The sequence below is a fragment of the Euleptes europaea genome, chromosome 11, assembly GCF_029931775.1.
Source record: "Euleptes europaea isolate rEulEur1 chromosome 11, rEulEur1.hap1, whole genome shotgun sequence".
Taxonomy (NCBI): domain Eukaryota; kingdom Metazoa; phylum Chordata; class Lepidosauria; order Squamata; family Sphaerodactylidae; genus Euleptes; species Euleptes europaea.
Genome location: NC_079322.1, coordinates 60,565,975 through 60,710,153, shown reverse-complemented (window position 1 = coordinate 60,710,153; position 144,179 = coordinate 60,565,975). Strand labels below are relative to the sequence as shown.

Here is a 144,179-nt window from a genome sequence, read left to right as displayed (position 1 = left end):
TCTGGCTCTCAGGATGCCATAGAGTTTGCCTTCAAAAGTTGCCGCTTCCTCCAAGAAAACTGATCTCTGTAGTCTGGAGATCAGCGGTAATTCTGGAAGAACTCCAAGCCTCACCTTGAGGGCAGTAACCTTAATCCTGCTATGGCTAGCAAAACAGTAGTTCCAAAATACAGCTCAGGAACAAGCAGGGTGCAGAGCCTGCCTACCCGGGGGGCAGATGGGACACATGCCCTGGGCCATACCCCCAGAAGGCTGCCCTGCCCCCTCGCACACAAACCAAGCTGCCATTCATTCCCTAAGTGTACACTGACCTATTCTATGTTTTGGCCTTTAAACCCCCATCTGTTCTGCTTTCAGTTGAGTCAATATCATGTCAATTTCATCAAGCCTGTGAGACAGGTTAGGCTGAGTATGCACGACTGGCCCAAAGTCACCCAGCAAGCTTCTGTGGTTGAGTGAGGATTTGAACCTGGGGTTTTCAAGGCAAGGGACTAACAGGTGGTTTGCCAGTGCCTTGCTCTGCATAGCAACCCTGGTACTCCTTGGTGGTCCCCCATCCAAATACTAACCGGGGCTGACCCTGCTTGGTTTCCGAAATCTGATGAGATTGGGCTATACCATGCTCCCTTCCCTCTTTCCTCTTTAGGACAACAGAATTCAAGTACTTGAAGGGCTGTCATATAGAGGATGGTGCCGAGTTGTTTTATGTTGGTCCAGAAGGTCGGACCAGAACCAGTGGGTTGAAATTAAATCAAAAGAGTTTCTGTCTAGACATTAGGAAGAATTTTCTAACAGTTAGAGTGGTTCCTCAGTGGAACAGGCTTCCTCGGGAGGTGGTGAGCTCTCCTTCGCTGCAGGTTTTTAAGAAGAGGTTAGATAGCCATCTGTCAGCAATGCTGATTCTATGACCTTAAGCAGATGATGAGAGGGAGGACAACTTGGACATCTTCTGGGCATGTAGGGGTCACTGGGGGTGTGGGGGGCAGGCAATTGTGAATTTCTTGCATTGTGCAGGGGGGTGGACTAGATGACCCCGGTGGTCCCTTCCAATTCTATGAATTTGCTCATTCCATTGACAGAGGCCGGAAATACAAATATCAGTTGAGGTTTTGCTTGTGGAAACACTCGTAGTGTTTGAGTGTTGGTGAAAGGGAGGCCGATGCCACCATCTTATTTCTTTTTCTTAAAATGGTTTGGGTTTCATGCCATTGTTAGCAGGACTAAAAAAGAGAGTCCAGAGCAAACATTAAAACGTCCGGTGATTTCTGCCTGAACTAGCCATTCATTTCCCTGCAACAGTTTCACTTCTGTTGTCAACGCTCTCCGGCCGCTAATTAACTTGCATCTGTTTCGCGTTTGAAATTTACAACTCTTGCCCGCTTTAGCCACGGTAGTTTGCGTCTAGCACTAAACATGTGTTTGTGTTTACTACAGGCATGGTCTGAATTCTTGGGACTTCAAATTGCATGAGTTTATTGTCTCCATCAACAGGACATTTGTGGAAGGCCTGAATTCGTTCTTTTTTTTAAAAAAAGGGTAGAAAGTGCAACCCTTTGGACGCTATTAAGGAGAGGCCTGCTGCTGGGCATGGCGCAGTCTGATTTTCAGAATCTTGCAGCTCACAGCAAAACCAGACTCTGGTCTGGATCCTATGATCCCCCTCCGCTCAATTCAATCAGATTCCACTCCTCATAGCAGGCCCTGCCTAGCATGGTTTGTCTTTATGTGGGTCCCATGATCCCCTGGCACGGCCTTTTGGGCTGTCAAATAGGCCCTCCTCCCTCTTATGCAAATGTAGATGCCCGTAGGCTCCAACTCATAGTACCTCTGTAAATCAAACCATAAATAGTCCCATGAACAACCCAAGGCTTTTTTTTCCCAGTGCATCCATGCAGAGTCATCCTCTAATTTTCCACTTTCCATTTTTCTCCCCGTTTGCTACAGTCTTTCCCAAACCTTGGGCGCTTTCACACATGCTGAATAATGCACTTCCAATCCACTTTCAATGTACTTTGCAGCCGGATTGTACTGTCATTGGCTGTTGCTCTTAGAGTCAAAACTTACGAGTCACCAGATTTGTGACTGGATTTCCCCAGAATTTTAAAGTGGCAGTAGCAGCCATCTTGGCCTCTGATTCAGATGGGGACCCCAGTAGAGGGGGGAGAGAAAGTTTTACACTTCCATGCCCTGCATGGTACTAACTGAAAATGAACACACATACTCACCCTGTGTTGTAAATTTTAGCCCTTTAAAACAGATATATGACCAGAGACTTGAATACATCTCTTACTCTCTCCTTTTTATTTAAAGGGCTGATAACAGCATGTGTCCAGAGAAAACCATACAGTGGAGGAACAGTTAAATCCATTCTCTTCCCCAGCAGCACTATAACCCTGATCTGCTACAATCGCCCTTTTAAATTTGCTGGGAAGATCCAACTTCCCAGTGTCTTTTTTTGAATGCTAAGAATACCCAACACATTTTTAATTTATTTTATGTGTTTACGTTATTTGTAGTCCACCTTTCTCACTGGGACTCAAGGCGGTTTACACAGTGTAGGTCAGTACAATCAACAAGATGGGACATTCAATAAACATTGAAGATAGATTGTGATGGGTAGCTGTGTTAGTCTGTCAATAGCAGTAGAAAAGAGCAAGAGTCCAGTAGCAGCTTAAAGACTAACAAAACTTCTGGCAGGGTATGAGCTTTTGTGAGCCATAGCTCACTTCTTCAGATACACCTAGGATAAACAAAGAAATAAGATTTGGGTTGTCGATTTGGTTTGTAGAACCAACAGCTGAAGTTGTGGCAAGCTAGCATAAATCTATAAACCGGATGCAATTCATTTATTCATAGGGAAGTCTTTCCCCTGTGCGTCCCCTGTGTAAAGCAATTCCCTTTGCTTTGGTTTTCCAGCACTGGTGCCTCTTTTTGCCATGCAGGAAGTTCTGATCTCTTTGCGTCCCCATAGCTCAGTCCCATGCCAATCGTCTAGAAGTCAAGTGGAGAGGATTAGTCTTTCAGACCAGTGGCTCCATGTTGGTCGTATCTTGACTGTGCGGGGAGGGCGGGGGAGAGGATTAAATTTCCATCTGTTTGCCTTGCAGGGACACAGCAAGCTAACCAGAGAGTTGGAGAGATACTCACATGATAATGCTGCACATTCATTAGGTAGTAAAGTCCCTGATAAGGCATCTCTTTGGGAGTCATTTCAGTCTCCAGCTTAAAAAGCTTTTTAAAAGTTCGTTTTTATACGCAACAGACTGGAAATGCTCCTTCAAAGCCATTCCACCAGATTGTGTAATTACTAATTATATCTTGAGGGCAAATGCCATATGGAGCTAAATAAAAAAAATCCTTATGAAAATTGATGGGAAAATGCTCTGTTTTTTTTTTTTTAATGGCACTGGAAACATAAAGCACGCTTGTCAGGGCATTGTATAGCTCTAGAAGTAGCTAAACCCAAATTAAAGACATATCTTTTGGCTTCCTTGGGATCAGATTGTTCCTTCTGCTGGGTATTACTCTCAAGTCCAGAAACAAGATAAGTCTCCCCTCTTTGAGCTTACCATCTGGCTTGCTCTCAGTGTAGCTGCCTGCCTGTATTCCCAGTTCAGCGTTGCCATGTGCCTGAGAGCCAGCAGGATGTAGTGGCTAAGAGCGGTGGTTCGGAGCGGTGGGCTCTGATCTGGAGAACTGGGTTTGATTCCCCGCTCCTCTACATGAGCGGTGGAGGCTCATCTGGTGAACTGGGTTGGTTTCCCCACACCTCCACATGAAGCCAACTGGGTGACCTTGGGCTAGTCACACTCTCTCAGCCTCACCTAGTTCACATGGTGTCTGTTGTGGAGAGGGGAAGGGAAGGTGATTGTAAGCAGTTTTGATTCTTCCTTAAGTGATAAAGTCGACATATAAAAACCAACTCTTCTTCGGAAGAAGCATATAGCACACAGCTCTTCAAAAAGTATTTGCTCATTGCCTCTTCCCATCCCAACTGACATTACGCTTGAGCATCTGCAACTGCAGTTGTATTAGGGACGGGTTGCTAAGTTGCAAACTGGCCCCAGCATGGTGCAGTGGTTAAGAGTGGTGGAGGCTTACAATCTAAAAAGACAAGACACATTTGAGCCCAGTAGTGCCTAGAGACCAACAAGATTTTCAGGGTATGGGGTTCTGAGAATCAACGCTTCCTTCATCAAATAAGGGAATTGGAGAGCCAGTGGGGTGTAGTGGTTAAGAGCAGTGCCCTCTAATCTGGAGAACCTGGTTTGATCCCCCACTCCTCACATGAGTGGCGGAGGCTAATCTGGTGGTGAACCGGGTTGGTTTTCCCTCTCCTACACATGAAGCCAGCTGGGTGACCTTGGCCTAGTCACAGTTCTCTCCGACCTCTCTCAACCCCCTGCCCCAATCTCACAAGTTGTCTGCTGTGGGGAGGGAAGGTGATTGTAAGCCACTTTGATACTCCTTAAAGGTAGAGAAAAGTGGAGTATAAAAACCTAACTCTTCTTCTAGCTCTTCCTTTTTGATCCGCAGCAGGTGAAGGAAGGTTTTACTTTTGTGCCATGAACAGTTTCAGCTGTTTCACATGGTGAAGCATCACATGGTGAAGAATTTCCACACATTACGCCTCAATTAAAAAGAGACAGGGCATTTCTCTCCAGGCAACCCTGCCTATAAGCAAATAATTATAACAGTATCACTCGATAAGTAATCTTTCCATTGCTGGATATTTCTTAGTATGAGTAATGTAACAGTCCATTCGAGAGGCTCAATAGCCCCTTAGAGATTGCTGACTGGAGAGACCACTGGCTGTCTCACCGTTCAACAGGAATCTGGTGGACTCACCAACTCCTCAACCTCTACTCCACATAAAGCTACTTTTGACTTTCACAGCTGAAGGACTGTGTTCATGGTGGACCACAAGAGGGGAGGGCCGTGGCTCATCTGTTTGGCATGCTGAAGACCACAGGTTCAATCTCCAGCATCTCCATCTAAAAGGATCAGATAGCAGGAGATGTGAAATACCTCTGCCGGAGACCGTGGAGAGCCATTGTCAACTAGAATAGACATCAGTGATCTTGATAATCCAATGGTCTGACTCAATTTCATACATGTTCAAATTATGCAGGCCTGTAAAACATCAGATCCCACCAAAACAACACAATTCAAAGAAGAAACCTACAACAGGACCAAAAAATTACTCTCCTGGGATGTTGGTGGCACTGAAAACACTTTGCATATTTTCATAGAGTTGATGGGTATTTATGAACTACCTTAGGAAATACTTACCACAGCTTTGGAGTCACAGAAGAAAGATCTACTGGCTCAAAGAACCCCAAGATGCCTTCACACAGCTCAAGTAGCCCCTGTCCTAGTTTCCACAGGAGACAAAACTAAAGTCTAGATACCAGGCTTGGCTGCCCACAGCAGCATGAGTGACAGAAGACCATCGCACATAATGGACCAAAGCTGCAGCACTAAAAAGACATCAATATCAGGGTAGCCATTGCAAATGCTCCTTCTTTGTTGGTTCAGGTCCCTAACAGCGTTTCCAATCAACTAGCCTTAATTCCATCTCTTCCATATCAGTGACCTGAGATAAACATTATCACCTGCTAATTGAATCACTTAAAGAGATAAGTACAGAGCCTTATTTAGGCAACCCTTTATCTACTCCTTTTTTATCTGCCCTGCCCCAATATTAGAGACAGCTTGCTAAATTCTTTTCCTGCTGTATTCCTTTTGTATTTTATTCATACAATTATACCCAACCCACGCTTGCCCTCAAATGGGGACCAAAAACAACAGTCTCTCTCCCCCCTTCTCCCTCCCAGGAGATCATCCTGCCAACTACAGGCTATGATACACAGGCTTGAAGAGCCCCATGGCACAGAGTGGTAAGCTGTAGTACTACAGTCAAAGTTCTGCTCATGACCTGAGTTCAATCCCAACAGAAGTCCGTTTCAGGTAGCCGGCTCAAAGTTGACTCAGCCTTCCATTCTTCCAAGATCAGTAAAATGAGTACTCACTCAGCTTGCTGGGGGTAAAGTGTAGACGACTGGGGAAGGGAATAGCAAACCACCCCGAAAACATAGGGGGTTACCGCATTATGTATTCCCAGCAATGTATTAAGAGTGTGAAAATGTTATTAAAAAATCGCTTTAAAAGGGTTTTTGGATACCACGGCTAAAAATGGTTGGAAGACATCTTCACAGCTAAAGGGGCCAAATAAAGTGCAAACAGTATTTTTAATACATTTTCAAACTCTTAATACATTGCTGGGAATACATAGAAAGTGAGAACAGTATTTTTTATAACATTTTCAAACTCTTAATACATTACTGGGAATATATAATGCGGTAACCCCCATCATCTGCCTAGGAAATGTTGTGATGTGATGTCAACCCATGGGTCAGTAATGATTGAAAGTCAGTTTCAGGTAGCCATCTCAAGGTTGACTCAGCCTTCCATCCTTCCAAAGTCTGATGTGATGTCACCCAGTGGGTCAGTAATGACCTGGTACTTGCACAGGGGACTACCTTTACCTTTAATAGTGGTTTAGTATGTGGAAATGGGCAGCTGAAGCTTTTCACAGCATAAAGGTAAATTTCATCACCTGGTAAATATCCCATTAAGCATCTATTAAAAGGACAGGGCATTTTTTTCCTCTAGGAAGAAGAGGAGGAGTTGGTTTTTATACCCCACTTTTCTCTACCTTCAAGGAGGCTCAAAGCGGCTTACAATTGCCTTCCCCTCCCCACAACAGACACCTTGTGAGGCAGGTGGGGCTGAGAGTGTTCAGAGAGAACTGTGACTAGCCCAAGGTCACCCAGCTGGCTTCATGTGGAGGAGTGGGGAAACCAGCCCCTGTTCACCACATTAGAGTCCGCTGCTCTTAACTACTACACCATGCTGGAAGTTGGCTCCCACAATGCCATCTCCCCCCAAGGACTTGAGGGAGGGGCTTACCCTTTTTAACACTGCAACAAAAGGGGCTAGTGACTTCTTTTTTTAATGAAGCTTGGAACATTTTTGCAATAGATCATTATGACATTATTGTACTACAGCAATCTGTCAATGACCAGTTGTTGTTTTTAAAAAAACCAAACCCTCTGGTGGAAAAATGGAAATGACAGTGGGGGAGAAGATGGAAATATGGAGAAAAATTCCGTGTGGTTGTTCCACCGCTCCAATGAATGCCTCTGCCTTTATAGCAGTAAGGACTGCTACAAAGAGACTGATGTCCATCAGGAAGCCATTTTGAATGCCTCTGCTATTAGTCCGGCTGGCTCTCTCTCTCTTCGGTTTTAACAGAAGTAGTAGTCCCACCAAGTGTTGGTGCTTGTTTTACCTAAAGACATTACGATTATTGATTTATCACTTTTCCACCTCACCTTTCCTCCCAGAAGCTCAGGGCAGTGTACGTGGTTCTCCCCTTCTTCCATATTATCCTCTCAGCAACAGCTAGGGTTGGCACCTCTGGGTTGGAAAATATGGAAATTTGGGGGGTAGAGCCTAAGGAGGGCAGGGTTTGGGGAGGGATGTCAATACAGTATCATGCCATAGATGCCACCTTCCAAAGCAGCCATTTTCTCCAGGTGAACTGATCTCTGTCACTTGGAGATCTGTTGTAATCTCAGGAGATCTCCAGCTACCACCTGGAGGTTGGCAACCCTAGCAGCAGCCCTGTCAGGTACGTTAGATGAAGCATCTGTGACTGGCTCAAGGTCACCCAGTGAGTGTCCATGGCAGAGTGCAGAGTTGAACCTGGCTCTCCTAGATCCTACTCCAATACTGCAGCCGTTACACCATCCTGGCTCTCTCATTGGCTACTCCCAGCAGGTCGCAGCCTGAGCCGGCCCTTCAGCAGGACCTCAGTAGGGTATAATGCCATAGCTTAGAGGCCACCCTCCAAAGCAGCCATTTTCTCCAGGGGAATTGATCTTGATTGTCTGGAGATCAATTGCAATAGCAGGAGATCTCCAGGTGCCACCTGGAGGTTGACAACCCTACTGTTTGCACACCTAAACCTAGCACCTAGTGTTGCTAAACACATCACCATGGCCATTTATGCATGGCTGTTTCCTCGCAGTCATCCTGCTGACTACTTCGGGGCTTTGTTTTGGTTATGCTTGCATTTTCCGACCATCAGAGGTCACCTCGCTCTCTCAGCACATTTCCACTCATTTTGCCCACGTTTTCTGGATTCGTGTTTGGCTAGCGTCCAAAAAACGCTGGGGAAATACACAGAAACGCGCAGGGAGAGCAAGTTGACCTCTGACGGTTGGAAAATGCAAAGCCCCGAAGTACTCGGCGGGGTGACCATGAGGAAACAACCATGAATAAATGGCCTATAAATTTTCAGGTAATCTGTTGAGGATTGATGCAGACACTGGGCCTCAGACAACCGGTATGTGACACCTCCACTTGGGCAATCTGCTTTGGTTAATAAAAATCCTCAGGAGCCCGCTGAAGGAGGCTAATTCATTGCCGATAGCCATGAAAAATAGCTGCATAATTCTTGTGGCACTGATGAAAGGGGAGGGCTACTTCACAGTCGGCACTAAGCAAAGGGGACATTTCAAAGGAGGTTTCTTGGTACATGGCTTCATTTGCATGCAAATGCGACAAGGAACTCACCACCTGTTGTTAAACAAGATGGTTAAGACTACTTAGCCAGGATGTGTGCCCCCTTGTTACTAGCCTGGAGGTCAAGGAGAAGATTTACCCTTCACATATTTTCTAAACAGTGACTTAACCCTCAAGAGACTTATGGGGAAGCCCCTCCACTGCGTGAGTGAGGGCACATAAAGGTATACAGAGTTTCCAGCATTTGGCAAAGGAAAATAGGTATACTTTTTATATCAGGTAAATAAGAGACTCATAGCATGGTTAGAGCATCAGACTAGGATCTGAGAGAATCAGGTTTAAATCCACACTCCACCATGGAAGGTAACTGGGTGACCTTGGACCCGATGCTTTTTCTTGTCCCAACCTACCTCAAGGGGTTGCTGTTGTGAGCATACAATGGAAGAGGTGAGAACAATGTGTGTGTGTATGTAAAGTACATCAAGTTGCAGCCACTTATGGTGGTCTGGAGGTTAGCTACCAGATTCTTGTGTGTCAAACTACACATTTTGGACTGACTAAGCTCTAAGATTTCTTGAGTAAAACTCAGAAGTGCTATTTCCACTCCATGACCTATGTTTAGAGTTGCCAGGTCCCTCTTCACCACCAGCGGGAGATTTTTGGGGCAGAGGAGGGTGGGGTTTGGGGAGGGGAGGGACCTCAACGCCATAGAGTCCAATTGCCAAAGCAGCCATTTTTCTCCAGGTGAACTGATCTCTATCAGCTGGAGATCAGTTGTAATAGCAGGAGATCTCCAGCTAGTCCCTGGAGGTTGGCTACCCTACCTATGTTGCCCCACACACACACACACGGGCACTGTCGAGGCACCCGTTGAGCTCTCAATTGCTGTGCACCATTTTGCGTTCGACTGCGTATGTGTCTGTGGCAGTGGTCTGAGATGGTGTGGCTCTCCTGCTTGGTGTCCTATGAGGTTCCCCCCTCACCTCCCTGGCCCTAGAAGCCATGCCCAGACTCAGCCACGGTGCCTCCCAGAACCAACCGCAGGGATGAATGCTCATGCTGTCAGCTCCACCCACTGATCCAAAGCAGTCTATCAGGCTCCATCCCCTGACTCTCCGCAGATGTACCCGTGCGCCAGAATCTAGTCAATCAAAACTTGGCACTCCCAATGGGCTTATTCACCAGCTGAACTAGTTGTGTGGTTGCCTGGATCTGGGCCAGCAGGCCTTGGCCTATTTCTAAAAATATCAACGTGCTTCAGAGAGATCATCAGTTGTGCAACGAAGGAGCAGAGGCATTTCTCATTGTGGTTGGCTTCTGAAAATGGGAGGCAAAGAAATTGTCTTCTGTCTGAACCAGTAGCCAGGAATTGGATCCTCTTTTCCAGGGGTGGCTGGCCAAAGCAACTTCTGCGCTACTTCATGACACAATGGACTCTCTCTCTCTCTGTGTGTGTGTGTGTGTGTGTGTGAGAGAGAGAGAGAGAGAGAGAGAGAGAGAGAGAGAGAGAGAGAGAGAGAGAGACCACACCTTCTCTTTGCTTCTTTTAGTTGCTGTTTATTTTACCTCCGATTTCCCCCCACAGGGCTTATGAGAGCTGGAAACAAAGTCTATGGCTAAACAAAAGAAAGGACAGTGTTTGTTTATTTGGAGGGAGCCTGGGTCCATATCGTTGGAGACATCAGGCTCCCCAAGAGAGATAACTGTAATCCGCTGGGGGACGGGGCGGGGGGGGGGTGCTGTTATTTATATGGCAATCTCGTAAGACAGTGGAGTCAACCTACCCTGTTACAAGTGATAGCCAGAGCGAGAAGAGCCCCACTGCTCACAATATATGATCAGGCGCACGGACAAAAAGGGAATCCATTGATGCCTCAAGGGAAACTATTTCAAAAATCCAATAATGTGAGAATCCTGCTTACCTCAGACACATCCATTCTCTCAGGCTGGCTTTCATTACTATGGCCTCTCTGTGACAACCAGGGCTTTGTTCTGCAGGAATTAATCTTCTGATACCGCCCTTGAAGCCAGAAGGCCAAATTCTGTCCTCATTTAAATGCCACAAAACACATTTGGCTCTTTCTGCGCTGCCCACATTATTAGTTATCAGCTCTTATAATGCTGAGTAAATGCTGGTTTTAATGCGATTATGTGGTTGAATACACCCCACGGCCTCTTTTTGTCACCTTTCTCTCCCACTCTTCTTCCAAGGAGTTCCGGGGGGGTCCCTGACAGCGTTATCCAATTTTATCCTGACATCCTTCTCCCCTCCTCCTTTTTATCATCACAACAACCTTATGAGGTAGGTTAGGGTAAGAGGGAGAGTGGCTGGCCCGAGGTCATCTGTAGATTTCATGACCAAGCAGGGATTCAAACTCAGGATACCTCAGTTCAAGCACTGCACTAACTGGAAGACCGTGGCTGTGGATCCATTGGCTGTAAGTAGGGTTGCCAACCTCCAGGTACTCTAAGCAAAATTATAGCACAGATACCAAAGGCGAACTGTGGGAGAACAAAGGTAACAAGCTCATAAATCTTATGCAAAACATGATCTGTTATTTACAAGTGCAAAGCGCCAAAAATGACATGAGCATATACAAACACTTAACACAATGACAATGTGTACCTGAGAGCTACCCGAAGAAGACCAATTGTTTGCAAAGGTAAGTACAATGACTTGTTGACAACTTTTTTCTTTTAACAGAAAGCAATAATGGAGCCTGGAAATGGGGGAGGCACGCCTCTGCTGGAGCGTCAGCCGGTGGCCTCAAATTGTTGCTCCTATGATAGTACAACAAAGCAGTATTGCTTAATTTAACCTGTGTTTTTTCTTTCTTCCTCAGTACAAAGTGTGAGGAAGCTCAGGCAGCCAAAAGGGGTGCATGGAAGAGAAAGATTGTGATTGTATAAGCCTTAAGAGATTTGAAGGTATGTTCAATACACCTTTATATTTTAATGGTTGGGTAACTTATTGTTTTTTAAGGTAGCTATATATGAACTGTAATATGTTTTGTACTGAGGAAGAAAGAAAAAACACAGGTTAAATTAAGCAATACTTCTTTGTTGTACTATCATAGGAGCAACAGTTTGAGGCCACTGGCTGACGAAGCTGTCTTTGGACAGTGAAAGCGTTTAAATCATCCGGCAAACGCTCCAGCAGAGGCGTGCCTCCCCCATTTCCAGGCTCCATTATTGCTTTCTGTTAAAAGAAAAAAGTTGTCAACAAGTCATTGTACTTACCTTTGCAAACAATTGGTCTTCTTCGGGTAGCTCTCAGCTACACATTGTCATTGTGTTAAGTGTTTGTATATGCTCATGTAATTTTTGGCGCTTTGCACTTGTAAATAACATAAGATTTATGAGCTTGTTACCTTTGTTCTCCCACAACCTCCAGGAACTAGCTGGAGATCTCCCGCTATTACAACTGATCTCCAGCCGATACAGATCAGTTCACCTGGAGAAAATGGCTGCTTTGGCCATTGGACTCTATGGCATTGAAGTCCCTCCCCAAACCCCGCCCTTCTCAGGCTCCACCCCAAAAACCTCCCGCTGATGGCAAAGAGGGACCTGGCAACTCTAGCTGTAAGTGATGCTTCTGAACTGAACATGCTGCAGAATACAGAACCTTTGGGCTTCTATTCACTGACATCTGACTGGAGCATAAAGTTTGATGTATTAATTTGTTTATTTATTTATAGACTTATACCCCCACCCTTTCCCTGGGTCACATGGCTCAGGCAGCTCACTATATTCAACAAAACCATCTATAAACAGAGATAAAACATACTTACAAAACATGAAATTACAATCCATAAAATAGCACCCTAGCTCAGGCATCAGAATAAAACATGGTCACTTGGCATCCGACAACCAACACCCCAGACTGCTGTCAAAAACAGGAGGCACTGCTAATAGGAGGTAGAAAACTGGCCTCGACCATCCTCAATGGAATGCCTGGTGGGACAACTCTGTCTGACAGGCCATACAAAAACTAGAAAGACCACCCACCCCCAGGACCTGGATGTCACCTGACCAAGATTTCCGCCAGGCAGGGGCCACTATCGAAAAAGCTCTCGCCCTCATTGAGGGCAGTTGAGCCACCTGTGGGTGGCTGTGGGCCGGGCACCACCAGCAGACCCTGTGATGAAGAATGAAGGAAGGGGGGGAGGTGTGAAGGTCACCCACAGGTGCAAAATCCCAGACAGTTTATGGCTTCAAAGTGAGCCAGGGGTCATCCCCAAAACTGCTGGAATGCCAGTTTTTTCAAGCAAAATTGCAGGAAACCTAGTTTCATGAAAGACCCCCTCCCCCAAGTTTCAAGCATATTGGTTCTAATTCTACAAGCCCCTGAACATCTTACTTGCCCCAGACATCTTACTTGTCTCTATTGTTTTTTATGGGGGGAAATCCATATATTCTGGGCAAAGAAGCATTAACCACACACACCAGAGCAACCACTGGCCAAAAGCTTCCAAATGCAAACAGAATGAAGAAGCCCAACAGAACCAACATCAAACTAAAGAATCCCAGCAGACCCACAGGTTAATGAAGCAAGCACAACACAATCAATGTCAAACTAGAGAATCCCAAGCCAAACCAACCAAAGCAAAGGACAGTGCCACAAGCCCAACAAAACCAATGTGAAGCAACAGAAACCAATCAGAGACCAGTGCCAATGTGGCAAACCCAATAGAACCAATTCCAAACCAGAGAATCCAATCATCATGATTAAGACAATTCTGGTGCCCCTTCGATCCCATTGCCAGGAAGAGTGTCCGTACACAGCACACTGCTTCCGTTTCCTCTGCAAACACTCCCATCTTGTCCAGGTCCATTATCAGCCAGATATGTACCAGCACTCAAAGACCAGCTAAGGCCAGAGGAAGCACTGCCAGCTAGAGACACCAGAAATGCTTCTGCCTGTTGGCATTCTGGTTCAGCTTGTGCACCTGTACAGAAATGCATGTTGTGAACATAAGCAGAGCACGGAGCTTCGCTGCCTGACACTTGAGGCTTTGTTGCTCAAGCAACCAACGCAGCAAGAGCCACAGTGCAACACTCTGTGATGGCGGCCACATTTTTCAATGTAGAAAGCAGCTGCCTCTCCCCATTATATTTTCATACGTTTTCCACTGTTTGTAGTTGGACTCTTGACTACTTGCTTGTGGTTCAAAGATTTCTGATGTATGTGGCAGTGCTGGGGAGAAAATGGAACCTGAGAATGCTCAGCACTGCTCACCAGTATCATAACCCTGTCACTGCTTGAAAGCCCAGCCTACCACTTGCCAGCTGTAGACCTTTGGTGGGCTCAGTGGTGCCAGGGATAGAGGCTCTGGGGAATAACAATAAGGAGGAATGGTGGTGGTGGGCTCAGGATGGGGGCAGTGATTGGAATACACTGGAGCCTGTTCCCTTGCTGAGTGTGTGCATAGTTAAATTGTGGAACTCCCTGCCCCAGGATGTGGTGATGGCTGCCAACTTGGAAGGCTTTAAGAGGGGAGTGGACATGTTCATGGAGGATAGGGCTATCCATGGCTACTAATCAAAATGAATACTAGTCATGATGCATACCTATTCTCTCTAGGATCAGAGGGGCATGCCTATTATATTAGGTTATGTGGAACAAAGGTAGGATGCTGCTGCAGTCTCAGAGGCACCTGGTTGGCCACTGTGTGAAGAGACTGCTGGACTTGATGGGCCTTGGTCTGATCCAGCATGGCTTTTCTTATGTTCTTATGTGTGTGAGAGAGAGAATATTTGAAAATATATATGAAAAGAGATACTGATAGTTTTACATCTTAATGAACAACAGAGTGAAGATAGTGTGATGAAAGTACAACGGCCCGTACTTTCTTTTTTGCTATCAAGTCACAGCTAACTTATGGCGACCCTGTAGGGTTTCAAGGCAAGAGACGTTCAGAGGTGGTTTGCCATTGCCTGCCTCCACGTCACAAGCCTGGTGTTCCTTGAAGGTCTCCCATCCAAATACTAACCACAGCCAACCCTGCTTCATTTCTCAGATCTGGCAAGATCAGCCTAGCCTAGAGCTGTCCAGGTCAGGGCACGGCCCATACTAGTTTCTTACAAAACTTTAGAGTCCTATGGTTTCTTAACGGCTAGTAAATGGATCGTGACAAAAATTCATTGTGTAAAGGATGGAGACGAGCAAATGGTTGGCATTCAAGGAGCAGCAGGGGAACAGCAAGCCTGTGGGCACTCAAGGCCCACGTGAACCAGGAGCCAGTGCTGGGGAAAGTTGGCTCAAGTAGGGGAGGGGCTATGGCTCAGTGGTAGAGCCTCTGCTTGGCATGCACAAGGTCCCAGGTTCAATCCCCAGCATCTCCATTTAAAGGGACCAGGCGAGTAGGTGATGTGAAAGACTTCTGCCTGAGACCCTGGAGAGCCGCTGCCAGTCTGAGTAGACAGTACTGACTTTGATGGAGCAAGGGTCTGATTCAGTGTAAGGCAGCTTCATGTGTTCATCTTCTGAGGCCCTGCTTTGGATGCTCCCACTTTCTGAGATCAGGCAGGTGGCAACCTGGGAGAGGACCTTCTTGGTACTGGCACCAAAACTCTGGACTCACCTGTCCCCATCCATTGCCAGGTGAAGATTTTTTTTTGTTTCATCAGTAGTTGCTTCAGTGATTCCCTCCTTCCTGCCCTGTTTTTTTTTTTTAATGTATATGCATTTATGCCACAGTACTACATGAGTATTTTAGCTTGGTTTTAAGTGTTTTTGTACTGTGTTTTTGTTGGTTTTTAAAATAGTTTTAAGATGTGTTTTTATTATATATGTATCCTGGACTTTTGCCCAGAACTCCAGATTAAGAATCACGAACACTGCCACTGATAGCCAGGCCAAGGTGGCAATGAACCAATGAAATGAGCCATACTGAACACTTGTTTCCTTCCACTCTGTAGCTCAAAGCGCTTATAGCAAGTGACAAACCATACAAAGCAAGACATTTCTGGTGAAGCCCCAGCCGATCCTACTACAGAATAAGCAAACCTAGCAGGAACAGACTAATCTGATCCATCAAGCCCACCATCTGTTTCCTACAGTCACCAGCCACACAACAGAGACCCCTGTAGCAACCCTGACCCCCACACACACCAATGACTGTATACACATGGATGGTATTAACCTCTTCGAATTTGTGAATTCTCTTCTGAAGCTAAACTATCAGCCATCACTAAATACTGTAGCAGTGAGTTCCGCAAGACACCTGAACACAAGGTCTTTTGTCTGTCCTGAACCTACTGCCGTTATCATAATGGAACTGCTGCTTGGTTTGTGCTTAGAACAAAAGGTTTGTTTTCCGAAAGCCTCTCGTACACACAGGAAAGCGAGGGGGGGGTAGTTCTCCGTTGCTCTTTGCCCTAAAGCAAAAGAAAGCAAAGTCTTCATCGCTGAACCTCTCGGGTTGGATTCTGATCTCACTTACATGCAAACTAATCTGGACTGAATTTATTGGTTTTGGCAGCTGTAAACACTGGAGTAAGTCAGATTGCCAGCAAGCCCCAGATTTGCCACCCAGATAAGTCTGCCCAGTGCCCCGGCTACCAGAACAGGCGGGTTCCTTTCAAGCTCCCTGCTCAGCCTGTAATCACCCAATATTGAAACCAGATTTACAGGCCCTTTCAAGGAGGGGCGCTTTGTGATTACCAAAGCAGACACATTCAGTATTTCAGAAGGAGGTCAAACCCCCCTGTGGTGTAAGGGCTTTTTAATAGAATCAGTTAAGCAGGAGTCAAGAAGAGACCTAAAAATGCTGGGAAGACAGGAATCAGAAGAGACATTAAGAAAACCCACAGCACTTTATTGCTTAAGAAACAAAGAAAAGAAATTCAGAGGGGGGAAACCAGGAAAGGGACACAAAGGAAACTAAAGCTGCACTTGATACTAGAGCAGGGTTTCTTTTCGTATTTAGGGGATTTTCTTCCACTTATAGCTATGAACATTCTCTTTATGCGGTTCAGAATACGAATGCTGAATCATGTAGCCAATAATTACTAGTTTTTAAGCAGGAATATATTGCTGTCTTAAGAGAGACTGAAGCAGTACAATGACTGTGATGTCCCATATTTTAACCTCACCATTTATTTATTTGTTGGTTTGTGTCCTGCCTTTCTCTCTACAGGGATCCAATGCATCTGACAACTGAAAAAAAGGGGGGGGGACACCTATATACAAACCAATAAATAACAGAACAGCGGCACGTCTCAGGGTGGTTTTGGAGTTATATGCCATCCCCTCTCTTAGCCCGTAGGCTAAGAGCCAAAGGTACAAGAACCCTCTCGCTCATGCCCAAAAGCTTGCACCTCCAGCCATGGCCAAACTTTATGGGTACCTGAACAGAAAGTGATGGGTAATCCTCAGCAAGATGGTTCAACTGGTAAAGGTCTTCCTCCACTCTTTCCCTCCCTGCCATTCACAACCGTCACAGCAGAAGAAGAAGAGTTGGTTTTTATATGCTGACTTTCTCTACCACTTAAGGGAGATTCAAACCAGCTGACAATCATCTTCCCTTCCCCTCCCCACAACAGACACCCTGTGAGGTAGGCAGGGCTGAGAGAGCTCTAACAGAGCTGTAACTTGCCCAAAGTCACCCAGCTGGCTTCGTGTGTAGGAGGTGGGGAAACAAATCCAGTTCACCAGATTAGAGTCTGCCGCTCATGTGGAAGAGTGGGGAATCAGACCTGGTTCTCCAGATCAGAGTCCAACGCTCCAACCCACTGCTCTTAACCACTACACCATGCTGGCTCTCCATTCAGTACCAATAAACATTTATCCTCTCCCAGGATTTTCAATAATTAAAAGCCAACCCAAGATTATGTACTCTCTCCCAACAGCTCAAACATGTAAACCAGGGGTGTCAAACATAAGGCCCAGGGGCCAAATTCAACTCCTTGAGAGCTCTTATCTGGCCCTCAAGCCAGCCATGGCTGCTGACACCACCACCTCCACTCTCAATCTGGGCTGGCAAGCCCGCTAAGGCCTCGCCAGCCAAGGCAGATACACACACACACGGTCTTGATCTGGGCTGGCGAGGCATATCTGGCCCTCGAAACAAATGATTTCAACACTCCTGATGTAAACAGTCTCTCAAAGCAGAAGTGTTCTTTAAGAATCATAGGGAGAGAGGTTCACACTGACAATCTTCATAAAGTTGCAGAAGAAGGTACACCCTTCAAAGTGTGTGGTGTACCCCCTTGGGGGTAATTACATGCCTAAGGCCGCTTCCTGCATCTATACAGAATCTGGTATGCAATAAAAAAATGTTCAGACTGCATTCTTTTGCTACATGCAAGTCTTCCTTAATGGTTCACAGCAACACACTTCCACCTCATTAATGCATTTGGCAGCTACATTTTGTGTTTGTTACAGAACCATGAGTACAATCACAATTTCACAACTCTTTCTAAACAGTTGTGAGACACACATGGGCCCCAATCCACAGAAAATTAACCATACTTTAAATCCCATTGATTTCAACTGGATACACCCATTTCACTCTGACTCAGGATCACAGCCATATATCAGGAGGCAGAATTTTTTAATGTATGCTGGAATATGTGAAGCAGCCTTTGCGGTTATCCACACCTCCAGCCCCACTATTCAGGGCAGTAAAATTTTGCCTACCCAGCTAAGCATACTTTTAACAGCTTCCTCAGCCATTTTTATAATCTGCCCCTTCAAGCTCTCCAGGAAGGACAGGATTGTTTTCATTTCTGCTGCTGTAACCTTAAGGGAAATAGGGAGCGGTGGTATACCAATTATAGCAACCATCTCGTATTTTGCCTCATGGGGCAACAGAGGGGTGAGGGGGAAAGCATGGAGTTTAAAGGCCAAATTACATTCAGTGGAAGCAAGGGGTAAAGCAGCAACTTGACTACATCGAGCAAAAGGTGGGAGAAAAATGTCTTGTTTTGTTTGCAACCAACTTACGGTGATCCCAACAAGAGGCGTTCAAGGCAAGTGAGAAGCAGAGGTAGTCTGCCATTGCCTTCCACTGCAAAGTCCTCCTTGGTGGTCTCATCTCAAAGCACCAACCCTGCTTCACTTCCCACAAGATCAGGCTATACCATGCCACCTTCCCTCCCCTTGTTTTAATACTCACCAAGAAAAAGACCACCCTTGGAAAGCTAACGGTTCAAGAAGAGTTCAGGCGAATGTGTTTCTAGTTACAGGGATGTTTTTGACTGGTGGCTTACAAGTCAGACCATTATCCCTGAAGCACCCGTATCTTGGATAAAAATGTTTTGCTCTCCAGTTATACTGGTAAGGAAAATGTAGCAACGAGATTCCGTGCATATTACATGCTAAAGTGTTGGTGTATCGTGTATATTTTCAGAAAAAGACTAGCACTCCTGCTGATCTGCCTCTCGGGAAAATGTTTCAAGAAGCACATTTATTTCTCAAGCCCTCCAGTAAAGAATAAACTCCATGAGCACAGTTGAAGCAGTAAGACATTAATGGAGGAAAGGAAAAATACTCTGTTTGGTGGTGGAAAGGGCCATCGAGTTGCAGCTGACTTATGGCAACCCCATAGTTTTTTCATGGTACAAGATGAACAGAGGTGGTTTGTCATTGCCTGCCTCTGCACAGCAACCCTGGACTTCCTTGGTGAACTCCCATCCAAGTGCTATCCAGGGCCGGCACTGCTTAGCTTCCGAAATCAGGCTAGCATGTGCTTACTTAGGTGAATAGTTAAATCTCCATAATGCAATACACACTAAAGGAAAGCAAAAGCAAGTCAGTGTTTTCATACACACACAAGCCCACAGATCGGTTTCAGACAAAATATATTTTTTTAAAAAAATCTTTACATCAGGACTTGCAATACAGTTTAATAGTATAACTCAATTCCCATCTCCCTACAGCTCAGACAACCCTGGTTAACAGTGTGTATAACTTCTCGGTTTTGCTTTCATAATTTTAAAAGCAAACAATACATTTTGAGTGTATTTACTCTGTGCAAATAAGATTAAATTTGGAATCCTTCAGAAGACATATCCAAGGTTCTCTCTGCAGAGGTCCTTTAGTTTCTTTCTTTTTAAAAAAAAATGATGACTAATGGATGTAGGATTTTCCCCATATAAAGTGCTCCTGTCCAGCAGAACCCAAAGGCCTTTGAAAAGTTTTCCTAGTAATCTTAAAAACAAAATGTTTTAAAAAATAGATATATAGGAGGGAGATTTAAAAGCCGAAGAAGCGATCACACGAACTCCAGCTTTCCGTGCCCGCCATACATCCCCCAGTGGACTAGCGAGAGTATTTTGTCGTTGCTGAGGTCCGGCTGTCTCATTTTATCGCATGTCATGCAGCAGTTCTCGTGACCCGTGACAGGCACCATGCACTCCAAGTCTAGTTTTGCCACCTGTCCCTTTTTGGAAGGATGCCCGTGAAAGCTGTAGTGCAAACGGGAGAGCATCTGCTGCCGCTGGTCTTGCAGCCGCTTGTTTTCGCTCCTGAGCATGCGCAGTGCCAGCATGATGAGGAGCACCAGGATGAGTCCGCCCGCTATCGGGACGGCGATTACGGCTGCCCTGAACCATAGTTCTTTGGAGGAGGTCAGCTCCTGAACCTTCGTGATGAGGTTTCTGCTGTTATCGTGCTGGTATTTGCTCCCTTGCCCTGCAGAGATAAAAATTAGGAAAAAGAAAATGTAAGGTCAGCATCATTTTTTTTAAAAACATTTAAATTTATTTTCAGGATACAGGAAAATAGGGAAAGGGGAAAGGTAAATCAGATTACATTCATTTCTTTTCACCAGCGCTCGGACCTTCTTCATCATTACATATCTTATTATTTCTCTTTTCTATTATTGTCATTAAGCAAGGTCAGCATCATGGGCCCACCTAGAAGCTTATAGTACCAGCTGAAAGAGTCAGTCTTAAGCAACTATAAGCCTCAAATGTTTTCTGCATTGACCCATAACATTAAGAAGAAGAAGAGTTGGTTTTTATATGCTGACTTTCTCTGCTACTTAAGGGAGAATCAAACTGGCTTACAATCACCATCCCTTCCCCTCCCCACAAGACACCCTGTGTGGTAGATAGGGCTGAGAGAACTGTGACTAGCCCAAGGTCACCCAACTGGCTTCACGTGAAGGAGTGGGGAAACATATCCAGGTCACCAGATTAGCCTCCGCCACTCATGTGGAGGAGTGGGGAATCAAACCTGGTTCTCCAAATCAGACTCTACCGTTCTTAACCACTACACCACGCTGGCTTAAAAAGCAACACACTGTTTTCCTAAAAGTTTCATTTATTTAGAAAAATGTTATGCCACCTCTCCAGGAACTTGCCTGAGGTGGCTTACAAAATAATAATAAAAACATTTAAAAGATATTAATTACAGTCGAGTGTTAAAAACTCAGCCCAGCATAAAAACACAGACACTAAAACAGACCCCTGACAGCTTAAAGTAACAGTTTCCAGACAATTTTCCTAGTAGTTTATGTTTCCTTAACTAATTGGACCCCTTTAAAATAACTTTTTTCATGAAAATAATTTCTCCACACGAATTAACCATATAACGTATTAAGTGTTCTGGTAACAAAAGCAGTAGATCTAGGGACTAGTTCAGCACTAAGTTTAAACTGTAGTGGAGCTAAGATACATGAACATATGTACACCTATTTTGCTTTGCAGTTTTTTCCTCGGGAGACTTACTGAAAACAGAATGACACATTAACAAGAAGTCAAAAGCCATGCAATACAAATCATAGTACTGCGGAGTTCCATTGTTGCTTTTAATACTTGTAAGAGGGCTAGGTATAAAATGCCCCCCCCCGCCCAAAAACAGAATTATCTTGCAGATCACTAATAGAGGTCAATTCTGCCATGCAACAGAACATTAGCTTTGATGTTATGGATAAGATAGGCCTATCCCATTCATTCAATTAAATGGATGTACACAGAGCTGGGAAGATTTATTCAGAAAAAAAAATTATGCTGCCTCTCCAGTAACCTGCCCCTGGGCATCAGTGGAATTGAAGCACCAAGTTTCAAGGCAGGCAAATTTCTTGCATACATTAGATGTTCACCTGCTGTAATGGAAGATTATCCTTTGGATTCTCTTCTTTACCAGTTTCACCTTGGCACAGATAATGGCCTTTTATGCATGGCTGTCAGAGGATTTCGGGTCTTTGTGCTGATTGTGCATGCCATTTCCAATCTTCAGAGGTCACCCCGCTCTCCCCCCTATGTTTCCCCACGTTTTCAAATTCGAGATAAAACAGGTCTCTGAAAATGTGTGCAAATGCAAGGAAACACAGGGGGAGAGAGAGGCAACCTCTGATGGTCGGAAACAGCATGCATAAAAGGCCAATGTAATACACAGCATTGTTTTAAACTGAGGTTTGTGTTTTCTTTCATTAAAGATCAAACATCAATATTTCCGCCCCCCATCAAGATTAGCTGCATCTACTTTTAACTCACACTCTCACATAAATTAGTTTTCCCTGGCAAGATGCCACAGGTGTTAAAAAGTGCAGAGTGGGCAGTTGTCTGTATCATGCTAATATAGATTTATTATTTAGACAACAGTAAGTCCAGCCACGGGCTTCCCTCTCCAATGAGCCATTACATTTAAGACTGAAAATCACTAGCAGAAGCAAGCCTGACTATATACTCTTCTTACCCAAAGGCTCTCCTCTGGAAGGAGATAAAACGTCATAAAGCCCCCTGTAATTGCACATGTCTTCATGACAGCACTCCAACGTGGGTATGGTGGTGCCAGAGTGGTTTTGTGCCTGGTTGGCTTGACAGATGTCCGGCGTGCTGGCAAGAGAGTCCAAGCAGCCATGCGTAAGTGGAGAGTGTGTGTTCTGTGGATCAAGCAGTCTGGAGAAGCAAGCGTTGAGCTCAGATTTGCACATGTAGCCTGTTGCAACACAATGCGCAGCATCACAGTAGCATCGGATTTCGCCTGCAACAAAAAAGTAAAGGTCAGGCACATTAGCCCCTTGTGTTCCCGGCCCCTCGCTTCTACACACGTCAACACTAAGAACTCAGATAGTGATCTCACCTTTACCTCCAATGGGGACCCAAAGCAGCTTATAGCATCTCTCCCCTCGCACACTTTATCCTCACAACCTCACTGTGAGGTAGGTTAGGCGCAGAGAGAGAGAGAGAGAGAGAGAGAGAGAGAGAGAGAGAGAATGAGAGAGAGAAAGGCCATTTATGCATGGGAGGATTTGCCTTGGATTTGCCGCTCTCTACATGCACATTTTTCCTATCTGAATTCTCAGAACTCAAAACTAAGCCCCCATGCAGAGTTTTGAACATTCGGATGGGGAAAATGTGCATCTAGAGAGTGGCAAATCCAAGGTAAAACCTCCCATGCATAAATGGCCAGAGAGAGAGAGTGACTGGCCCAAGGTTGCCCACCAATCTATGCCCAATTATTGTGTTATGTTAGAGGGCTTTGTGTAGCACCTGGTAACTTATTATATAGCCAGTTATTTGATAGTGCTTAAGAATTCCTATTGGCTTGAGGTTCTTATTGTTCTGATTTGGCTTGTTTGCACAATACATTGCTTCTAATGTATTATTTTGCTTTGGCCATCGTGCTGGTCATTTGATTTGGGTTTCATTATCTTTCAAAGTAGGTTATTTTTTTGTATTTTTGTAATTTCCACCAATCTATCATGACAGACCAAAGATTCAAACCTGGTTCTCCCTAGTCTAACACTGTAACTAACCACTACTTCAGGCTGACTACAGGTATACAGCAGTCATCATACTATGGCAGCAACACCATGAATCCTCTGAATCACAGGAAGACTTCCAAAGCCAAATGCAACCAAAAGCTGGCAAAGGGCTCCTTGCTATCCATACTCCAAGCCCCTAATTATAATAAAGAAAATTATATCCTCCGGTCTCCAAAATCTGCTCTGAGACACACCTGAAGAAAGTGCAGGACACAAGTGTAATATAACCAATGCAAGATGGCAGGGAGGGGCTGTGGCCCAGTGAAAGAGCCTCTGCTTGGTATGCAGAAAATCCCAGGTTCAATCCCTGGCATCTCAAGTTAAAAAGGACCAGACAGTAAAAAAAACCTCTACCTGAGACCCTGAAGAACCACCACTAGACAATAATGACGATGATGGACTGATGGTCTCATTCAGTAAAAGGAAGCTTCTTACGTATTCATGAGAGGTGCTAAACAGTATGGACCAAAGAGTAAACAAGCCACATCAAGGGCAATGCATGGAAAAGCTGCTGTTTACAGTGACCTTTTCTGGAGGGGGGGAGTGAGGCAAAGTCCCCCCCTGCCAGGCCCTTGTACAGAAATCAGAGGCCAGCTGAGCAGCTATGTATTCCTTGTGTGGATATAGGGTTGCATACAGAATATCAGGGTTTTCCCATGGCAAAGAGCCAGATGTCATGGCAGACAGGTAGCCAGCAATGACCATAATACTATCCCACCAAAGAGCACCATAAATCTTACGCTTGCAGTGAAGCAAGCCACCCCTGTCTGCAAATAAGGAAGCTGAAGCAGCAAAGTGGGGTTACTCAAGGCTTGCAAACCAGGCCCCTTTTTGACAAACATCTGTTAGCTGGATGCTTACTGCAAACCAACTCACTTCTGGCCTTTGGACTGCAGTGACTCCCATTTACCATTTCTGCTGTTTAACGTAACAGTTATTTATGGCATTTCCCCCAAACATACCAATGTCACATTACATTGCCTCCATAAAATTCCTCCATAAAAAAACCCCTGCATTTAAAAAAAAAAAAAAGAGCCAGCCTGACTTTAATTCTGCCATGCATAAATATTTAACCAGAAAGTCTGAATTGTTTACTACCTTTGGGGTCGGTGCCAATATTTAAGAGCTTTAGCCAACACCTTATGAAATGATGGACTAAAATCACGTTCATAAAAAAGAGTTGGGAATGTGTTCTCTCTAAGCACTTTTGGAATCACTTTAGTGTAGCGTCCTGACTCCAGCGATAACCACCCACTGACAATGTTGGAACTCTCGCACTGAAGATACTTCCCTATTTTCCATCTGGTTTGACCGCATCTTCTTTGCAGAAAGGAGCTTCCCGTGCAAAAAGTCATCTAGCCTTCATTATGAAACAGGAACTGTGTAGTTTACAAATGGGGAGGGGGGCTGCTTGCCAAAATCAACCTAAATTAAAGTCCATCAAGAAGGGAGGGGGGCAACAGCTACACTGAAACCTCCTTCCCACCCTGCCCCCACTCTACACAATCCAACATGTGGTCAAGGAGGGTAAACGTTTAGACTGAAAATCCTCTACTGTTTGTATGAAACGCAAATGCACAGGAAACCTCAAAAATTTCTGAAGGAAGTGCTTTAAAAAGTGCTTCGTTTAAAAAAAAAAAAAAAAACCTTCATTTTGCGTTCTCAGAAACATATTCATTTCACTGGACTTTTTCTAGTTGCTTCAGCTTGAATCTGCTGACTCAGTTCAGAACATGGAAAGGAAACTGGATTCTTCTCAGCTTCCAGAAACTATCATTGCAGGTTACTGTACTTCTAAACCACACTATTGGATAGCCTTTAGCTCCCATGTGGCCCTCACCAAAAAACAGAATTTCAGCCTCAAGAAATTTGTCACTTATTGTTTGAAGAACAAGCTCTCAGCAACATACCTCCACAGCAACATTAGCACTTCTTAGACCAATGCACTAAGTAGGTACCTACCGATGTTTTTATGGTACCATAAGCACTAGGCTATATAGTGCTATATACTAGGTCATCTTTCAGCCTCTTCTTAGGATGCGGAGTGCAAAAACAAAAGCAGCCTTATGGGGGAAGGGACTATCTTTCTACTAAAATTCACATTTCAGTATGACGCTGTTGGGTTTCCGCACGGCAAAGCTTTCGCCTCACTTTGAATAAACTGCTTAATCAAAGCCAAATGACTCCGTGCCCTGTACTTTTGTGACAGGCAAAAGAGTCATGTTGCAAGATCTGAAACCCATGAAGAATTCATGAAGTTCAAAAGCTTAGTAAGCACTGAAAGAACTAGTTAGTTTGACAGAAAGCATTCCATTTGCTCTGTTCCTGAAATACTTCACCAAATAATAAAAACCTGCCATTTCATTTACAGCCAACTAACTTGCTGATGAGGTTTGCAAGCTTTCCAATCCCTGGAGGTTTTCCACCAACATGAATACGGAGAGTAGTTTCTAAAGGTTTTTGTTGAAAAGGTCAGTTGAACCTATTCCACGTCTCATTCTGGATGCCTTCAGGATTTGGGATCAAGAAAATACAAACCGTTGGTTTCTAAGAAACCTCTCCTCTTCCCTCAAAAATGTCCTCCCCGATCCACATCACGGAGCCTCCCCTTCACAGCAAATGCTGGACTTACAACATCTGAAGACCTTATGCTCATCCAATAAAGGTATGGACAAGTTACAAAGAAACCCAAAAAAGACATCGAAAGAAGCTGCACAGGCTAGTATTCCTTCTTTCTTTTTTCCGGGCCTTCCAGAGTAACAAGCAGAGGAAACAGGAATACCAAAACTCTGGTTTTAATCGTTTATAGGCCTCTGTTTAAAATTCTATCTTTTCCTGACCCAAGACAGTCCTATAAACAAAACATGACAGGCTAGTCATTGGGTTATTACAACTCCATTTTAATTAGAGCCACATTCCCCTCCCCCAAGAGGAACAGAATGGAGTTCTTGTGCTATGTTTTTTAAATACAAGTTTTATTTCTATCAATTCATAAAGTTTCTTCCTGAGCTATGCAAAAGGCCAAAGAGGGTATTTGGTATTTTTCAAACAGGGAACAATGCCCTTTCTGTTCCCCCTCCTCTTTCTTGTTACTGTATGTAGCTATTAAAAAAAAAAAAGGTCTGCTTTTAGTCAAGGTGGCTACAGGAGAGACAGCAGGCTTCTCTTAAAGCTTTTGAAGTCGACAGCAGCCAGAAGTCTGTGATCCCCTAATTATATCATTATCAGGCACATAGTTCCAGTATCTGCAACTGCACATTATTCTCTGTCACTCGCTTTTCTGCCCTGCTTTGATGGGGCCAGAAGACTCCCTTCTGCTTGCTTCAAGGGCTGTTATTTGGGGTTAATTACACCCTTCTTTCCAAAATAAATAAATACTGTAGCACATCAGCCCTGTGCTAGCTTATCCTTTAACCTCCTCTCCACAAAATGTGGCAGTTACGGAGAGAGACATTGACTTTCCCCTCTCCGCGTTCCCCCCCCCAAAAAAAAAGTTGCTTGCATTTTTCAGTGACAAAAAAGGCTATGGGTGCAGTCCTAAACGGAGTTATGCAGTGCAACAGGGCTTAGGGTTGAACTGTTTATGAAATTTTATAATTAACCTCCTCCACCGCCGGAAAGTTTTTGACATTTTGCAACAGCCTGTGAAACTATTCGTGTCCAGTACTAGTTTGGGGTGGTTGGTTAGGGCAGGGGTGTCAAACATACAGCCCAGGGGCCAGATCCGGCCCCTTGAGAGCTCTTATCCGGTCCACGAGCCAGCCGAGGCAGCCACCGCCCCCAGTCCCAATTTGGGTTGGCGAGGCATGTCCCGGCCCAACCAAGTCATTTGGATGTTGCATCTGGCCCTCATAACAAATGAGTTCGACACCCCCGGGTGAGGGCATCGGGACAGGCTCTGGGAGGTCAAACCCTCAGCCACAAAGCTCACTGGGGTGACCTGGAGCCAGTCACTTTCTCTCTCAGCATAACTACTCTACAGGGTTGTCGAAAAGCGAAAACGGAGGCAGGGAGAAAAAGATGCACATCCCTCTAAGCAACCTGGAGGAGAGGCGGGTTTAAAAAATGTACTCGATATTAAAAAACCATTTGGGAACGGTTAACCACCTCACAAGGTTGTTGCCAGAAGCACAGCTAGCTCCTACGCAGAAATCTCTGGTTTGAACTCTGAAATGGCTCTCTGCATATGCACGGGGTTGGGTTGTGCCTTTCACAACCACCCTGCGAGGGGGGCCGTTTTCTTCTCAGCCCAGCCTCAAAATGAGTGACGACCAAGCTGCAACGACGGCACAACGTTCCCGTAGCCTTGGTCTGATGAATTTTGCCCTCTCGGCTCCCTCAGCCGCCCAGTAAGGGAAGGTGGAGGGGGGGACGGGACGGTGAGGCGCCTTGGGTGGAACCCAGACTCTTTCCAGGCCAGCCTCACTGGGCCTGCTTTCTGGGGAGGGGGAAAGCAGGGCCTGCGTGCGGGGAGAGAGAGTGGGCCCCGGCTGGCAGCCTCCAGGAGTCCCCCGAAGAGGGCCGCAGGAAAACATTTTGACAACCGCTGGCCCCCTCGGGCCTGACTCCCCTCCCTTCCCCCCCGGCCGGGGAGGGTGGGGAAGGAAACCCAAGCAGCGCTGCTTCCAAGCACAGGCGAGCTTGTCCTGGCCTGCGAGGAAACAGGACACGCTCACAAAGCCTTGGCAGCGAGCTTCAAAGGCGCACCGAGCCTCGCCAGCCAGCCAGCCAGGGGAGGCGGAGGAGGGAAAGAGGAAAACCCCCGCTCGGGCTGCGCAGGGGAGGGGAGAGGGGGAGTTGCCCCGGGGAAGTCGCCCGCTGGGGCGGGAGCTGGAGACGCCACGGCCCCTCGGAGGAGGGCTTGCACAGGGGAAATGGCCACAAGAGGGGGTGTGCTCTCTTCTGGGCGCGTCCACACAAGCGGAATAATGCACTTTCAATCCACTTTCAGTGCGCTTTAGCGATCGTTTGCAAGGGGGTTTGTCCTTTTCACTGTGACAGGCAGATAGATTTCCCCTGAATAGGGAAGATCCATTTAAGCAGTCTGATTTAATAATACTGTCGAAGGCTTTCCCGGTCAGAGTTCATTGGTTCTTGCAGGCTATCCGGGCTGTGTGACCGTGGTCTTGGTATTTTCTTTCCTGACGTTTCGCCAGCAGCTGTGGCAGGCATCTTCCGAGGAGTAACACTGAAGGACAGTGTCGACACTGGCGAAACGTCAGGAAAGAAAATACCAAGACCACGGTCACACAGATAACCTACAAGAACTGATTTAATAAGTTTGTAATAATCTCTTTTCCTTTCTGTAAATGTATTGACAATGTATTAGGACAGCAAGGGATTCGCTTGTTGCTGGGCAGGATAACTGTGTGTGTGTGTGTGTGTGTGTGTGTGTGTGTGTTGAGTTACTAGGGGAAAAATGTCTGCCTGGATACTAGCTAGCAGAGTGTGTATGTAAGTAGGGGAAAAGTCATGGAAAGTCATGTTGAACGATAAACAAGAGCTGAAACCGGGGGGAAAGCTGTTGGAGCTCTTGAGGCTCCAGACAATGTTAAACAACCAGATAGGCGTGGAATGGTGACACGTCCCGTCAAAGCATGGAAATGTAATAAAAGTTCTCACCCCAGTATAATCGGGGCCCAGTTATTTTGCTTGCTAGAGCGACTGGGTGACCAGCTGGAATAAACTTTTTCTTGATGATCTTTTTTCACCCCAGTTCAAACCTCGCTGCCCCTCCAGCATCCCCACAGACCTGGCAAGGCGCCCCGGTTCAAGTCCCCCGTCCTTTCCCCGCGCCGGTTTTCGCGCATGCCCCAAAGCACGCCCCATCTTCTGTCCATGCAAGAGGGCCTGCCCGACAGAAGCGACCCAGCAGCGCTGCACATTTCCCCCCAAGTCGACAACGTCCCAGTTAAGCCCTTCCGTTGTTTTGAGCACAGTCTCGCACCCCACACGCGCCTCCAGCCTGTCACACTGCCCTGCAAAACAAAGCAGAGCGCCCTTCCCCTTCCAGCCTTTATTAGGAGGTGGGGGGGGAGATATTCGATGCATCTCCAATAAAGGACGCGGCCCGTGCAGCCAGTCAGAGGAGTGGAGCTGCCCCTAACCCGCATGGAAGTCGGCGGGATGACCCACAAAACTGGCTCCAACCGGACTCATTCGACTCACGGAGGGGCCGTGGCTCAGCGGTAGAGCATACGCTTGGCATGCAGAAGATCCCAGGTTCAATCCCCGGCATCTCCAGTTCAAGTGTCTAGGCATGAATTACAGTTGATATTCAAACTAAAGTCAATGCATTTACCTGGGCTGAATAAAGACCTTGCATTCATGGCTCATGACCAATGCTGATTTCTCCACAACCATCTCTCCCCTGGACATCACAGACTCTTCTGCATACCACACCTAATCCCATCGCGCCTGCGATTCACATTAACATACTGTTAACATTGACATACTAATGCTTGTCTGAATTCACTCTCCTCTACTTAAAGACAGATGGATTCACATCCTAGCTGTATCTGAAGAAGGGAGCTGTGGCTCACGAAAGCTCATACCCTGCCAGAAAATATTTTTGTTCGTCTTTAAGGTGCTACTGGACTCTTGCCCTTTTCTACTAGGCATGTAGGGGATGCGAAAGACCCCTGCCTGAGACCCTGGAGAGCCGCTGCAGGTCTGAGTAGACAATACCGACTTGGACGGACCACGGGTCGGATTCAGTAGAAGGCAGCTCCACGCGCCATTCGCCGACTGGCACCCTTCCAAGCGCCTTTCGCGGTTCAGCGCCGCGCAAGGCTGCCGCCCCCTGGGCCATCAAGGGGGACTGGTTTTTTTTGTATTATAAACACAAGGACTGGTTTTTGTATTATAAATTAAAAGACATATTTCATAAAGATATTCAGGTTGGATTGAATAAAAAGAAACCCAAATGGGAAGATACGCTAATGAAAGGAAATAAAGGATAGGCAGGATCTGTAGATTGTTAATTGAAATAAATTTAGAGCAAGGAAGAATTAAACCAGCGATGGGGAAACGGATGGCTGCGGCTGGGCTCCGGAGCGAACCTGTCCAGGAGCGCCCGCCCTGCCATCCCGGTCTGGGCTCTCCCCTCCGGCGCAAAGCCTCCCCGCCGCCACCCAAGGGCGCTCACCTTTGGTCAGCAGGATGGCCATGGCGCACAGCTCCAGTTGCAGCCAGATGAAGAGGAAGCTGGAGTGGCGATCCATTGACCTCCTCCCGCCGCCGCCGCCGCCGGACAGCGCATGGACCCCCGCGAGGACCGCGGCGGCGCTGGCCACGTCTCGCCCGCCCGGATCACGCGCGACGCGAGCCCTGCTCCAGCTGCGGCCGCATCTGGGGCGCTCGGGGAGGCTCTGCAAGCTGGAGCGGGGAGGCGCCCGAGCCAGCGCGCACGACGCACAAACAGCAGCCCCGCTCCTCTCCCGGCCCTCCCAGCCCTGTAAATACCGCCTCCGCCCCACAGCCTGGCCCCCTCGGCCCGCCCCTCGCTCCTCCCTTCACCCCCACCCCACCCCCAGGCTCGCGGCCATGGGCGGCGCAGAGCCGTCGCTCGCAGCAGCAGGCCAGGGCGTCGGGGGTGCGCCACGCCGCGTCCTCGCCCAGGCTTTCTCCCGGGCTCGAGCGCTGTCATTAGTCGTGCCAGCGTGAGAAATGCACAATGCACGGTGGGTCGCCCTGTGTTAGTCTGTCTGCAGTAGTAGAAAAGGGCCAAAGCCCGGGAGCACCTTAAAGACTAACACGAATATTTTCTGGTAGGGTTATGAGCTTTCGTGAGCCACAGCTCACTTCTTTACTTCTGTCTGCAGTAGTAGAAAAGGGCCAAAGCCCAGGAGCACCTTAAAGACGAACAAGAATATTTCCTGGCAGGGTATGAGCTTTCGTGAGCCACAGCTCACTTCTTCAGATCTGAAGAAGTGAGCTGTGGCTCACGGAAGCTCATAACCCGACCAGAAAATATTTTTATGAGAAATGCAGTTCGCTTGCTAAATTGCCTGCTCAGGGATCTGGGCGGGGCGCGTCCGGAAACTCTTCTCTCTTGCAATTGCTTTTCTTTTCCGAAAGCACCTTTTGCTGGAGGGGAAAATACAACCCCACCTCCCACTTCCTCGTGAGGGCAGGGGCCGGGGCTCAGTGGTCGAGCCTGTGCATGGCATGCAGAAGGTCGCAGGTTCAATCCCTGACACCTCCAGTTAAAGGGACTAGGCGAGTAGGGGATGGGAAAGACCTCTGCCTGAGACCCTGGAGAGCCAGAGGGAGGGGCTGTGGCTCAGTGGTCGAGCCTCTGCATGGCATGCAGAAGGTCCCAGGTTCAATCCCCGGCATCTCCAGTTCAAGGGACCAGGCAAGTAGGGGATGTGAAAGACCTCTGCCTTGAGCCCCGGGAGAGCCGCTGCCAGTCTGAGTAGGCAATACTGACTTGGATGGACCAAGGGTCTGATTCGGTATAAGGCAACTTCATGTGTTCAAGAACAGAAAGGTCAAGAGCAGGTGGTGTGAGAAGGGAAAGGGACACTTCTCAGCTCGTATAGCCTAAGAGCTTATAATGGTATTAGCTGTTTATGAAAGTTCATTCAAGCCAACGATATGGATTTGGAAGTTAGGATAACGAGTGTGTATGTATACATATACACACTATACATATACACATACACACAACCGGGGCTGAGAGGGGGAGGAGAACTTCAGGAACGCTGCAAATGTCTTTCCCGGAGGCGAGACAGAAGCATCCTTTCCTCCTTTGTGTATTTTTTTCCCGTGATCAATAAAGCCTAGTCAGACGGGCGGTTTGACCAGAAGGAGTCTGGCTGCTGGTTGGGATATGGATGCGCTGGGAGTAGCCAGCAGAAGACGTTTAGTGAAAATTAGCAAATGCAAAAGCGCCCAGGCGCCAGCAAGACGACACAGACAGAGACTGACACTCAATTATCCCCCAAACAAACCCCGGCAAACACACAGGCCCTGCCTGATCGATATCAGCCCCAAAGCGATCTCCTTACTGCCATGCTAATTCATTTATTAGGGCACTTTCTCAAGAACTATCCATGCAGAATTACTTTTCTCTCTCTCTCTCAAAATTTATTAAATTAACTATTTTTTTAAAAAGTGCATGCAGCTGCATTTATTGGAAAGTTCAGTTCAGCAATATCTGACTTATAAATACAAGGCTATTAAAAGGCAGATTTTTTCATGTGTCGTGCCATGGTGTCAACGCTAAAAGCATATGGTAAATTTAGGGTGTGTGACTTTTTTTGGAATATTTTATTAGGTTTTAAGGGATACAGAAAATAGAAGGGGAATGGGTAGAATGGGAATTTGAACATTGTTGGGTTGGTGTCCAGGCCGAGCCCTCATCAACTTTTACAATTAACCTTAACTTTACTAACATCTCTCTACTAAACCGATTAAAGAAAGAAAAAATTATCAAAGTTATCAAAACTTAATGATTATTCTATCATTTATAAAACCTTTCTCAAGCTAACATGAATAATTTTACTCTAAGACTTTCAATAAATGTCACCAACGCTCTTTCTTTTATCTAATTCTGAGATTGTTTCTCTGATCACATATATACTATAAATTTGAAGCATTTCTATCATAAAAAGGTTGCCATCTTTGTTCATGTTCCTCCAGCATTTTCCTTTGCAACAAATTGGTTAATCTTGCCATGTCTGCATATTCGTACATTTTTGTGGGTGTGTGACTTTTTAAGGCACACTCTCTTGGGTATAGAACCTGCATGCTTTCTCCACAGTAAATCCCATTGCATTCAATAGGGCTTATTCCTGCCAAGTATGACTTAGACTGCAATCATAAGCATGCATGCAAAACAGTCCCATTACATTCAGAGGGATATACTTCTGAGTAAACACAGCTGAGCCTGGAACTGTCAGAATCAAAGAGACAACAAAAACTAACATATTCAGACTGCTATCCTAAGAACACTTTCCTGGGAGTAAGCCCAATTGAATAAAACGGGATTTACATCTGAGCAGACCTGCTTAGGATTGCTCTCTTGTTGTTTTACAAGGTTTTGTGAGCCTGCTCTCGCTGCAACAGATGCAACAGAACCAGGGGATGTAGTTATTAGAGCACTGGACATAACTCTCTGGAGACCCAGGCTTCAAACCCCACTCTGCCATGGAAGCTTGCTGGGTGACCTTGGGCCAGTCACATACCTTCCACCTAACCTACCTCACAGGGTTGTTGTAAAGATAAAATGGAGAAGAGAACAATGCAAACCATTTTGGATCCCCATTGGGAGGAAGGTGGGGTATAAATGAAGTTAATCGGTAAACAGTTTCCAGTAATACCACAGGGTCATCTAGCCCAAAGCTTCTTAAACTGTGGGTCGCGACCCCATATGGGGATGCGTAACTGAATGTGGGGGTTGCAAAAAAATTGATTTATTGTCAGTAAATGTTTGATTTGTATACCTATAGACCTGGGGTCACGTAAAAATTTCGTGGGCAAAAAGGGGTCGCGAGTGGAAAAAGTTTAAGAAGTCCTGATCTAGCCTAACCCTTGTGCATGCACGAAATGCACCTGACAAGAAGCTCAAAGTGCTTTTATTATTATCATTATTTTATTTTCTGAAGAAACCCGGAGGAGATTCCCCAGCTCTTCCGAAGAGGCTTTTTACACAGCAGAATAATACCCATGCATATAAGGTAAGAGTACAATCCTTCTGCCAAACTAGGAAAAGACATGTGTGTCCTAGCTGGTGGGATGGATTCCTGCTGGCATCACAGTACCCCTGGCTACAGAGGCACACATATTCACCAGTACTGTGTCAAGTTCTAGCATCTACATGAGTGGACTTCATCACAACAATGCTATAACCAAAGTAAAAGACATCCTACTAAGTAAAAGACCACCTGAGCTCATGGTAGCAATGGAACAGCCATTTTCATGCCCTTCTTGGGGCTTTTATGACTCTTTCTTATTTAGAGGTTCACATGCAAGGCTAAAAAGTAGGGTTGCCAGGTCCCTCTTTGCTACCGGTGGGAAGTTTTTGGGGTGGAGCCTGAGGAGGGTGAGGTTTGGAGGAGGGGAGGGACTTCAATGCCATAGAGTCCAATTGCCAAAGCGGCCATTTTTCTCCAGGGGAACTGATCTGTATCAGCTGGAGAGCAGTTGTAATAGCAAGAGATCTCCAGCTAGTACCTGGAGGTTGACAACCCTACTAAAAAGACTTTGGCCAAGGTGCAGTGAACCCTAAAACTAGATCTATGTGCCCAAAGAAGCTTTAGAGCAATGGTTCAAAAATTCTACTGAGCTAGCATGTGGAACTGTAGATTATCATTCCGATGGAATGGACAGACAACTTCCTTGCCACAGCTACAGCAGTCAATCCACACCATGCACCAAAGTACAATATGGACTGAATCGATCCACATTTCACTAGATTAAGATGTTGTGGATTTTAACTTTAAACCACTGTTTAAGCTGAATTGACACAGTAAGCGCAATTCCACTAGTGAAACGGGAAAGGCGGCCAATTTTTGCAAATTCTCCTTTCTTATTACAGTTCCCCAGTTTGAAACTCATCATGTCCCTGGGCATCCACTGACCTATGGGGCTCAAAGATGACTACAGCATCTGTCTAAGTGAGATCAGGATTACAGAACCTTTGCTTTACAATCTACAATGTAGTTTCATAAGCAGCATATACCTTTATCTTTAATCTGTGAGTCTGCTGCTTCTCTGGATAACTAGCATTCAGCCAACAGTATCTGGATGGGAGACCCTCCAAGGAATACCAGGGTTGTGATGCAGAGGCAGGTGATGGCAAACCCCCTCTGAAGTCTCTTGCCTTGAAAACGCTATGGATGCAAATAAAAAAATTAGCTGTGCATTTATTTATTTATTTAGATATTTCTAGGACACTTTTCTCCCCTTGTCTGTTTTATCCTCACAACAACATTGTGAGGTAGGCTAGGCTGAGAGAGAGTAGACCAAGGTCACCTGACAAGATTCCATGGCAGAGTGGGGATTTGAACCCAGGTCTCCCAAGTACCAGTCTGATAGTTGCTGGCTGTCAAATGATGAAGTCTGTTTTGCTTTTGATGGTGGGTTTTTGACCTGTGTTTGCTATATTCCTTTCCTTTTATTTCAAGCTCATTCGACCAAAGATCTTGAGCGCAACATATGTAAGACAAAAACAAAATTTACAACATCATAGAGTGTTACAATATTTAAAAGATACATAAGATACACACAAAATTTATAGTGTTTGCTATATTGCTTCAATCATCATGTGTTGTTTTAAAGTCATGAAAATGCTTTTCAAATAAACTGCAACAATCCCAGAAGAGCAGTGGTGTTAATGTATTGCAAGAAAAAAAAATGAAACAGGAATCTTCTTGGGGCACCTTAAAGGTGAACAGGTTTCTATGCCAGTTTCGTGGGATAGAGCTTGCATCACAAGATGCAGTGAGGAAGCGGTTCTAGTCCACAAAAGCTTATGCCGGAATAGAACATTTGCAACTTTCAAGGTGCAACAGGAATCCTGTTTATTAAATGCACATGTTTGGTTTGGGGCTTGCCCTTTCCTTGCTTGCTTTATTTATTTGTTGTTGTTATGTATACGTGAATATAATAATAATAATATTTTAGTTGTGGCTAATATGCCAGATAAAACAGAAACTGACCATACAGAGTAGATGTTTACAACCAAGGCCAAAAAAATTAGGAATCACCCAATTTTACACTTCCACAGATTAAGGATGTACATTAAGGCGACATAGCTTCATTGCTACGGCACAATATTTTGCGACCTGGGTGGTGATTGGTGAGCTGTCTCCCAGCAGAAACCTTTGGGTCCATTCACCCTCACCACCAGAGCCCATTTCCCTAATCAAAGGGTCAATTATGCATGAATATATCTAAGACTGGGCTTTGCAACCCCCCACAAAAATTCCGTTCCTAACATTTGAAATGGTCACCCTGAATTTTTCTTGCGGGGGGCGGGGGGAGAAAATAGCAAGCCTCTCCTGCCACGCAGATTACTGATGCTCCTAACTCAGAACAGAAAAGCAGCGCATTAACTATGCTGGAACCAACAGCTCTGCTATCCTCAAGGCACAAGTGAGCTCCTGTTTTTGAGGCAAAACATGGAAAGAAACTGTTTGCCAAAATGAAAAAGGAGGGCAGAAGGTAAAGGCCCGCACAAAGAACCCTTAATGACATGTTCTGCAGCCCAAAGGAATGTGAGATAATAGCTCCCTGGTAGATGCCGGAGGCATCTGGTGTGTCTGTGCTACAACTGTGAAGAGAGCAGCATGCAGACCTCGCTTGTAATGACTATGTGGCCTAGAGCAAACCATGCCTGCCTGCCTCTCTCTCTCACACCTTCCCACCAAACAAATTCAAAGCAGCAGCAAGTACCTAAAGAAACTCAGAGAAGAAGAAGAGTTGGTTTTTATACGCCAACTTTGAAGGAGAATCAAACCGGCTGACAATCGCCTCCCCTTCCCCTCCCACCAACAGACACCCTTTGATGTAGGTGGGGCTGAGAGAGCTCGACGAGAGCTGCGACTAGCCCAAGGTCACCCAGTCGGCTTCACGTGGAGGAGTGAGGAAACCAACCCGGTTCACCAGATTAGAGTCTGCCGCTCATGTGGAAGAGTGGGGAATCAAACCCGGTTCTCCAGATTAGAGTCCACCGTGCCCAACCACTACACCACACTGTCTTGGGCTGAGTTCATTTCTAAGCTTCCAGAAGATGCCTCTTTATTTTATTTTTACTTGAAGGAAGTCTCTCAAATGAAGCTTGCAGCGCAGCTAGGGTTGCCAGGTCTCCCCTGGCCACTGGCAAGGAATGGGGGGCGGGTAGGGATGCCACCTCCAGGTTGGGAAACACCTGGAGATTTGGGGTCAGAGCCTGGGGAGGACAGGGACCTCAGTGGGGTTCAATGCCATAGAGTCCAACCTCCAAAGCATCCATTTTCTCCAGGGGAACTGATCCCTGTAGTCTGAAGACTACTCTTTAGTCTGAGCTGTAGTTCCAGGGGATCCCCATTCCCACCTGGAGGCTGGCATCCCCATCTGACCCTCCAGATCTCTCCATACCTCACTCAAGAATGCAGTAGAAGGGACGCTCCCTCTGACTTTAGGCTTTCACCCAGCAATTACAGCAAATATGTGGAAAGGAATAGGCTTGTTTAGAAAATAAGAAAAGCACAGAAAATGCAAACTAAAACTATGCCAGTAACTCATTTGCATGGCTTTCTGTGTCGACAATACTAACAATGAATATCCATGCCCTCCAGATGAACCTAGCCAAAAATGAAGTAAAAGTAAAGAATTAAGTCCCCTATTTAAGAGGCAAAACAAAATGAAGAGCCTTGTGACATCTTAAAGGTATTTTCATAAACTTTCATAAACTTTCCTAGATAGGATGCTACTTCATCGGGTGCCTGAAGTTCCCAGACAGCAAGATTTTTATACATAGAGAAAACAAAAACAAAGGTCTCGTTTGGGACATTTCAGTGCAAATCTTAAAACTCAAAAGTACAGTGATGAGGACCATTGTCACCCAAGGTCTAATACCAATTCTATTGAGGATCAGTTGCTGGCATGCACTACATTTGTACTTAAGAGATACTTGAGGTTCACAGGAAATGTACCTCAGGTACATTGTTTTATGCAGTGAACGTATGGTTGCCGAAGTATTGGTCTGGTACTAGACCAGTTTATCATTGCTCACAAAGTCAGTATTGTCTACTCAGACCAGCAGTGGCTCTCCACGGTCTCAGGCAGAGGTCTTTCACACCACCTACTTGCCTAGTCCCTTTAACTGGAGATGCCGGGGATTGAACGTGGGACCTTCCGCATGCCAAACAGATGCTCTGCCAGAGCCACAGCCCCTCCCCATGCCATGCCACTTTGAGGAGGGGATTGAAGATAGCAGGCCAAAGCGGGCTGACCCCCCCCAAAGGAGCTGCTAGCAAGTCCCAGCATCGCAGCCCACCCCACCCTCTACACTTCCCTGTTTATCACTGCACACCCAGATGCTGCTCCCACTATTTCCAGTAATGCTGCTTGTATGGATTTCATTTCTCCTGACATGCAAAAGGGCTGACAGCCGAAGCAGAACGTGCACCTTGTGCACTGTTCACCTTTACTCGCCGGATTATTATTGCCACACCGCCTAGGAGAAAATTGAGCTCCTGCCAATGCAAATACAGCATTTCCCCTCTTTATGGTGCCTCCTGTTCCCATTGCAACATGCAGCTCAGATTTTATCAGCAGGCAATGATTATTGCCATTGTATCTTGCTGATTCAAATTAGCCCGTAAAAGCAATCACTCAGCAAACTGTATCCTTTCCATTCTCCACCCTGAAATGATTTTCTGTCTATATAGACTGGGGGGGGGGGGGGGGAGAATCTAGGAAGTGCTTAAAGAAATCACCAAGGCAACGTTTGTTGAATATATCTTTTATTGCCCAGGGCAGTTTTTGCCCTGATTCAAGCTACTCCAAGTCGAGAACTGTCAGTACACTAGACAGAGTGTTGGCATTTCAAGAAGTAGGGTTGCCAGCTCCAGATTGGGAAATGCCTGGAGATTTGGGGGTGGAGCCTGGGGAGGGTGGGGTTTCGGGAGAGACCTCAGCGGTGGGTCTAATGCCATAGCATCCACCCTCCAGAGCAGGTGTTTTCTCCAGGGAAACAGCTGGTCTATTGTCGAGAGATCAGGTGTAATTCTGGGAGATCTCCAGTCCCCACCTGAATATTGGCAATTGTACAAGGAAGACAATCAAATCCAGAATGAAAGCCCAAAGAGGATAGACAATGACTGCATGTTTCTGGGCCCCACCAAGTGTGTGGTGTAGTGGTTACATCTGAGAGTCCCTGGTTCAAATGTGTATTTTGCCATGGGTGACCTTGGGCCATTCACTCTCATTCAGCCTAACCTTCCTCTCAGGGTGGTGGGCATCAGGATAAAATGCAGGAGGGGAGAATACTAAGCTGCTTTGGGTCCTTCATCTGACTGCTTTCGCACCCATTCCAGGCCAGCAGAATCAAGGGGCAGAGCTAAAGCATAACGGGATTGTTTCTTTACTTCCCCTGAAATGATAAACCTCCTTGCAAGCAGAAAAACAGCATGTCAGGGAATAGATTACATGCCTCTCCCGATCCCTGCTGGGAAACAGGAAAAGCCAGGGAACTTGTAACCTCTTTGTTCTGATGAGTAAAATTGTGAACAGGGGGTGTAAAAGGTCATGAAATCCCAGAGGTATAGTCTGTGACATTTCTAGGCCCAACTCAAAAGTAGACCATGTAAGTGAGTGTGCCTGTTGTCTTTCATGGCCCTTTAACTGCACTGCTAGGGTTGCCAATCTCCCGGTGGTGGCTGAAGATATCCTGGGATAGCTATTGATCTCCAGGTGACAGAGATCAGTTCACCTGGAGAAAATGGCCACTTTGGAAGGTCAACTCTATGGCAATATACCCCACTGAAGTCCCTCCCCTCCCTAAACCCTGCCCTCCTCAGCCTCCACCCCCAAAATCTCCAGGTAATTCTCAATCATAAGAACATAAGAAAGGCCATGCTGGATCAGACCAAGGTCCATCGAATCCAGCAGTCTGTTCACACAGTGGCCAACCAAGTGCCTCTAGGAAGCCCACAAACAAGACAACTGCAGCAGCACCATCCTGCCTGTGTCACAAAGCACCTAATAGGCATGCCCATCTGATCCTGGAGAGAATAGGTATGCAGCATGACTAGTATCCATTTTAACTAACAGCCATGAATACCCCTTTCCTCCTTGAATATGTCTACTCCCCTCTTAAAGCCTTCCAAGTTGGCAGCCATCACCACATCCTGGGGCAGGGAGTTCCACAATTTAACTATGCGTTGTGTGAAGAAATACTTCCTTTTATCTGTTTTGAATCACTCTCCAGCTTCAGCAGATGACCCCGCGTTCTAGTATTATGAGTGGGAGAAAAGCTTCTCCCTGTCCACTCTCTCCATACCATGCATAATTTTATAGACGTCTACCATGTTTCCCCTTAACTGCCTTCTTTCCAAGCTAAACAGCCCTAAGCGTTTTAACCATTCCTCATAGCAGTTGCTCTAGTCCCCTGATCAATTTTGGTTGCTGTTTTCTGCTTCTTAAGCTCTGCAATATCCTTGTTTTAGATGTGGTGACACCCTATTCCAGTTGTGGTCTCACCATAGATTTGTACAAGGGCAGTATGATAGCAGCAATGTTATTCTCTATTCCTTGCCTAATTATGGCCAGCATGGAATGTGCCTTTTTCACCCAGGGTTGACATCTTCATCAAGCTATCCACTACCGCCCCAAGATCCCTTTCTTGGTCTGTCGCTGCCAGCACAGATCCCATCAGTGTATATGTGAAGTTGGGATTTTTTTGCCCCAATATTCATCACTTTGTACTTGTCAGAGCTCAGTCCCATACAACTGACAAGAGCTCTGACCCAAGAAAGTTTATTCTAAATTGGAAGCTAAATGTTTTTTATTGGGAATAATTCCAACTCAAATACCTGTAAAGTATAAAGAACTTGATCAATATGCAATGACGGCTGCGAAATTGTTAATACCACAGAAATGGAAGGACAAGGAGATACCTGACTTAAAGTTGTGGATTACAAAAATGCATGAATATGCAATGATGGCAAGACTTTTGGCCATATTGCATTATGAGATGACCGAAGAACACACGCAAAGATGGCAACCTTTTAATGAAAGATACTGATGCTCTGATGTTCAGAAATATGTTTATTAGACATTAGAGTTATTAAGAATAAGAACTGATGTAGTATAAGAAAATCGTATTAGGAAACAAGACCACTAATAGATTAGAGAGACATTCTATGTAGATGATGAAACAGTCCATGCGCCGGTGAAAAACAATGAATGTAATTCTATTTCCCTTTCCCTAATTTTCCCTTTTCCTTTATATTTTGAAAAACATAATAAAAAAAAAGAGCAAGAGTCCAGTAGCACCTTAAAGACTAACAAAAATATTTTCTGGCAGGGTATGAGCTTTCGTGAGCCACAGCTCACGAAAGCTCATACCCTGCCAGAAAATATTTTTGTCAGTCTTTAAGGTGCTACTGGACTCTTGCTCTTTTCTACTACTGCAGACAGACTAACACGGCTACCCACTGTGAATAATAAAAAAAATATTTTATTTTTTAAAAAAGAAAGTTTATTCTTCTCTAAATATGATAGTCCTTAAGGAGCTGCGAGACTCCTTTTTGCTTATGCTGCAGCAGACTGACCTCTGGAATATGCTGAGCAAGTGCCTGACTTTCCAGGATGCGAGGGACATCCTAGTCCAGCTGCAGACAGTCTAAAGGGAACGGGGCAAATAATTTGCTGTGCAATCTGATGCAGAGAGACACTAGGCTTGCGATGAGCTTCAGTTTAGGAAGAGGCCCTGGCTCAGTGGTGGAGGATCTGCTTGGCATGAAGAAGGTCCCACCTCCAATCCCTGGTGTCTCCAGTTAAAAGGATTCGGCAGTAGGTGATGGGTAAGATGCCTGTATAAGACCCTAGAGAGCCAGGCTGAGCAGACAACCATGACATTGATGGACCCCTGGGTCTGATTCAGTATAAGGCAGCTTCACGTGTGTTCACATGACCAGAGAGTTAACTCGGTACAGGACTTGGGTTTTCACCGGTCAGAAAGGCATCCAAATCCTCCTGAATTTTCATTGCTTATGGAATGCAAAATTCCCAAAACCTTGCAGCCAGGAGGATAAGCAGTTGAATGCATCTGCTCCCTGTCTGAGATGCCTGATTGGCATTACATGCACTCCATGCGCTCTGGACAGGGTATCAAAATCACCTAAAGCACCAGAGTTCGTGTCTCTGCCCAGCCAATAGGGAAGACACAGCTGTATTCCCCCTTCTAGGGATGCCAACCTCCAGGATTGCACCTGGGGATCCCCTAGGATCACAGCTCATCTCCAGATGAGTGATCAGTTCCCCCAGAGAAAACGGATGCTTTGGAGGGTGGACTCTATGGCATTGTACCCCACGGAGGTCCCTATCCTCCCCAGGATCCATCCCCAAATCTCCAGGAGTTTCCCAACCTGGAAATGGCAACCCCACCCCCCATCCCCCACCGGTGGCCGGAGGCGGGGAGGGATCTGGCAACTCTACCACCTTCCCAAGAACCGCTGCTAGGATCTTGGCCAGTGGGAATGTATAGAGGATAGCCAACATGAAGGTGGGCAAAGAGGCAGATTCACACACACACCCCAGGGGAGATATGCAAAAAGCAAAAAACACAAACAGGCAGATACACACAGGAGAGGCGCCACTCTTATGATAATGGGAGGTAATAAGGCCGAGGTGCCAGCTGCCGGTCTGCTTAACATCACCAAGGTGAGGCACACGGAAAGGAGATGCCAAGTCCCGTCTCTCTCACCTTCCTGCTCTCAGCTCCCAGCCAAGTCCACCTCTCATCCCAGGGTTTTCAAGGCAAGAGACAATCAGAGGTGGTTTGCCACTGCCTGCCTCCACTTGGGTTGAGAGTTCTGCGAGAACTGTGACTGGCCCAAGGTCACCCAGCAGGCTTCATGCAAAGGAGTGGGGAATCGAACCTGGTTCTCCAGATTAGAGTTTGCCACACTTAACCACCACATCGTCTCTCTCATGTGACCTACAAAGCTCTATATGAGCTAGGACCTGGCTTACTTTAAGCCAGCCTGTCTGCCCTTACATAGTACTTTAAGGGGCTCTATTCTTATTTAAACGATCCTTGCCTGGAACTCAGTGCTGAATATGGTCCCACAGGGCCCCAGTCTGGCTCTAGGGTCTGATTAGCCCTGGGGTAGAAGGAAGAGGAGCCACAGGTATTGTACCTGATATCACTTAGATAATAATGAACTAATCTCAGGCTTATATTTCCTTATATGCCTTATATTTCCCATATGCCTTATATTTCCTAGGCTTCAGGCATATGGTTGAGGGGTAGGGTTGTCAACCACCAGATGGTGGCTGGAGATCTCCCGCTATTACAACTGATCTCCAGGCGACAGAGAGATCAGTTCCCCCGGAGGAAATGGCCACTTTGGCAATTGGACTCTATGGCATTGAAGTCCCTCCGCTCTCCAAATCCTGTCCTCCTCAGGCTCCACCCCCAAAGTCTCCAGGTATTTCCCAACCCGGAGCTGGCAACCCCATTGAGGGGCCATGAGGGAAAGGCCTTGCCAGTGGATGTCCCAGGCCTTGCAATACTTGGCATCCCCTTTGGATGGATTTGGCGCTAAGCCAAGACCTATTTCAGATGACTTTTAATTTATTGGCATGAAGATTTGGACATTTCCCCCTTTTTTCCTGCTTTTGGTTGCATTGTTATTTAAATCTGATTGCTGCTTTTTTGTTTCTGCTCCTTACGTTGTTGCTGTTTTTTAACATCCCGTTTAAGGTTGCAACTACTGAGATCAGCTCCCCTGGAGAAAATGGCCACTTCGGAGGGCGGACCATATGGCAGTATAACCAGCTGAGGTCCCTCCCCTCCCGAAACCACACCCTCAAATCTCCCAGAAGTTCTTAACCCCGAGCTGGCAACCCTAATTCCATTTAGTTGGTCTTTGTTTTAGTCTGGGCAGTTGTTTGGGTTATCTGTTAACTGAATCACAGTGCTGTGAATTGCCTAAGAAAGTTGCCGTGGAGAGGTGGTATATAAATGTTCTAAACAAACACAAAAGTTCAAGCTGCGTTTTAAAATGTAAGCCAAACTGTAGAGCTGAAGTCCCAACATCAGCCATACCTTTTCTGATAGTTTCCTTTCCCGTACCACCTGGTTATTGTTGCAGTTGCAGATGGCTACTTGAAATCTAGATGAGGCACAAGAGAGCATGTATTGATCTTTTCTGATCTTCCACTTCCAAAGGGCGAGAGGATCTGAAAACTGCCAGTTCTATCACGTGAGTTTCTCGCCCTCTTGTGGTGAGGAGTGAGTTCATCATCCAAGCAATCCCGAACTTTTGGGATAAAATTCCCCAAACCAAAAGGCTGGAAAGCAAGCAAAGGGGGTTACTGCACTTTGTGTTCCCAGCAATGTATTAAGAGTTTGAAAATGTGGTAAAAAATATCGCTTTAAAAGGGTTTTTGGATACCACGGCTTATAAATGGTTGGAAGACGTCTTCACAACTAAAGGGGCCAAACAAAGTGCAAACAGTATTTTTTTATAACGTTTTCAAACTCTTAATACATCGGTGGGAATATATAGAAAGTGCGAACAGTATTTTTTATAACAATTTCAAACTCTTAATACATCGCTGGGAATACAAGTGCGATAACAGCCACAGTCATTTGGGAAGATATCAAAGTCGCTTTTTTGAACTTCTACACAACACTCACACAGTTGTCCACCTTTCAGGTGGGCAGGAAAGACTCAAGGGTTTTTTTGGTCCCTGTAGATTTTTGGACCTCCCCACACACATTGGCACCCCCTCTCCCACATGTAAACCAGCAGGATATTTTTTATATATTCATTCATTTTATAGTCTACTTTTCTCACTGAGATTCAAAGCAGATTGCACAGTGTAAGTCAATAACATTCCATAAGAAGAGACCTAGTAAGCAATATTCTAGGACCCGGATTCCCAAGATCTGAATGAGAACAGCACATTAGGTATATGTGGCAATCATCCTTAAAAGCCCCACCTCTCCTTCAGGGCTCTGAGCCAATCCTTGGATTTGCATGAGGTCTAAATCACAAGTAATTGTCAGCCAATCAGAGCCCATGGAACTCCACTGTCACACTCCCCCCCTGCACTGTTTTCCCAACCTAAAATCTGTTGAGATAACCCGTATGTGGACGCATGGGGGGTTACAGCACTTGTATTCCCAGCGATGTATTAACAGTTTGAAAACGTTATAAAAAATACTGTTCGCACTTTCAATGTATTTCCACCGATGCATTAAGAGTTTGAAAACGTTATAAAAAACACTGTTCGCACTTTGTTTGGCCCCTTTAGCTGTGAAGACGTCTTCCAACCATTTATTAGTCATTGTATCCAAAAACCCTTTTAAAGCGATTTTTTTAATAACATTTTCAAACTCTTAATACATCGCTGGGAATACAAAGTGCGGTAACCCCCATGGTTGTCCCCCAGTGGGCCAAAGAGCACACCTCCAAGACCACTGCAGATTGGGAAAACAGTACCTTCTTCGCACACACCCTAGTTGCAATCCCATGCACACAAAAATTAAGGAAAACCCACAATCCATGGCAGGACAGGGACCCTAGACCCAGCCTGCATACTCTGTAAAGTGCACTGGCCCATGCACACGTCAGTACTGTTTACTCTTAGAAGGGCAGTACAAACATTTATGATATATGAGCTACATCACATGAGGTTGGATGTTGCACACACACAGAGTGTATGTATGCAGACTGTTGCCATCTCAGGAAGCTGCTTCCCTGTCGACTACCTTTCCATAAAAAAAAAACCTGCAACAAGTAGGGAGGGGGCAGCTGCGCCAAATTCTTGAATACAGACAAGTGTGACACCCGTACCCTTTCAAGTTCTTCAGCCAGCACCGCTTCCAAATCCCCCCAGCCCAGTGCTGGCTTTGCCTCACCCTCTTTCTGCAAGACTGTTTTTAAGGTCTGAGGATGAAGAGGGAGAAGCAAACTCTCTTTGCGGCTGCATAGGGATGTAGGAAGGCAAATTCCATCCCCAGCCACTAACAAATAATTGGAGGGAGTTGTCTCGCCACCCTGACCTGGATGGCCCAGGCTAACCTGATCTCATCAGATCTCAGAAGCTAAGCAGGGTCAGCCCTGGTTAGTATTTGGATGGGAGACCACCAAGGATTACCAGGGTTGCTGTGCAGAGGAAGGCACTAGCAAACCACCTCTGTTAGTCCCTTGCCATGAAAACACCAAAAGGGGTCGCCATAAGTCGGCTGCGACTTGACAGCACTTTACACGCACAGTTCTCACCCTCCCCAGATTCAGATATTAATCTCTAGTACACTACTGCCATCTAGTGGGCCTTGTTATAAACATAGCAGCTGCCACAGATGCAAGAACTTGAGCATGCACAAATCGACTTACTTTGGTTTCTTTCAGGGAGCAGCTCCTTGCAAGAGTCCTGATGCTAGCCACACATCCCTTGGCTCTGTGATCTACAGCTGCAACCATATGAAAGAAAATCAGGCACTGTACTTTACTGGTGTAAGTATGCCACCTAAACTGTGGCTAAAGGCAGGAAGGAGGGTGGGGAATAGGGTCAGAAACAGTCTTGTATACTGACCTGCCACATGATGTTTGTGACTGATACAAGATGCTGTGTTGCCCTCTTTTCTGCTTTCTAAGATTAGCCACACACCTCTTGTTTTTTCCATGGCTCACATTCTGGCACAGGAACTTTCATTTGGCATTTTCTGTGTGTTATAAAAGAGTCCGCCATGACCTGGATGGCCCAGGCTAGCCTGATCTCGTCAGATCTCAGAAGCTAAGCAGGGTCAGCCCTGGTTAGTATTTGGATGGGAGACCTCCAAGGAATACCAGGGTTGCTGTGCAGAGGAAGGCACTGGCAAACTACCTCTGCTAGTCTCTTGCCATGAAAACCCCAAAAAGGGGTCGCCATAAGTCGGCTGTAACTTGACGGCGGACTTTCTCAGTTGGAGACTATTACTCAGTGTCAGTATTGCAAGGTGAGTGTAGTGTAGTGGTTAAGGTGTCAGAGTAGAACTTGGGAAAGCCATGTCCAAATTCCCACTCACATCATGGAAACTTGCTGGGTGACCTTGGGCCAGTCGCACACTCTCAGCACTGACCCTGGCTAGTATTTGGATGGGAGACCTCCAAGGAATACCAGGGTCATGATGCAGAGGCAGGCAATGGCAAACCACCTCCAAACATATCTTGCCTTGAAAACCCTAAAGGGTCGCCATAAACCAGATGTGACTTGGCGGCAAAAAAAAAAAGTCCTGTAGCCCCAACTTCTTCAGTGGTGGCCTTAGACAACAAATGACACAGGTTTTAGTGATACACTGAATTATAAGCACGGGTAGTATTGGTTTGCTGGCCAGATGTAAATGTTAGGCTACTGGCATTACTACAAGCGTCGCTGGCTTTGCTATTTCTCTGCCAGTTCCTAGAAGGGATGGGGCTCTCTCAGGTCAAATGGCAATTAAGTACCCATTCCTTTCCTCCCATCTGTGACAGCTCAAAAAATCATGTTATACACCTTGAGAAATTGTGAAGAATTATTCATATTTTGTTGCAAACTGTTCACAATTTCAAGCCTTGTTTGAGTAGTGTCCGGCCAAGCTTGAAGAATTGGTTTTTATATGCCGACTTTCTCTACCACTTAAGAATCAAACCACCTTACAATCACCTTCCTTTCCCCTCCCAACAGACACCCTGAGGTGGGTGGGGCTGAGAGAGCTCGAAGAGAGCAGTGACTAGCCCAAGATCACCCATCTGGCTTCATGAGGAGGGGGGAGAATCCAGTTCACCAGATTAGCGTCCGTCACTCATGTGGAGTGGGGAATCAAACCCAATTCTCCAGAGCAGAGTCCACCACTCCAAACCATGACTCTTAGCCACTAGACTATGCTGGCTTGCTCAAAATTCCAATGTGAAAATACATATACCATTCTCTGCTGGTTCTAAACCTCGTTGTATAGATCTGCTTGGTTATGCACAGAATTTTGACTTTTCCTTTATGCAGGCTACAAGGGCATAATGTAAGAAAAAACAGTGTACCTACAATCCTGATTTTAAAAATTCCAAAGTTTCAAGGCACTATTAGTCTTAATGATAGATTTGCTGTACAAGTACTGAATGTGTGTGCATGGCATATGTGCAATATAACATACACAAGAAACACAATCATACTGAAGCATAGCATACTTGGTGAAATAAACTAGCCTTTCTCAGCATAATACTGCCCTTGCATAGAATTTTTATGTTTTGCGCTATAATAAATTCCTTCAATATTCCTCTCAACCACACTTTTTAATATGGACCACCATTGATCTTTTAATATTTCCTGCCAGCATCTCCCATCGAGAAGCTGATTTACCATGCAATCCAGTTACTCCAATCGAAGCCTGCTGTCAGGGTACCAGTAGAGAGGTAGAGTTCTGGTGCTTACAAAATGGGCCACATGAAATACAACTTAAACTACTGTTTAAGTAAAAAAAGAAATACAAGGGGTTTACAGCAACTCCTGCATACCCCACCACCATTCATAGGTCAGTCTAAATCCCAGTCGTCCACCGCTAGAGTCTGGCAACAGGTTGCAGCAAGGTGACAAAAGTCTTTCAAACAAGTAACGTGAAAAGCACTGCCAAATCTGGTTCTTTGTAAACTGAGAGCATTTCACACTGAAAAGGATGTATACATTTAAAGCATCAATGAGGAAAAACCCTCATCTAGAAAGTAATATACTTGAGTACTAGATGATGACAGTGCAGTTAGAGAGAGCCACCAAATGCTATGGTGCACGGAAGTCCAAACTGAAATCCCGCTGTAATGCCTGGAGGTGGAGTAGAGTTAATATTTAGAGGATTGGGAGCTTACACATTGGAACATATGGGTCACACAATTCCTAAACTGTTTCTCAGTCTAAACACTCTTTAAGATTGTAACGGACAAGTCAAAACTCAAAACAAGTTTATAAATTGCCACTCACCTGGGTGTTTGTAGAAAATCAAAATCTTCTTTGGGTAATCAGGCAATGAGGAATTAGGAATGGAGGAGTGCTTTTTTCTTGCCCTCCACTGCCTTGCCAATTATTGACAAGTGGCCAAGCTCACCTGCACAACTAAGCTTGTTCCCACAATGTATGCAAGTTCATATCATTCACCATCGTTGACATTTATGAGAGAGTTCTGCGGTTACTGACAAAAGGATCAAAAGCAGAAGTGGCTACAGTTCCTTGTTCACGTTGTCCAGAAACCTCCCAGTGCCAACTCACTAGCAAGGGACAACGAGGGACAACAATCATACTGAAGCAGTCAGCCATCTCTCTGCTAGCTTTAAGAACATAACATACATTTGTGGCACCAAGTCCCGACTAACAGCTTGTTGCAAAGAAAACCCAAGTTTATTTTGTAGTAGCAATAGTTTCTTTTTTATTTTTAATATACTTTAGGAAACAATATACAAAGCTGAGCTTTCCCACTGTTTTCAAACAGCGAGACACTCCAATTACACAAAGTCAGCGTTTTGTGATGGCTAAGGACAGCAGTCAGCACCAGACTTGAACAGTTAGCTACAACACAAACATCCTTCGAAATGAAATGTCATAATAGCAAGACAGGTAAAACCAGGAGTTAACATATGACAACTGTTGGGGAGGCGTCATTGATCCTTGTTGAATGTCATTAAGTATTTTTATACACAATTTCCTGTTTTACAATTTTTAAACAAAACCTCGCTTGAGGAATTATTTTCAATTAAGTACAAAAAGTATTCAACAAGAATAGATTTGATAAAGTACCCCCAAAGAGTCCAAATTCTAATATGCATTGACCAAAGGAAATAAAAACCAGTGTTTCTTTGTTTTAAACATGTTTATTACAACAGATACAATTCACATCTGACTAGCTTTTTTCTTCTTCTTTCCCCTCCCACAACCATGTTGACATGTTTATTGGGCTGTTTCCATGTAATTTGAAGAAAGGGATGTACTTTCAGCACACATGCCCAGCAGTACTCCCAGTCCATTCTTACAGGGTGCAAATGGAAATACATTTCAATAATTTATACAAACAAGTGGGTTATGCTCAATCACTGCAATTTTAAGCTACTGTACACAGGAATGAAAAGATTATAGAAAAGTGCCATAGCAACAGTGCTTTAGGAAAGGAGAAAATTAGAAGAATTTTTAAAAAAACTGATAAAATCAGACCTAGGAATTCCAGGGGAAATGAACACAGAAAATGAGAAAACACTGCTCTGTAAAAGAGAAATGGAGAAGCACTGCTCTTGATTCGGTGCAAGTGTGGAAACAGTTGTTTCATGATATTTTGTACATTACCCAAACTGTTTCAAACTGTTGCAGCCTTGAGACACAGATCGCCTGGCGCTTGCATTAATTTCAGGAAATGCAAGATTTCTGAATGATAAATTAACTAAAAAAAGAGCTAATTTTGCAGACAGGTTTACATGTAAAAGGCTAGGTATTTAGCCACCTCAGCATTGATTAGTTTTGGATGTCTAAGCTCTGATACACATGGCTTCCCATGGCTTCACTCTACAAAACATATTTACAACGTGAAGAATACATCTACAAGAAATCTACATTTCAAGGGTTTTACAAATCATCCTTGTATTCTTCCCCTGAATGACTCCCCTCCTGTCCCCTTTCCCGTGTCACTTTTTTTTCTCTTTTGCCCAACTCAACGGTCCAAAGTCTACGCAAATGCAGCTCAAAAATGTTAAGACTGGGCAACCAGTTTACAGTTCCTGTACTCAAAAACCCATGTGCAATTATTCACAACTTTTCACACCATGAAGGAATTCTGGTTCTTTAGTTTTTCAAGTTCTTTAATTTGTTGTCTCAAAAATAGTATCCTACAAAGGAAAAAAGAATAATTAGTATGGATATATCAACTCTATCCTTTAATGTTTTAATTACATTAGTACTTGTAATTTAACACAATCATGAGTATGATTAAATTAGTTAATCTGCAACAACTTAACAAAATGCATATTTTTATTTTAGAAAAGGAGAAAGTTGCTGGGCCTAAAAAGAGCTGACCTACCTTAATGGTACACATAATGGACTAAATAATTGTTCAAGATCCAAGAGCACCTTCAGCAGTTCAATGGCTGTGGAGGGAGGTATTATGCCTGTTTAAGTCAATAGCATCCTGTATGTTAGGCTACAACAATTTCTAGCCCCTGCTTGTACACTAGGGAATGCAGCTCAGTAGTGAATAAATCAGCGTTATTAAACTAACACAGAGACGGAAACTATTTTAAAAAATCAGGATGGTACACAAAGAATTCTTACCTTTGCTCACGCAAAGTTGCTTGAATTTCACATACTCGAACTAAAGATCTTAAGTTTTTTAATTCAGTACAAATTTCTGACATGTGGACGCTTCCCATGTTATGGGCTTCCTCACGTAATCTTGATGCCTACAGTTAAAAATCAGAAGTTTGAAAGCTTCACTGAAGGTTTTGGTAACACTTGCTGGAAAGGAAGATATGCGGTGTAGTGGTTAAGAGTGACGGACTAAGATCTGGGAGACCCAGGTTTGAATCCCCACTTGTGCCATGGATGTTGGCTGGGTGACAGTGCCAGTCAGACTCCCTCAGCCTAACCTAACTCACAGGATTATTGTGAAGGTGAAATGGAAGAGAGGAGAATGATGTAAGCCTCTTTGGGTCCCCACCGGGAGGGGGGGGAGGCAGGGTATAAATGAATCAGATAAATAAGTACATTATGGGTTGGAGGCAACACACAAGATTCACTGCATGAACAACGTAGTGGAGAAATATTAGTTTCCAATGCTGTGTTTCAGGCTATCCCAATCAAGGTTGTTCTGAGTCCTGCTGATCTTTAATGGCAATTACTCAATGCATGTAAATGGCTAACATCTTTTGGAGGGGAAAGGTTTTGTGCACAGTAGTTTTGCTATTTAACAGAAGATAGGCTTGGAAACAGTATAATATCATTCATGAATAGCTGAAAATACATTCAATGTTTAGTTCAATTATTTCAGACTTCCTTCCAGTTGCTCAGAGCAAAGTTACATACAGTCTGCCTGCTCCCTGGGTCATCAGCAACAATGACCATTAGCAAATGACCTGCAGACCTGGAAATTCTCTCCTTGTTTAAACATTACTGGCCTCTGAAGGCAGAAGTGTGGAAAGCTGCTATGTACAAAACCCACACAGCACTGAACTACATTTCCAGTTTCACTGGACCTATATCTGTCTAGGAGGAAGGGAAGAGCTAGCTGCTGCCAAACCTTCCCCGGAAACCAAGTGTCTGTCCAAAGTGAGAAATAAATAACTGGGGCAGAGAAGGAATGCTCAGCCTTGCTCCTCTTGACAACCATGAGGGAAATTAGGGTGAAAGTGACTTGCTCAAGGCCTTCCAGTATGTTCATGCCTTGAAGATTTGACCCTTTGTCTTGCATTCAAGTCAAGCAATTTGTTTACATTCCATTTTTACATAATTAGTGAAGCAGAAATGGTGCTGAATTGAATTAGGATTGGAGGTTAGTTGTCATAGCATGGATGGACTTAAAAAAACTGGATCGTGTAGCAATTCAGAAGCATAAGAAACCGAACTGATTCAAGATTAAGGAATAAAAGATCTCATTATTCTGTAGGTTAAAGCTAAACAGAAATGTATATACTTAATCTAAGTGACAAAATATGTGCAAAGTATAAAGAGAAAATTCCTTTGAGTTGTGACCTTGAAAAAATGCTCAGATTTGCTCCTCAAATTATTTTGAGCTTTCAGTCTTCGAATGGTGCTCAAAACCACAGGATACTGAAAATCATGTTCACAGTATTTCTGGGCAAGTTACCGCATTTTTCGCTCCATAAGACGCACTTTTTTCCTCCTCAAAAGTGAGGGGAAATGTCTGTGTGTCTTATGGAACGAATGTGTGTGAATCTGGCCCCCGGGGAGAAGGGCAAAGCTGCCGAGAGGCCCTGGGAGCCATGGCCGCCCCCCGGCCGAGGCAGCCCAGCGCAGAGCCGGCGCGCCCCGGGAGCCAGCTAGGAAGCCCCAGGGCGGCCCAGCGCAGCAGCAGCGGGGCGCGGAGCCGGGCCACCCCAGGAGCTGGCTGGGCCCCTCCCAGAGCCGGGCCACCCCAGGAGCTGGCTGGGCCCCTCCCAGCAGCCGCCCAGCACAGTGGGAGCCGGGCGCGGAGCCCACGTGCCCTGGGAAACAGCTTTAAAGCCGCCAGCCAGTCCCCAGGGTGGGTCTCCGCCGGTGCCCCTCTTGGGGGGCAGGGAGTCCGGCCAACCCCTTACAGACCCCAGGGTCCCAAGCTGCTTCCCAGGGCAGAGATGCAGGGGCAGTACACCATTTGATTCAGAATACCGGTATATTTTTTCTTGTTTTCCTCCTCTAAAAACTAGGTGCGTCTTATGGTCAGGTGCGTCTTATGGAGCGAAAAATACAGTAATACGTAGCCTGTTAATATACATTTGTGTTTTATGAAAGGAAGACATCACTTGGGTCATAATTTTGTCCTAGGCTGAATAGGATGTACCTGTTTCTGACTTCTGATACTGGCTTTTAATTTTTTTGCTACACTGAAGAACTGTATTATATATAGCATAGCACAAGCACGTAAATCAGGCAGGAAATATTACACCTGGTCTGAACCTGTAATAAGGGCCATATATTCTTATGTAACAAGGACGGTATTACGCAATTTTGAATAAATAATAAGGAACAGTTTTCAGAGTAGGCACTCACCTGTTTTTCTGCATGATCGGCAGGCCATCCTTGGACATGCTTTATAAGATTTTCATTGAAATGTGCCGCTAACGTGGGCGTTAATGAACACGTAGGCCGCGCTGATGCATTCTGTGGTGCTGTTGTATTTGAAGCACTTGTATTGGAGGTATGATTTGGAGATGGACTTCTCTGACTACTGTAAAGGAAACAAATATTTAAAATGGAGCTAGTCGGCCAGTGACTCGAAAGCCACCCGAAGCTGCTGTAATCGCTGCCAATGGGAGTATGGCATTCAAGGAGTTACCTACGCATTTATTTTAAGACTCTGCAAATTGCCTATGGCTAGACAAATCATTGACTGCTATGTATGCATGCTTTCATGCATTACATCTGTGCTGTGACAGCACATTTAAAAGGTTTACACGCTACCACAATGTTGTTTAAAAAAATCTGTTTCCAATCTGCTGATTAAAGGCTGTGTTCAAATTAACTGAGGACATTATACCATGTTCCAAGATTGAAGTAAACTGATTCAGTATCATCTGAATGGGGCAGCGGTGGGGGAAAGGAACGGGAGCTGAATGACAGCTTAAAACATATTAGATCAGACACAGCAAGAATACTATTTGTCCATAGGAAAAGTCTGACTCAACTGATGTCAGAAGGTGCAACAGCAGGCAATCCCAAGCTTTTCCAGAAATTTTTACCATCACCTTTTTTGTTATTAAAACCCAAAACTACAAGTTAAAGGCGACCATTGTTGATTTCCTGTAACAAGTCAATCGTATTGCACACAAGCTAGAATGTTCCCTTTCAGGCCATGACACAGTTTTACATGAAGGGACTCCAAATGCCTCTGCAAATTCAACTCCACAGAACATAATGATCTACTCCATGAAAACCCACAATCCTCAGCTTTTCAACTAGTATATCACTTGCAGAACATTGATCACCCACAACATAGAACCAGGCATCAATTGACTTGAGTGGCAACAGAAAAAGCAAACAAGACAACCCGAAATTTTGCTAAGATACCATGAAAAGATACTTTTCTAAGTCATTTTTTATTGTTAACTGATTTACAAGGGGGCAATCAATATTACATTTTGACCACGGCCTTCTTCCAAGGATCTTGGAGTGGTATGCATGATAATTCTCTTCTCAATTTTATCATCACAACAACCCTTTGAGGTAGGTAAGGGTGGTTCAACATCACCCAGTGAATTTCATAACAAGCAGGTATTTGAACTTGGCTATTCCCACATCTATGTGTGCGTTAAGTGCTTGTCAAGTCGCTTCCAACTCATGGCATCCCTATGAAGTAATGACCTCTAAAACATCTTATCGTTAACAGCCTTGCTCAGGTCTTGCAAACTGAGGGCCATGACTTCCTTGATTGAGACAATCCATCTCACGTTGGGTCTTCCTCTTTTCCTGCGGCCTTCAACTCGTCCTAGCATTATTGTCTTTTCCAGTGAGTGCTGTCTTCTCATCATGTAACCAAAGTATAATAGCCTCAGTATGGAAACCCTATGATGAGACAATCCCCATATCTAGTCCAACATTAACCACTACTCCATAATGGCTAAATCTAACATCAATAAAATAAATTTTGAGACAGTCTTCCAACTAGATTTTAGGGTCATTCCAATTCTCCCAAGTAGATGAACCCCAAATATGCAACATTCTGCACTCAAACACATAATTTTTTAAAACACAAAAACAGCCTTGTTTACTATACACAGTCCCATTTGGGGGTTATTCATTTCTGCTAGGGTAATTGACTACCACAGTTTCCTTTTCTAATTGAAATTAACCATTTATCTGTATTAGTAATAATTTCTGCTCACATTCTATTTTACTAAAGAAACACTTCAAGGGTGTAGGTATTTGGTAGTTTTATAACACAAGAGATCAACATTAAGTTGATGAATTAGTTATTAAAGGCTTTGAATAAACATACATCTAATTTGAGACGTTCACATTTTTCTGAAATCTGATTATACTTTTGAATTCATAAGGTTGCTGAATGTCTGTACTAGTCCAGAATTACAGAAACATTTTGGCAATGTAGGGGCATGTTTATATCAATTATAGGAAATAAAGAATAACCTCAATTCTCTGTGTAATAATGCTTCAGTTTTTACTGTGTACGTTTACAACTCACATTGCATATATTTCCAGCTTTTATCTGAGTATTCAGGATACACTTTGTTTCATGGTATGGTATTACTTTTTGAAGTAATATTCTTTTATATCATGTATCTGGAAATGACAGGACCATAACTGCATTTACATTGTCATACGGAATTCATAAAACAGATTCTTTTCACATTATTTCATAATGTTTGCCTTAAAGGAATAAGATAAGCTTTTGCACTGAGTGAGAATTTTCAATGTTATTTTCCTAGATAGATGAAAAGTTGTGAATTTTAAATATTCAGTACTAAATAATGGAAGGATAAAGTTAGGCATCTTCCATTCTCATATTAATTTATATGACTTGCAGATAATATAAAAGCAGCTGTAGTTCTCAAACTGTTGGCTGGTCTCAAGAGTGTGTCCAATTCCTCTCACAAGAGAATTGGAACCAACAGGGTGAACTGGAAGAAGAGGCTCTGGGAATCTCAATGGCAAGTCCGGGTTTGTCTCTACATGAAACGTAAAACAGCCATAAAACACAGCCTGTTGCTTGGTGAGATATAAATACTAGGTATGAAAAATATAAACTTATTCAGTGTTAGCTGACCCAATATTCTTGAGTTTTATTTTAGGAAGGGGGGGAATGGGGTATTGCTCTATGGGTTCCACTTCAAAGATTTTGAGAGCCACTGGAAACGTGACACAACAGCTCTTACCTGAATTTAATGTATTCTCACCTTCAAAAAGTAACTGAATAATAATGCTATTAAAAGCTGTCACATGTACTGAATGAAGAATACAACCTGGCTATCAAGGCAAAACAGGACTGAAAAAAAGATGCTTAATGGTCTGATCAGCTACAAATTCAACATTAGGGAATGACATTTTTTCACAAGACTTGTATAGGTCTGATACCTAAATGTTTGGCTCCCATAGACCAAAAATGTTTACAGCCCTGAGCAAAACTCTTGCCAGCCATGAAATACAAAGTAGCCAACAACATAAGAACTGAAGACTAAATCAACAGAATCACTGAATATCTAAAATGAACAGAATCACTGAAAGACAACTCTCCGCTTTCATTTCTCTATGCTGAGCTGTACAGGAGAGCCGTACTTTGGTACACTACATCATATTAAGGGCTCCAAGTATTATTAGACTGACTAAATATTCCAACCATACACAACATATTCTGATGTACTGCAGATATTTATAATATAAAAGCAGTATGCAATTGTTAGCGTTAAATGTCCTGAAGTGCATAAGGTCGGTCATAAAAGATGGTTCTTAAAGGGCTAGATCCAATGACACCTTTCCAGCCAGAATAGCAAAATGAAAGAGCTCTTGGAATAGTAGTGATACACCTTGCAAGTCTGTACAGGAAGAACACCTGTATAATAGCATGGGGGGAATCAATAAATGTGATGGAAAACAACAATACCATTTTGAACTAGACAGAGTAAAGAAGACAGGTTGGAAAGCCAAGGACAGATCTAAAGATTTAATCCATTCCACCCCCACACAACTGTTGTAATGGTCAATTCCCAGAATTAACATGAATTTGACATTTAATTTTCTAAGCTTTAAATTGCAGCACTGCAATTTAATATCTATGAGAGTTTGCCATAATTCCTAACTGTGTACCATGCAGGAGAAATGCATGTTCAAAAGCCATTAATCTGTGGTACAAAACTAATGCAAAAAACCTAATGGCCTAAGTACCTCATAAAATGTGTGCATACACACAAACACATACGTTTATTGGAACATTTTTTCCAGACATTTTTTTCCTACCAAAATTACATCCATTCAATTTCTAACAGAATGCATCGTGAAAGCTGTAAGAAATAGTAGCCTTTTTCAATAGCCTATCATACAGCACAACATTCAAACACTACATAGCATGGGATTAGTTCAGTCAGTTGTGAATAACTGAGCATATAGAGCCATGGGATTTAATTTTCTTTCTACAAATGAATCAAAACTCTTCTCAAGCTTGAGCACATGACCACATTTTTCATTCTTTTTAAACAGGCATCTGAACACCATCACATCTTCAGCAACATTATTATTAGGGATGATTGCAAAGATCTGTGGACACTAGAGGGTGTGGTGACAGTGTGGATCTCTATTTGACACAGGAATACTCTTGCAAATGTGGAAATCTTGGCCAATTCACTCCATAACTTCCTTAAGGTACTGAAAGCCTTAAGAAAGTCTTGAAAGCACATTTGTCAGTGTCTCTACATTGCATAATCATGCAAGAAATGTACCATGGGATTTATAGAAAGTTTACTGATTGTACGAGTTCCTTGGATCGTAGTTTTAAGCTCTAAATTGCTCCTATGACTGAAATTTTCTCTAAGTGCTGCTGCAGCAGTTCTTTAGAGATCTTAGCCTACACTGAACTTATAGCACTTAACATTTCTTTACCTGCCATAGGAACTCCTCAGATTGCACAACTGCAATCGAAAGGACTCAATTAGGACTTAGAAAGTTTCTTAGAAAGTGTGAAAAGAGCACCATCTTGGGACCACCTCACTATTTAGGGGTTTAGGCTAATGTGTTCCCATGACTTCCCTAACAACCCCAGAACCTTAGGGAAGTCATGTGGCACATTTGCCAAGGTCATTATATTGTGAGACTGCACAAGGGCACTGTTCAGGTACATAGTTTCCATGGAACTGGAAGGGAGGGAGGGAGGGAGGGAGGATGTCTTCTCTATTTCTGGGTTCTGCTCAGTGTTCATGAACTTTGAAAGAAGATCTTTGGATCAAATCCCAGGCAAGGAGAAGGATCAATCCTAACAGAAGAAGCCAGTCCACCACTCGGAGCAAAGTAGCAAAACTCCAAACAGATCTCTTTTAGAAAGACAGGAGTTTAGCTTGTGCATAAACTGAGAGGTTTCACACAGTTCAGAATTAAATAGGGTACATGAGGCTTTCTCTATAGATGAATATGCCATCCCTCATAATTCATACAGACATCCCTCATAATTAGTTGCAACTTACTGTGTTAAATGCACAGGTGCTTTTTATGCTGCCATTAAACTCTACTTGACTCTATAACAGTCAATAATAATTCCAGAAGATTTCTTTGATCCAAGTATTTATTCAGCCACAAAAAACAATTTCCTAGATTAAGTCAGTCTGAAGAAAGCAGAAAGAACGTGCCTAGCCAGGCTAAGACTTTGTACCCAATGTACATTTTAACAAGATCATTGTGTCTGCTATTACTTTTCATATCAAGTCTTTCAAAGCAGTTCTAAAGACATGATATATTTTACTTAACAAAAATTTATTCAAAGTTTAAGATACATAACCTATAGAACAAACATAAAGAGTTCAGTTTCAAAGAACAGAATTCAGCCATTCTTAACCATGTGAACAGATCCATATCAGTGAAATCATATCAAGCTACAAGGGCGTTGTAACCATGTTCAGAATGTATGAAGAGCTGATTTTTTACATTAACTTTTATGTTACACAGCACAGATGCTAGCATATTGCTTTTTAAAAAGGTTAATTTGATATGGAAATTCTACCTATTTACCACCTTCTTGTGGCAATCAACATGTTCTAAACGGTTATGTTTACATTATACACTAACTCTTTTCTACCAATTTATTATCATCAAGAGAGTGCACTGGGCATTATAGGTAATATACAAAATGCCCCAGGATCTCAAATCATATTTGGACTCAACCAGCACTTGGGGTGAAGAAACAGCATGTGAAGTCTGTTTGGTTCTTCAAGTATAATTAAAGGCAACAGAATTCCAGAATGGGCAGATGTCAGCTCACTAAAGACAAACACAAATATGAGTTTGACATTACAATATCACCCACAAGCTGTAACCACCACATCTGAAGTTGCCCTGCAAGAGCACTGCAATGTACTCCCCCTTCTAACACAAGAACGCTGGACTGAATATTTGACTGGGCCTTTTGACAGTGTGACCCTTTCCAGTTAGACCCTTCTATGACCACTGACTTCAATGTACTTGGAAGGGTGTAACTGTGCTTCGGATTGTACTGTGAGAAACTTGAACCAATGTTAATATTTACCTTGAACGCTGAAGACTTCGTGGAGAAGCAGGCTCATGACCTTGTTTGTCAGCAATCACTGGCTGCTGAGATGCTGACTGTGAAACTGGTCCTTGTTTAACACCTGGAGTAGTAACCTGAAAGTTCAGAGGCTGATGAGATTTTTGCATTATTAAACGTAAAATAGTGTTGTTGTTTTTGGTTCTTGGATTTATTGGGCCACCATCCATCTTACTGGCTCTTCTGCTTGATCTGACCGCTACGACATTTAATTTTTGCCTCTTCTGCTTTTGCTATTTTGAAATTTTACTTTTAAAAAATCCTGCTCTTTTAATAGAAGGGTTGATTTGAGAATCTTATGATTATAAGGCAGGATATAAATGAAATTTTAGTATGACATGTCTATGACTGGCATTAGCAATGTACAAATTAAATGTGCTTTATACCTTTAAATGTGTGTTATTACCTTCCTCAGTTAAATATGACTAAGAATTTAGTAATCTACTGACAAAGAGAGAAGTGATACTCAATACAAATGTAAAGTGAAACACATTGGGACAAAAAAAATCCAACATCTCATATGCACCAAACTTAGTCACCTTGCGTCTCCATAAGTTACATGCTGAGGTTATGGCAGAAAACAAAAACACCAGAGTGTGTATCTGATAAAAGGAGACTTGACTCTCAAAAGCTTGTAGCCTGAAAATCATGTTGGTCTCTTAGGTACTACTGGATTCGAATCTAACCAGAGTGTGTGCAGGTGTTTATGGTAGGAGTTGTAGGAGTTTATGGTAAAATTACATTATAAAACCATTAAAATTACCATTAAAAACATGCATCATTAAAACAATTTTAAAAAGTTAAAAAACAGAGTTAAAATGCATACAAAACATAAGGCATATGTAGAACAATTATTAACCATGATATCAGTATGGAATATTTATGTTGAACAGAATGTATGGGGGGCAGACAAGTTGTCATAATCGTGAATGAGGAATCCCCATTTGAAGCTACATACAAAATGCAAGCACACGAGTTAACAAATTAACCCTGCCCCAAACTGGGATTCTAAATCTGGATTAAACCCTGGTTTAAAATGGGGGGAGCACAGCACTGGACTAAGTGCAGTTAACTTGAATACCTATATTTGTACCTCACCAGAATGTTTCAAATTATGATTTTCTGCATCGGGGCCAACAGTATGAACACTGCAACCACCCATAGCCATGTACATCCTTAAACAGCTTGAGTAGCAGAGGGGGCTAAATTTTATACTATAAAAAACATTTAATACAACAGTACAGTACAAGGATTCCTGTTATAAATTAAAATTCTATGATTAAGATAATTTAATTGACCATTATAAACTGCTCATTCCATAACTTTGTCCAAGTTGCTTGCCCAAGCACTCCTACAGAATATCAATTCGAATATGGATAAGACAAGATTTTAACTAGGATTTCATGGCTCACACTTCCACAAGCACTTTTTACACAGAAATCACAACATCTTTACTCCTAGATTCCAAAGCACAAATTTAGTACCACCTGGAGGAACAGCTGTTGAAACAGATGATGCTTTAGCTCTTTTATTTGAGTCAGAGACCCAAACATTTTGTTTAGAAATATTTAAAATGTTAGAATTCACGATGCTCATGTATGTTTCTGAAACTTCCACTTAGCTGCACTTCTACCACCACAAAGCATTAAATTAAAACATTACCTTTGGCTGTGAGGATACAGGAGGTGTACTCATCAAAGGCTTCAGAGGAACTGTGTTAGTCTGAGGCGTGCTTATCCTCGGAGAGACATATGACCTTGGTGATGAGGCATCCGATGTTAAAGACATTGGGGACTGATTAGATGGCTGAGCTGTGAATAAGACCATGAGAGTTTTATTAAAATTGGCCAAATCCAAGTAAATCATATAAAAAAAATTACTGATCTTAAGAAAGCAACTGATTAAAGAAAAGAAAGCTGTGACTAATAGTAAGTTAAGAGACTGCTCATGGTACTAAATGGTGGTCTGAAATCTCAAAGAAAAAGGCTTAGGTAACTCAGCAGCTACTCAAGCAGCAAAACAAAGTCATTTCCAGAAGTCATTTCCAGAAGGCACCAGTGCATTGTTTGTAAAAGCTTGATTCTGAAAGTTTTCACCTACACTTTTAGCGACCAGAGAAACTGAAGTATAATGGAAACCTCATCTAAGTTTCCGCAATGGTTCTCTTACGCAATTAGAGCTCTTCCATACCATATTTATACAATTCAATGACTCATCCTTATTTACCTACATTAGATAGCCATATATACCAAGATTCTTGAGCCTGTGTCTAACTTAGAGAAGTTCAGTGTGTTTAAACAAGCAAGTCAGTAGTACAAGACCACTTCCTGTTCACCTATTCCTGAACTTCATAACTCCATTGCAGTAGCACAACAGCTCTATAGGAGGAAGTTATTCATTTACGGCAAGCCTAAAAGAGTGCAGGGAAGGAGTATTTGCCCTTTCCCCTGCATGCCAAGAATTTGGAACAGCCAAATGGAATCGGAGACACACTCCCAGCATGAGTTTCACTTCCACCACTCTACTATACTGTTATGAATCTCCTCCCCACCAGGATTCCATCTACTCTCACAGGCTTGAAGAGGCCAATTTATACATTTCCCTTAGTTTCTGCCCCTGAGGCCCACCCCACAACCCTTATGTTCTCTATGGCTGGCCTAGTTTTGCTGATTTCTTGACTGGAACATCACCCAGTTTACTATTAGATATTATGTGAATAAATGGAATGTAACTGGGCTGCTTCACACTGAATTAGAAGGAATAAGGTGTGCATTACGAAATCACAGCTGTATTACTAACCTAGACTAACAGAAGATATGGACAACGAATTTTTTTGTGGTTCTTAAGTCAACAAGGTGAATGCCAAAGTGAATATAATCTGTTGCTTGATTTGCCCTGTATACATTTATGCTAGAATGAATGGGAAGCATTTAGAGTAAATTCATCAGGTAGCAAAATCTACACACACACACACCGGGGTTATTACAGATTCTTGTCTGGAAAAGCCTTTAGATAAAGCAAAGCACCTTTCTGCAAACTGCACAGATAAACTGACATCTGACTTCTTCAATTTGCAAGTGAACACTTTCAGAATACCAACAAATATTCTTACACAGATCCGACAAGACACTTGTAAAATACCTTGTGTAGAAAGCTGTGCTGCTTGGGAAATCAGGGATGTTATATTAAAAGCAGATGGTCCAGCAGTGAGAATTTTATGGAGTATAGATTGCAAAGAGGCTTGGGTCACAGCAGCTGTAAGGACTAAACACAAATCGGTATGATCAGTCTTGTTTCCTGAACTGAAGAGTTTTACACCTTTCTTTTTCAAAAGACAATTAATGCTATGAAACGTAACTAGTCTCAGTAGGCCAATGACAAGAACCCATTGCTGTCTCCCATTCTCCTGCCTGCTTCAGAGCAACTGGCTGCTGCTGGAGTAGTACAATATCGACCATGACAATATTTTTAAAGACATTCCTCAACCTAAGATACTGGCAAGGAGAGATGGCCACAACTGAAGTGACATCAAGCTATCAATGAGGTCATTAAGAACACTTGATATTTCCAAGCCTTGCTACCTGGTTCAGTTGTTTGTCCCAAGAGAGACAGCACATATAAGAAGACTCCCATGGATGAGAAATGCGAAAGACAACTGGGTTGTACACTCAACTGGGTTGTACATGTGGCAGTTTTGAACACTCTGACTACTCCCAATTTAGATGGAATATAGCACCAGTATGGTTAACAGCAGGTAACCAAAGGTGTTCTTTCCTGAGCACAAGCTGTCTTAGGTTTGCATGTGCTTGCCGAGAAAGAGGGTTGCACTTAGAAAGCAGCCCTGCATCCAACCACTATTCCCACTTGCTTGTCTCTACTACCCTCATTGTCACTATTAATACGACAGCAGTAAGCATCTTTCAACACATTCTTTAGGAACCAGGTAGCTGTCTGTGTTACTTCCTATCAAAATGAGGAGGAATAAGCAGCAGCCAGGGCAGCAGAAACTACTTAGAGAGGAACTGAGAAGGGAACATGAGCAAGGCATGAGGACTGGCAATAGTCAGAGGAGTAACCAATACAATTTACCTTGGAGTATGCCCCACTGACCTTAATACAACTTTTCAGCAGACAAGCACAGAACAGTGTTATAATGTGTTAAAGATGAAGGAAAACATCATCCAAGATATATAGAACCTAGCATGCAGTATCCAACCCCCAAACTGTCTGTATGACAACTATTTAATATTTTACAGGCTCTGTATTCCCCATTATGTATTCCCCATTGTTAAATTTAAACTTCCTGTTGTATGACCATCTTTGCATATGCAAAACTGCACTAGTGTTACAGAAAGATGTACACAGTTTAGTAGATACACGTAAATGTCAGAGGTCCTTCACTGTACTTTCTAATACAGGTTCCTTAAACAGCATGCTAGTAAGTTTCAATATTTTAGAAAGTGCTCCTTGTTTGAAATACAAGCAGTTTTGCTTTTGCCAGTTTATTTAGAAACTTTCTATGTCACCTCTCCAAAGAACTAGCTCAAGCTGCTTAAGTAAAACATAATAAATACACCATAATAGTGGTTGTTACTTAATAAACTATAAAAGCCAGTATTTAAAACCCAGCAAAAGCATAAAACAAGTCTCAAAAACAGTTCTCATCCTAGAAACCTCTCCTTCCTGGATTCCTGTAACAGTGTGACTATCCCTGGTTCAATCCTCGGCATCTCCAATTAAAAGGGACTAGGCAAGTAGGTGATGTGAAAGACCTCTGCCTAGAGAGCCGCTGCCGGTCTCAGTAGTCAATACTGACTTTGATGGACCAAGGGTCTGATTCAGTATAAGGCAGCTCCATGTGTTCAAACAGAATGTAAAGGAACCAACCTGGATAAAAAGAAACATTTTGTTCTGGGTGCGACAGTAGGGTGTAGGTGCCAGGTGAGCCTCAAGGAAACGGGCACACTACATGTGAGGCTCCACCATGGAAAAAGCCCTGCCTCTGGCCCAAAGGTGAACTGGGTAAAGGTAACAGTCCTGAGAGTAGGGCTTGTGAGGAAGATCTTAACCGACATTTAAGTCAAATAGCACATTATATTCTATATAATGGAAGCCTTAGCTTAAGCCAAAACAAAAGGGTGAAATAACATTATGAAGCAAACATGTGGGTTCCCCCCACACATTTGCCTAACATTACCTTTGGGTGTGTGTGGCCAATTTGCAGGAAAAACAAGCAGAAAGATCCCCCCCCAGGTTAGCCAGTTTTCCCCATGCCATTTTAAACTATTTGCAAAGACTAATAAGCAGGAAAAAGCAAAAGGGGAAAAGAGCAAAAAAGGGGGGAAAATGCTGGAAAGAACCTGTGGGGTGAATTAAGCCCTTACATTCTTGCTTGTTGCTTCGTCCCTGCAAGTGCTCCCTGCCCCCTGCTCCCTGCGCAAATGCATCAGACCCACATATACCATCCAAAGAAACTACTACACACTTTAACCAAAGATTACAAAACATACATTTGGTCCTGTTATTAGCAAACTACCCCACGATCAAGATAAAGCTGAATCAACTACTAAAAAGGTAATCTCCATCCTACCTTCATTTATTTTTGATATATCTACACTAGAATTATTAAGCTGCAAGGTGGCTTGAAGGGCAGGTAGTAATTGTCGAAGGAGATTTGGATCCTGAAGCAATGGAGGAATTGGCGATTGAGAGACAGGTGAAACAGGGACTGCAGAAGCAGATGAAGTTGGTGCAGAAATTGGATTCAGCCCAGAAGCAGATGATGTGGAAGGAGCTGTGCATGAGTGGGTCAGAGACTTGTCCATAGATACGGATTCTGAAAATTAAAAACAGACATTCAGTCTCCATCTCAAGAGAAAGTACTCATTCTTTCCCATTTTCTACAGTTACAAATTAGACAGGATGAAAAATTAAAAGATACTACAGCAATCTGAGAAATAATTTGTTCTTATAATGTGAATTATCTATTTGAGAATATACAGCCTGCTTCCAAGGTAAAAAAAAAACAGGATAAAAACAATGCCGAGGCAAACTACATTACATTTTAATAAATACCCGCCAAAACCATTACAACTGATAATAAAAACAAATGAACTAGTCAAGCTTTCTTATTAGATTAGATTAATTTTAGATGTGAGGATATTTATAGTCCATCAAGGACCAAGCAGAGAGCTACAGCTTACACTAGATGGTAGAGAATACTATCAGCAGAAAGCCAAAAGAGAGAAGGCTTCATTACCCTTGCAAATAAACCTTAAAACTCATGGTGGCAGTATTCCACTGGAAGGTGAATTCATTCAGGTAGAAATAGTGTTGTAAATTTACATACAGATGTGATGCATTACCAAGGCGATAACAGCATACATGTGTACATGCACACAAAGCTGCCAAAGGTTCAGAACAAGATTTCAGATTGGGTTTTCTGAAACTGGACAGCATCAGATCTTTGAAAAATGTATGAAATTCAAGCAATGGAAACACAGGAAGAGATTCCAGATGGAGAAGTAAGCTTTACATTATGCTCTTAGATTTGCAGTTTTGAACTGTGCTGTCACATAGAAAACCTGCAAACGTCTTAATTTCAACCATCCTTTGAAGTGCTCAGAGAAATTCCGTACAACTATTTCCTTTAAATGTTGCTTTTTAAGTGCCTATGCTGCACAGAAAATCAACACACATACTTTCAGTGAGCGAGAACAATCTGGGAACATCTTGCCAGATGCAGAGTATCTCTGCCTGCAGGTAAAAAAAGCAGGGTGTGGCCAGAGGTGCAAGCATGTTTGTGGGCAGGGGGGAGGGGTTCTACTATAGCTATCCTATTGAAGAAGGGCCTGCTTGCTTCATATGTATTAGGTCTGGAAATTTCTGCAAGTCACTTTGGGGCCTTCAGGAGAAAAGCAATTTCAAAATGCCCTGCAGTGTAGAGAGCATTTTATAAAAAAAGTTCCTCTTCCTATGCACTGTGCCCACAGAGGGCCTCTGTGCTATTTGCCCAGCCCTTATTCCCTACCTGGAGCTTCAAGGGGCCACCTCATCTGCTCCATCTTAAGAGTCCTCGGGGAGGAGCAGGGGAAACAGAGTTGTCTGGGGAAACTTGCTTTCAGGCCATTGCCTCGCCTGGAGAAAGGTGCCCCCAGAGAGAAGCTTTAACTATCACCTCAAACATCTATAAAGACTTCTCCCAAGGAAGAGAACAACTGGCAGCATGCACAAGTTTCTACCCTAAGTAGTTCTCTAAGGCAATACAAGCACTCATCACCATCAAAACAAGGAACAACCTGAACTTTTTAAACTCAGGCAGCTGTGCCACAGGTGCCCACACAATGACAAAGAAAAAAAGTATATACAAATGTCTTAACCATATAGAGTGCAAAGAAGAAAAAACAAGCGATGCAGGGAAGACAGGCAGAAAGACAATCTTTATTTTAAAACAAATTTGAAAAACAAGTTTATGAGAGAAAAAATCTTAGAAGAGATCCAAGATGCTGCTGTGGCAGATGAAGAGCAACTGAGCAAGGTGGTGTGACTCCTCCCCTCGAGATATGTGCAGTGTCTTCAGGGCAGTGGTTCCCAACCTTTTTTTGACCAGGGACCACTAGGGCTTTTTTGTTCGGTGCAGGGACCCCAAGGTTCAAAATAAAAATTCCGAGAATTTGAAAATAAACTTTAATCATAACTGTTAGTTAAACATTAAACTTAGAATAATATTTGAATATATATTTTTATAACTTTTAATTGAAAATATTAATTTATTATGGGTGGATAACTTTGTTTTGCGGACCTTAATTTAGTTCTCACGGACCCCCGGTTAGGAACCAGTGCTTCAGGGTAAGGAGGTTTCCATGCCTAGAAACTAGCTCTAGAAGTTCTGAACTGTAGCTCCGCACAAGCACAAAGCATGGCATAATGCATGGAGATGACAAAGCAGTAACTAACTTTTTTGTAATTGCTTGTGATACTGAAACTGCATTTCAAATTTGGTGGAACATGAATTAGACATAACAGTTTTATTTTGAGGTGATGTGTTAAATAGCAATTCACACGTTTTGAATATTTGTGGTTTTTCTTCTAACCCCCTCCCTCACTTTTCCCTACTTCATGCCTTGGCAGAAAAGAGAATGTCATCCCAGCTGTGCTGACAGAAAATGGAATGATTTCACACACTTTCCTGAAGCACAATGGCCAACATGGCTATTACTCCACATAGGTCTTACAACCTCAGGGATCAACTTTCACAAGATCAACAGGTACTGGGAGAAGGCCTGCAGAAAGGAAATTCTGTCTGTGCAAGAATTACAGATCACTGCTATAACCCTATATATGAAATTAAGCATTTTGTTTAGATATGCTATACATTTTGTTTAGATTGCTATACATTTCATTAAGATAAGCCCAAGCTAGGGGTGGGGGGGATAAGGAACTATCTCTACACACCTTTATATGTCTTCATCATTTTCCTCAGATATATTTTTTCTAAACAAGAAACCACAACCTCTAAAGCTCCATGATCAACCAAACATTTCAAGTTTTTCTTCTTTAATTTTTTTCAGAATATCCACCTTGAGATGGAGCAACTAGTAAATACAGTAGTTAAACACTGAATGTCATTCTCCCCCAATACAGAATGGAGCCTTGCAGCACCTTAAACAATAACAGACTTATTGTGGCATATTTTCACTTTATTCAGGTTTAACAACCCAAAGGCAATGCACCAAGAAAATATTTAAGAATCAAAAACAGCAAAGAAAATTTTTGCCACACCAACTGTGCATGCTTTACAAAATGCACAATAAATACATACAATTTTAAAGGTGCCACAAGACCAATTTTATTTTTGCCACAGAGCTATGCCTTCATTTTCTTTGAATTTATCTGCATTTTCTGCACACTAACACCCCATTCCTGAGGACTGGCCTGAAACAGGAGTGGAGGCGGTATGACCCCACCGCCAGAAGGACCCTCTTATCACGGAATAAGAGGCTCTTACACGGGGGGGCAGTTCCGTCAGCGCCTGGGCGCCACGGAGCTACACAGTGCTCCTCCGAAGCCACAGCCTCTCTGGGACCTAAATCCCAGAAGAGAAATGCGACACCGAAATGGGGGGGGGGGGTGTTCCCAGGGGCGGAGTTGACTGTAGCCAGCTTCCTAAGCCCCTCCAGCAACAGCATTGCTGCGCCAGGTTTTTCTTGGCACAGCATCACTGTTTTCAATGGGGCAATTTCCCCCATTTTCACTTTTTCAAAGGGGATTTTTAGCCTTGCAGCAGCCAGGGAATCTTTTAATGCCCAAGAAACTAAAATTTGTTGAAATGCTCATTCTGATGAAGCAAAGAAAAACAATTCAATACCTGGATACATCATGTGAACTGTACTGCTATATGTTTTGAAATAGAAAAAGTATTAAAAATTAATGGTTAATAACATCTTCTGCCTTCTGGATAGTACAGACTACAGATTAAAAATTAGATTTTGCATCAATAGAAACAATACCATGAAAGATGAAGTAACATGAGCATGGTTTTACCTGATAAACCTTTTCTTTCTGTTTTCTGAGAAGGGGTGGAAGAAGTGGGCGTAGGCAGTTTTGATAAGGAAGATGCTCCATTTGCATCAAATGATTTCTTTGGCTGGTGGTCAGATTGTAGAGAAAATGGACTAGGAGGTACAGAACTTGGGGTAGCAGATGGGTGAACCACTGTTTTGATGGGATGTTGTACAGGGTTAGAACTACAGTGAGTCTCTGTTCTTGGCAGTCTGTAGTCTCTGTCATTGTGTCTGCTTGTCTGAGACAAAATATTCTGTGGGAGCATGTTAGCGGCATCACTGGAATGCTTCTCCTCCACTTTTGTTGTCATTCACAATGTTGCAATGAGAAACAGAAAGGACCAAGTTAGAGCCGTAATACTGACATGCACATATTATCGAGTTTTACTCTGAAAAAAATCTGTACAATTTTATTCCTAACAAATCCTATCAATATTAATATTAATGCAGGAAAGTCACATCTGGGTGAGTTTTCTTAAAATGAAAATCTACAGAATACTCTAACACTGGTAATATTGTAATTATTCAGGACTTCCATAAAAATACAAAAAGCAATACTCTATAATTACTAAACTTGGCATTTCTTAAAATGAATAAAGTGTAACCATATACACACAGAGTTGGACATCGCCAGTTTTGCAAGAAGGAAGATGGGTGATAAACTCACTGAAGCACACACACACACACACACACACACACACACACACACACACACACACACAACACAAATCCTCAAACTACCAGCTTAGCCTTTTCAGGGGTCAAAAGGAGCTATGAGGAACAGTCTACTTCTACCAGCAGAAACCTGTTAGTATCCAATCAATAAATAAAGCTTGGTTCTCAAGAAGACTGAACATGCCTCAGGATTCAGCTTCACATCACAGTAAGAAGTAACATAAATTTTAACCTGTTCCTTGCTAGAAAAAGCCACTCAAATTGCTTAACCACCCTGTGTCACATATCAAAGTGCTGAACAAAGCAAGGTTTAAAAAAAGTAGTTTATGATTCCGTGCGAGACCTGCTATTTGGGAAAAATCTGATATACAGACAAGAGATTCCAGGGCTCATGCAATTAATGTTCATGATATAAACCACAGGAATTACAGCAGTGCCTACACACAAATCAAACAGTTCTGCTCAGTATCTGAAAGCAGACACACACATAAAGCTTAGTATTCCTTGAAAATGGCAGCACTGAAAGAGCACTGAAAATGGATTGGCACAAAAATATTTTATTAGCACACATACTTCCACTAGCAAACCCACTCGCAGTGGTCGCCTGCATCACCTCTCTTCTGTAATCCCTGTCTTTTGGAAAACTGTTGACAGACATTTTGCTTGCTTCTTTTTGCCTCTGTTCTCTGGAAACAAAAAGTGAACAATTAAAAATCGTATTACGTATACAATTCAGAATTATACATCTAATACATTGTAGGCACTTACCTTTCAAGCCATTCTTTTGGTTTTTCCCACTGTGAAACTTCTGTCCGGCAGTTATAGTAGTATTTTTTACCAGAAGAACTAATGTGCTCAGACCAATCATCTGCAGAATCATAGGGCTTGAAAGAGAAAAAACAACAACAGAATGAACAATACACTGTAGCAATTCCATCTTCTCAAATATAAATTTCAATTGAAACAGCATATATTCCTGACAAATTCAGTAGATTCACTTTCAAACAAAGCAGCTTTTATTTAGCAATGACATCCCTCATTTACATGCAAATACTTGGGCTTCTCAAACAAAATGTTAGCTGTGGAATTGGGCGTACAGGGTTGTGCATTCTGTGTCCCAAACAGACACAGCAATTTCCCCTTCTATTCCCTTCACTCACTACTTAGTTTGTCATGAACCCTAATTAAACAGAAACTCAATTTCAGAACCTGGAGTGAGAATTTTTTAAAGGTATCTGGGATGCCCCCAGGTTACGAAACAAAACAGAAACCAAAGGTGGGTTAAGAGTGTTCAATCCTATGATCTGATACAAAATCCCAGTAAAATATTAAGTCTCAGTGGCCCAAAATGTGTATCTGTTTTCCCCTCATGGTTCTTGGTCATGTTTCATCCCCCATACTTTGAATCTGCAACCAGACTACTCCTTCCAAAAAACTCAAGTCTCCCCAAAACCCCAATGCTGAGGTCAAAACAATAGGCACAGATGAGTTACATATGAACATTGTTTGCAAAATTTGTTCTGAGCTCAAAGGGTGAGCTCAATCTGAGCAGAAATTCCCAGGAATACTCAACAGTTTGTCCTACCAGTTTCTATTCAGATTTGCCTCTCGTTTTTGGAAAAGAAAATATTTATCTAATAAAATATTAACACACAATTTAGGTAGAGTTCATTATCAGTACATACCGCATCAGATGTTTTGCTTGGATTATTGCTAGGATTAGAAGAATGTGAATTTGAGCTATGAAGAGCACTGTGGTTATGAGAATTTTCTTGTGGAGAGTAACTGGTCCCTAGAAAACACAATCGAAGGTCTGTATTAATTTTTTTCATTAAAAATTACATAGTTAATTCATTTTGAAGCACTGGATATAGCAATATATAGCTAAAATTCTGCTTTGTATTCTTGCGGTATCTGTTCACCCCCACTTCAGTGAAGAGATGCAGGCACTGAACTTCCAAAACAAGTAGAATTAAGTACACGTATTTGATTTGTGCATAGAAAGAAAGCAATCTAAGTACAGGGCTTTGGCTCTACAAGTTTCACAGTAGCATGCAGGAATTTACTCAGTAGATTTTGAAGTAACTCTATTCAGATTAAGCCACAAGTGTTTTATGTAAACTGATGCTGCTCGTTTACAAGGTTTCCAGAATCAGGTACTTCCACATAACTCAGGGCACATGCTACATTTCAGCACTCAAAAGTGTCTTGTTAATACACAAATCAGAACAGTGGACATCCATCTCTCTGTCAGGACTCAGTGACCAGTTTCGGCACTTTCCTCTCACCTCAGAAAGCAGAGATTTTATGTTTAGATTTGGAGGTCCAAGAAGAAGGGAGAATGCAGAAATGTTAGGGGAGAATTTTGTTTTTAAAAAACCTAAAATCAAGACTAAAGCTTAAACTATAGGAAATTTGGGGGGGAATGAAGACAATTTATTGACTTTTGGAAATAATAATAACTTTTAAAAGCAATACTTTAAAATGTTTCCCACAGACTACTCACAATGTTGCAAAATGTTAATCTCCAGAAGTCAGAGATAATCTCTCTGCAGCACTTGCCTAGTGTATTGAATAAGTAATACCCTTAAAACATGATGTTGGACAAGTACTCTCAAATACTCTAGAGAAAATTCTGTATTTCAAAAAACAAAACCTACAGATAGTTGGTGCATATTGTTCCTGCAACACAGCACCAAGGTTCATACAGTATAGCTCCTCTTGCTATTTGTCCAAGTTCCAAGTCAAGTGAAATAAGACTGATGATTATTTGAAAACATATGGAAAGGGCTGAAATGTTTTCATGCAAACTCCATTTTCCATAAAGCAAAAGCTAAGTTTCCACAGCATCCAACTCTGATCCTTCAAACTCTAATTAGAGAAATAAACTTGAGCCATGCTGAGCCTGGTCTAGGCTGGGGATGGAGGGCGGGATATAAATAGAAAAATATATATAAAAAATTTACAAAAGTATGTTATTTACTGAGACGGAATTGGAATTGGGAAAGTTTAATTAATGTAGATAGCCAGGTCCATCCGTAGTTGCTTCCATGTACTGTATAAGATTATGCAACTGCAAAGTGTTAACTGTATCTCCAAATGTTTAGGAGGGGAAAGTGACAGAAGATCTGGTGGAGGTGAGGTGAGGGAATTTTGCTGGCAGCAAGCTAGCAGCAACTGAGATCCATCTGGGCCATCTTGCTTCAAGCATGAGCAGGGCCAGAAACACGTGCTCTTCGGGTCTTAATGCAAAGACTGTTCCATCAGGACAAGGCCAGGATCTGCCTGTTTTCATTATAATTTGGCATTTTTGCGAGCTGCTTTGGCTGAAATGCAAACAAATTAGTTGTATTATGATTTTTGACTTATCTAAAAAACAGGAATTCTGTACTTCCAAGCACAGATGATAAAAACTAATATTATAATGACATATATCCGTTTTTTAAACATATTTTTCCAAATGGTAGAAAAATACTTCGGCTAGGGCTTGACAAATCCCAGGCATCGGGCTGCCATGTTACCTGGGAATTTCAGTGTGATGCCCAGTATATCTGAATCCACTTCTAGACTTTGGCCTGGAAGAAATTGGAGGCAGAGATGTTACAGTTGCTATGGCAACTACTGCCTTTTGGCTTCAGCTGGGGGAGGCAATGGGGAGGATCCAGCCAGCTTTTTCACTCAATCTTGCTCAATTCCCTTTCTTACAACAATCTCAGTTCCATGTGGCTTTTGTCCATGCAGGTCCCATGATCCCCAACACAGCTTTCAGGTAGTCAAAGTGGACTCTCCCTCCCCTTTTTATTCAAGCTGGTTACATTCATCCAGTGATTTCTCCTCTGAATCACAGTGCCTTGGGCTCAAGATAGGAAGGGATGAAAGATGATGGGTGACAGCTGGTGACAGCTGAGGCAGATATGCTCAGTGGACACTGCCACTGCTGTTACTGGTTGGTGTGAGTTGTTAGCACTCAAGAGGCACTCAAGAGGCTGCACGTCTCAGGATAAGGCAGGGTTTCCCTTTTGAGCAGGGAGACAGAGGGCTAAGATGGGGGGCACATGGGAAGGGCTGCTGGGGCTTGGAGGTACAGGGAAGCAGGGACCACCAACTGGATACTTGGTAGTGCAGCTTGGTCTCAATTATTGACCTATGAGCCTATAAAAAGTCATTTGCCTTGGAGAAGGTAGCCGCTGGATGACAAGTTGCTCTTGAAGCAGACCTGGATATGAGCCCTCTTCAGACAAAAACTTTTATCTGGAAAGGGGGAAATCTAGTGACAAATTCACATCCACAGGCCTGGAACTTTTCTGTGGCTCCTGGAAGTAAATCAATTTTGTTTGTGTCAGAGATAAGTTGCTTAAGTGACTGACCAATTTCTGGCATTTTTGTGTCCCAAATCTGACATAAAGACCTTGGCAAACTGATTGTGGGGTTTACATTTTAAGAGGTCAAATTCAGACTCCAGACAGCAGATATCCAATCTGAATTTGGTGAATTTTAAAAAATTGAAAGGAGAGAGGACAATCCAAAATTTATTATCATGACTATGTAGGGCATGGCCTTGTGATATCACTGGGCAGGTGAAGAACAAGCCTGGTTCCTAGATCCAAAGAAAATATATCAAGGTCAGATCTGGTACCTTAGGGTACAGCCTCTTATAGCGTCAATACTGGGTATACTTGTAATTAAAACATATAATCAAAAACATATATACTGTTGATTTCATAGTGCGATTTTATCTTCTAGGTATGCAGAATGTATTTAATGTTATTTAAGTAGTAGTGCTAGTTTAATTCTGACGAGGATATTTCACATATTTCAATCGTTCTCAAAACAACGATTTTCAATTGTTTCCAAACAATGATTACATAACCCAAAAATAAGTCTGTTCTATGGCTTAAACTTCTTTTAAATTTACAGTTCTGTGCCTATGTGAGACATATTACCAGAAAGAGAATAAGTCATTTGAGCACCGTAACCTCAAAATGGAGAACTCTAGAATATGCCAAGATTGTTAAGACAATTTCACACCACACAAAAACAAGAGATAGGGCTCACATACTCCAAGATACATAGATTACCACAGGAATCTGAAAATGGGAAGTTTCCATCTCTCTCCTACAAAAAAACTCAACACATATCAGCAGTGATTATTACATATTCAAGAGTGATTGAGCTACTCTCATACTACCTAAGAAAACTGAGATTCTGCAAATGTGTAGCCAAGTAATACTTATTGCTAGAAAGGCTGGAAGGGAGATGTTTTTATATCTAGCCATTACATTTCAGGACATGAAGCTTATAGTAAGAGGCTGACACTCCCACACAGAACAATTTTTAGTAAAAATGACCTGCATAAGCACCCTAGGCTCATGACTTTGTTTCACACCCCATGTCTAAAGCCTCTCCATTTTAAGATCATAAAGGAAAGGATACTGGGTAAAGGCAGCAAATAAGGAAAAAAAATTCCACCTGGTAGCAGTGATAAAGATTAAAGAGAGGAATCAAATTAAGAAGCCCTTCTAACTTTTCTTCCTTCCCTTTCTGGTACAGGCTACGGACTTATCATCCACGAATTTCTCTAATCCCCTTTTAGAACCAGCTACTTTAGTAGCCATAACTACACCTTGTGAAAGTGAATTCCAAAAATAAACTGTTCTTTAAGTAAAGTGCTTTTCTTAGTCTGCACACCAACATTATCAGGTGATGTGAAGGACCAGAAAAATTTGGAGGAAAAAAACCCTTCCAGGACTTTTTGATTTTTCCAATTGAAAAAAAATGGGAAGTTTGGAGAAGCACTGAAAAACATCATTGGGAAAGAAAATTTCTCTTTTAGAATGAGTGAAATGTGTTAAAATAGTTTAGTGTGCAGCAGTTCACAACTCTCTTGTGCTTTAGGTTGCCTTGTTCTCTGCTGTTGTACACAGCCAACATTTGAGATATCCACCATGATCCCAAGATCTCTTTCCTGGCCAGTCACTGCCAGTTCAGACCACCAGTATATATTTAAAGTTAGGATTTTTTTACTTAATGTGCCCCTAGGTAGGTCACGGCATCTCAATTTTCTTTTTTGATATTAAGTTTAAATTGAAAAAACAGAAGCAAAACTAGCAGCAGAATAAACCAAAACTTCAGGAGGAAGATGGGCATACTTATTAAAAAATTTAAAGTACAGATTGAGTGCTGACGCTAAAATGCTGAAAGTTATTGATTTAAACCTTGCAACTTTAAATATGTTAACACATGGCATGAGATGCAAGGATATTCATGAAATAAGACAAAAAATCATAATAAAGATGTAATTCTCAATTCTTTATGTCTTTTCTATGGCCTTTAGGAATAAAAGTTCCAACCAGAGCTGAGAGAGACCTGCAGCTTGGCCCCAACCTCCTCTGTGCCTATGGCAATGAAATAATTTCTGCTTGTGACCTGAGTCTTGCCATGTGAGATAGTTAGTGAGGCATTTTTAAATGACTTGACATTTAAAAAGTCTCTGCTTGCCTGATCAGGTAAACTGGATGAGCAACTGGTGGTGGTGGTGGAGGAAGTGCAATCAAGTCACAGCCATCAAGTCACAGCCCCATTGGGTTATCAAGGAAACAGACATTCAGAGGTGGTTAGCCACTGCCTGCCTCCAGGTAGCAACCCTGGACTTCCTTGGTGGTCTCCCATCCAAGTACTAACCAGAGCCCACCCTGCTTAGTTTCTCAGATCTGACATGATTGGGCCAGCCTGGGCCATCCAGGTCAGAATATGAGCCCAACACTAAATCAACCTTCTTTACTATTCGTAAGTAAATTATCAGGGGTCAAATGAATGGGCTGAGCACATCAGTCAACTAACTGTATATAGTCAAGTAATCCAAAATGTCACTGTTTAGCAGGTGGCAGCTTACCTTTTTAATTATGGTGACATTTGTTAGCAAGAGTAGGAGGGCTGCTTGGCCCCTAAGCCACCAGTGGCAAACCTAGCAGCAAAGCTTCTCTAACCGGCCACCTGTTGTAACAGCAGGCATCTCCAAACAGGAATATAGGCAGGCAATGGTAAATATGCCTATGGCTCCATATTTCTTGCTCCAGGGAGCACTCCCTCTACATCATCTGGCCATCTGCTCTGTAAAGCTTCTGCGAAGGACTGGCCAACATGAATGCTGACGGAAAAATCGGCATACTGTAAGCACAACTGCCTTTTAAAACAGTGTTTCTTAAACCATTGCTGTTTTACCTATGTTATTTTCTAACTAAACCAATCATGGTATTCCAGTATAAGAGAAAAAAAATACTTGTCAGTGAACCTTTTATATGTATTAAAAAGACTTATCATAATAATTCATTCATTTTTCCACAGTTTCAAAGTAACACTTTTTTAAATTTAGCACAAATATCATGCTTTGGTAATGATAAAAGTATCTTTATTAGAATAATAATAATAAATGCTTGATTAACTATGACTGAAGAATGGCAAAATATCTGTAATAGATTTATTTGGCAGAATAAAAAAACAGATTCAGAAATAGCAATCTATATGAACTTAAAGGCAAAGGTGGGATAGGAATGCCAAATTTTCTAGTATATTATCAGGTAGCTAGGATAAAGTGGTTAAAATCATGGGTAGTAAACAATGAAAAGGAACCTTATATTAAAATTGAACAAGATTTTGTTAAATTTCCGCTAAATAGATGGCCATGGGTAAAAAAAATGATAGGAATTTTTTTTATAATAAAGATAATAACTGCATTAACACCATTCTAAAACAATGGGATGTATTAAGAGAGAAACTAGCTCCAGATATTTCCCCACTGTCTTCCTTCCTTTGGAACATTTTAGCCGAGAATCCAGAATTCGAACTCCCTCGCAGAATAAAGATACATAAACAGAATGATTATCATTATTGGATTAAAAATAATAATAATTTAGAACCTCTAGAAAAAAATTTGGATAAGAAGTTAATATTACCTTTATAGAATATTTACAAATGAAAAAGTACTGGAATAATTTAAAAGAAAAAGAACTAACTGAAATTAGAGAAAAATCTGAGTTTGAGAAATTAATGCTTCAAGATAAAGTTTCAACTTCAAAAATATATGCAATTTTAGTAAAAGAAAATTTAAATTCAACATTAGGCTATAGGGACAAATGGAACATTTATTTAGATAAACCACTGAGCGATCAAGAATGGGAATATATTTTTTCAAAGGGATTGGATTTCTCAGTTAGCTTGTAAATAAGAGAAAATCTAATTAAGATGGTATATATGTGGCATTTAACTCCAATTAGAAAAAGTAAAATCTACAAATCAATGAACGATAGTTGCTGGTACTGCGATAAAAAAAAGCAGACTTCATTCATATGTGGTGGAAGTGTGAAAGAGCTATAACATTCTGGACTGACAAATCTATCTGTTGGAATGGAGATTGATATCCCCTGTAAACCTGAGATACTTTTGTTAAATTTAGCCCCTAACCTAACTAAAGATAAACGATGTATGGGGTTACACATGAAAACTGCTGCTAGAATGACTTTTGCCAGACATTGGAAACAAAAAACTCCTCCAAAGATAGAGGAATGGTTGGTTAAAGTAAAAGAAATATATGTATTAATTAAGTTAACAACATATCAGAAAAATGGTGATACAACGAACCTAGACGAGCTATGGTTACGAACTGTAAATAAAATGGAAAATCTTATAATCGAGGGTGGGGAAGGACAACTTTCTGCGATGACAGTCTAGCTATTTTATAGAGCAGGGTTCTGCAAACTGTGGCTCCCGAGCCGCATGCGGTTCTTTGGCCAGTTGAGTGCGGCTCTCCGAACTTGGTTCGGAGCCCCTGCTCTCGCGCCTGCTCGCGCCGGCAGCCGAGCTGCGGAGCCGGCGCACCTGAGAGAGAGCAAGCGCGAGAGAGCAGGCGAGCGGGCGCGCTGTCTCTCCCACCCACCCCCGCCATGAAGAATGGCCAGGTCCCCCTTTCCCTTGCCCTCAATGGTTGGGAGGCTAAAGCCTCCCCTCCCCTCTAGCCGCGCAATTGCTTGGCGGGCGGCTCGGAGGTTCCTGCCGCCCCGCCTATCAGCTGTTGGGCGGGGCGGGCTTCCTTTGGTACACCTGGCCTCCGGCTGAGTCCCATTGGGAGGCCGTGTCTACCCACTGGCTTTCTTGGCACTAGACCTATGGAGGCCCATAGAAGCCAATTGGTAGACCTGGCCTCTGAAGGGGGACTTTTTCCCCTCTTCGGAGTCTAGGTCTACTGCCAAAAAAGCCAATGGGTAGACCCGGCCTCCCAATGGGACTCAGCCGGAGGCCAGGCCTACCAATAGGCTTTTATGGCGGTAGACCAGATGAGGACTCCGGATGGGGAGAGGGAAATGGCAGGGACTTACAATTTAATTTTTATCAATAAATAAGATCACTATTAAGTATGATATCAAGTTTTATTCAGTGTACCTATAGTTTAATTAAGACTTAAAACTTTAATTGAAGTGTATTAAGTTAATAAACAGTGTACCTACCTATATAGTTTAAGTTTAAGAAATTTGGCTCTCAAAAGAAATCTCAATCGTTGTACTGTTGATATTTGGCTCTTTTGACTAATGAGTTTGCCGACCCCTGTTATAGAGGATTAAACAGTGAAGCTGTAATATAGAAATTCAGGGTGTGTTTTCTTAAGTTTACATATATATATTGCATTTTAAATTATGAAGACTGCTATATGTTTTTTTTGGTTTTGCTGATGTTAATTTTATTGAATAAATATAATTTTTTAAAAAAATAAATGCTTGAGCAACTGACCAATTCTCCTATGCAATAGATCTATGAGTCAGCGCAAGTCAAAGGAATTACAAAGGACTTTAGATCCATATTTTTTACTAGTTCTTTCCAAATTCGAACTTGTGAAGGACACAAGAAACTCACAGATAGGATAAAAAGGACTCCACATTACCAGCCACTCCAGAAATGAGATAGACATGGTTGCAGGACAGAAGAGCTCCAAGAGAAAGATGGAGTATCAAGTAAAATCAACCCAGACTACAAGTATCAACAGCCCAAACATTCCTAGAGCTTAACATCTGACATGAAGTCTGACCACTGCAACAGAATAATCCATTACTAAACTGTTGTTTTCCTAAACAACAACAGATAGTGCCAAAACAAGACACTCGCTACTTGATTCAAATGACTGACATCTAACAGGAGGGCTAGATCCTGAGAACACGAAATATTTCCAAGATGATTTCTCTAACATAAAAGGAGGGAAGGCATATCAAGGGCTAGAAACATCTCCCCCAGTAAATAGGGGACAACAAATAGGGGACAAAATAGGGGACAACAAAGCCCCCCCCCTCCCCGTGGTGATACCTAGTACATTCAAGCCTATTTACCCATAAGAAGCTCATGCCCTCCCAAATGCTAACTATTTCTTGTGACACAGATAAGGTTAACTATATCTGATTGAACACGTGGTCCAGCTATTTAAGAGGCACATGTTTCATCCAACTATGAGACTAAATGGACTTGCTTTTTATTTTTACAGAACTACGTTATACACTAATTTGCCAACTCAGCATTTTCAAACTTATCAGACATTCTCTTTCAGTTCTGAAAGGAACACTGAGCAGCATTAATGTAATGTTTTCAAGGCAGAAAATGTAACAACAGCACATTTCCTGGTGACTGTCGCTTGACCAATACACTAAAGCAGGCTAGACAAAAATAGATGACCAAAAATAAGAATGTCTTCATTTTAAAGATACACCCTATTTTCAAAATAATACTGAATACATACACATTAAAGCAAAAGTTACACTTATTGGGCTGGATTCCAAGCCCTGCCCAGTACTAGGCTCTGGCAGAAGCAAATTTTGAGCACTTCCAGCAACCTTCTGGGTACTAAAAAGAGAAGTGGGAAATCTACATGGAGAAGAACTCATACAAAGCTGGATCATGAAGGAGGCAGGCAGGCAGGCAGATCACCCCTTTTGCCTCACTCACTAACCAAGCATCTTGCATAAGAAAGACCTCCACTAGCAGAAAGACTAATAGCAGGAGGGACGATTCTCCCGCCTTTACTTTATTTTAGATTTATACCCCACCACTCCCCTGGATCACAGGGATTGGGGTTGCTCACAACAGTTCAATGATCAAACAGTAAAACATACAAAATCTTAAAAATACAAGATAGTAAGATAGTAACAACCATCAAAATTAAATTCATCAATTGGCACCCGGCAACCTACATCCCAGACCGCTGCCAACACCAGGCAGCACTGCTGATAAGGTGGAAAATTGGCCTCAATCATCCTCCACAAACTCCCCCTGCCTGGCGGAACAACTCCATCTTACAGGCCCTATGGAACCTAGAAAAATGTCATCTGGCAGAGAATTCCACCAGGCAGGGGGAGCTAACAAAAAAGCTCTTGCCCTCGCTGAGGACAGTCAAGCCACCTGTGGGCCAGGCACTACCAGTAAACCACATGAAGAACAAAACGTTCTTGGGGGGACATATAGGGAGAGGCGGTCCCGAAGGTATGAAGGTCCCAGACCATTTAGGGGTTTAAAGGTAAGAACCAGACCCTTGAACTTGACTTGGAACCCAATAGGCAACCTGTGCAGATGCTCGAGTACAGGCTGAATATGAGATGACCACGATGTATTGGTCAACAGCCTAGCAACCGCATTCTATATAACCTGAAGTTTCAGAAGTAGCCTCAAGGGCAGCCCTGTGCAGAGCAAGTTGCAACAGTCCATCCTGGAGGTGACTGTGGCATGTATCACCATGGCCACGTCAAACTGAGACAGAAAGGGGGACAAGCTGACGAAGATAGAAAAATGCCAACCTCACCACTGAAGACACCTGTTTTTCCAGGTTGAGAAAGACATCCAACCAACCCCCCAGGCTCTTCACAAAATCCACCACCAATAGCTGAAACCCATCAAGAGCCAACAGCTGTAGCCTCCCCCACACAACAACCCAGCACTTCCCAGCCATATAACTTCTGCTTTTGCTGGATTTAGCTTCAGACAGCTCAGTCTCAACGACCCAACCACAGCATCCATGCCCTGGGGACAGGGACAAGAGATCTGCCTCAGGTTTCCAGCAGGAGGAACAGCTGGGTGTCATCAGCACATTGGTACTGACAAGCTCTGCAAGAGGGCACATACCAATATTAAATAACATCAGGGATAGGATCAACCCGAGGAACCCCACAAGCTAGGGGTTGCGCCTGGTCGAACACTCATCCCCAATGGCTAGTCTATGACTAAGTCCCTGAAGGATGGAGGTAAACCATGCAAGGGCAGTATCACAAACCCCCAAGGAGGCCAGGCGGCTGATCAGATGGAATGGTTAACAGTATCAAACACAGAAGACAAATCCAATATAAGCAGCAGCGCTGACCCACCCTTATCAAGATGGATCCAGAGGTCATCCATGAGGGTTACAAGGCCAAAACCTAGCCTGTATGGCCAACATAAATCACACATTATATTAAGAGCACAGGGGCTGGCAAACTGCTAGTGACTGGTCTCCCTGCCCCTACAGCATAGTATATTTCACCACGATATTCTGCTAAAAACATCTGGCTGAACTAATTTTTATGTTATGCTTTTAACTGCTATACATTTTCATATATATGAGAAGTTCATAGAAAGTTAGGACACTGGTCTGCAAGAAAATGTCTTCCCTTCTAAGGTTAAACTACTTGAAAATCTGGGAAGAAATAGAAAAAGATTTGAGTCTATGGTCAAAGATGAACATTTCATGGTTAGGAAGGATATCGACGATAAAGATGAACGTTCTTCCTAGACTAAATTTTTTATTTCAATTTTTGCCGATTGACATCCCCGAAAGGATATTAGATAATTGGCAAAAACAAATCAACCTATTTGTCTGGAACGGAAAAAAACCGAGAGTAAGATTCAAAGTCCTTCAAGATGAAAAGAAAAGAGGAGGGCTGGCAATGCCCAATATTAAATTATACTACCATGCAGCCTGCTTATCTTGGATAACCGAATGGATAAAACAACCTAAAAGTCGGCATGTTACTCTAGAACGGGCGGACTTGGGACAGGGTTTTCATAAAGTTTTGTGGGACCCTAAATCAAAAATTCAAAAAGATAAAGTACAAGAAGATTGCGATGTCAAAACAGTGTTATTGAGAGTCTGGAAAAGATACAAAAAGAGAATAAGTCCTTCTCCACCATCTATAATGTCACCAACTGAAGCTTATCATGATAATGTTAAACTAAAACCGGGTGTTCATTTTACCTACAATGACATGATAGAGCCTACGGGAGAAATCAAGGATATGATTAAACTTCAAGAAAAATTTCAAAAGTTGAATTGGTTAACTTTTTTATAACTGAGATCCAATTTACAAAAAGACTGCTTATATCCACAACCATTCCGTGAACTAACCGAATTTGAGCAGTTAATATCTAAAAATGATTCACACATACTAGGAAAAATATATAAACTTCTCTTGAAATACGACACAGAAGAAGAACAAGTGAAAATAAACATGATAAAGTGGATGCAAAATCTCAGAGAAATGATTAATATGGACTCATGGGAAAAACTTTGCTCCTCCGAATTGAAATACACAGTCACCCAAGAAGTGAAAGAAAATTGGTACAAGACCTTCTACAGATGGTACCTGACTCCTAATATGCTTTCCCAAATGACAACTCCAGGGGAAAAAGGTGCATGTTGGAAATGTCAAGAATCAGACGGTTCTTATTTTCATGTTTGGTGGACGTGTCCAAAGCTACAACTATACTGGAAAAGAGTTCATCACGAACTACAATTGATGTTAGATATGAAGTTTACATTCAATCCAAAATTTTATTTACTCAGTATAGTACCGTCAAATTTACCTCAAAAATTGCATGACGTTTTTAAATATGCCACAACAGCTGCCAGAACAATCCTAGCAAGAACATGGAAACAAACCCACACACCTGAAATAGATGATTGGAAAGAAAAACTTCTGGAATATGCAGCAATGGCTAAAATGACTGACGAATTAAATTTCAAACTCAGTGAATCTACCAAGCAATTTCAGGAAAAGTGGGCATCTTTTTATACATATATGAAATGCAACTAACATGAATAATCTATGCTAAAATATTATAATACTCTGTTGTATACTTTCTATCTTAAATAACTGTCAAACAAGAATAAGAATTTTTAAAATATAAAAGACTATCATGATGCAAGAACAACAAACCAAAGCCATTTTGTAACTATATTTTATTCAGAAATCATTTTACAATACTGTATTGTTTTTACAATGTTAACATTTACCCCTTTCCTTTTTTCCTTTCCTGTACCCCCTAAAGACATAAAGAAAAAAAAAAAGAAAAAAAGAAAATGTCTTCCCTTTGTGTCCTTGTATATGTACATATAGAAGCAAACAGAAAAGTATTTTCTCTTTATTTCAATGTAAGTTATTCTGTGTCCAAAATAAACTCCCAGCTAGCATCCTAATGTGGTTAGATTCATAATAAGAGTAAGCTGTTAAATATATCATGGTGATTTTCTAATGTAGAAAAAGTTATGTCTAAAATTATAGTTCAGGTCCACCCTCCTAGATTGTCCAAGGATTTAACTGTACAACAATGTTTAAAAGTTATCCAGTGCTACCTTAAGTTTAGCAAGTCTCTGAAATATAAATAGGAAACTTGATATGAACCAATGACAAATCAGTCTATTTTCACGGCAATCGCTGATCTTGATTTAAGTCAGTTTTATCATGCACTGAAGTCAAGTCCTTGAAAAGGCACCTTATCAGGAAAAGTTTCAACAAGCACCAGTACATAAGAGCAAAAAAGGTGGAGGCAGCAGTGTTTACTGGACAGCAATTTTGCAGCTCTCTCACATAAGGAACTACACCCAACCTGGCGTTGCTTGCTTGCTCAGGAAACAAGTTTGAACAGTCTGCCATTCAAACAAAGAGCAAGATGCTAATTAAGCATTAGCTATATGTAACTTCTCATTTACTATTACTTGGAAGAGTACACTCCTTAAGATTCTGTTCCAGTTAGGACACTAACTGCTGTCCACTCAAGCATAAACAACGATAGCTACTGAACACCAATACATTTAAGAGATCAAATTCCAATGGTTATTCACATTATTTTAATGCATTATAAATCAAAGTTCTTCTGATGCTCAGGGTGGGGGCAGGAGAAAGGCAAAGCAGGATCCAAGTGCGCGTGTATGGAGAGGAGCAAAATTTCCTTTTTGGCAACAACTCCTCGTGCCTCATACTGTATTCAAGCGACCCATGATCAGGAGGTGCAGAAGGATACCACTGCAAGGGAGAGTTGAGAAGCAACCAGGAAGAGGTAGCAGAGTTGAGCTGGTTTCAATCCAACCCTAGGTTTATTGGGGGGGGGGTGGAATTTAGGTGCTTAAATTGTAACTTTTACAATTTAAAAGTAGTGACTCATTTCCCCATGAATAGCCTATGCTCATATTACCAAGGTATATCTGAGTGTGCTTTCGTATCCCACTGAAAGTGACAGCAACTGTGTATCACTCCAAATATGTTAGCCCAGCGACATTGAACTCAATTGTTATGAGGGCCAGATATGACATGAATGTCACTTGGTCGGGCCTTGCCTTGCCAGCCCAGATTGAGAGTGGCGTGTGTGTGGCTACCTCAGCTGGCTTGTGGGCCAGATAAGAGCTCTCAAGGGGCCGGATCTGGCTCACAGGCCTTATGTTTGACACCCCTGTGTTAGCCTGCATCCAATCACATACCAAAAAGGCACTTCAGTTTTCCTAAGAGGAGGCAGCAATTTCTGCCAATTCTGCACTCTCACTGCAGCCTCCCATATGCTATTCTGCTGACCCCATAGGAACAACACTACAGAGGACTTGGGAGAGCGGCAAAGGAATGGCAAAAAACTGGTCGCAAAGGAACGGGGCGGGGGGGGGGCTGGTGGCAATCACTGCTCCCCCTGAAGGATACTTAATGACCCTTAAGTTCTCTTGACTGTGTGGTTGGACACAGGAAACAGCAACTACTTGGCATCAGTGGTAGCAAAATTGGTTGGAATGCATTATATAGAATGATTTTCAAGCATTCACTTGACATAACCAAATCCAAAAATTAAAGCTGTGTCTAGTTGCCACTATCAATAACAAAACAGACCACCTTCAGAAGGAGTATTCAAAACAAGAAGCAAGCTAGGAAACAATTCTGAGGTGAATACTAAAGAAAAAGGAATAAGAAAAATGATGCCATAACCAAAGGTAAATTCAATTCAAGTGACTGAATTAGTCTATTCCTCACCCTCCATGGTAGAAAGCAACCCTACAGCAACTGACGCGCTACTACAAATTGTTTTGGAGTTGCTGGTTCCCACTTTGTAGAGAATGAGGCTAGAGCACAACACAGTTGGTAGAAAAATACAGTTAACATAATTGCAGAAACTTCAGAACCACTGTTATTGTCAGAAAAGCATTACCAAACTATTTCCTATACATAGGAAATGGAAAACATTCATTGACGTACTTTCTGGAACAAACCTAGTTCCATGTTTACTGACAGACATCAGCTAAATGAATGAGTCAAGTTAGAATCAAAAGATAACCTAAACTAGGGGTCGGCAAACTAATTAGTCAGAAGAGCCAAATATCAACAGTACAACGATTGAGATTTCTTTTGAGAGCCAAATTTCTTAAACTTAAACTATATAGGTAGGTACACTGTTTATTAACTTAATAAACTTTAATTAAAGTTTTAAGTCTTAATTAAACTATAGGTACACTGAATAAAACTTGATATCATACTTAATAGTGATCTTATTTATTGATAAAAATTAAATTGTAAGTCCCTGCCATTTCCCCCTCCCCGTCCGGAGTCCTCGTCTGGAGGCCTGGTCTACCGCCATAAAAGCCTATTGGTAGACCTGGCCTCCGGCTGAGTCCCATTGGGAGGCCAGGTCTACCCATTGGCTTTCTTGGCAGTAGACCTGGCCTCCGGAGGCCCATAGAAGCCAATTGGTAGATCTGGCCTCTGAAGGGGAACTTTTTTCCCCTCCTCGGAGTCCAGGTCTACTGCCAAGAAAGCCAGTGGGTAGACACGGCCTCCCAATGGGACTCAGCCGGAGGCCAGGTGTACCAAAGGAAGCCCGCCCTGCCCAACAGCTGATAGGCGGGGGGGGGGCAGGAACCACCGAGCCACCCGCCCAGCAATCGCGCGGCGGGAGGGGAGGCTTTAGCCTCCCAACCATTGAGGGCAAGGGAAAGGGGGACCCGGCCATTCTCCATGGTGTGTGTGGGGGGGGGGGGGAAAGACAGAGCACCTGCTCGCCAGCTCTCTCTCTCAGGAGCGCTGGCTCCGCAGCTCAGTGGGCGCAAGAGCAGGGGCTCCGAACCAAGTTTGGAGAGCCGCACTCAACGGGCCAAAGCAGTTTTGAGATCCCGGACCTAAACCTTAATCTGCCTACTCTATTGAGTAATTTCTGCCATCCCCCCCTTCTTTCCCCCATCAAAGGAAAAAAGGAAAAACCACCATGGATTCAAAATTTCCAGAAATTTTACATCGCTAACAAAAACTCCACTTGCCCAGAAGTCAAGCCTATGTTGGCACTACTAAGAACCTTTTTAAACATAATCAAGGTAAGTGGAATTTACCTCTCATTCAATCAAGTCTTGCTGACAAGTCATCATGATTAACGGCGGATAGGATGACTTTTACTTTTGTTCCTACCAAGAAGCATCAAACATTAAACCAGTACCAGAAATGTATACTCTCCAATACAAGTAGCTTAATTCTGTGCTACAACATACAAGATTTGTCAGATAAAGCAGGGGCTTGGCAATCTAACCTAAAATGGAGCATGTTATGTTAATATGAGGTTTTTAGCTAATTTATTTATCTATGTAAGAATTATATATCCTATAGTTTTAGATACTGTATCTTTTAATTCTACCTTGAATATTTTAATGGCTTTGCCGTATTAATAAATAAAATCTAAATCTAAATCAGTCACTGGACTAACACCTGTAAATTTTTAAAAGCGGTATAGTATATGCTACATTTGCCTCATTTAAACTTAAAGAAAAAAATTAAAAGGTTCTGAAAGCTGTTACACTAATTTTAGCGCAAAGAATAGTGTATGATATGTGGTAGTCCTCTCATCTATTTTAACAGAATTTTACTCTTCCATGGAGGCCCATGGGAAGTTTCACTGTGACTCTTGCATAGCATCACTTATTAATTCCACATCAGATTGGTGGTTGCAATATCCCTTCCACCATGTGAGAGGAGATATACAAATAAGAATGTTACTTACATTCTGATTTGACCTGCTCTTTATTACAGTATTTGTAGTTTTATCCCTCTATCTCCCATTAACAAGTCAACAAATACTCATGTACTCCCACACTATTCCTAGGAATAACAACTTGAAAAACTTTGAAAAAGTTGAATTTGCCTAATATCTTGCTGGCAATGTCACACGTTCATTAAACATATGAAAAAATGATTTTTTTTAGAAATTAAAAATTTACCATGGAAAAACAAAGCGCCAGCAATTTGCAGATACGTTTTCCATCCCACATCTATGGCAATCTCAATGGCTCAATAGTGGTAGTTCAAGAGACCCTTAGTCTAGGACACAACAGAATCAGCAGTGATATATTTAACCTTATTGTTTAAATCTAGATCATTAAAGTCTAACATAAAGTCTAACATTGTTTGCGGTAGGCTACTTACAGTGCAATCCTATGCAGCATTACTCCAGTCTGAGTCCACTGAAAACAGTGACCCAGTCTGATGAGGTGTGTTCTTATTTTTCAGTATACTTTGAAACAGACTGTACTGGTAAATTAGGATTTTTAAAAATCCAACCTAATTTTAGTTCACATCTTAGAAGTGTAATTTTTAGTCCAAGTGTTAGTCCTGTAAACTCAGGGGAAACTATAACTATGTAACAACTCAAAAACCAAGACTGCAAAGCTTGAATCAATCTTAGTTGACCAACAGTGGGGATGCAAATAAAGGGCTCACTGGGGGTCGGGAAAAAAGCTAGTCTGGCTCTGGTATATTATTACAAGTAATGAAAAAAGTATTGTTGGTGCAAGACATCTTTAACAAGTTAAACTTGCATTTATTAAAATATGCTTATATTGCATCATGTATTTAAGGGAAAGGCCAAACTCCTCTGTAACTAAATTCTCTTGCATGTTGACATTGTCTTTGCAATCTGTACAGCTATACCTTTCAAAGTGAGGTATTTTCAAATTCTTCTTCCAATGTGATTGCAGAACACACACAACCACACAATCATAATCAACATCTTTCCCTCAAAAGTTTGGTGAAGACTAGAACAATTTTCAAATTAACAGACCATTCTTGAGGCTGGGGGCCGAATCTCCTTAGGAAGTGATGTAACCCCTATGATGGCGTCTGTGACACTTGCACTGGCCCCCCTGGAGGGCTGCAGCAGCGTAGCCCTTGGACGCCAGCTTGGCCTTGTGCCAGCGTCTTCCTGGCACAAGTCCTTGTGCCGGTGTCCCAGGAGGCGCTCCTGGGGCATTCTGGAGTGCGGAGCTGCCGGTAGGCAACTTCCTAACCCTTTCAGCCCGGGAACATCCCCTTAAACAGCAGTGTTGCACCAGCTTTTTGCTGGCGCAGCATCGCTGTTTTCAATGGGGCTTTTAAGCCGCTTTTTCCACTTGCTGCAGCAGCCAGACTTCTTTTTATATACGGTATATATATATATATTTTATAACAAAACAAAACAAATACAATAATAAAAAGAAAATACAAAAGAGTATCAATTGTATGCTCTAGTTAATACATTCATCATTATAAAGTTATAAAGTTCAAAAAACAAAAATACCCTTTTGACCCTCTACCCACCTTAAAGTGACCCATCACCAGACTTCCGAAGAAGTGTCTAAACAGTTTTAACAATTACATTATTAACAGTAAAATAGAAAGATAATGAGACTTGTTTCTATAACTCACTAAAGTAGTAAAATCCATTTTTGCCAGTTTATCCCAATATGTGACGGCCTTTGCCCAAGTTTTTTTAAATTCTTCCATATCTTTTCCATGTAGGAATTCTGTTAATTTGGCCATCCTCATATACATCCAAAGTTTCTCTCTCCAGTCACAAATGGAGCATTGTTTACTCACCGTGAATGCTCCTTCTCTCCTGAGGCGAAGGCGTCTTGGATTTGCGGGTTATTTCCTTGCATCATCCGGGTAGGCAGGACCAAGATCTTGAACTTCCTGTCTGCCCCTTGGCGGGAAATAGCCTGCAATATCTCAGTTCAAACTTGCAAAGCTACTAACAGACAGGAACGAATGAAGCTCCTTGATAACAACAACATGACCAACACACATAGCGATGAAACCAAAAATCAACTGTGCCCGGCGGGCAAGACGCCTTTGCCTCAGGAGAGAAGGAGCATTCACGGTGAGTAAACAATGCTCCATTCTCCTACTGAGGCTCCAGCGTCTTGGATTTGCGGGAGCTCCAGGAGCTCCCAAATGGGTGGGAAAGGCACCCTATTCCACTACATGCTGCAAGACCCTACGACCAAAGGCAGCCTGGGCCGAGGACCATGTGTTTACCTTATAGTGCTTTACAAACGTAGAAACTGACGACCAGGTAGCAGCCCTACATATCTCCTCAACTGGGGCTTGATGGTCAAAGGCCGCCGAGGTAGCCGCGCTACGTAAAGAGTGCGCTGTAATACCTTCCGGAACAGAGATTCCAGAGGCCTTGTAGGCCTGAACAATGCAAAGTCTAAGGGTTCTGCTGACAGCCGAAGCCGACATCCGCATTCCCTTCCTTGGGTTGCTAATTCCAATAAACAAGAAGTCTGATAAACGGAAATCCTGTGTTCTTTCTATGTAAATGCGAAGAGCCCTACGCACATCCAGCTTATGCCAGGATCGTTCTTTAGAATTTGATGGGTTAGGGCAAAAGGACGGGAGGTTTATTTCCTGTCTCCTATGAAACTGGGAATTTACCTTAGGAGAGAAGGTAGGATCTGGAATTAAGACCACCTTATCCTTATGGAAAGTGCATAGGCCCTTGCGAATTGAAAGGGCTCTGATTTCTGATACCCTTCTGGCAGAAGTAATAGAAACTAAAAATAGAACTTTCATGAGAAGAAATTTAATGTGGACCGATCTTAGCGGTTCAAACGGGGCCTTGGTGAGGGCATTGAGCACCAAATTGAGACTCCAGGAAGGGAATAACACTCACAGGACAAGAGACGGAAGAGTACACAAGGAGCTGAAAAGGACACGGTTGGAAGGCAAAAATCCAACCCAGTAAGCACAGAGCTGTGCTTACAACCTGCGAACCCTTAGGAGGCAGGACGGAACTGGGATATTGCAGGCTATTTCCCGCCAAGGGGCAGACAGGAAGCTCAAGATCTTGGTCCTGCCTACCCGGATGATGCAAGGAAATAACCCGCAAATCCAAGACGCCTTCGCCTCAGTAGGAGAATTGAAGGTTTATTCACTTGCTTCCAAACTTTAGCTATTACAATTCTTGCAGCAGCAAAACTATATTGACAAATGACCCTGTCCTTACTACCCATATTTTCTTGTGGAATTCCCAATAGACAAAATGCAGGCTTTCTTTTTACACTCATATTAATCAAATTATTAGTTTCTCTAATAACATTTTTCCAAAAGCTTTAAAATTTTTACATATCCAGCCAGACTTCTTTGGAGGTGCTGCGGCCCCACCACAGCCACATCATCCCCGGCCCCTGCAGCTCTCATGAATGGGCTGTAAGTTAAATTAACTATGATGTAGGAGAAAGTAAGTGCCAAAGTTGTGTCATCATCAATATAAGCAGTGCTATTTAGTATTAGAGCAGTTCCAATGGAAGCAGGCAACCGGAAGACCTCTCCTCACAGTCCTTGAGGCCACTGTATGCTGTTACTTCGCCCAATATGCCACCAGCATTTTTTCTCCAAGCCAAATAACCTGCCTGTTCTGGGACACAGTTACGTAGACGATAAACAGTAAAAATGCATAATACAAACCCTCAAATAGCAACCCAAGGCAGAACCCATGAGGATTGGTATCTTGTTGGGTACAGCCTACGTACAAGTGTCTAATCCATAAGCAAACAATGCTACGGAGGATGCCCTCCACCCAAAGTACAGACATTTCATACTATGCAGAGAATATGGCTCATAATGAAATGGTGCACTAACAAAAAAAACAAAAAATGCATCTCCCAGCTTTGGAAGAATGCTCGACAGCTGTGTTAAGAAGCAGTTCTATCATTATTCAGCAGTAATGGAAGCATGTTTCATCATTAATTCAATTATTGAACTACAATAAAAGTGAATGCTATAATGGAATGTTAAGTTACTTTATTAAATAAAAAGATTCTGTACCGTGTTTCTTAAATCCTTAAACGTTTTAGTGTTAACCTATACAAAGGGCTTCATGAACCATGGCTGTAACTAGAGGAAACAGCACTAGAAATTCTCCCCTCAAAAATCGCCCTCTGAATGACCAAAATTTTCATATGTTTTGACTTGCACCATTAATTTCATGTGCTCTATAAATCTCAGATGCTTTTCTAAATACGTGAACTATAAGATTTGGCTGAAAAAATCAATAAAGCACAATTAAAACAACTTAAATGTTACATTCAAACAAATTCAATGCTTTACTCGCAAAATGATTTTTCTGGAGATAATTATAAATACACTACATACATTTTAAGAAAACTATTCTGTGCAAGCAAAAAAAGTTAAGGGACTAAAAGCTATAACTAACTTTAGTTCACTTGAAGAGCTGTGTAAGAAATGCCACTGATGTCAAGAGTTTAACTTTCACTGAGGACACCTTCAATTCCACTGTCACTAGAAATGCTTGCACTACTTGTTAGTTCCAGCTAAGACGAAACAACCACATTTAAAACTGCTTGCCACAATCTCTCCCACTAAAGAATATTTCTACCCACAACAAATTGAAACGGAGCCTTGTTTACTCACCATGAGGGCTCTGTTCTGGGGTAGAGGGCTCTGTTCTGGGGTAGAAGGGCATCTTGCAGACTTGTGGGTATTACCATCTCATGCCCAGGGAGGCAGGACCAAAACTTAACTTCCTGTCTCCCTGGGCAGGAAACCTGCTTGTTCCAGTTTTCGGACTCGCCGAGCTAAAAGAGACAGGTTTGCAAAACACAAACAACGAAACACAACAGGGTAACAGGTACTGTCAATAGACAGCGATTAACCATGTGTAACTGTCAGTAAGAGGCTCCGTTAAGAAGGAGAAGATGGCGGATGAGAGGAGCACCCTGAGCTAAGTATCCGCTTTGAAGGATTCCACGTGCCCTGGCCGCCCACATCAGATTTGTGAAATAAGTCTTGGATTAGTCGGTTTAGTAATTGGACAGGCAAGATGCCCTTCTACCCCAGAACAGAAGGAGCCCTCACGGTGAGTAAACAAGGCTCCGTTCTCGTTCTGGGGGAAGGGCACCTTGCAGACTTGTGGGATCTCCAAGAGCTAGATCACCTGGGAGGGTCCTAAGACTGATCCAAGACGTGCTGCAGAACCCTCCTACCAAAGGCTGCATCAGGAGGCGCCATGGAATCGATTTTATAATGTTTTATAAAGGTGGAGACAGTAGACCAGGTGGCCGCTCTGCAGATCTCTTCCAGAGGGGCCTTCTTTTCAAATGCTGCTGAAGTGGCTGCGCTGCAAACTGAATGAGCAGTGATGCCTGCTGGGATTGGAATTTTGCTAGCCCTATATGCTTCTGTGATGCATTGTCTTACAGCATAGCTTAGCGCAGCCCTGGACATTTTCTGTCCTTTGGATGGGTTGGTCAAGGACATGAACAAGTCATCAGAATGCCTAATAGGCTCTGTACATTTGAGGTACACTTTAAGGGTCCTACGCAGGTCTAAATGATGCCATTCTCTTTCTTTGGGATGGCTAGAATTGGGACAGAAGGAAGGTAGATGTATCTCCTGAGTGCAGTGAAACATGGAATTCACCTTAGGGATGAAGGTGGGGTCCGGTCTAAGGACCACCTTATCCCTATGGAAGATACAGAAGCCCTTGCTCGCTGAGAGGGCCCTTAGTTCGGAGACCCGGCAGGCGGAGGTGACCGCTGTTAAGAAAATGGTCTTCATCCTCAACACCTTCAGAGTGTTGAGGATGAAGACCTCCACAATCTGACTGAAGACCGATCTGTTGAGAGACCACTCTCCCTCGTCTAGGACTTGCTGGCTTAGCCAGTCCGCTTGTAAGTTGACAACTCCCCTGATGTGTTCTGCTGACAGTGATGTGAGATGTAACTCCGCCCAGAAAAAAATCATCTGGGCCTCCTGGTGACGCCTGGAGGACCTCGATCCCCCCTGCTTGTTGATATGTGCCTTTGCAGACACATTGTCCATGCGTATTAGCACATGCCTGTGAACAATGACGTTCTGGAACTGCAGTAGAGCCAGGCGGATGGCTCTGAGCTCCAGCAGATTTATGTGTAACTTTTTCTCCTTTCTTGACCAGAGGCCCTGAGCCATGTGGTTCTGACAGGTCGCCCCCCACCCTTCTAGGCTGGCGTCTGTATGGATCTGAAATTGATCCTCTATGATGAACTGTACCCCTTTGCTGAGGTTGTTGCGGCTGCACCACCAAAGGAGCCTGCAATGGAACTCTTGGGGTAATGGAATAGTTTTGTCTCTGCTCTGAGTAATGAGAGATTGATAAGGTTGCAGGAGTAGTTGGAGTGGTCTCGAATGAAATCTGGCCCAGGGGACAGCGTTTAAGCAGGCCACCATTGAACCAGTAGCTTGGCATTGAACCAGTAGCTTGGCAAGAAATATGATCCTGCCCTGTTTGGATCTTACTGTGGTCTGAACCAAGGACTTGATCTTCGCGATCTTGTCTGGAGGAAGCAATACTAGGTTCCTGTGTGTGTCTAGGATTACCCCTAGGTGCTGCAATCTCTGAGTTGGGATCAGGTGACTTTTCTCCAGGTTCACCAAAAAACCATGATCCATCAGGACCCGGATGACCCTGTCTGTATGTGTGTTGGCCTCTTCCCTGGACCTGGAACAAATGAGAATGTTGTCCAGATATGGGAAGATCTTGATCCCCTCCTGCCCGAGCAAAGCCACCAGCGTTACCAGGATCTTGGTGAAGACACGTGATGCCGATGCCAGACCGAAGGGGAGGGCTCTGAACTGGTAGTGTTTCCCTGCATATGTAAATCTGAGAAATCTATGTGTGTGATATATGGGAACATGGAGGTATGCCTCCTTCAGGTCTAAGGAGGTCATGAAGTAGCCTATCTGTAGGGCCTCTATGATAGACTTCAGAGCCTCCATTCGGAACTTCCTGTATTTGACAAATTTGTTTAGGTGTTTCAGGTCTAATATAGCTCTCCAGTCCCCATTTTTCTTTGGGACTGTGAAAAAAATGGAATAAATTCCAAGTCCCACCTCCTGGCGAGGTACTGGCTCTATTGCTTGTATTTGATGTAGGTGTAGGATGGCATCTAGAGTTCTTAGGTGCTTCAGCCTGTTTAGAGGTCTTGGTGAGCTTACGTCTCTTGGGGACGTCTCTTGGGGAGGAGGTTAACTCTATTCGGTAGCCCGATGAGACCACCTGGGAGACCCAGGCGTCCATGTAAGAGTGTGCCCACTTCTGACGGCTATGTTGGATGATGTGGCCCAGGCCGCAAAAGACATGCCATCCAAAGATGCATCTGCCATGAAGGCAGCGGCCTTAAGGAGCCTGTTAAGCCCTTCAGATATTTTACGGTTCTCAGCCGGGTACAGCTGGATAATTTTCCTAAGCTATACAATGGAGGCTCTGGCCTTAATGGAAGTGGCTGCTGATGCCTGGATGGCCAGAGTGGAGGCCTCGTGGACCTTTTTTGAAAGTATTTCAGCTTTTCTTGAAAGTATTTCAGCTTTTCTATCTAGTAGATCCTTAATGGTCCCCATGCCATCCTCGGCAGGCAGGTCGGGTGAATGAACTGCTGCCACCGGTGCATCTGAGGAGGAGCTGAAGGAGACCCATAGCCTGTGGAACCATGGTGTAGTCTTTTGGTGTTAGAGGGAAATTGTCTGTTAGCTAAGGGCTTGTCAAGCTCTGCCTGTTCTCAAAGAATTCTGGGAATGGTATATCGCAGCATTGAGGTTTGGAAACGGGGGGAAACTCTGTCTCCCTTTTTTCTGGATTTTTTCCTTAAGGTCCAGGGCCAATAGAGCTTTACTCAATAACCCCTGGAAGTCCTCAGCTGAGAACAATCGGGGCTGTTGTTCCTCCAGAATAATGGGGTTCTCTTCATCAGAGTCATATTCCCTATCTTCCCTGGACTCCTTCTCTGACTCAGCTGCCCCAGAGGAGCAATCGTCCTGTAAGTGATGGGCCTGTTCCTTGAAAGGGGCTTTCAAGGCCGCCTTGGTGCACCAATGGGGCCCAGGCTGTTCCCCCTGTCCTTGACTGTTCCCACCGCCCGAGGGGCCAGGATGGGGATGAGGGAAGGAGGTTAATGAAGGGTTAACTTTGGCCCTCTGAAGGAGACAGGGAGTCTGTAAAGGCTTGCATCATTTGGGCTTGTTTATCTAAAACGCCATTAAAAAGATCAAACATTTCCCGCCAAGAAAGAGGGCTCTCAGACTCGGTGCGTGTTACATTACCCCTCCGATTGAAGATTGGTATCAGTAAGTGAGGCGTCTTCCCTCTGCGTGCTCTCGGGCTTCCCGGCTGGAACTGCTGCCTCCTCGCACAGCATGCCGCTTTTCCCGCCTTTTTTAGACGGCTCATTAGAGCGCGCCTTCTTCGGCGCGCTAGGCTCCTCAGCACCGTTCTCCGCGGAACCGCAACTGCGGCCGTTGGAGCTTTCCCGGCGACTTCGCCCTGTCAAAGCGACAAGGGCTATGTCGCGGTCCTCCTCAGAGAGAAGATCTGGAGTCTCTCCTATCGTCCGTCATCTTGCCCAAATGGGCAAAGTGTGGACAGGGGAGGGGAGGAAAGGAGGAGAGAAATTGAGCGGGGGAATAAAGGAGGACGAGTTGCAGTCACAGACAAACAGTTTGGGAAGGAAATTTAAGGTAGACTGAGAGGGGAAGACAAAAGTAGAAGAATTTAGGAGAGGTTTTGTAATCAGGTCGGAGCCGTACGACAAAGCTGCCACCCTAAACGAGGCAGGACGGAAACTGGAGCAAGCGGGTTTCCCGCCCGGGGAGACAGGAAGTTAAGTTTTGGCCCTGCCTCCCTGGCCACGTGATGGTAATACCCACAAGTCTGCAAGATGCCCTTCCCCCAGAACGAGAAGAAAACCTATTACGCTTCACTTTCTCTAGTTCTACTTCTGATGTTTATAGTATATACATGGATCCTTCTTAGAGGCTGTCACAAAATTAATCTTTATAAATCTGAAATGGTCAAACGGACTGGTACCCTACCCATTCATTAGGTCACCAGTTAACTTTATGAAATAATACATTTTTAGAATAGGAAAAGTTTCCAGAAGCCACACACAAAAATTCCAACCTATATTATCGAAGCATCTGGGGTTTCTCTCCCACTTGCATCAAGAAATAAAAATTAGTAATTCTTAATACATTAAACTACTCAGCAATGCCAAAGCAGATGTTGACTCATCAAAACAAGGGCAATTTAGGTTCTGAAGCATTATAATCTCTCATCTCTGGATTTTGAAAGTAGAATTCAGGCCAGGGTGCTTGCATTTTCTATATCTGATACTCATACAATTTGCATCATACGCTGCAAATATTTTACTCAAACAACTCTAACAGTATTATAATCACCAATAAGCCAAACCCTTTCATGCAAAACATGCCTATTCACATGGTATCCTCAAAATCCACAATTTCATCCTGCTGGACACAGTCTGACTTCCCCAAAAGCAGACTTTTTCAAATTGAGTACTTAATGCATAAAACACAAAAGAACACAATTTCCTGGTTCCTTTGGTCAGTGAATATTGCCTACAGATGACAACGCTCTGCTACCACTACACAGTCCCTTTTTCTACTGATATGAAGGAGTGTACTTGCCCATCAGCCATTGTGCTTTATTTTCCTGTAAAGCATTGGGGAAGATGTATCTCCAGGTTTTCCCCACCTCTGTCCTCCATCCCAGAGAAGGAGTATACATGCATGCTCCCAGACCACTGGGGTAATTAAAAGCAGAAGTACAACACTGATTTTTCCCAGTCGCAATATGAACACCATTATCATGAACTGGTATTCTCATTATTCTTGGGAGTGTGGGAGTTGCTACAATGCTGTTCTTTCCCTGGATTGCTGCATAATACAAGAAACCTGGCAAGAGACAGGAACAAGCTATATTGCAGTGTCTTCCTACATCAATATTAATTCAAGGTTTGACCCAAACATGGAGCTCCTACCATGGTGTCTTCATATTAACTTGGCAACACAAGGAGGAAGGTGATGCTGCAGATTCCTAACCGAACAGTATAAAAACTTTGCCTGCATTGTCTTTTCTATTACCCTAGCAGAAAAAGTAAAGGACACACACATACAGAATGCCCACACTGGTAGTCAGGAAAACATAGCAGGTTGCCAACTGCTGCATGAGCTTCCTCTCCTTCTCTGGTAGAATGGGCAAACACACACATAGGAAGCATAGAATGACTGCAGAGGCTGGGTAGCAACTGAAACAGAGAATGGCCAAGACCAGTTGAGAAGCTCCACTGAAATCAATGTTTTTTCTTCTAAGTAAACACGTGTTGTACAGTTACTCATTCAAAACTGATAAGGCAAAGGAAAGCTGGCACGTTTTACCAGATACCTGCTAACTTCAGATACATGATAAGAATACACCTGTCCAAATTTCACTCCCTAACACAGCTTTGGCTACATCGATGTTGGAAAAGGCATACAATGCTGTGCTAAAAGAGGATCCTTCTTTCAACAATCTAAATTCAAAGCAATTGCTGGCTAGCACATATCTGCCACAAAGCTTTCATCTTGGAGACGCAGATTATCATCAATGCCTTGAGATGTAGGGTAGGGTGACTTCAGTTCAGTGACCTCTTTCTTTTTAATACTAGAATCCCTGTGATCTGCTCACACATTTTAAACTTCATACAGTATGTAGGCTCCTGGCAACTTTGGAGAGTTAAGGATGGTAATTATCCACTTAAGAGCATATCACTAGGTTGGATTTCATTAGGATACACCTAATACAAAACCCCAGCAGGTGCTAATGATCCCCCTGAAACTGAACAGTGGTCTACCCTGTGCCCCCTCTTATCAAAAAGAGGGGCACCTGAACTTCTTCCAGGCAACTATTTGAATTTTTCAAACAAAATTTACTAATTAATTTCACCAAGGGCAAAGTTTTAATCATAATTAAAATAAATGAATCAGATATGCAGAAATATAAGTGATAGCACAGACATCACAATCTGCACTTTATCCCAACACTCTGCAATTTATTTAATTTAATTCATTTATACCGTGGCTTTCTCCCCAATGGGAACCCAAAGCCACTTATGTTGTTCTTCCTTCCCTCCATGGGAAGTGGCATTTTATAAGACACATCAAAATTTAACTAATGTGCACGTTATAAGAAACAATAGATACTACTAGTTAAGCATTAAGCCTTGCAAGGAAGTCCTCAGAACTGAAAACCTCTCAGATGTTGAGCATGTCCATAAGCTCCACATATCTACAAACACACCGTGAAGGAAATCTTGGAAACAATGGACTGAATCCTACCTAAAAATTTTGAGGACCACCAGATTCCTGCCTGTGAAGAAATCGTTGCAGACCAAAATGCCCCCTGAAATGCTGTTCCTGAGGGATAGAGGATTCTCAGGAATATTGGGGGGGGGGGGGGAGAGAGACTTGGAACTCTGGCTCAAGGGGTAGATTAGGAAAAATCTCTCCTTCCACCCACAGACATACAAGCTATTGGATGATTTATCAGAGGCCACAAATGTGATTTCATTAGGAAACTTCTAAAACACATTATTTGTGGGGTCATGGCTCAGTGGTAGAGCATCTGTTTTGCATGCATAAGATTCCAGGTTTAATTGAAAGAATCCCTAGTTAAAAGAATCAAGTAGAAGGTGATGCAAAGGAACTCTATGTGAGACCATGAAGAGCCACCGCCAGTCAGCGTAGACACTACTGACCTTGACAGACCAATAGTCCAAGTATAATGCAGCTTCATGTTTATTTACACAAAAAGGGAATTTTTAGTGGTAACTATAGAATACTATCTGATACAGTATCACTCTACTGAATAAAATGTTCTGATACATTGCATTCAGCATAGTTTCAGCACAATCACATTGTACCTAAAGCATTAAGTTAATTCAGTCGATAAGCATATAATTACTTCAAAGCAACAAAAGAAAAGGTTTAATATTAGAATCAACTGGATTTCTGTTTTACTTTCTGAAATGTTGACAGAAGTTTGAAAGTAGACAGTGCAACAGAGGTGAAGGCATGTTCATTTAGTTCCCAGATTAAATAAATGGTCCTTTGCAAACAGTGATCCAATTTGACAGGGGCAGTTCTGGATGCCAAATAGTTCAGTTCTTAGTTGAACTACTACTATTAACCTTTAAAACGCAAAAAAGCTTCAGCTAAGCATACTTTAGGCAATACTTATTCCTACCTCATGCTAAGTAGTATCTGCAGAGGCACCATGGGAGTTGATCTCCAACAGAACCACATTGGTAATGAATCTCGAGACTAGTAGAATTCTTCTGGCAAGTATTTACTGACCTGGATCCTATTGCTTAGACACTTTCTGTGTTTAATGAAGGATTCATGATTTATGTAATTTTTTACTATCCGTTCATTTGTAATAGCGAACTTAACAGTCCTGTGCCACTCTTCAGGGCAAAGAAAGGTCATCCACAGACAAGGTAAAGGCTTCCCTGCACTTGAGGAGCTACCCAAGTACTCACAAAAGTTAGCTTGTCATACATACCCACCCACCCACCCCTGCAAAAGCAAGATAAGGACAAAGCATGTGCATGCCCTTCAAGAGTCATGGAACATTTAGGGCAGCTCAATGTCAGGTAAGGAAAGAGGCAGAAAGTTAGCCAGATTGAGCTCCTAACTGTAAGGAGTTTCTCTCCCACCCCAAATCCCTGCCATCCCCAGTTCAAGATGCTATATGCTTATAAGGTTTGAAGGTAAAATGTCCTGGTAGGCAACTTGAAATGAAAATAAAGTACTGTCCCCGATCTTAGTTGCCCATGCCACAGTACTTTAAGGCGTGAGGGAGACAGAACACTATCAGCTCACAGCATCCCAGAATGGGCAGCTGAAGTTAGGGTCGATGGATGTGTGATGAGACACAGGCACATCCGCCAACTCTTTTCTCCAGGCAGCAAGTAGGAGAGGTAAAGAGTTAGCTCTGCAGGGCATCATACACATTTTGGGCTATGTGAACAGTTTCCTTTCAGAATCCAGCACTACAGAATGTGAGATCCCTAATCTGCCACTCTTGCACAATTTTAAGCCTGCATCAGTTGTAATTCAATTCTTGCTCTACTAGATGGAAGCCTGGACATACCTAATATTTACTGACTTAGCAGTCATACTGTACATATGATCCAGTCCAACAAAGACATGGAAAAAACTCTTCCAAGTTGTTTTAGCCGTCTTCATTAATTTACCTTGCTATTCTGTCAAGGTAAAATTGGGACAGATTGGAAGAAGTTGAATTAAGAGGCTCTTGAGAAATCATGGGATTGGAGGGGATTGGGAAACTCTCACCTTCAAGGTACTGCAGTGAGACTGATGAACTCTGGGGATAGATGAGAAGCTACCACTGAAACGCAGAAGTTCAGTTCTTAGACCAATTGCTTTATGGCAGGCTTTGGTCATGACACTAACAAACAGAAGTTCTTACTTGTGCTATTAGGTCCTTTTGCACCATGGAAGAACACACTGCTCCTGATCCAGAAACTGGAAACTCAGCAGACCCTGACATTCTCACTTTGGTGCTTGCTTAGACAGTTACCTAAAATATAATCAGCAGTGTCCCCTCTGATAGTACAAGCAGTGTTCACAGGAGATTGTAGAGGAGTCTCCTAGAATTCTCCCACATACTCCCCCTCTCCTCCACACCAATATAAGACACCCAGGCGCCTGATAAAGCATATCCCCCAACAGAAGTTGTTTTTGCCCTGGCAGTACTCTTAAGCAGCTGCAAACAGAAAATTGCTCAGTATTCTTCATCATCAACTACAGCCATCTTTTTAAGATGCAGCTGAAATTTGAAATAAACAGCACTTTACAGAAAATAAACACCCAAGACCAAAAAAAACCCTATTTGAATAAGTTTATGCTTTTATTTTAAAAGAATCTGCTCAAAAGTTAAAATAGTACCACAAAAAAGCTGCAGTATAATAGTTTTGCACTGAATCTTTTCCAATAAATAAAATAAAGCTAGGCTGAAAGTATTAGCTAAATCAAACTACATCTTGAGTCTTCAAAATCCAAAATTACTCAACCATGAAGAGTAATTTAAGATTCAAGAGTCTGAGTTTCTACCTGAAGTTAACTGCTAAACTAAGTTTGTCCAGTACCGTTGCTTTATCTAGTTCAGTACCAAAGACAGCCAATCTGACAAAGTAATATAAAAGTTTCAACATGAAGTGAGATAGAAAAGTCACAATTCATAAGTGTTTTGATAAAGACCATCAGAATTTAACACGATGCAATTCAACAAGGACAAGTGCAGAGTTCTACATCTGGGTAACAAAAATAAGCACACATACTGCATGGGGGGATACACTTCTGGGTAACAAAGCGTGTGAAGACGACCTAGGAGTACAGGTGGACTGTAAGCCGAATATAAGCAGTCAGTGTGATGCAGCAGCAAAAAAAGGACTGGGTGTATCAATAGGGCATAACATCCAAATCATAAGATGTCATAGTTCCGCTGTACATTGCATTGGTCAGGCCGGATCTGGAGTAATGGATCTGGAGTTCTGGAGGCCTCACTTTAAAAAAGATGTGGACAGGATAGAGAATGTGCAGACAAGAATGATCAGGGGACTGGAGACCAAGCCCCATGAGGAAAGGCTGAGGGACATGGGAATGTTTAGTCTGGAAAAGAGGAAGTTGAGGGGGGACATGATTGCTCTCTTTATGTATTTGAAAGGCTATCACCCAGAAGAGGCAGGAGCTGTTCCTGTTGGCAGCAGGAGTTGCAAAAATGGGTATAAACCACGGGCAGAAAGATACCAGCTGGACATTCGCAAAAAGTAATAGTAGTTCAGCAATGAACTCGGCTGCCTAGGGAGGTGGTGAGCTTCCCCTTGCTGGCAATCTTCAAGCAGAGATTGGACAAACACTTGTCAGGGACAAGCTTTGGCTGATCCTGCATTGAGCGGGGGTTTGACTAGATGGCCTGTACGGCCACTCCCAACTCTATGATTCTAATAGCGAGAAATTTTCAAGTCTGCCACTTTAATGCAAAATAAAATATAATGTACAAATGGGGACCCACAAGGACTTGCTGGGGAGAAAACCCACCCCACCCCTCACTTCCTCGCCACCTCCACATTTACCACATCCTCCTCCTAGTCCTAGTGGCCAACTACTGCCGCTTCGTCAGGAACTATTTTGGCTTGATGTGTATGTTAAGTCACTTCCGGCTCATGGCGACCCTATGAATAAATGTCCTCCAAAATGTCCTATCTTTGACAGCCTTGCACAGATCTGGCAAATTGAGGGCTGTGGCTTCCTTTATTGAGTCTCTCTTATTGCGTCTTCCTCTTTTCCTGCTGCCCTCAAATTTTCCTAGCATGACTGTCTTTTCTAATGACTCTTGTCTTGTCATAATGTGACCAAAATACGATAGCCTCAGTTTAGTCATTTTAGCTTCTAGGGTCAGTTCAGGCTTGATTTGATCTATAACCTATTGATTTGGGGGTTTTTTGGCAGTCCACAGTATCCGTAACACTCTCCTCCAACACATTTCAAAGGAATTGGCTTGTTACAACCACTCAAAATGTTATCTGAACCCTGTCCCTATTCCCAAATGTCTGCCCATGTGCTTATAAAAAAAAAAAGCAGCAGCAAAAACAAACTCAGAGGGCTTTCCTGGCTGGTGGCAGCCTTATTCATTCTTTTGGGGCCCAGCCTTTTTCTGTTAAACCATACAAATCTCCAGAACTTCCACATTTACCAAACTTAATGAACTATTGCATCTTGTGTTATACTTTACATTTTATCCTAAGCAGCATATGAACTATGGAAAATGTACCTAGAAAAATAAGCTTAACATTCAAGTTACTAGGATCACACAAGTTATTAGGATCACACAGCATCCTTTCATTAGGACTCACAGCAGCAGAGTCTGCATTTGATACCACCCATGTAATATCTGATCCACAAGCAAACCTCTTCCTAATGTTCGAGCATTCAACAGATTACAATTTACAGCATTTTCAGAAACCCCAGCTCCAAATTATTCTTTTTGAGTAACCTTTACACCCTACCCTATTTTTCCACTCCCCACATAGTCACAACACTTTTCATTCTTCCTCTCAACAGAAGCCAGCGATGTCTGATCTAATCATGAACCAAGCCAAAGCGTTCTCACTTCCATCAAGACCTACTGTGAACCCACTGGATTAGCCAGATTTAGGATGATTAGGTAATTTTGCAGTTTCTTCTCTCTTCCCTATTTCAAAGATCAACAGAGTGCCTGTGCAAACCTATCAGCCTACGAAAAATGTGCATTCTTACCACAAGATGTTTGAGAAATGCACAGAAAGGTCCTCAGACATACGCTAGGCATAAGTCTCAATTCTTAAAGGAGAGTTGGGGGGGGGGCGTTAAACTGCAACAGAAGACACACTACCTGTGCCACACTACTATTTAACTGGAACCCTTAAGTGGAACAAATCAGTCTGAGGCCTAAAGTACTTATGGGAAGGGACAAACAACCCAAATCTAATACACAATTACTTCCATTTATATCAATTTGCTTGGAAGTAAATGCCATTGAAAAGGCAGCATGCTTTACATTGATTTTTATGTGCATTATGGAAGCAGGGTGTTTTTACTCCAGTCTCATACAATCCATTTCTTTCTTATGAGTTAAGTTACCCATCACATGTCAGAAGCAAACAGGGTTATATTGGCAAATATATCACTTTCTTGTATACCATTCCGCCTACCTAATAATTTTTACTAAATAGAAACAATGTAGTGATGTTTCAAAACAACCCATGCAACTCTAAATGGTATACTACTGGGAATGTGGATTATGTCTATGACAGGTGATTAGAGGTCCACTAATTGATTAAACTCACCCTACTAGAGTGGTAGTGAAGGGGCGCATTTCCTAGACACAGACCCAGTTTTCTCCAGCAGAGGCAACTTCGGACAGACACTGAGGAAACTCTCCACCACAACTCAGAAACACCACACAATTGATTGGATGGAGATGGGAAAAAGGAGAACCCATAGCAGGAAGATGACCCACAGCAGGTAGCAATCCCCAGAACATGTGGAGACAGTGGCACATCAGACCCTTTTGCTCGGCACTCAAGGCCATATCTCTACCCCAGCAACTAAAGCACTAAGGCCAGCAGTGCAGAAGAAGGTTCACAGGCACAATTTATGCCCTTAATCACCCGCCAGACTTGGGACAGCCAGGAGCCAACCAAGGCAAATCCCTGAGATGCTCCCAGCACTGCTTCAAGCCTGTCTGGCCAAGTACAGCCCTTGTGTGCTGCCACCACCATTTTGTCTGCTCATACACTAACATCTTCACATGTAAACACTGCATCTTTCCCCGCATGTGGGCCAAAACAGTTCTCACCCATTAACTCTTAAGCTTTCAGCCACAATTGATTCACTTAGCTCTAGAACTGAACTAGCATAGCAGCAGAGTGTGAGACACGGGTGGTGCATCAGTAGTTATGTCCCCTTCAAGATGCCACTGCAGCTGCCTTACACAGCAGAGTTCTGCATCATACCTGCTACAGAAAGGAAGGTTGCCTGTTATATTTCAAATATAGTCTGGAATACAAAACACAGGGGATCTTGGAAATAGTTTCACTATAAGAATAATCAGCAAATTTACTAAAACGGATAAATCAACAGAAGAGTTGGTATTTTTACCCTGCTTTTCTTTATTGAAAGGCGTCTCAAAGTGGCTTACAATCATCTTCCCTCCCCTCCCACCACAACAGGCACATTGTGAGGTAGGTGAGGCTGAGAGGGTTTTGAGAAAACTGACTAGCCCAAGGTCACCCAGAAGGCTTCATGTGGAGGAGAGGGGAATCAAACCTGGTTCTCTAGATTAGCGTCCACCAGTCTTAATCACTACACTATGCTGGCTCTCAAAGATATGTTAGGGAAATATTCTATTAGACCTAAGTAAAATTATGACAATTTGCGAAAAATTAATTGTGCCAAAACACTCATAAGGGGGGCTTCACAGACAAAGCATATTTCTATCTTGCAATACACTTTAAAAGTGTCTTACTCTATTACTTAAGGTACCTCAGTTTTGTTCTATTTGCTATTTCATCAAAAAGTATGCCTTAAATGTAATCATTGATAATTTAGCTTGCATCAAGCATTAGTATAGCCTAACAATCCTGAAGGGTAGGTTTGGCCAAGATAGTAACTTGCCCCAAACCATCCAGTGAGTTTCAAAAATGAGCAGGAATTTCAATCCGGCTCTTGCTAGTTCAAGTACAAATTCTATCATTTACACCAAACCAGATCTCAGACCAATTGTGAAAGGGCAAAGTATCAGTTCTACATCAAGACTTCTAAGGATTCATTCCTTACAGTTTCATTTTATTTATTCCACCACACACTTTAGAGGTGTGTACTAGCAGGGAGTAAAAATTAGTTAATCAAAAAAGACTATGAGTTTCCAATGAAGCTAGCTAAATTTCACAGCAGCAAGGTTTTCCCAGACTCCTCGGTGTGTAATACCAGTAGCCTCTCTCACTCATGTGTACAGGATAAATGGCAGCATTTTCTTTGCCTCTACAGATATAAGAGTAAGGTCTGTAAGATCTACTTCTAAAAGTTGCAAATTAAATACAAACCATTCATCATTTCACATAAGTTCACATGCTCACTATTTGGAGCTACTTGTTATAAGCAGTGTTAACAGTTCAAATGAAGGAACCAAACACATTTCTACATGTGGTCAATGGAAGAACATAATGAATGGGGCTTCAAAATGTTGAGGCCTAGAACCCATTTCTAATCCTTATTTGTAACACGGGGGCCATTTAATTTTTGCTGTACATATCTTTTTTTTAATCTTCCTTTCCTTCTGTTTCCACCTATCCCATTTTAAAGTACTTTAAACAAGAAGCTTATATTGACATTTAAAGCACACCCCAATATAAGGTGGGTCATAACCCAAATGTGGGTACAATCTACTTTATAGGATTCAAAATGTTCTCCAATATCCTCCTGCTTGCTTCATATTCACAAGTCACACATTCAGCTTTGGTGAATTCTGAGGTCTAATGAAGCAGATAGCAATTATTTTCAGAAGGACAACTGCTACTGGCAGATGTCAGAAACTACATAAGTTTTATTTGACAAAAAAATCGACTAGGAACCGAACAAGGACATTTAATTACTTTTTACTGACTTATAAAGTGACATTTTCACATTAACTAAATTTTGTTAGCAGTACACTAGTAAATGTTTTTTCTCTATATTAGATTAGGTTTTTTAAAAGACAAATTATAGGAACTAGAAGCCTGCTTTATAGTAGAAGGGATAGATCACATGGAGTGAGATGAAAAAAATGTTTGTCAAGGTAACTAGTATCTTAAACACTTACACTGAATAAAAATTCGGAAGTCTGGCAAATACAGGGAACTCTTCAGATCTGGCCTACTAGAAACATTACTGTTTTTATGAGCCCCTTGTTCACAGGTCTTTGTTTACAACACATGAACACAAGAATCTATATACTCCCAAACAGATGATGAACAACTGAAAAGAGGCATCCAAATTCAGCATCTCTGCTTTCTCAACAGTTCGATCAATCTAGACCAAACCAGAAAGAATCACAAAGTACACAGCCTCAGGGTACTTTCCTACTCAGAATTCATTCAGTAATGGTATCAATGCACAAAGACCCGAAAGCTAAATTTTAGCATTCCAAAAAGAACTACAAGAAAAAAACTATATTGCATTCCATCAGTTAACAACTAAAATCTATAAGTATTTTAAAAGGTCTATGCTATGTTATGAACTGAGTGCTACTTATCAGCTCTCAGACTACAATGGGATACTTTATATCTCTTGCCACTGAATTTAAAGCAGCATTTTTCCAAGTTCTGCTAAAAAGCAAGTAAAATATGTTAAACAGAAATAAGAGATTGACCTGTGCAAAAAAAAAAAAAAAAGACAAAAAGAACTGTCTTATTTAATCCTATGGTCACAAATTCAATAGGCCTTACATTTGTAACACACAGGTATAATACAAAAAACCTATCAGAGTATTTCTGAGAGTCTCCGACTTGTTTGAAGTGATGCTTCAGTCTTGGTGGTATAATGCTTTGTTTTGACATAAGTGTAAATAGTTAACAGAATCTGAACAAAAATTGCTTAAATTTAAACTCACCACCATCCCTCTCTCTAACTCTGTGAGTATGCATGCTTTTAGCTTTACTGTGGCCAGTGTTGTCACCATATTTGTTTTCAGGGCTATCAGATCGCCGCAACATTTTATTTGGTGGTGAAGGGTCTGTGGCATCGCGCATCTTGTCATGCCGGTGATCACCACCACTGGGGTGACTCTTTGATGAGTATTTAAGAGCCTGAAAGAAATTACAAGACAAATACAGATTCCTAAATTGAGCTTAACAGCAAAGACAGAATTTACAACCCAAGTTTTTAGCCTAAAGATTCATATTCCTTTAAAACTTCAGTAATTCTAAGCAATGGCCTGAGTGCACAGAGCTATGTAGGCTCATGCAAGAGACTCGCACCAGCCTAGAAGAATTCTGACTCTCTCACTGAATTACTGATCTCTCATATCACAAATTTTTTTAAATATCCCCCCATGCATCCCCCCTTAGACTAATTTCACTAGTTCCACAATCCTTTAACATTCTGGTCTTTCTAGCCTCAAATTATTACGTACAAGTTCTATTGCAGATCAGTACACTTATTTAGAGTAACATATTGGGTTCAAGGTGCTGATTCCAAATCCAATTTAAGCATATTTCACAGTATTTTCAGAAGTATTAACTGTGCCAACCTAAGCAGAGTTACACCCTTCTAAGCCCATGGATCTCAATGGGCTTAGAAAGATGCCACTCTGCATAAAATGGCACTGAAACACCTTGACCTGCAATATAGTTCTTTTCTTTGCAGAGGCAGTATGGATTTCATTCTAACATCAGATGAAAGGCCACCATGTGACCATATACAAGTGCACTGACAGAACTAAATGAGCTATGGAGTACTGCCTGTTCCTCAATCCTAAAGGTAAAGGGGTAGTCCCCCTGTGCAAGCACCGGGACATTACTTATCCATGGGGTTCCTCAATCCTACTCTAACCTTAAAAACCATTCCTCATCATATACACAAGTTTTTTGTTTTGATCACGCAACAAACAGCCTCATTACGCAAGGCTAGCTGTTACACAGTTAAAAATTAAGTTTCTATAGAAAGCCCTTTAAAATTTTGTGGGAATATTGAGGGGAAAAAGGACACGGTCTATTCATGCTGCAGTTGCTCTGCATGTTATTTAGCACCAACATTATCTTGTGTCGTGCCCAATACAACATGCAGTAAGAAGCCCTGGTCAGCCACTTTCCCACCCCACAGTGCAAGGCTCTATACAATGAATGTTTACATTAGGCAGGCTGTCACTGAAGGCAACTTGCAGTTGTCAAAAGCCTGCTTTGGTAGCCAGGCACCCAGGTATAAAAATGCAGCGTCAAGCAATCCTGTTTACATCCCTGGTTCTCTCAGGAGCATAGTTCTACTGCTTTGTGAGGAAAGTAGTGTGAAGTGTGTGTGGGGAGAATATATGAAAAAAGGAAAACTGCAAACTACGTTTCTACACTCCGCACCAGCAGATTTCTCCTCCTCTTTCGCTACTAGCTCTGTTTCATGCCCCTCTTTTTTTAAAAAAAAAAAATTATAATTGCAAGTTTGAGGAACTAGGCTTTACCAACCATAATTCAAGGCCTACAGTCTGTCCGGGTCATGCCTCGCCTTTCACGTAAACCTTTTTGGGGGTTACTGTTCACAGCAGTTTTATTAGGGGGGGGGGAGAAAACAAGTGCGCACTGCACCCCCACCACCCGTACTCTCCGGCCCCGCGGCCCTCCTCGGGCCTAGGCCTCGCTCCCCTGCCCCGCCACTAGCTTCTGGCTCGGGCCCTCTCGGCAAGCGAAGGGAATCTGCAGAGGCGGCGGCGGCCGCCCGTTCCTCCTCCTCCCCCCCCCCCGCCCCGGCGCGGAGCCCTGGGAAAGGAAGCGGCCGCGCGGCCTGCAGCGGCGGCCGAGGCCTGCGCTCGAGTAGTGGCGCTCGCCCTCCCACTCTCCAGCGTTTGCCGCCGCAGGCAGGGGCCTAAATCGGCGGGTGGGCGCAGAAGTCGGTACCTGGTAGGGCTGCGAGTCCCCCTTGCGGTCGTGACAGCTGGAAAGAGACACAGAAGGGAATAAAAAAAGGCGTTACGTTAGGCGAGCGAGAGCGGCCGTTACTGGCCGTTGGTCTTTAAAGGGGGAGGGGGGGAAGTAGACGGGGAGGGGGGGCGGGGGGAAGAGGCGAGGGAGGGGGGGGTTATTTACCCATCATTGAGTCTTTGCTTCCTCGCATACATTACCATCAATGCCCGGCCTGTGTGTGAGAGACTGAGGGGACCAGGAGGGCGCGGCCGGGCCACGGGCGCCGCCGAGAGGGGAGGGGGAAGCAGCGCTCCGGCCGGGGCCAGGGAAGAGGAGGAGGGGAAGGGAGGGAGGAGGAGGAGGAGGAGGAGGGGCGGCTCAGGCAGCTCGGCCGTGTGGGGAAGCGACGCTCACGGGCCCATCTCCTCTCCGCGCCAGCGAGGAGGAGAGGCGCCGCTCCGCAACACACTTGCGGAGGAGGAGGAGGAGGAGCCGCAGCGCGGGAAACGACCGCAGCGGCGACGACGTCGACGACTCCCCCGGCGCCGCCGTCCGCCTTCGCTCGCTGCCTGCCTGCCCGCCCCCCCTTCTCGCTGCTCCCAACACTACCGCCGACCGACTACATCCGGGAAACTCGGGCGCCGCCGCCTTCGCTTAAACGTCGGCTGTTGTCGGCACTTTCCGGCGGGGCCGCGGCTCCGCCCACCCTGTTCTACCCAGTTACCGCCCTCCTCTTTTCTTGCGGCTCGCGCCCCGCCTCCTCCGACTCGGGTTCGGCTGGGCTCGCCTCGGGAAACGTCGGCCGTTTCCGTTGAAGCCGAAAGTTTCCGAGGTAAGTTGAGGCCTGTTCCCCTCCCCTCTTCCCTTCCTTTTCCACGGCAGGCTCGGAGACACCTATCCTACCTTCGGGAAAGGTCGGCGTTTTTCGTCAAGCTCCTCCTCCCTCCCTCTTTTGCTGGGCTACAGCGCTAGGCCCGCTTCGGAAAAGGTCGGCTATTTCCGCAACGAGGGGGGGAGGCCACCACCGAACTGTTTCCGCAAGCCTGATTAGCATAGCCGCGAGATGATTCCGGACCGCTGATTGGCTGAGAGACTTTTTGTTCGGCTCCACGCCCGAGGAATGGTTCTTGTTGCTGGGATCGGAGGAGCGTCGTCCTTCCGTAGAGCCCTGGTGAGAATGAATGAACGTGTCTGACAACCGGGAATTTTGAGAGCAGGCGGCCCTACGGAGGGAACCGACAACGCCGCCTCTGCGCAGCGCCCAGACGGGAGCAGTCGCATAAGAGCTCGCATTGCCCGGAAAATAATTCACAGTGGGTAGCCGTGTTAGTCTGTCTGCAGTAGTGGAAAAGAGCAAGAGTCCAGGAGCACCTTAAAGACGAACAAGAATATTTTCTGGCAGGGTATGAGCTTTCGTGAGCCACAGCTCACTTCTTCAGAGTGTTTTGGAGTGTTTATGTTCTTATGTCGATAATTCACAGTGGGTAGCCGTGTTTGTCTGCAGTAGTGGAAAAGAGCAAGAGTCCAGTAGCGCCTTAAAGACTAACAAAAATATTTTCTGGCAGGGTATGAGCTGAGATGTGGCTCACGAAAGCTCATACCCTGCCAGAAAATATTTTTGTTAGTCTTTAAGGTGCTACTGGACTCTTGCTCTTTTCTACTATTGCCAGGAAAGTTTTTGGGAGCAGGGATGAGAGAAGATGCTGAGGAATACTAAAAAAAAATGAGAGCCAGCGTGGTGTAGTGGTTAAGAGCGGTGGTTTGGAGCGGTGGACGAGTCTGATCTGGAGAACCGGGTTTGATTCCCCCACTCCTCCACAAGAGCGGCGGAGGCTAATCTGGTGAACTGGATTGGTTTCCCCACTCCTACGCATGAAGCCAGCTGGGTGACCTTGGGCTAGTCACTCTCTCTCAGCCCCACCTACCTCACAGGGTGTCTTGGGAGGGGAAGGGAAGGTGATTGTAAGGCGGTATGGTTCTTCCTTAAGTGGTAGAGAAAGCCGGCATATAAAAGCCAACCCCTCTTCTGATGCACGTTCTGGGGGAAGGTGGTACGCCTCGCTGCTTTCAGCGGGATGTCTAGCGGCTGAAAATGCACAAGGTCTCGCAGGAAGGCGACGGTCCTGCGCGCTTGACTAAGCCCCGTGGAAGCCGGCGTGGGTGGTCTGCTGCGAGGTCCCTGCCTTGCGGAAGGAAGGCTGTGCCCCCGCGGGGCCGCTCCTCCCCCAGCTGTGCCCGCCGTCGCCTCCACCCCGAAGGAAGGCGCCTAGTGGCTAGCCTCCGGCACGCCTCCTCCGGGCCCCTCGTCTATTCTCCGGCACCAGGGAAAGCCAACGCTGCCTCTTCTCTTTGCGGAGGGTTGGAAGAGACCAGAATCAAGCTTGGCCATTTATGCATGAGAGGTTTTGCCTTGGATTCTCTGCTCTCTAGATGCACATTTTCGCCATCCGAATTCTCAAAAATAAGCCCCCCCCCCCCAATGCAGAGTTTTGACCGTTTGGATGGGGAAAACGTGCATCTAGAGAGCTGCAAATCCAAGGCAAAAACTCCCATGCATAAATGTCCCTCTAAGGCAGTGGTTCCCAACCTTTTTTTGACCAGGGACCACTAGGACTTTTTTGTTCGGTGCAGGGACCCCAAGGTTCAAAATAAAAATTCAGAGAATTTGAAAATAAACTTTAATCATAACTGTTAGTTAAACATTAAGCTTAGAATAATATTTGAATATATATATTTATAATAGAGAAATTTTAATTGAAAATATTAATTTGTTATGGGTTTATAACTTTGTTTCGCGGACCTTAATTTAGTTCTCGCGGACCCCTGGGGGTCCACGGACCCCTGGTTGGGAACCAGTGCTCTAAGGCGACCGGATACCAAAGAGCGGGATTTCCGGAGCAGTCCTCTTTTCTCACCCCTGCGTATCAAGCAGTGCTTGCAAAGGTTGCTTCTCCAGCTCCGCGCGATCTGTGCCTTCCTTTGCATCCCCTCTACCTTTGACAGGGAGCACGCTAGGAAGGACAGGTGTGTGCAGCCGGAGGCGTTCATTCACAAAACGGGGGCGTTTGCAGCATTGATTAAACAGCAGAAGACGAGGCAACCTTGTGGCTGTTTGGTGTTCAAAAGCGCTCCGTAGCTGGGCTGGGCTCGCTTACGACCCGCAGCTGCACATAAACATACACACTGATCACACAAAAGGACATTCTTTTCACATGCCCACTCAGCCACATTCACGCTGGTACCTAACCATTGAAGGAGAGTTGGTTTTTATATGCTGACTTTCTCTACCACTTAAGGGAGACTCAAACCTGCTTACAGTCACCTTCCCCTCCCCAAAATTTAAAATGTGAGGTAGGTGTGGGTGAGAGAGTGTGACTAGCCCAACATCACCGCTGCTCACATTTGCATTTGTGCACTCTGCTACTTAATAGGAATATCAGGATCAAGATATTCCATGCATTACTTGTTAGTTCACTATCAAATCGATCGTGCACCATGTGAGAGGAGACATATAAAGGAGAATTTTGGTTTTGATTTGACTTGTGTAAGCTGATCAGATGAGTTAAAAACTTCATTTGGATTATTATATCTGTTAGTAGTTTTGTCACCCACCCCTAGTTTACAAATCAGTAAAAAAAAAAAAAACATGTTTTCTGTCACACAATTCCTAGAGGGAGAATGACCTGAAGAAACATTTACTGCTTTGAAAGTGCTGAGTTTGCTTAATACTGAGTTAGCATCGGTATCCGTTAACTGTTACTAATTCTGTGAAGCAACAAATCTTTGGAAATGGAAAAGCTGATTTTCCTCCCCCCCCCAAAAAATTTTTTTTAAAATTTTCCAAAAAATGGAAACATTTCCTCAAAAAAATAAAATAAAGCACTACAAAATGTTCTGCCCTTATCTCTGTTCTGCAGGTCAATAATGACTTGTTTAGACCTGATATCTTGCCTGTCAGCCTGAGGAAAGTTCCTGCAGTGGTCCTTTAGACTTCTTACTTTACTGATGGGGATACAAAGTTTCAGAGATCTCCATTTGTACACGAAAGCTTATTCCCCGAAAATCTTGTTGGTCTCTTAAGGTGCTACTGGACTCAAATCTATTGTCAGTGAGGTATATCCTTACCTGTTCCTCTGCCTGGAGAACAGAGCATGATGGCTGGATTAAAATCTGTTTTACTTTAAGAAAGCAACTACCCCCAGTATTTTGTGATGCCTTAATAGATTCCTTGTTTTCTTTTCTTTGCATAACAAAGGACAGGAAATTGGCAGAGAGCAAACCAGTGTCAGAAAGGACTCGTGAGGCGCAAGAAGGATGAGTCATCAGGGAGCAGTTCTACAAGGGTATAATAATGAGCTGGTGAAATACCTAGAAGACTTGAGCATGCGCAGAGAAGAACTGGACAAACAGATCAGGCAAGCGGAGCAGGAGAAAAAGGTGGTCCAGGATGAAATTGCGATGCTGACAGACCAACTGGGGCATGTGTGTGAAAGCCTGGCGTGGAAGAACGCTGCGCAAAAGGGACTTGATAAAATCCTGGCCGAAACAGAAGTGGCCTATGAGAAGATCTTGGAGAGCTCTAGAATCCTGCTGAATGTCTTGAAAACAGAAACTGGGAATTTAGACAAAGTGATAGCTCTAAAAAACAGTGTGCCTGGGGATGGTTAAATATTTGGGCTACCCTAAGACCAGGTGCGGTCAAAAGGCATCCCCAGGCAAGATTATCCCTTTGATAATCTTGCATTAGGGGTTGATCTGCCATTCTTTCTTGTGTGCATTTAAAAGGAAGGAGAGCAAGTAATGCATGAAAGTGTGGGATTTTAAAAAATGCGTTAAATCCTTAATCTAAAATTGTTGTAGACTCGGGAGGTGCCAAGAGCTGGTTCCAGTTAATTACTTGTGTGGGTTAACACCTCAAATAATATGAGAATGAAAGACAGTAGACTTTGTTTTTAACTTATCATTCAAGTCCTCTATGTCTATGATTTATTAGACTGATCTAAGGACTGATTCCAAGACTTGCTGCATCAGCAAATAAAAGTTGTTGTATATTTGGCTGGGATGGAGTGTCACAAAATCTAGTGCTGTTTTAAAGCTGAAAGCCATTGTTGGGTTTCAAATGAGCATAGCCTTGTTGAAGGATGGCAAGAGGTTTAAGATGGAAATAATCTTCCCAGCCATTCATATTTTGTAGGCATCCACTTGTTGATTTCATAATTGTGCGTGGGGAAATCTTTGTTATAGCAATGATCACAGTAAATTTTCTTGTTTATGCATCTTATTTATTTGCTTTATTTATATCCTGCCCTTCTGACTGAGACTCAAGGTGGTAGATTACAAAATATAAAAACAGTTCTGTCAGACAGCATAAGACATCCATTGGCAATGTAGCAGGACCTGTATTGCAAAATTAGAAGACAAGGCCACAAAAGCAAGACAAGACATGCAATAAACAGTGCAATAAAAGCACCCTCTGCAATTCTAGAGCCCTGTTTCCTTTATAAAAATGCCCGCCCTCCTAAATATTTTTGTTTTAAACATTCTCTGGAATGATAGATCTTTGTTTGATAACAATCTTTCACAACTATACATAGTAATGGGGAATACTATGGTATGAATTATGTTGATTATTATGGGGAGGAGCTGTAGCTCAGTGGTAGAGCATCTGCTTGGCATGCAAAAGGTCCCAGGTTCAATCCCCGGCATCTCCAGTTAAAGGGACTAGGCGAGTAGGTGATGTGAAAGACCTCTCTGCCTGAGACCCTGGAGAACTGCTGCCGGTCTGAGTATACAATACTGACTCGGATGGACCAAGGGAGTAGAAGGCAGTTTCATGTGTTGATCCTGGTCACCAGCAACACATCCTTACACTTAAGAATATTTTCTAGCTCCTTCATGGCTTCCTTTCCCAGTCTCAATCTCCTTCTGTTTTCTTGGTTGCAGTTTCCTTTTTGGTTGATGATGGAGCATAGGAATAGAAAATCAGCTGTAACCCTGCTTTGGTGCTTTCTGCTTTAACCTTCATCAGTAATCATTCCAAGTCTTCAGAGTGCCTTGCAGTATTCCGATCTGGATGCAATCCTTAGAGGAGGGCAGGGAGCTGTTCCTGTTGGCAGCACAGGATAGGACTCACAATAATGGGTTTAAATTGTGAGCGGAGAGGTACTGGCTGGATATTAAGAATATTTTTTTTATAGAGTTGTTCAACAGTGGAATCAGCTACCTAGGGAGGTGGTGAGCTGCCCCTCACTGGCAGTCTTTAAGCAGAGCCTGGACAAGCACTTGTCCGGGATGATCAGACTGATCCTGCATTAAGCAGGGGGTTGGACTAGATGGCCTACATGACCCCTTCTAACTCTATGATTCTGTGCATGGGTAACTGGCCAAATCCTGCATCTTGTTTACTACATTGCTGAACAATGTAAATGATGATCGAACCCTTCCCATCTCAGTTGCTTAATCCTAGATTTAAATTTTGCAGCTGTCTTTGCGGTCATTGATCACTGAAATTGCAACTCTTCAAGGGAAATGTTTAATTTTTAATCTGTTAATACTTGCATCTAGATGGCCCAGGCATGCCTGATCTTGTCAGATTTCAGAAGCTAAACAGATCTGGCCCTGGTTAGTATTTGGATGGGAGACCACCAAGGAATACCAGGGTTGCTATGCATTTGTTAAAAGCCATGGAATGGGATTTTTAATTAAAACCAATGAAAATGCCCCAAAATAGTATACACTTTTTTGGTCTCTAGAACTCTTAATCAGGATGTTCAAAAAGTAGAGGGAGGATAGTAGTGAGAGGAAACATTTCAGAACATCTGTTTTATCTTAAATCCACCCCCTTTAACATCTAGGTATGCAGAGAGCTCAAAACGTAGCATACATTTTGGTTGGTCTTAAAAGGTATTTTGTGTTTGGATTTTACTTTGGACTAATGTGGCCCACCTGGAACCTCTAGGTATGAAAAAGGTTGCAGATCATGTTTGTTTGCTAACAAGCCTCCAGCCTGTCTGAGGGTAAAAGGTAGCCTTTTGTGTGTTAAGAGCCAATAGGCAACAGAACAAATGAGCTCCTTCCTGTGGCCTCAGGAGTCATGAGCAATGGCCCTGTACACATCTAGAAAAAGGCTGGTAATTTGCTATCAGGTGGGCAGGGGAGGGGTCTGATGGTCATCCGGAGCCAGGCACAGTATGCATATTGCACCCATTCTGCTGTCACTCCATTGGTTATCAGGTTCAGTTCTAGGTATTAGTTATCACCTAGGCAAGCACCGGGTCATTCCTGACCCATGGGGTAACGTCACATCCCGACGTTTCCTAGGCAGACTTTGTTTACGGGGTGGTTTGCCATTGCCTTCCCCAATTGTCTTCCCTTTACCCCACAGCAAGCTGGGTACTCATTTTACCAACCTTGGAAGGATGGAAGGCTGAGTCACCTTGAGCCAGCTACCTGAAACTGACTCCCGTCGGGATCGAACTCAGGTCATGAGCAGAGCTTGAACTGCAGTACTGCAGCTTCCCACTCTGTGCCACGGGGCTCTGTAGTTATCACCTACAAAGCCCTTAATAGCCTTGGTCCCAGAAGTTGCAGCATGTAGAGGTGTGATCTTCATATTAATATTTCATCTCTATTGTCAGCATTTCTAAGCTGGGGCTATTTTTCTGATTTGGGTGACACCTTTTGGTGGCAAACCGTTCTGCCAATGCAACTGTGGCAATATTTTAATATTGTTTATACAAGAGATGTGGTAGGAATTGCTACATCATAAAACACATGATCTGCATCCTTCTTGGACCATGAGCCTCAGATCACTGATAAAGTGGCCAGATTCTGTGTAGCCGCTAGAGACTATTGTAGCTTTGCATTTTTGCCCTGACCTGGATAGCCCTGGCAAGCCTGATCTTGTTCAAATCTCAGAAGCAAAGCAGGGTTGGCCCTTGTCAGTATTTAGATGGGCCACCGCCAAGGAATACAGGGTCACTATGTGGAGGCAGGCAATGGCAAACCACTTCTGAACATCTCTTGCCTTGAAACAGCAAGGGTTGCCATATGTTGGCTGCAACTTGACAGCAAAAATAAAAAAAACTTGACAGCAAGAAGACAGCCAATTACAAAGCAGCATGTCAAGGGGTGGGGATTCAAATACTTCCTGCTTCCTCTGAGTTTTTTCTGAGCAGAAGGCTTTTAAAAATGAGGCTTGAGTTCCCCTCCTTCCTTTCAAATAGCTCTGTTGTTGTTGTTGTTGTTGTTCTTAAAATGCTTTTATATGCGGCAATTGGTTTTCGGGGGTGGGGACTGACAGCAAAAATAAAAAAAACATTGACAGCAAGAAGACAGCCAATTACAAAGCAGCATTTCAAGGTGTGGAAATTGAAATACTTCCTGATTTGGGCTTGGAGACTGCTGGTGCATAGACTCCCAACAGGAATGTGTGGGTCCAGCAAGCAACAGACCTCAGGTAAAACTCCCATGCATAAACGACCTTAGTCTCTTGCAACAACAACAACAACAAAACACATACACAAACACAAAAAGAGCCTTGAGGTGCTAAGATTAACGCATTTTTATTCAGACCAGTGAGTTCTAGTTCTTGTTGATTTATGGGGCAGTACACTCACAACCACTCTGTGTTCACTGACTGCACATGAGCCGCAACTATGCACCCATTTGAGAGCTGCCCTATGAAGAAAGGCTGAGTTAATTTATCAAGCTAAATGAGGTCAGGTTAAAGTCACTATGACTAGAGCAGTTATGTGCATCCTCAGCCAGGGAAGCATCTGATCAGCTGGGGCTCTCTCACCCCTGGAAAGATGCTTTTGTGTAGGGTTGGTTTCCCTGCTTGTTGTGCTGCTAAATGGTTTTCAGTGCTAATTAGCTCGAGCTGTTTGACGTGGTCATTTTCCAGAGCTGAATTCTACCGGAAATATTTGCATTCAGCTTAGGACCCTGTCATCAGGTTGCCAACTTCCAGGTAGTAGCTGGAGATCTCCTGCTATTACAACTGTTCTTCTATAGAGAGAAGTTCCCCTGGAGAAAATGGCTGCTTTGGCAACTGGACTCTATGGCATTCAAGTGCCTCCCCAAACCCCAGCCCTCTTTAGGCTCCACCCCAAAATATCCAGGTATTTCCCAACCCAGAGCTGGCAACCCTACCTTGTCTGGGATTTGGGTGGCAGGGGAAAGAACTGGGAAGCCCCAGAACTGCAAATTAAAGACTGGAGACAGCCAGCAAAGGAGTTGGCGGAGAGGGTTGGAAATAAAGGCTGGGAGCAAGGGGAGGCAATCTTTTTGGCAGGTGTGCCACAAGTCAAGGCCAAAGGATGGACACAATTCCATTCCTCTGCAAGTGATGATATATATACAGCTCCCTGTGTGTTGGTATTAAGGTTGCCAGCTCCAGGTTGGGAAATACCTGGAGATTTTGGGGGTCGAGCCTGAGGAGGGCAGGGTTTGGAGAAGGGAGGGACTTCAATGCCACAGAGTCCAATTGCCAAAGCAGCCAGTTCCTCCAGGGGAACTGATCTCTCTCATCTGGCGATTAGTTATAATAGTGGGAGATCTCCAGCCACCACCTGGAGGTTGGCAACCCTAGTTAGTATGATTTTGCCACAGGAAGCAGAGAGCACAGGGAAGGCAGATAAAATACAGACCCACTTCCTTACGCGCAACATGCTACTGCTTCCTGTGGAATCTGTGGCCAAAGGTAGGTTGCCTATACTTAATGCGTTTAGAACGTATGAGCGGCACATCTCATTTTCCACCATCCTCCTAATCCAGCAGCTTGCTCATCTGTGTGTTTGTGTGCATGCGTATGCCTACATTTTACCATAGCATCAAGCACAGGAGAAGGACTATCAAAAGTAGCATGCTTGTAAAATTAACATTAAGTAGATCTGGGGAATAAAGTACCGTATTTTTCGCTCCATAAGACGCACTTTTTTCCTCCTCAAAAGGGAAGCGGGCGGGGCGCACAGAACCGGCTCGCGTTGTTCCAGCGCGAGCCGGCTTTCCCCGCCCCGACGGCCAGCTGGGGGGCACGCGCCCAGCCGGCATTCGCTCCATAAGTTTTTAGAGGAGGAAAACAAGATTTTTTCTTGTTTTCCTCCTCTAAAAACTAGGTGCGTCTTATGGAGCGGTGCGTCCTATGGAGCAATTTGAAAAAATATGTGTGGTTATCCACATGAGGAGGTAGAGAGTTAGGTAGTAGATCACTACTTCAGATAGGGATCAGTTTTTAAAATGCTCCCTTATATATAGGGTTGCCAAGTCCCTCTTTGCCACCGGCGAGAGGTTTTTGGGGTGGAGCCTGAGAAGGGCAGGGTTTGGGGAGGGACTTCAATGCCATAGAGTCCAATTGCCAAAGTGGCCATTTTCTCCAGGTGAACTGATCTTTATCTGCTGGAGATCAGTTGTAATAGCAGGAGATCTCCATCTAGTACCTGGAGGTTGGCAACCCTACCCACAGCCTGAAGAAGGGCGGCCAGGGAAGGAGGCCAAGGGCGAAAACGCATGGTCGCTTTATCCTCCTTTACATATGAACATATGAAGCTGCCTTATACTGAATCAGACCCTTGGTCCATCAAAGTCAGTATTGTCTACTCAGACCGGCAGCGGCTCTCCAGGGTCTCAGGCAGGGGTCTTTCACATCACCTACTTGCCTAGTCCCTTTAACTGGAGATGCTGGGGATTGAACCTGGGACCTTCTGCATGCCAAGCAGAGGCTCTGTTTTAGCCAGGATCGAACGCACATTAGGCGAAACGCATGCATTCAATCCTGGCTGAATCCTGGCTGAAACAGGGATTAAAGGAGGATAAAGCGACCATGCATTTTCGCCCCAAGAGTGGGCCTGCTACTAGGGAATACTACCAGGTGGGGCCTAGTTCTCCTGGAATTACAATTGATCTCCCGACTACACTTCCCAGAGAGGAAATGGCAGCTTCAGAGGCAGGCTTCTATGGAGTTATATCCCTGCTGAGCTCCTTTCCTGGGCACCACCCCAATTTCCCATTCCAGAGAAGGCAACGGTAGCTGCTACTGACATTTTATGATTGCCTTCCCCACAAACATGTACCCGGCCCTGCGTTTCCACACCTGCTGAAATGTTAAAGAGCAGCAGGAAACAGAGAAGAACACTTTCAGCATCTGCAAAGGGAGGAGGAGGAGAAAAAGCCTTGTAATTTATATGCAGTTTCTGAAATCTATCTAAACATTAAACAGAGCTGGGAACACTCCCAGATTGCACATATTATCTGGTTTCTGGATTTTGTTGAAGCTTAGATGCCCCAAAAAAGACCTACTTATAGATTGGGGGGGGGGGCTTAGAAACTAATTTATCGAGCTAGAATTATCCTGAAACCCAAAGCAGGTGTACAGCATGATTAATTATGCCATCTGACATGGTGGAGAGATTATGGATAAAATTTATGTTGGAAACAAAGAAAAGCTTCTGAGAAAATCCAGAGCAATAAAGAATTTTTTATGCATGGATTTCCAAAAGGAAAGATTCTCCTTTCCTTTTGAACTATTCCAACAGTTTTGCATATGTCACAAAAAAACAGAGGGCTGCCTACGTCAATACAATACAATTGACAGAACAATGAACAATCCACTGGAACAGTTGGTCAAATAGCCAGAGAGAGGGGTCGTGATCTTGAAGTTGCTTCTGAGTGGGGCTCAATTCCTTGTGAGAGACTGTTGCGCCAATTGGGAACAGTGACCACAATGCTATTACTTAGGGCATTCATGTCAATGGTAAGTTACCAAAGTCCAAAACTGTAACATTTGATTTTAGGAGAGGGAACTTTACAAAAATGAGGGGAGTAGTTAATATGAAGCTGAAACAGAAACATAAGAGAGTCAAATCCCTAGAGGAAGAAGAAGAGCTGGTTTTTATAGGCTGACGTTGGGCAAAAACGCATGGTCGCTTTAGCCTCCTTTATTCCCTGTTTCAGCCAGGATTCAGCCAGGATCAAACACATGCGTTTTCGCAGAAAGTGCGTTCGATCCTGGTTGAATCCTGGCTGAAACAGGGAATAAAGGAGGCTAAAGCAACCGTGCGTTTTTCCCCGTTGTCTACCTTTTAAGGAGAATCAAACCGGCTTACAGTCTCCTTCCCTTCCTCTCCCCACAACAGACACTTTGGTGTTTTATGCATGGTCGGTTTAGCCTCCTTCATTCCCTGTTTCAGCCAGGATCAAGTTTTTGAAAATGCACGTTACCACATTGCTTTTTGGCTCAACCCCGTATCAACCTTAAATGAACTTGGCTTTTCCCATTCCTCTTCTGGACTGAGTAAAACCCAGGATCCCGGCTCATTCCAAATTCACAGCACTTGCATGCGCTGTTCTCGGGTCGAGACTCCTCGCATCATAACGGCCCACCCTTTTCCAAACCCCTCCCCTTCCCGTCGTCATTTGCGCAAACTTGCCAGCCTTTTATTTGTTTAATTTTTTATTTTCACTACTTCGCTATTTCGAAATTCCAAACCGTCGAGAGATTGTCAATGGCCGAAATTAAAACGTGGTGCTGTTTGTATTAACTGCAATTCTTCCTTCGCTGTCTTGTGTATTTATTTATTAATTTGTAACTGGGGGGGGGGGCTGGGATGCAGGAGCCGTTACTCACCCTTTTGCATTTTCCCGCTCAGCTTTTTTGGACGCCATTTTCAATCCCTCATTAACATCCCTTGCTTGTTGGTGATAGTCAGTGATAGCCGTCTTATCCCATGGCCTCCCACATCCGTGCTGCCGGTATTCGCGGGGTCTCTTGGAGGGAGAGGGAGACCCTCGACTTAATCACGCTTTGCGGGGAGGCAGGAAAAGTCAAACCTGCCTCTTGAGGACAATCACTTAAATTCTACTGCCCCGCAGTCTGTCTCGTGTGCTCAGAAATGTGATAGGACGCCTTTAATTCGAAATGTCGCTGACTCGATATATCAAAAATATATTTTAAATTTTAAAAAAATTAAACAAGGTGGAGGGGGGGAAGTAGCAAGCTTTTGGTAGACCAATCACATTGCTCAACGTGGATGGACCAATCACGTTGCTCAATTTCGGTGGACCAATCAAAAGGAACAGGGGTAGGGGTGTGTGGCTGGGTCCTTCAACCAACCCGGAAAGAGGAGCTCACTCCTCCCACAATTTCTGTATACATGCCTCCATTAGCACATGGTTTTATCCCTGATAATTCCAGCCAATGCATACAGTTTGACCCAACCTGGGTTACTTTGATCCTGGCTGAAACAGGGAATGAAGGCGGCTAAAACGACCATGCATAAAACACCCTTGTGAGGTAGGTGGGGCTGAGAGAGTTCAGAGAGAACTGTGGCTGGCCCACGGTCACCCAGATGGCTTCATGCGTACGAGTGGGGAAACCAACGCAGTTCACCAGATTAGAGCCTGCCACTCATGTGTAGGTAGGGTTGCCAACCTCCAGGTAGTAGCTGGAGATCTCCTGCTATTACAACTGACCTCCAGCCAACAGAGATCAGTTCACCTGGAGAAAATGGATGCTTAGGCAATTGGACTCAATGGCATTGAAGCCACACCCCTCCCCAAACCCCGCCTTCCTCAGGCTCTGCCCCAAAAACCTCCTGGCGGTGGCTTAGGGACCTGGCAGCCCTATGAGTGGGAGTGGGGGATCAAACCCAAGGCACTACCAAGTCTAAACGAACACTTTTTGGAGGCTTATACAGCTTCTGTTTGTGCCTTCTCTGGCCTTCCCTGCTAAGCTCCTAACACAACGTCTTTGCAACCTTTCAAATGTGTTTAGACCCCATCTGGGGTCTCTTCTGAGACAAAACGATAACCAGACTTTGCTTTAAGTCTTTGGATCAGTCTGAGCTATCCGTTTTTCCATATGCAGTTGCCAATGTGCAATTGTCCTTTGTCTGGTGCATAAGAATTTGAGGCATCTTCCTTCTACGTGTCTCTTATCCAGCGGGTTCAAACACATTTTTTTGTTGGCTGAGAAAATGCCATTTTTCTCCCAAGCCCATCAGTTTATATTGTAAACGCACTGCGGACCGTGTCCTTGGTTTCTAGGCACCCTGCCAGTTTGCTATCACAGCACTGGAATCCATAGTTCATCGGCAAAAAATATGTTTTTATTTTATTTTTTTTGTTTTGACAAGAAGCATGGCTGCTGTGTTCTTCAACGTCCTGCTGTTTCAGGGAACTTTACCTGAGCGTGTTTTAATAGCGTTATTATGCGCCATATGCTGTCCTGCTTAATGTCTGGGCCTCTAATGAACGCTGATTATCTGGCAGCTAGAAGAAAAGGTCAGATGCCACCTGCCTCGGCAAGAGGCGAAGGGAACCATTTTGCCGTTCAGAGTTAGAGAGTCAGAGGGCCAAACTGGACAGCTCTTTTCAATCGTTACATTTCACCACATATGTGGGCATAAGATGAAATGAGTAAAGTGTGCAATTCAGCATATTGGGAAATATGCTCCTGTGGGGAGGGGGAACTGCCCTGACATGGGGCGAAAACGCATGGTCGGTTTAGGCTCCTTTATTCCCTGTTTCAGCCAGGATTCAGCCAGGCTCGAACGCACGCTCGGCGAAAACGCATGCATTCGATCCGGGCTGAATCCTGGCTGAAACAGGGAATAAAGGAGCCTAAACCGACCATGCGTTTTCGCCCATGGATAGCCCAGGCTAGCCCAATCCAGTCGGATCTCGGAAGCTAAGCAGGGTTGTCCCTGGTTAATACTTGGATGGGAGAGGACCAAGGAAGTCCAGGGTTGCTACCCAGAGGCAGGCAAATGGCTAACCACCTCTGAATGTCTCTTGTCCTGAAAATCCCATGCGGAATTGCCGTAAGTCAGCTTTGACTTGATGGAAAAAGGGGTGTGTGTGACTTATGCTGTTTTTAAGAGCCAGAGCAGTTATAGTGTCAGATGAGGATGTGAAAGACCCAGGTTCAAATCCCCACTCTTCCTCGGTAGCTTGCTGGATTATGGGCTGTCACATGCTCTCTCGGCCTAACCCACCTCACAGGGTTGTTGTGGGAATAAAATGGAGAAGGGTGGAATGTATGCCACCTTGAGCTCCTTGGAGGAAGGTCCTATTTGTGATGACCCCAAAATAGAAGTGTGCCTGTGTAAAAGGCAGGCTAATAGCATGCCATGAATTAGAAATATGATTGTGTGAAAAACTGATAATTTAATATCATGATTGCCCATCCTGGTCAGACATACAGGACACAAACCCCTAAGGTAGCAGTAATCATAGAAATGAAAATTTCTAAGGAGTTGGTAAACTTAGAAATCCAGATCTGCAACCACTACACTCTATGTGAAACTTGAACTCAGAATATATTTATGCTGCTGCTTTGCTACTAAAAAAAAAAATAATAATCAGCAACATTATTATTATTATGGTGATTATTATTATGGTGACAGCTAATTTATTACTAGTGTCTTCGTGCGCAGAAGCTTTTTTTTTTTTTTTTAAGGCAGTTCATGATCCTGCCAAAGCACTTTTCAGTTTTAGTGGCAGAGTTAAGCACGTGCCATATTTTCTCCCATTGAAAAATGAAAAATCCTTAATTTGGGTTTGCATTGTTCCTACAGCCGTTTGCATTCTGCTGCAGCAATCGGCAGGGGGGCAAGTTAATTATGAAATCCTGTTCTCTCTTCTGAGCTCACACACTCAGCAAGGTCAGCCCACAAACTTAGACAGTCAACACTGCCAAGGTGTGCACTTTTCTTTTTTTCCCTTTGCTTTGCTCATTTATCAAACTAATTATTTTAATGAGCCCCAGAGAAATTCCTCTGAGCACTGCTGCCGGTTAGATCTTCCTGGCAATCCAGACACAGACGCGAGAGAATCAAACGGAATAGTTTGAATTTCTCTCGGCAAGGAACGGAGGAAGAGTAAAATCCCAAAACTCTCCGCTATGCATCCAAATCTCTAACAGTTCTGCAGATTTTGCCATATTATTGCAGCGTAGCGTTGATTTAAATGACCAGAGATCAAAATCTAGCCCAAACAATTAGCAACAATCCAAAGGGCTTATGGGTGTTTGTGCTGAGCCTGAAAATATGTCTGTTGCCCCTTTCAAACACAATAGCCATTGCACATATCTGGAGGCTCACATATCCCTTGTGTTGGCTTGTTTGCAGAGAAAATGAGTTTAAAGATAGGTCAGAAGGTTGAGCTGGAACAGGTCACTTCTGTTTTACAGAGAAGGAAGAATACTTTTCTTGAGATCAAAATATACATGAAAGAGAAGCAGGCTCTTCTCGATAATGGAATCGATGGACTGTAGAGGAGAAGGCAATGCAGGGAAGGCCAGCCAAGTCTGGCATCTTGGTCAGAGTGTGCCTGAACACATGCCAGTTAAAGGGGACAAAAACAGCTGCTCTTGTGATGATACAGCGACGGCAAGTATAATATCCAAAGCTAAGATCAGAAGAGCTTCCCAGACAGCCACGGATCAGCACCAGACCAGAGCTGGAACTTGTACATTTCAAAATTTGAGGGGAAATGGAGGTGGCTGGTGTAGGGTTGCCAACCTCCAGGTAATAGCTGGAGATCTCCTGCTACTACAACTGATCTCCAGCTGATAGAGATCAGCTCACTTGGAGAAAATGGCCACTTTGGCAACTGGACTCTATGGCATTGAAGTCCCTCCCCTCCCCAAACCCCACCCTCCTCAGGCTCTGCCCCAAAAATATCCAGGTATTTCCCATCCTGGAGCTGGCAACCCTAGTCCAGATACTGGTTTGACAGATTCTAACTAACCTTAGTTAGGGAAGTGGACCATGTTTCGACAGTCAAGTAACCACAGTGCTTTTAATTAATCCATGGGTTTGTCAAAAAGGGCAAGAGTCCAGTAGCACCTTAAAGACTAACAAAAATATTTTCTGGTAGGGTATGAGCTTTCGTGAGCCACAGCTCACTTCTTCAGATACAGCTAGAATGTCTGAACTAAGCCGAAGTGTATATAACTTTAGAAATCAGGTAGCTTTAAAGTGCCCTGACCTTGATAGCCAGGCTTGCCCTATCTCATCAGATCTCATCAGATCTCAGAAGCTAAGCTAGAATTTAGATGGGAGATCTCCAAGGAATACCAGGCAAACCACCTCTGAATGTCTCTTGCCTTGAAAATCCTATAGGGTCACCATAAGTCACCTGTGATTTTATGGCACTTTCCACCACCACCGCCACAAACTTAAATCCACCTAAACCTTTATGTGGCAAACACCTAAATCAGCAGACAGGATCGGCCAGCTGGGGAGAGGCAATTCATTTTGTCAAACTGGAGCTAAACATATTCTGCTGAAGTTGGAAGATAAATGCCATGTGTGGGATTTGAAAGGGACAATAAGTCTCTTGTCTAGGTTGAAAGAAACCAGGCCTATGGCTTACCATAGATTGCTACATGTCATTGCATTTTTGCTACATGTGGCTTTGTTGGATGTAAATATACACTCTCACATCCCACAGCTTTGGGTCATCCTCTGCGGCTCACCCAATTTGAAGGAGCTAATAAATTGCACGTGAGGTAAGGATCGTTTGCTCTTGGATAGACACATTAACATCCCCTTTTCTACATGCTTGTGGCAGGGAAGTCTCCTTGAAAAAGTCGTATGCAGTAAGCTCTCTTTTGACATTGTTGTTACTGATAGCAATTTAGAGTAATGATAAGAGCAATACTGAACAGTTTCCCCTCCCCAGACAATCTGCTTCTAGTCAAATGATTGTGCAGTTCTTTCTCACTTGATGCATGGTATCAAAGTGGCTTCCTTCAAAATTATGCCCCAGTTGCAGGGATTTCTGACTATCTCACCACTTTAAAAATATTATACTTTCTCTAGCAGGCACATCCTTTTAAATTGTGTAACCTGTGTGGCTATATATGGCTATGAAATTATCACTGGCACCTATTAGCTAGTGCCAGTGCCTTGACTCATGACCAGTTGCACAAGTCTCCCCACCCCCATGTTCATGCTGCATATTTTTTATGTTTCTAATTATTAAAAATATAAACAGTATCAAAAGCGTCCTTAATAAACTAGCCTGAAATATCTTTTTATTGCTGAAACTTTAGTATTTCCACATATAGTTGTTAACCTTGGTCTAAAACTATTTGCAGAAGTGGGAAAAAATCAGAAAGTATTTTTAGAATCCAAAGAGTACTAAATATGCGGTATTTTTTTAAAAAAACACATCTGGTTCCTTTATTTATGTCCTTGGTGACCATGAACTCCCCTGCTATACTAATACAGTGCTTGAGTGTTTCTCTAGTAGTAATAGTCTAGATTGTTTGCTTTTTAAAGAAGTAAAAAAAAGAGTCTTGCTTTTTTCCTCCCTCATGCTTTGCTACTCCATCATTTTAATTGATTTCATGTGTATATCACCCAATATTACCATGGGACCCAGCTGCACATGTAAGGTTTCCCCAACAGTATCTTCACAAAAGCTCCATGAGGTTGATGTCTCTTGTAACTACCTACTTGTTTAGTCTAGCGAGAGGTTGTGGCTCAGTGGAAGAGCTTCTGTTTTGCATGCAGAAAGTTCCAGGTTCAATCCCCGGCATCTTCTGTTAAAAGGACCAGTAGGTGACGTGAAAGACCTCTACCTGAGACCCCGGAGAGCCGCTGCCAGTCTGAGTAGACAATACTGATCTTGATGGACCGATGGTCTGATTCAGTAGAAGGCAGCTTCATGTGAAACTGATGAAATTTGCTCTGATCCCTGGGGCATGCTATTTCCCCTAGTAGTTGAGAAGAAGACCAGAGTTTTATGCAAGTAACATGTAAGTTGTTTTTAAAACCAAAGCCAGTGTGGTTGTAGTGGTTAAGAACGGTGGAGTCTTATCTGGTGAACCAGGTTGGTTTTCCCACCCCTACACATGACCTTGGGCCAGTCACAGTCTCTCAGCCCCACTTACCTCACAAGGTGTCTGTTGTAAGCTAGCGTTGCCATCCTCCAGGTACTAGCTGGAGTTCTGCTATTACAACTGCTCTCCAGCCGATAGAGATCACTTCACCTGGAGAAAATGGCCAGTTTGGCCATTGGACTCTGTGGCATTGAAGTCCCTCCGCTCTCCAAACCCCGCCCTCCTCAGGCTCCGCCCCAAAAACCTCCCACCAGTGGTGAAGAGGGACCTGGCAACCCTATTGTAAGCCCGTTTGATTTTCCTTGAAAGGTTGAGAAAATCAGCATATAAAAACCAACTCTTCTTCTTCTTCTTTTTTTCCTGTCAAGGTTTTGCTTCCGGGAACCTTGATCATGGCCAGAAGCTGGAAGGGAAAGAGTCCTACCCTAACTGGTCAGGAGCACCTGCCTAATTCGTGGCTGGCCCCCACCTGTGGCCCTGACAGCTGTGCTCTTGAACGGCAGCGCTTGGCCGGGCTTGTGTGAGGGCCGGCTCCATTCGGCTTTGGTTCATTAGGCAGCTTTGCTTCGGCCTGGTTGACCTCAGCTTCTGAACAATGGCCAAGGGATGATGAATTGCGACTGCATTCCAAAAACATTTTGTTGGACCTGACCTCTTCAGTCAGGGACGGAGCCACGCTTCATCTTTCAGCGGATGTTCCACAAATCAAAGCCAGATTTTGCCTTTCAAAACACCGTGCCTCCTTTTTTTCATATCAGTCGTTGGCTATATGACTTTACACGTTTAAACTGTGTGTGCGTGCGCGCGTGTGCGCGCAGAACACTGAGGACGACTGATTGAATTAGAAGCTGGGGGACGATTGAATAGTTTTAAGAGAATTGACAGTGGCAGAACAGACACGTCTCTGCTTCTGGTTCTGCTATAATTTCTAGTCAAATCATATATGCGGCCCATTAGGGCAGAAATTACTGTCCCGGGAACTCCCAGCACCTAAGCAGCCAAGGCGAGTTCATCACCTTTACTTTCCTGAGAGTCAAGGACAGGAAACTGGAAATATAAATCTGAGGAAAGTAAGATGTAAAGGAAGAGTACATCACAAATACAATTGCCCACCTCCAGGTGAGAACTGGAGATCTCCCGAAATTACAATGATCTTCAGACTACAGAGTTCCCCTGAAGAAAATGGCTGCTTTGGAAGGTGGACTCTATGGCATTATACCCCATTGAAGTCCCTCTCCTCCTCAGTAGGGTTGCCAACCTCCAGGTAATAGCTGGAGATCTCCTCCAGGTAATAGCTGGAGATCTCCTGCTATTACAACTGATCTCCAGCCAACAGAGATCAGTTTACCTGGAGAGTTCAGTTCATCTGCTTTGCCAATGGGACTCTTTGGCATTGAATTCCCTCCCCTCCCCAAACGCTGCCCTACTCAGTCTCCGCCCCCCAAAATCTCCAGGTATTTCCTATGACTTTGGGTCTTTGTTTTGATTATGCATGTCATTTTCGGCCATCAGAGGTCGCCTCACTCTCCCCATCTGTCCCTGCATTTTTTCCATGTTTTCAAATTTGAGATAAAACAAGTCTCTGAAAACATGGGCAAAACGTGGGGAAAGGCGGGGGCTGGGGGGGGGGAGAATGAGGCAACCTCTGACAGCTGGAAACGACATGCATAATCAACACAAAGACCCAAAGTCATCAGAGGGGTGACGGTGAGTGAAACAGCCATGCATAAAAGAGAATTGTGATATTCTATTTCTAGCACTGGTTTTATTGTTACTTTGAACGTTTTGAAAGCCGCGTGGTGGGCAGTTGTGTCCAAAAGCAAGATTTTTTAAAAAGTCATAATCGATTGATTAACTGGTTGAAGGGGTGCACTGCTAGTTTTCCCAACTTTGTGACATTGTGTATTAATGGGGTAGGACGAATCATTCCTAATTGTGAAACCTCTCAGGCAGCACAGGTTGCTTTGGCAAGGCTGAGATTCATGTTCTCTGTCATCAGTCTTTCATCCTGTCCTCCAAAGAGCTCAAGCCGGCAAACATGATCCTCTTGTCTCCTATTTTATCTTCACAACAAGCCTGCAAGGGAGGTTAGGCCGAGAAAAAGAGAGTGACCAGGACCAATAAGCTGCAAGACAGAAAGCTGCCCTTACACACATACTCTGCCCATTATACCACATGGGCTTCCTGATCATCAGCAAAATATGATCAGTGGCTTGCTTGGAGTATCTGGGATGCTTTCCTCTGCCAACAAACAGCAAAAGCAAAGAAAGGTTTTTTAAAAATCACATTCAGGTTTGTTACACCTAGGAGGAGAAAATATATCAATTAAACGCAGCATTTTCAGGTAGCAGTCCTCCTGGAATTAAATCTGATCGGACTAAGCTGATAATTTCTTCTTCGCTGCAATATGTTGTTTTCTGTAACAAAATAAGCCCATTTACAGTAACTAGAAGAATGTTTGCAATAAATTAAGTTCTGCACTTGGAAGCACAGATGGAATTGTTTGTGTTCCACCCCCCGCAAAGGGCCACATTCTCCATAGTGAAAATACAGATTTTTAACCGCAGTGTTATTTTGACAAATTCACTGCTTTCCCACCATTGCTAATTTGAAAGAAAAGAAACAATCAGCTTTTATAGTGTGTCTGCAATCAAGCAAAGAGATTAAGCACCTCATTTTGCAATATGTTTTGTTGTCTCCAGCATTTGCTTTGACAAATGGAAAGTTTGCAGTTGAATTTGCAGGAAATGGGCTCAACGAAAAAGAAAGGATTCTTCCTGGAAATGTCAAGAACCTCCTTTCGTCCAAATATCAGTCAGCTAAATTCCTGATTATACAAACTTATTAGGAGTCTCATATTTTGCCTTTAGTCGGTGGCATTTCCTTCCTTTTATCTGAACTTCTGCTAAATCCACATGGCTTGGGTGAGCACTATACCATTCTGATCTGAATTCTACTTTGCTAGTTCAAATTAGTCCTGATGGTCGTTCTATAGCTGTGTATTCTATTTTAGAATTTTTAATGACGTTTCATTTTGACTGGATCTCATTAAATGTGCAAACCACTTTGATCATTCCTGAAGAAGCAGTTATGAGTATATTGATTATTGAATAATCTGTGTGTGTGCATGGGCAGGAGGGGGGGAGAAAGGGATCAAAGGCATAAAGAGTTCTTTGTTCTCCTTTCTTCTCCCTCCCCTGTGCAGTTTCCTCCTGATTTAGGTCCACCCTTGGAGGTATTAACTGGAAAAGTATCTCTTTTTCTAAGCTAGAAATAAGACCAAATGCGCATATGGTACTTAAAGTGCATTTCATCCCTTCTGTTGTTAACACACACCTGCAAGAAACACAAAGGCTGTATGATATGAACAGGTACCAGATTTCTGAATCCATGCATAACCATGTAGGAAACTTGACTAACAATTGCATCTCAACTGTCTTGGCCTTGACAATGTACAACTGATTTCAGACGATGTGCAAGTGGGAATTCAGAGGTAAAAAAACAGAGTACTGAACAATCAAAATGGCAGCATGAATGAATGATTTGTCGCTTCAGAACAGCCCCTTTTTTTGTGCAGATGGTTATTTTAGGCAGAATGGCTTCTTGGGATCAGTTTGCACCTCTCGCAGCTTCCCTGCCTGACGGTGTGGCTACTTTCTGCATTGTGTCGTTCCTACAAAATAATCTGCCCAATCTACCAGTGTGTATGCGCCACATGCTATTGCAATTGATGTGGGGTGGGGGGGTGATTGTGTACTGAGTTCCCACAGATACCACTGAAGAAATCTAGCTGTGTTGGGGATTTCATGGGTGGGGGAGTGTAGACGGAATAACTGGGGGTATCTTCTACTCTCTCATACAGTTTTAGAACAGAAGTCTAGCGGTGCCTTTAAGACTAACAAAGTTTGTTCTGGTATGAGCATTAGGGTTGCCAACCTCCAGGTACTAGCTGGAGATCTCCTGCTGTTACAACTGATCTCCAGCCAATAGAGATTACTTTACCTGGAGAAAATGGCTGCTTTGGCAATTGGACTCTTTGGCACTGAAGTCCCTCCCCTCCCCAAACCCACCCTCCACAGGCTCTGCCCCCAAACCTCTCGCCAATGGCAAAGAGCATTAGGGTTGCCAGGTCCCTCCTCTCCTCCGGCGGGAGGCTGTGGTTCGAAAGTGGTTTAGAACTGGAAGTCATGCCTCTCAAGGGGCCTTTACTTCTTAGTTTGAGTGGTAAAACAGTCCTTTACTACTCAAACTAAGAGGAATAAGTCCCCTTGCAAGGCAGAACTTCTGGTTCTAAACCGGAAGTGACACATGTGGTATGCATGCGCGCACATTTGCCCACCGACCCTCAGGTGGTCAGCGGGCAGAAAGGTAAGGCTGGGATACAGATTCAGAAGAGATGAAAGAAAGTACGTCTTCCCTCACTGCTTCACCTCCCCCACAAGAAAGCAACAGAGGGAAGTCAATCTAAGCATTTGTGCAAGGAGGCAGTGATGTGTGTTTGTGTGTGTGTGTGTAAAATGCTGTCAGGTCGCAGCCGACTCATGGCAACCCTGTAGGGTTTTCAAGGGAAGAGACTAACGGAGGTGGTTTGCCAGTGCCTTCCTCTGCGCAACAACCCTGCCATTCCTTGGTGGTCTCCCATCCAATTACTAACCAGGGCTGACCCCTGCTTAGCTTCTGGTCATGATTAGTCCTATCTATTTAGAGTTTGATATGAATGGAAGCGAGAACACTGGGAAAGCAGGTAAGCCAGCAAGGGACCAGGGGGCTTACTAGCATTTTGCAGAGAGTGCCATGTGTATGACTCTCTGCCTGTTGGCCATTTTGGTAATTCTTGGCAATATTTCAAACGTTTTCATTATTGTTGCAATACTTTTTTTTTTTTTTAGACATAACACCATTGCATACTTAATAGACTATGGTATGGTGTAAACATAACTTTTATATGCACTGGGAAACAAAAAAATTTGTGTGATTCGCTTTACGTCTTTACTCAGGCTTTTTGAGCCACCATGGTGTAGTGGTTAAGAGTGGTGGTTTGGGGTGGCGGACTATGATCTGGTGAACCAGGTTGGTTTCCCCACTCCTACATACGAAGCCAGCTGGGTGACCTTGGGCTAGTCACATTCTCTCAACCCCACCTGCCTCACAGGGTGTCTGTTGAGGGGAAGGGGATTGTAAGCCAGTTTGACTCTCCTTTAAGTGGTAGAGAAAGCTGGCATATAAAAACCAACTCTTCTTCTTTATTGAGATATTTGCTTTATCGGAACTGAACCTGCAATATCTCTTCTGATCTTGGCAGCAGTTCTTTAGTGATTCATGACAGCAATTTGACCTCCCCTTAGCAACAGTTACTTGCTTCACCAACTGATAATACATTGCAACAATCTGAAACCCTCCTAGTGTCCCCTTAAAGAATCCCCAATACGTAAACAAAAATAACATATATTCTGAAATTATTACAAACAGTACTTGTTTTTCTTGGTGGAGAACTCTTGATAGCGGGCCAGGGTTTGTGTTCTGTGCTGTTTATGAATCCTCAGAAGGAATATTCCCCACTATGTTAACCTAAGGAAGAAAATTCTTTTATTGGGAAACAAAAATTGTGTTCAATACAATGCTATTTTTTAATGTCTTGCAATATTGTGAAGTAAAACAGCAGGTGGAGCTATAACTTTCCAAATGTGCTTTCGTCAAGGACTCAAGGAGGAATAACTGTAGAGTTCTCTGCCCCCCCCCCCGCCCCGCTTTTAAGAACACAGTTGTCCATGCCTGTCATTTCTTTATATTTATGTGGCTTGTGATTTAAATGTCATTCAGTGCGTGTCGAGGAGTGGATCGTTCCTTAGTACCTCAAAGAAGATTTACAGCATGGTGTAGCGGTTAGAGTGTTGGCAAACAATCCCCTGTCTCATCCCCTCTTGTCCCCTTGGAGGCAGCAGAGGACTTAGCACCACCAGCGCCTCTGGCAATTGCTACTCTAGTTCCTTTTGGCCTTTCATGCAGGGACATTTCCACGCGGTCACCCCGGCCAACTGCTTCAGGGCTTCCTTTTGATTATGCATGCCTTTTCCGCCCGTCAGAGGTTGCCTCGCTCTCCCTGCGCGTTACGCGCATTTTGCCCACATTTTCCAGATTCTGGCTAAAACAGCATCCGGAAAACACGGGCAAAATGTGCAGGGAGAGCAAGGTGACCTCTGCTGTGCAGAGAGGGCATGCATAATCACAGGGAAGCCCCTAAGCAGTGACTGCAGGGAAATGTCCCTGCACAAAAGGCCTTTGTCTCTCTTCTCTCCCACTGTAATTGCGTCTCACAACACACAGGAGAGACAGGCGGGACTGCTGACGCAACAAAACAGGAAGTCTTCCAGTGCTGACACCACCATGGCTTCCAAGCGTGTAGAGAGTTCTGAGCAAGTACCAGGTAGCTCTAGATGGGGAAAAAATAATCTCTCTTCCCCCATCTGTTTTCTTGTACCTCTGACAGTTGGAAAGGAAAGTCTCTTTTTCTTCAAGCTGGCCTGTTAGGACACAGAGGCTGATGGTCTCTCTGTCTGAGTGCAGGAACTGCTGTAGAGAAATGAGGGCCGTTTCCCGGAACATATTTGCAGTGTGAAGAGGAAGTGAGCCACACGGCTTGCATATGCTGGTTGCATCAGTAGGGCTGCCAACCTCCAGGTGGTGGCTGGAGATCTTCCGCTATTACAACTGATCTCCAGGTGACAGAGATCAGTTCCCCTGGAGAAAATGGCTGCTTTGGAAGGTGGACTCTATGGCATTCTACCCCATTGAAGTCCCCTCCCCAAACCCAGCCCTCCTCAGGCTCCACCCCCAAAATCTCTAGGTATTTCCAACCCCAGAGCTGGCAACCCTATGCACCAGTCAGGTTTGTGGATAGCGGTGCCATTGGACCCCCTCTGGTCCCTGAAGTCAGCATCACATACATTGATAGGATTGCCAGGTCCCTCTTTGCAACCAGCAGGAGGTTTTTGGGGCGGAGCCTGAGGAGGTGGGGTTTGGGGAGGGGAGGGACTTCAATGCCATAGAGTCCAATTGCCAAAGTGGCCATTTTCTCCAGGCGAACTGATCTCTATCAGCTGGAGATCAGTTGTAATAGCAGATCTCCAGCTAGTACCTGGAGGATGGCAACCCTATACACTGAACACATGAAGCTGCCTTATACTGAATCAAACTGTTCGTCCCTCAAGTAGGGTTGCCAAGTCCCTCTTCTCAACCAGCGGGAGATTTTATGGGCGGAGCCTTAGGAGGGCGGGGTTTGGGGAGGGGAGGGACTTCAATGCCATAGAGTCCAATTGCCAAAGCGGCCATTTTTCTCCAGGTGATCTGATCTCTATCGGCTGGAGATCAGTTGAATTAGCAGGAGATCTCTGGCTACTACCTGGCAGTTGGCAACCCTACCCTCAAGGTCAGTATTGTCTACTCAGACTGGCTGAGATCTTCTGGGTCTCAGGCAAAGGCCTTTTATATCACTTGCCACCTGATCCTTTTAATTGGAGATTGAATTTGGGATTTTCTGAATGCCAAGCAGATGCTCTACCCCTGAGCCACAACACACAGACCCCTGCATGCAATCATGCCTAAGTATCCCAGGGCAGGATATTATTTACGCAGAAAGAAACAGAATTTTAAAAGTAGATAATGTAATGACACATATATGTCTGAAGAATTCTGAACTCTAACTTAAACTGCATCTTTAGTTGCTTCATTCCTTGTGTTTAGGTGCCTTGGAACAATCACATTCCATCAGTACAGAGACTCTTAATCATTTAACAACATTAACCACAGTCATTAAGATGGTTTTGCTTGCAAATCCCCATAATTAGGCTCAGTTGTTCTTCCTTACATGGTTTTAAATAATCCTCTAACTGGTTTTAGGGAACTAATGAAATTACTCGTTCCTTTATATTCCCTGTTTCAGAGGGGTGCCTTTGGGAATTAGCAGTTAATTTGGCCTTGTGTGTGCATATAACCCAGTATAACTGTTATTTCGTTCACACGCAGACTTGGGAGCCCTGCCTCACAGATCCTGCAAGCGATGTAGCTGGCACTATACAGGCCCAATGCCTTGAAGGCAAGCCACCAGCTCTCAGCTTGGCAAGGCTGAGAACTGAAAGAAGGCTGGGCTTGAGTAGGTGGAAGAAGAGAATATGAATATCAAAGAAACTGATTAAAAAGGCATCACTACAATGTCACAAATTCTGAAGCATACTAAACCAAAATGCCAAATGAATATGTAGGAAGAAAAGCTTTTGGCCCTGTGGCATCCTCCCATTGTACTCCTTTTGTGAAGGAATTACTGTGTTTTATTTGGGTTGCCAACCTCCAGGTACTAGCTGGAGATCTCCTGCTATTACAACTGATCTCCAGCCAATAGAGATCAGTTCCCCTGGAGAAAATGGCTGCTTTGGCAATTGGACTTTATGTGGCAGCTTTGAATGGGCCTCCCACTTTTGGTTTGGTTCAAAAAGGTAACTCCACTCTTGACAACCCCCAGAAATACGAGTAAAAAGGAAGTAAGGCTTTGTCATGTCTTGCCAAGCCCACCTTGGTATGTGTGAGTGTGTGTGTGTGTGTGGGGGGGGGGGGTTAAACCTGATCCATTACTCAGAGAGAGGTCTCAAGTTTGAGTTAATTTTTTAAATAATAAGAAACTAGCGTTTCCTTTTTTCTTTTCGGTATTCTGTATTTTTCACCTTTTCATAGATTTTCCTTTGTGCTTAGTTGTGTATGCATGTATTTATTTATTTGTACTTTGCTTTTGTCCCTGACAGCGAACCAAGCAGTTTACATCATTCTTCCCTCCTCTATTATAATCCCCACAATTTAGGGATTACCTCAAGTGTTGGAGAAAGAAAACTACTAAGAGTGTATCTCTGGAGTCTGAGAGACTTTCTGCTTTCTTTTACACATGCACTTTTTTGATATCATCTTGATTCTTTCATAATTACTCGTTTCAGGAATGATCAGACCAATTTGAAAGCAAAATCTTAACAGCTCAACACAAGTGATCTTTGGCTGGGATACAAGGTTTTCACTTAATACCTAGAATAAATAAACAAATTTCTGAATTCAGTTAGAGGAGTGTTAACCTATAGACTGGGTACTGAAGAGAATGGCCATCTCCATATAGCACTGTGATTTAGTGGTTAATGCATTGCTTTGGAAAAGGCAAAGAGACCCTGCATTTCCATGTGTCTGTTTCAAAAGTAATATTTCCCTTATTGGAGGGGTGGGGGGGTAACACACCCATTACACATTTGCACAGCATAATTCTTTCACTGAGGTAGCAGGAATTGGTGAAGAAAACAGGTACTCTACTGGTTTCAGTGAAAACTGAAGAAGTGGGACAACTTCTGCCATCCCCACACTTAAGTAATGCAGCATTTTTGGACAAAGAGCGCTAAAGGGAGATCTTCTAATGACCACTGTGCCAAAGCTAGAATGTTTAGGTCCTGATGCGTTGTGACAGCACATTGCTGAGCCGCGTCAGTGGCCAGGACGAAAGGCATCAGGAGGTCAGCGAAGACCTGGAACGGCAAGGGCCCACAGCGCTGGCATCCGGGCGGCATAAGCTGGCATTTGTGACCCCACCACCGGAGTGCAGGCCTGTATGCCGGTTGCCCACCACTGCTGCAGCAGCGCCAGGCCCGGACACCAATGTAGCCTTCTGCCAGCGTCTGGACGCAGGCAAAGGCCATGTCGTTGTCCCGGGATGCGTTCCTGGGGTGTCACGGCACCGGCCTGGTGGCGGGGACGCCATTAGGCAGTCTCCTGAGCTGTTATGGCTCGGGAACGCCCCCTTTTTTTCAGGCCTATGCGGGTTGCACGGATTTTTGGCGCTGCGAGAAGGTTTCAGCTGGGCCGAAACCTCCTTTGGACTTCATTCCATTGACTTCAGTAGGCTGGCACAAGATCCCTGCTTTATGCAAGGTTTACTAGAACGCTGAAACGATTAAAACCCACAAGGAGCTCACAGTTTCAAAAATAAATCCTAGGAAATTTTTACCAAAAGACATTATTCTTGGCCAAAGACTAATATATACAACAAAAGTGGAGGTTTCAAGTTTGTTTTGAAATTGGTTAAGCATTAGCAACAATGAAAAGCCTTTTCAGGGCCCTTCCCCCGCCCCCCACAAAGCATTAAAAAGCACACATGATCCAGACCAAATTAAACACTTTAAAGTCCTATTGATTTCAACAGGAGAGATATCAAGCCAGGCTTAATACTCCCATTGGAATCAAGGTGCTTAACTAAGCTTAATGTTGGGCTAGATCCCATCTTTAGTGTTGAAATGATATATCAAATCCACACCCAGAGCTGGAGTTATTGGAACTCACTAATCACATTCCTGGAGTCACTGTCTTTAATCATAGAATCGTAGAGTTGGGAGGGGCCATACAGGCCATCTAGTTCAACCCCCTGCTCAATGCAGGATCAGCCTAGAGCATCCCTGACAAGTGCTTGTCCAGCCTCTGCTTAAAGACTGCCAGTGAAGGGGAGCTCACCACCTCCTGAGGCAGCTGATTTCACTGTTGAACAACTCTTACTGTAAACTTTTTTCCTAATAGCCATCCGGTACCTCTCTGCCCGCAATTTAAGCCCATTCCTGCGAGTCCTATTCCAATTTAACTACTTACTCCGATAATTTCAATTGCAACTCCCTTCATTGAATTCACATTGTAGTCAAGCTGTAACTTGAATGTATTCAAGCAGGTGATTTACAGTGCACTCCTGAGCGAAGTTACACCCTTCTAAGTCAATGGGCTTTGAAGGGTGTAACTCCTCTTAGGACTGTACTGTTAAAATAGACAAATGGGACTTTATGGGCTCGGTTGGGTAGGTGAGTCCCAGCCTAGATTTGTGATGAAAGCAGAAACTGTTTAAAATTACTGTTTAAACTGAGCCATTGTTCAAGCTGTGGAAGTGCCCCAGAACCCTCCTCCCTGCCGCTGTGGCAGGCTCCAAAGCTGGATGCAGAGGAACCCCTGCCTTCGATGGATCCCAGGAGGCATGAGAGGAGGCACACATCTTCTCTGCAGCCACCTGCCTGGGATCACATGAACACATGAAGCTGCCTTATACTGAATCAGATCCTTGGTCCATCAAAGTCAGTATTGTCTACTCAGACCAGCAGCGGCTCTCCACGGTCTCAGGAAGAGGTCTTTCACATCACCTACCTGCCTAGTCCCTTTAACTGGAGATGCCAGGGATTGAACCTGGGATCTTCTGAATGCCAAGCAGATGCTCTACCACTGAGCCACAGCCCCTCTCCTGGATAATTGCTGCCTTAGATGTCTTAGATGTTTCTTGAGTGGGTGCCAGTAGCATGAGAGAAAGCACACACTTCCTGTCATGTCAACCAGACTATTTCCAAGGCAATGTGAAGAAGAAGCACCTCTGCAGCCCACCTTGGGCCCTTAGCAACTGGCAGAGGAGGAGATGGCTACCACACCGGTCCCCTCCTATGTCAGTGCCACCCGCTGTGTAGCACCTAAAGAGGTCTCTTGGATCACTTGGGCAGTGAACCAGCCCTGCTGCATAGCTGCTTCCTACTGCAGGAAGTCAATGGGCTATTTTCACGGGCAAAGCTTCCTTGAGGCTCTGAGCACCTTCTAGCCTTACCCTGCAACCTTAAGCAGAACTTCTAATCCAAGGGTTACCAGTTCAAATCCCACCGCTCCTGACAGTCATGTTTACGTTGGAAGGCCACTGAAGATTTTGATCTGTTAGGCTTACCAAAAAAAAGTCTGTTTGTCCAGGCTGAGGCCACAGGAAGAGCCAGACTCGGAATGCCTGTTTTCCAGCCCAACAGCCATGCAGTGGAGAGCTGGAGATGGAAAGAGGTTGTGTCCTATTAACCAGGCAAGGGCAGAAAGCCAGGATCCTGTTGCTTACGACTGGCTTGGTCAACCTAGAGGCCTCATACGACCTGCCAATCACAAGTGCTAATGCAGTAAATCCCCATTTCCTCCTGTGCTCGTTCGCATAGCGCCAAACTGTGGTTTGGCATGACGTCCTGGACCAAGCCACTAGTACCCAGAATTACAGCATGGGAAGAGAATATATATTGAATCCCCCGATTTCTGTGTTCAGACTTCTTTTTTGAAGCTTCTGTGCTGCAATGTAGTAAGTTTATTGTTAATCCAGCAATAACAAAGTTCCATTTCGGTTGGGGGGGGGAACAGAGGCAGAAGAAGGGATCGAATTTTGCGCCAAATGGGTGGGGTTCCTCTTCCTTTCTCTCAGGACTGCTTTGATTTCTCCCCACAAATAATACTGTCTTTGAAGATTGCTGTGCCTTTTATTTAAAAAGTGAATATAGCTAACGAAAATTAAATCAGAGCTGAAGTCCCATTGACTTCAATGGACCCTGTGTTAGCTGTAGCATGTTGTACAGAGAGGCCATTGAAACGAAGGCAAAATTTCCGCTGACTTCAGCAGACTGTTGGGGCAGCATGCATCTGTAATATTCGTTACGTAAGTGGAGGAATCATGAAGTACAAATAGCAAATTATGCATTATGTGTTGCAAGGAGCAATTGGCGCAACCCAAATCCAGACCTGCCATCTAACAACCAAGTTTATGAAATATCCCACAGCTAATAATTTAAATTAACAGGTGCATCCTTGGGAAATCTGTTGAAGTGGAACCTCATATCTAACCTTCAGCCAGAGGGGAGGAACTGACGGGGTCCTTCTTTACTTCCCAGCTTTGGCAGTGTCTATATGTGCATCAGACTAGGATCTGGGAGACCCAGATTCAAATCCGTTCTGATATAGAAGCCTGCTGGGTGACCTTGGGCCAGTCACACACACTCAGCCCCACCTACCTCACAGAGTTTGTTGTGAGAATAAAATGGGGAATATAAGCTGCTTTGGGTCCCCATTGGGAAGAAAGGTGGGGTATAACTGAAGGAAATAATAAATAGATTTGCAAGGGGCTGCCTGAGCAGATGCTTTTGTTATAAAAGCCAACAATTGTGTTCATAAAGGGGTTTGTATAGGTCTGATTTATATACATGCACCCCATCTTATGTTTGGAGCCAGAAGACAGAGCCATGTTTCACCCAACGGGAAGGACCTTGTAGCATGTGGGGAGGGGGGTCGAACACCACCAACACTGCAAATTGCAAAATAAAAAAGTGGGGGGATCCATCTGCAGCTGAGAAGAAAAGGGGGTGGGGAAGTGTGCAGGGAGAAGAGAGAGGGGGTGGGTGGGACAGATGTCAGTCCTCCAAACCCACCAAGCCAAGGGAGATGCAGCACCTCCTCTTAAAAGGCAGGTGCGAGCACGGCTGTTCCTCTTTCCCATCCAGGGTCAAGTTGAGCTTTCTGTCTGCTACAGGGGCGGCATGCTGCAGACTCAGCGGGGATGAAAGTGCTGATGTCGGAGAAAAGCAACCTTTCGCTGGCTCCAATGCGCAAAGGAAAGCCTGGCTCAAAAGCTTAGAAAAACCATGGGATAAAAAACAGCAGAAAGCTTGCAGTGCGGAATCAGCTTTTGACATTGATTCAGCATGAAGCATGGTGGATACAGATGAAATGCAGAGCAAAACATCCAGTGCAGAAGTGCCCGGAGATGCTGGAATGCCATGGACACATTTGGAATGTGGCTGCAGCCCAACCAGAAATCCAGGTCTTGAGACACTTGAGCCAAGAGGGACCAAAGGGATGCTTGTGGGTAGAGCCGTGCTGTGACCTTTACGGGAAGACAGCGGTGATCTCCCTCCATTCCACAGCCTTGAGTGTCTCACCATTAAAAGCACAAACTTACACATCAGGCAGCTCCAGATTAGAGTCCCAGCCAGGGTTGCTAACTCTAGGTTGGGAAATTCCTGGAGATTTGGGAGGTGGATACAGGAGAGGGAGAGGTTTGGGGAGGGACCTCAGCAGGGGATAATGCCATAGAGTCCACCCTCCAAAATAGTCATTTATTCCAGGGACACTGACTTCTATAATCTGGAGAGCCATTGTCATTCTGGGAGATCTCCAGGCCCCTTTGGAGGTTGGAAACCCCAAGTCCCCACTGATCCTGAGTTGTTGAGTTGGGGATTTTTATATGCCGACTTTCTCTCCCACGTAAGGAAGACTCAAACCGGCTTACAATCACCTTCCCTTCCCCTCCCCACAACAGAAACCCTGTAATGTAGGTAGGGCTGAGAGAGCTCTAACAGAGCTGTGAGTAGCCCAAGGTCACCCAGCTGGCTTCGTGTGTAGGAGTGGGGAAACAAATCCAGTTCACCAGATTAGCTTCCACCGCTCATGTGGAGGAGTGGGGAATCAAACCCGGTTCTCCAGATCAGAGTCCAATGCTCCAAACCACTGTTCTTAACCACTACACCACGCTGGCTCCCTGGCACTTATGCCCCTATTGATTTGTATACATTCCTGTTAATGTTGGGAAGTACCTTGGGGTATGTGCCTAAAAGCCCTGTGGATCACTCACTCCTCTTGATCAAAGCCAGGGGATCCCATGAACACTTGCCCTTTCCCTGCTTTGTAAAACGTGCTC

General features: G+C 43.7%; 3 protein-coding genes and 1 non-coding gene across 4 annotated transcripts; 2 read left to right on the top strand and 2 right to left on the bottom strand.

The window, feature by feature from the left end:
• Positions 1–19,381: 19,381 nt before the first annotated feature.
• Positions 19,382–30,544, bottom strand: BAMBI (BMP and activin membrane bound inhibitor). The gene is made up of 3 exons (XM_056857776.1): positions 30,460–30,544; positions 22,241–22,528; positions 19,382–20,230 (listed from the first exon to the last, which is right to left on the bottom strand). The coding sequence occupies exons 1-3, from the start codon at positions 30,533–30,535 to the stop codon at positions 19,812–19,814; spliced, it is 783 nt and encodes a 260-aa protein (XP_056713754.1). The 5' UTR covers positions 30,536–30,544; the 3' UTR covers positions 19,382–19,811.
• Positions 30,545–49,384: 18,840 nt separating this feature from the next.
• On the bottom strand, positions 49,385–111,216 carry WAC (WW domain containing adaptor with coiled-coil). Its single transcript, XM_056857977.1, has 14 exons — positions 110,980–111,216; positions 110,791–110,827; positions 108,798–108,993; positions 71,885–71,991; positions 70,968–71,083; positions 70,773–70,885; positions 69,505–69,822; positions 65,552–65,797; positions 63,103–63,225; positions 61,624–61,772; positions 59,923–60,038; positions 53,733–53,910; positions 51,300–51,427; positions 49,385–50,857 (listed from the first exon to the last, which is right to left on the bottom strand). Exons 1-14 carry the CDS (start codon positions 111,015–111,017, stop codon positions 50,788–50,790), a joined length of 1,935 nt encoding a protein of 644 aa, XP_056713955.1. The 5' UTR covers positions 111,018–111,216; the 3' UTR covers positions 49,385–50,787.
• Positions 111,217–114,898: 3,682 nt separating this feature from the next.
• On the top strand, positions 114,899–115,009 carry LOC130484897 (U8 small nucleolar RNA). The gene has a single exon (XR_008933707.1). It is a non-coding gene; the product is annotated as a U8 small nucleolar RNA (small nucleolar RNA).
• Positions 115,010–115,100: 91 nt separating this feature from the next.
• Positions 115,101–115,532, top strand: LOC130484844 (microtubule nucleation factor SSNA1-like). The gene has a single exon (XM_056857981.1). It carries the CDS (start codon positions 115,111–115,113, stop codon positions 115,462–115,464), a length of 354 nt encoding a protein of 117 aa, XP_056713959.1. The 5' UTR covers positions 115,101–115,110; the 3' UTR covers positions 115,465–115,532.
• The last annotated feature ends 28,647 nt before the right edge of the window (positions 115,533–144,179 follow it).

Coding starts and splice junctions, on each gene's coding strand:
- BAMBI (XM_056857776.1), bottom strand. CDS start 30,535: ATGGATCGCCACTCCAGCTTCCTCTTCATCTGGCTGCAACTGGAGCTG. Junction 22,529..30,459: donor GGCCATCCTGCTGACCAAAG/GTGAGCGCCCTT, acceptor TTTTTGTTGCAG/GCGAAATCCGATGCTACTGT. Junction 20,231..22,240: donor TTCCAGAGGAGAGCCTTTGG/GTAAGAAGAGTA, acceptor TTATCTCTGCAG/GGCAAGGGAGCAAATACCAG.
- LOC130484844 (XM_056857981.1), top strand. CDS start 115,111: ATGAGTCATCAGGGAGCAGTTCTACAAGGGTATAATAATGAGCTGGTG.
- WAC (XM_056857977.1), bottom strand. CDS start 111,017: ATGGTAATGTATGCGAGGAAGCAAAGACTCAATGATGG. Junction 108,994..110,790: donor GGGACTCGCAGCCCTACCAG/GTACCGACTTCT, acceptor AATTTCTTTCAG/GCTCTTAAATACTCATCAAA. Junction 69,823..70,772: donor GAGTGGGTTTGCTAGTGGAA/GTATGTGTGCTA, acceptor TGACAACAAAAG/TGGAGGAGAAGCATTCCAGT.